This window comes from Patella vulgata, chromosome 7 (genome assembly GCF_932274485.2).
Source record: "Patella vulgata chromosome 7, xgPatVulg1.2, whole genome shotgun sequence".
In the NCBI taxonomy this organism is placed as follows: domain Eukaryota; kingdom Metazoa; phylum Mollusca; class Gastropoda; family Patellidae; genus Patella; species Patella vulgata.
The window spans coordinates 4,774,610-4,918,788 of NC_065885.2; the positions used below are offsets into that span (position 1 = coordinate 4,774,610).

General features: G+C 36.4%; 5 protein-coding genes and 1 long non-coding RNA gene across 7 annotated transcripts; 3 read left to right on the forward strand and 3 right to left on the reverse strand.

Annotated features, from left to right (window-relative positions):
- The first annotated feature begins 16,439 nt into the window (after positions 1–16,439).
- Positions 16,440–20,873, forward strand: LOC126827122 (slit homolog 1 protein). The gene is made up of 2 exons (XM_056102216.1): positions 16,440–17,773; positions 20,866–20,873. The coding sequence occupies exons 1-2, from the start codon at positions 16,525–16,527 to the stop codon at positions 20,871–20,873; spliced, it is 1,257 nt and encodes a 418-aa protein (XP_055958191.1). The 5' UTR covers positions 16,440–16,524.
- Positions 20,797–23,955, forward strand: LOC126827123 (slit homolog 1 protein-like). Its single transcript, XM_050556335.2, has one exon. The coding sequence runs from the start codon at positions 20,921–20,923 to the stop codon at positions 23,045–23,047; it is 2,127 nt and encodes a 708-aa protein (XP_050412292.2). The 5' UTR covers positions 20,797–20,920; the 3' UTR covers positions 23,048–23,955.
- A 6,927-nt stretch (positions 23,956–30,882) lies between these two features.
- Positions 30,883–36,360, reverse strand: LOC126827143 (ankyrin repeat domain-containing protein 40). Its single transcript, XM_050556378.2, has one exon. It carries the CDS (start codon positions 36,291–36,293, stop codon positions 35,499–35,501), a length of 795 nt encoding a protein of 264 aa, XP_050412335.2. The 5' UTR covers positions 36,294–36,360; the 3' UTR covers positions 30,883–35,498.
- A 146-nt stretch (positions 36,361–36,506) lies between these two features.
- Positions 36,507–88,468, forward strand: LOC126827111 (polyamine-transporting ATPase 13A3). The gene is made up of 26 exons (XM_056102217.1): positions 36,507–36,674; positions 39,082–39,161; positions 42,337–42,504; positions 49,640–49,695; positions 55,784–55,918; positions 56,632–56,709; positions 58,712–58,781; positions 59,598–59,732; positions 61,043–61,112; positions 61,928–62,059; positions 64,236–64,397; positions 65,574–65,731; positions 67,550–67,738; positions 68,493–68,554; positions 69,202–69,346; positions 70,060–70,155; positions 70,978–71,131; positions 72,075–72,195; positions 72,603–72,727; positions 74,086–74,270; positions 78,519–78,560; positions 84,655–84,762; positions 85,616–85,695; positions 86,355–86,397; positions 87,199–87,308; positions 88,423–88,468. The coding sequence occupies exons 1-26, from the start codon at positions 36,659–36,661 to the stop codon at positions 88,466–88,468; spliced, it is 2,766 nt and encodes a 921-aa protein (XP_055958192.1). The 5' UTR covers positions 36,507–36,658.
- Positions 88,469–100,295: 11,827 nt separating this feature from the next.
- LOC130013672 (uncharacterized) lies at positions 100,296–105,764 on the reverse strand. The gene is made up of 3 exons (XR_008788885.1): positions 105,621–105,764; positions 104,788–104,851; positions 100,296–101,652 (listed from the first exon to the last, which is right to left on the reverse strand). It is a non-coding gene; the product is annotated as an uncharacterized LOC130013672 (long non-coding RNA).
- An 11,612-nt stretch (positions 105,765–117,376) lies between these two features.
- On the reverse strand, positions 117,377–133,344 carry LOC126827126 (DDB1- and CUL4-associated factor 17). 2 transcript variants are annotated; one of them, XM_056102570.1, is made up of 15 exons: positions 132,799–133,344; positions 131,574–131,635; positions 130,765–130,806; positions 130,361–130,457; positions 129,678–129,814; positions 129,138–129,216; positions 127,267–127,356; positions 125,841–125,948; positions 125,178–125,253; positions 124,478–124,614; positions 123,143–123,252; positions 122,037–122,121; positions 120,436–120,540; positions 119,911–120,066; positions 117,377–119,051 (listed from the first exon to the last, which is right to left on the reverse strand). In XM_056102570.1, the coding sequence occupies exons 1-15, from the start codon at positions 132,922–132,924 to the stop codon at positions 118,851–118,853; spliced, it is 1,611 nt and encodes a 536-aa protein (XP_055958545.1). In that variant the 5' UTR covers positions 132,925–133,344; the 3' UTR covers positions 117,377–118,850. The 2 variants fall into 2 exon arrangements, with proteins under 2 accessions (XP_055958545.1, XP_055958546.1); XM_056102571.1 differs by lacking the exons at positions 129,678–129,814; positions 130,361–130,457; positions 130,765–130,806; positions 131,574–131,635; positions 132,799–133,344 and having other exon boundaries at positions 125,841–125,998; positions 129,138–129,157.
- Positions 133,345–144,179: the final 10,835 nt, after the last annotated feature.

Genomic DNA, 144,179 nt, shown 5'->3' on the forward strand with positions numbered 1-144,179 from the left:
CAATTGACTGGCACCATTTGTATTTATGTACTTATAGAGAATAGTTTGGGATATCAAGTATTGCGGAGTTATCCAAATTACCGGTAAATGCGCTAATTGCTTTGGTCTTCTTCAGTTGTCACGGAGCCTATTTAAACAATGGCACCTTAAATGGATCTACGGCATGATGCGGCATTTTAAATTCACCTTAAAATATTCCAATCACAAATGTCTAATCTATAATAACACAAGACGATAATTCGGTGATTATGATTATGCCAGTAACATGTTAATTGGACCGACACGTACACACTTGTCAACTGGTGGTGTGTATTGTATAGATAATGTATATCGTATGTGTAGTGCCTGTGACGTCACCAGCCAATCAACCGGATTAAGGTTGTAATTGAAAATTTGAAAACCGTTTTGGGCTTTCGGATACTTAAACCTCAATAGCTGAATTAATTTTAATCAGATTGGTTTGAACTGCCGTAAAATGGGTATAGTAACCATTGGCTATAAGTACATTCAATTAAGATTGTTAATCTTATGTGGTCTTTAAGGGAAGAAACCAATATGGCTGCCATCTGTACGACAGTGTTTTGAGTTTTGGAATAATAGAAAATCCAAACTATCACTGCAAAACTGACAAACTATGTCCGAAATAAATATTTGAAAGTGCGTAAGTAATTTTTTTTATCGATACTATTAGTTTTCAGTAAATATTTTGTTTGTATAATAAGCATTTTATCGTTAGGCCTTAACAGTTGGAACAGTGACAGTGTAATAATGACATGGACCGTACCGTGGCGTTATAAAATTTAATTTTTTACCTGGAATAATATTTTTTTACCTGGAATAATTTTTCAAAATCAAAACAAGATAATTAAAGAACAATGAATTTTAAAGTGACCTCGCTATGGCCTTCAACATATAGTCATGTTTAGCAGCATTATTATTTATCAATCATTGTTTTAATTCTTTATTTAGCCAGTCCCGTTTGGTCGTGTACCATTTTTATTATTTTACAAGAAAAAAAACCCGGTCGATTATAACTTTTTTTTGTATTAGAATATGATAAGGGGTTGAAGATTAGTCAACAATAGCCTTTCTAACATCCCGCCTTTTATAAAAAAAACTATATAATACAAAATATATGATGATAGTAATAAGCCCAAATTAATTAAATGAAAAAGAAACTTTACATTTTCATTAACTTCATTAAATAGTAAAATTACTTTTAGATTTCAAAAAGCTACCTAAGCTTCTGTTAAGATTACAAAGCAATTCCCAATAAAAATTTCCACTTTAATTAAAATAAATGGGGTCTAGGCATTTTGTCAATTCAAAGTGCTATTTATAAAGATATGCATTAAAAATTCAATAAAAGCGATTTGTATATATTTGATCAGAAAGAGGGTTAGGGATAAATTTAAATTAGCTGTCCTCAAAATGTAAATTTAGGTACAATAAAGCTGGACAGGCTTAAAGGCTTGACACACAGGTTCTTGAAATATGACCTCCCCTCGGGCTCTTTAATATTCTTTATGTAAGTGATGATAAATCTTTAAACCTTGTACTTTCTTTTGTAGGTCTCATAAGATGAAATGTTTCCTACTACATCCATCCATGAATAACATAACAAGTTTTTCAAAATAAGACTTTATGTCACACAGAAAATGATATTTTATTGTTATTTAACTAAAAGATTCAAACATTTCGGCTCACAACAGAAATGAAATAGAGTTTATCATTCTGATGTTCTGCCCCGGCTGGGCAATGTGTACATGAGGCCTTGGTTTTTCGTCCCATCCAAATGACTCGATAGTTGTCCAAGTCGAGCCCTCTGTAGGCTTACTGCACCACTTACAAGGGGAAACCACGCCGGAAAATCCAGATGAACTTTCTCGGCCAACACCGAGAGCAAACCCGTAACCTCCAGACTAGAAACTACAGACCATTTCAAACATAAAAAGTGTTCAAGAATGAATAAAGAAATTTTCTTTATGGATATGATTCTTATTTGTTGATATTTTTGTTCTTTTGTTCTACCTTCTAACAAGGAAAGTGTGGTTTACTCGTTCAGATGGAGAATAAAACATACGTCCAGTCAGTTCCGGTTGTAGAAAATGCAGGGCCCAATTTGGGAGGCTCTAACTTACAGAATATGAATTCATTGCAAGATATGGATAACTTTACCCAGGTCTATATATTCATTCATATATACCTGAAAATAGCCACCAAACCGCCATATTACCTGGAAGTTGGTGAGTTCCAGGTCCCAATTTGGGGTAATTGGTCAAATGTGCCTCGATTGTGTTCGATTATGAGCAACTTCTGCTTGGTCTAAGCAGAGATATGCAATTTGGTTGGTCTATACTTTGGGACAGAGGGATGAAACATGCTGTTGAATCGGGGGGGGGGGGGGTGGATAGCAGACTGGTTAGCGTGTGCGGCACTACAGCCTACTCTTTTATCGAATTCCAATTGCCAAGGGATCTTTTACTTGCACGTCAACGTGTACATGGGACATCAGTTTTTTGTCCCATCTGAATGACTAGACTGCTGTCCTTGTCCGGCCCTCCGTCCTGCATCACTGACTAAAAGCAAATGGGGCAAAATAATCATCCACAGAGGCTTACCTGTACATACAGAAATCATGTGATTACAATTATAAGAATATTCTTATTTTGAAAAGATAAAAGTCAACGAGGCAAAAAAATCATAAGTGTGTGGTAATTTGTCAGACGAACAATAAAACTTGTATTGCCAGTACATATACAGGGGCCGTGTGTGTATGTGCCTTGTATCATAAGGTCTGTCATTGAGTGAACTGGCATGGTTTTCGATTCCCTGGTTGTACATGACAAGGAGTAGGGTCGCCTGTTCAACCTTGTGGGTTTTCTCCGGGTCCTCCGGTTTCCTCCAACTGCTAATGAACCCTACGCGCAAGCGAATTATTGAAATAAATTGAACCATACGTAGTCCCGTAATAATCTAGTTTGTGTCGAGTGGATGTTAAACCCCATTTCTCTTCGCACCTGATGTTTAATTACATCAAAACCAGGAGTAAGTAATCCATAATGAGCATTTACGACTCCGATTAAGCAGAGTAACTAACCAATAGATTGGTCGAGCCTTTAGAGTTCGACAGCTTTCATTTTAATTGAGTGAGAATGGTGAAACCTGACGTTTATCATCACACCAATACCTTGACTAACTTCGATGATGAGCAATTTGATTATTGGGGCTCGACAACTTTTATTCTGATCAAGTGAGAACTTTGATACATGGCGAAAATGGTTGATCCTTATATAAAAGAGAGAGAGAGAGAGAGATGGGGTTTAACGTCTACTCGACACAAACTAGGTCATTTCGGGACTAACACATGGTTCAATTTTATTTTTTAATAATTCGCTTGCGCGTAGGGGTCTTTAGCAGTGGGAGGAAACGGGAGGACCCGGAGAAAACCCACGAGGTTGGACAGGCGCCTTATATAAAAAGGTAAATAAGCAAATAAAAAATGTCAAGTGTGCCATCTACTAATTAGTCTTTTTATTAGGGACATCAGCCTCATTGTTGGTTTGTTCATATTAAAATACATTTTCATTATTACTTTTTGTCTATTTTGATAAATCATACCAAATTTTTTGTCTGAGAATAACTGAGTCAAGGGGCAAACGAGAAATTTTAAAATGAACTATCAGGTTTAAGTATAAAAATTTTAATAATGAAGTAAATAAAATGACCTAGATGTTTTAATTATTTATATGCTTAAGAAAGTAGCTATAGAATAGAATAAAATATTGGTACCCAAAATTTCTAACATTAAAAAATGGGCGTGGTAATTTCAAAATCCCCCCCCCCCCGCCCCCACAATACCTGCCAGTTTGCGTAATTTTTAAAATATCTAAAGATTGAAGTAAAAAATACGACCTTCGCGTTTTTAATTATTTCATATACTTAGGAAAGTGGTGACACAATTTCCAGCAGCTATCTAAATTATAATTTTGACAAAAAAATAAAATTCCATAATTGGACCCTAAAACTTCCAAGTTTTTCTTCAAGAACATCTGTGTTGACATACTTTTTAAACATATAGATAATGAAGTAAAAAATACGATCTTCATGTTTATAATTATTTCATATACTTATGAAAGTTGTTGCAGAAGTTCCAATTACAAAAAAATAGAATAAAATATCGGTACCAAATTTTCAACATAAAAATATGGGCGTAGCAGTTTCAAAATTCGATTTAAACAAAAACTACCAACTTTAAAATTTCAAACTAAACATTTTTGTAAATCGCAGGACACAGCCTTTTAGAGCGCAAGTTTTTAAAGCAATGAATTTTATTTTTCAAATATTTCAATATTAAATTATTGGTTTATTTTATTCTAAAAATATTTTTTACAAGCGCCATCATCACTGTATCGATCTGTATTTACCTATGAAAAAAAATGTTTAACGCTTTATAATTCCCAAAAAACTATACAAAAATAAAGCTACGGTTTCAATTAAATAAATTAATATGTTGGGCTTGTCGATAGGACCCTAAATTCCTCCAATAATTGATGTACGTTCACCATCAGTTTGCCGATTGTTTACATTGGTTTTCGCGGCTTCTGCCCTCAAGGGAAAACTCGCGCTGTGTGTCATGGCGGCTCATAAGTTGTCATACTGCACGCAGCGACCCATCTACATCATACTTCTCAGAATATTCTCAGCCGGAGGTAGCTGTAGATAGGCAGCCTAAGTTTGGGATGATAAGGCGTGAGCGGTCTATCTATATATGACGTCAATGATGCACATTATCAGAAACAGAATGCAAGTTTTTAATTGGTTGATGAGAAGATGAGAAGATCCGGAATAATACCAGCTAGACCCTGAAAGTAAAACTGTCAGATGATACAGTGGTGAAACGAGAAGAAATAGAGACATATTTTACAACAACACTCTTGTAAAAATAAGGAACTTTTAAAACAGTTTTGTGGGAGGAAAATATTTAGATTTCAGATAAAATTACAAGTTGTAAAACAGGATGTATCGATTCAGATTATTCATCGCAAGAGTTTTTATTCTGTTGATAGTTCAAGAAAGTAGTTTCTTGTTGTTTTTTGTGATGGGACAGTCTCAAGATTTGGTTGTTTGCCCACCAGAATGCCGCCCCTTATCTCGGATATGGGAATCAGAGAACCTGCCGAAGTTTTGTAACGATTGCTGCAAATATAATTACCATGTTTTAAACAGACTTTACGTCAACGAATCTTGTGAAATAAATTCCACCAGCAACTTGTTTTCGAATATGTCCCAGGATTCAAACTTTAAAGTTGAACATCGACATAGCTGTTTGAGCTCGATTCCAGGAAATATTTGTAATTTTCCAAGAATACAATATCTAGATCTTGAAAACAATACAATAACACAATTACCAAAGTTGTCTTGTTTGAGAGAATTAGTGTTTTTATATTTAAGAAACAACCAAATTCAAGTTTTAAAAGCCGGAATCTTTGATGGTTTGAACAAATTACGCCACATTTACTTATCCAGAAATAGAATTCATACAATAGAGATGGGAGTCTTTCATAATGGATTAAAGAAAATAAAAAAAAATCTTCTTGCATCACAACAATTTGATTGAGGTTGACCTAGTTTGGGCCCTGGGCATGACACATATTTTCTGTTTATTTGATGCGAGTAACAACAAAATTACAAAACTTACCAACAAATCTAACTTCACAATGGATCCGAACAAAAGCTATGGGAACGTAACTTCCTGAATTATGGCCCCTGATTGTACGAAAAATTGCGTTTTTAGCTTGTGGGCCCTATAGAGGTCATAATTTTTATCCGATTTTGTTGAAACTTGAAATCTCGTTTTTAGCTTGTGGACCCAATAGAGGTCATAATTTTTTTATCCGATTTAAAAAAAATCGTATTATTATATCACCGTTACACCCTAAGGGCGGCCGAGTTGGAATTTCGTGAAAATCGGCCCAAAATTGACCGACAAAATGGCCGCCGTTCGTTCTCAAATAGCGTAAAAATATGGTATATCAAGGTTTTGGACCCTATAGAGGTCATAATTTTTATCCGATTTTGTTGAAACTTAAAACATAAGTTTATAACCCAAAGATCTCAGTTCCTGTTGATATTCGCGCATATCGGATCGTAACTTTCCGAATTATGGCCCATGATTCTACGAAAAATCGCGTTTTTAGCTTGTGGACCCTATAGAGGACATAATTTTTATTCGATTTAAAAAATCGTATTATTATATCACCGTGACACCCTAAGGACGAATGAGTTCGAATTTCGTGAAAATCGGCCCAAAATTGACCGACAAAATGGCCGCCGTTCGTTCTCAAATAGGGTAAAAAATATGGTATATCAAGGTTTTGGACCCTATAGAGGTCATAATTTTTATCCGATTTTGTTGAAACTTAAAACGTAAGTTTATAACCCAAAGATCTCGGTTCCTGTTGATATTCGCGCATATCGGATCGTAACTTTCCGAATTATGGCCCATGATTCTACGAAAAATCGCGTTTTTAGATTTAAAAAATCGTATTATTATATCACCGTGACACCCTAAGGACGAATGAGTTCGAATTTCGTGAAAATCGGCCCAAAATTGACCGACAAAATGGCCGCCGTTCGTTCTCAAATAGGGTAAAAATATGGTATATCAAGGTTGTGGACCCTATAGAGGTCACAAGTTTTATCCGATTTTGTTGAAACTTGAAATGTAAGTTTATAACCCAAAGATCTCGGTTCTTTTCGATATTCGCGCAAATCGGACCGTAACTTCCTGAATTATGGCCCCTGATTGTACGAAAAATCGCGTTTTTAGCTTGTGGACCCTATAGAGGTCATAATTTTTATCTGATTAAAAAAAACCACGACCTCCAGACGGACTCACTTAGCCACCATAGCTCCGTGTCGGAAAGACATTTGAATCAAGATTATTCTACTACATACAGACCTCTCACATTGTCGTCATAGCTTTAATAGATAAAATGCATAATATTACAATGAAATTAAGAAGTGTACTGAAACGTTTGATGGATGTCATTACGAGTATACAAGATATTAGAAATAAAGGCCTACATTTACAAAAAAAAACCAAAACAATTAAAAAATGATAATGATAATAGTAAGTTTACTAAAACGTTTGACTTTATGTATTTTACAATTTATTAAAGATCATTCTACACACAGTGATCTATCTACTTCATATTTCCAGATTAGATCATCTCTGCCCTAAATGGCCGCCATATTCAACAATTAGGATACTGCTTTGTAATGCGATCCTACTACGGTTCATGTCCGTTACACACAAGGAGACTAATTAAACCCTTTCAATATATATTTCCCGAAATTCTCGAAATATACTTAGTGTTTTCGACTAAAATCGTCGATTTAGGACAGAAAATGTTTGTCAATTATCTTATTGTCTATTCTCAAGAGGAGTCAACTATAGACAGCCTATGATTAAAGATATAATACAATTAACCATTGAACACCTGGCACAGGTAATAATATTGACTGTACTGGTACCTGGTAAAAATTAAGAGACTGTGTCTGTGACAGATGGTCTATGTTCAGGTAATCTTTTGATATTATTAAGTCACCTCCAGCCTCATGCATATAATCTGTACAAGATGAATTTAAAAATAAAAACATGATTCTATGTGACATAACTCTGGGGTAGTGCAGCAGCCTACGTCTTATCACAAAGATAAATTTAGAAATAAAAACATGATTTTATGTGACATAACCCTGGGGTAGTGCAGCAGCCTATACAGCTTATCAAAAAGATAAATTTAAAAATTAAAAAAATATGATTCTATCTTCAGGTGATTTTTTTAATCTATATAAGATGCATTTAAAAATTAAAAAAAAAACCCATGATTTAAAATGACATAATTCTGGGTTAGTGCAGACTACAGTCTCAAGCATATAATCTGTATAATAACAGGAAGTTAACAAGCGGTTGCCATGTAAGATACGCCCACATTTTGCAAGAGATGGATAAAGAATAAGCTAAGAAGAAAGTGATTTTTCCTACAATCAAGGGCCATAATTCAGGAAATTACAATTCGATATGCGCAAATATCGAAAGGAATCGAGATCTTAATGTTATAAACTTACATTTCAAGTTTCAACAAAATCGGATAAAAATTGTGACCTCTATAGGGTCCACAACCTTGATATACCATATTTTTACGCTATTTGAGAACGAAGGACGGCTATTTTGTCAGTTTTGGGCTGATTTTCACGAAATTCGAAACCATCCGTCCTTAGGGTGTAACGGTGATATAATAATAAGTTTTTTTTTAAATCAGATAAAAATTATGACCTCTATAGGGTCCACAAGCTAAAAACGCGATTTTCCGTACAATCAGGAGCCATAATTCAGGAAGTTACGGTCCGATATGCGCGAATATCGACAGGAACCCAGATCGTTGGGTTATAAACTTATATTTCAAGTTTCAACAAAATCGGATAAAAATTGTGACCTCTATAGGGTCCATAACCTTGATATACCATATTTTTACGTTATTTGACAACGAACGGCGGCCATTTTGTCGGTCAATTTTGGGCCGATTTTCACGAAATTCGAACTCAGTAGGGTGTAACGGTGATATAATAATACGATTTTTTAAATCGAATAAAAATTATGTCCTCTATAGGGTCCACACGCTAAAAACGCGATTTTTCGTAGAATCATGGGCCATAATTCGGGAAGTTACTATCCGATATGCGCGAATATCAACATGATCCGAGATCTTTGGGTTATAAACTTACGTTTTAAGTTTCAACAAAATCGGATAAAAATTATGACCTCTATAGGGTCCACAACCTTGATATACCATATATTTACGCTATTTGAGAACGAACGGCGGCCATTTTGTCGGTCAATTTTAGGCCGATTTTCACGAAATTCGAACTCGGCCGTCCTTAGGGTGTAACGGTGATATAATAATACGATTTTTTAAATCGGATAAAAATTATGACCTCTATAGGGTCCACAAGCTAAAAACGAGATTTTTCGTAGAATCAGGGACCATAATTCGGGAAGTTACGGCCCGATATGCGCGAATATCAACAGGAACGGAGATCTTTGGGTTATAAACTTACGTTTCAAGTTTCAACAAAGCGCATAAAAATTGTGACCTCTATAGGGCCCACAAGCTAAAAACGCGATTTTTCGTACAATCAGGGGCCATAATTCAGGAAGTTACGTTCCGATATGCGCGAATATCAAAAGGAACCGAGATCTTTGGGTTATAAACTTACATTTCAAGTTTCAACAAAATCGGATAAAAATTGTGACCTCTATAGGTTCCACAAGCTAAAAACGTGATTTTACGTACAAACAGGGGCCATAATCCATGAAGTTTCGATCCGATACATGCCAATATCGAAAGCAGCGAAGATCGTTTTGGGATAAACCTATATTTCAAGTTTCGTCAAAATCGGACAAGAATTGTGACCTGTAGAGAGTCCACAAACAAATTGTGGACGGACGGACGTCCGGACGGACAGGGGCGACGACAATATACGTCCACATGAAAATGTGGGCGTATAAAAAGTCTAGTTGAGGGGCAGAGAGGCAGACCTGGAGAGAGACGGGGGGGAGACCTAGAGGTCCTCCGGACCTCGGGAGAGGGTCTGCCCTCGACACCGGAGCAGAGGGATCCTGTGAGCCCTAAGGGAAGCAGCTATAGCTAGACGTTACTATACCCAACCAAATGATGTTCATATGTACCTGTAAATATGTTATCCAGTATTAAAATATATTTTTAATAAATAAGAGTTATGTATTCTATCACAGTTAATCATTGCAACCTGTGGAAGAAACACACACACAAATATTGAGCTTGGCTCTGTCTCTGGGGGTCGGGCTTGCACCAAAAGTGGTCATCCTTAGGCAATAGGTATGCTATGTTTAAGGACGATCCATTAAGTATTGCGCCTATAGGCGTCAAACAGACACAGAAAGAAACCTATTTCGAAAAACAAATTCGTTAAAAACAGTACCCTCTATCGTTTACCTGAGGCTTGTGGAAAAGGGGCGGGGGGGGGGTTGACTCCAGGGGAGAAAGACGCGGAATTTTGTATATCGATAGGGTTCATGCTCTCATAACCCCAACACCTCTCACAAAAATTTAGAAAAATCCTTCAAAAACTACAAACCCATATTGTGTTCACAAGGTTTTCGACAAAGTAGGGGTGGGGGCCGGGGTAACTTCGTACGGAAAGTCGCGGAACAGTGAATACCTCATGACCACAATGCTTCAAACTAAATTTGAAAAGATCCCGTAGGAAACTGTAGCCTTTATCGCCTTCACAAGGTTTTCGGAAACGGGGGCATAGCTCTGGTACTTAAGGTTGCAGAATGTTTAATATTCGTGAAGTGTGTCCTCTCATGCCCACGATGCTTCACACCAAACTTGAAACGAATACATCAAAAACTGTAGCAACTAGCCTATTGTTGACTGACGTACGGACAGGGTGACGACATAATACGCACATACTGAAATTTGGTTGTATATTATATCATATTGATGTCTAGTTTTAGAGAAACGGAAGTAAACAATTAACCATGCACATTATCAGAAACAAAATTGGTTGATCAGAAGATCCGGAATAAGACCAACTAGATCCTGAAAGTAAAACTGTAAGATGATACAGTGGTGAAACGAGATGAACTAGAGACATATTTTACAACAGTCTTATAACAATAAGTAACATTTAAAACAGTTTTGAGAGAGGAAAATATTTAAATTTCAGATAACATTACAAGTTGTAAAACAGGATGTATCGATTCCGATTATTCATCGCAAGAGTTTTTATTTTGTTAATAGTTCAAGACAGTAGTTTCTTGTTGTTTCTTGTGATGGGACAGTCTCAAGATTTTGTTGTTTGCTCACCAGAATGTCGTCCCTTATCTCGGTTAGATGAAGCGGAGAACCTGCAGAAGTTTTGTAACGATTGCTGCACGGATAATTTCAGTGCTTTAAACAGACTCTACGTCAACGAATCTTGTGAAATAAATTCCACCAGCAACTTGTTTTCGAATATGTCCCAGGATTCAAACTTTAAAGTTGAACATCGACATAGCTGTTTGACCTCGATTCCAGGAAATATTTGTAATTTTCCAAGAATACAATATATAAATCTTGAAAACAATAAAATAACGCAATTACCAAAGTTGTCTTGTTTGAGAGAATTAGTGTTTTTATATTTAAGAAACAACCAAATTCAAGTTTTAAAAGCCGGAATCTTTGATGGTTTGAACAAATTACGCCACATTTACGTATCCAGAAATAGAATTCATACAATAGAGATGGGAGTCTTTCATAATGGATTAAAGAAAATAAAAAAAATCTCCTTGCATCACAACAATTTGATTGAGGTTGACCTAGTTTGGGCCCTGGGCATGACACATATTTTCTGTTTATTTGATGCGAGTAACAACAAAATTACAAAACTTACCAACAAATCTAACTTCACAATGGATCCGAGCAAAAGGTATGGACCCGGTCTAATATATTTGCACAACAACAACCTGCGAATTTTGGACACACAAATGTTAGATGCAATAGGAAATCCCTTAAAATCATTGGTAGAATATTTCTTGTATTGGAAAATTACCTGGAAAGGTAATCCATGGCATTGTGATTGCCGAATACATCCAGTAACAGCTTTGCTTTCGGTTTCGGATATAAGAAAATGGATGGGTGCCCTAGATGGCGCATCTACTGATTTTTTCTGCAACACTCCGCCCAATTTAAAGGGTCAGCCCGGTTTTCTACATCAAAATTTATCTGATTTTGTGTGCAACATCACCGATTCCTGTCCTTCCGGATGTTTATGTCAGGATCAACCAGAAGCTGATAGAATGGTCATTAATTGTCAGAATGCTGGACTCGCAGAAATGCCGAAACGTTTACCATTCCATGAGAAATTATTTCTGAACTTTCAGAACAATTCCATTGGCATCTTACCAGAACTTCCTTATATGAGCCGAATTGTTCATCTGGACATTTCAAATAACAATTTAACAAATATTTCATCAGAGTTTACCAGTTCTGCTGATAAATTGAAGTATTTGAATCTTGCCAACAACAGACTGAAATATCTTCCAGAAACTATCCAGAAGTTACTATCAACAGAGATTGATCTTTCTAATAACATGTTAATTTGTTCTTGTGATAATTTGTGGTTAAATGGTTGGTTTGAATCAAAACCTAACATTAAAAACAGATCTAATATAACTTGTTCTACAGTTAATGGCGATGGGAGAATAACTATTGTTAATTCACAACTAGATGAATTTAACTGTCGAGTTTCTAAAATTATAAGTATTGTGTTGGGTATATTTGGTTTTCTGGCCATTCTATTACTTATTGGCATTATTTACTTCCGGTTCGAGATAATGGCGTCATATCATATTTATATTTTACCCAAGATGAAACGGAAATGGACGCCGGAAGTTGGAGAAGATGAGCAGAACCAACATGATATATTTGTACTGGTAAATGATGAACATGCTCCCGATAGATTGTGGGTTATAGAAAATCTTATTCCATATTTTGATCGAAATTTGATAAAATCTTACATTTCATTCCGTGATGGTATAATAGGGGAGGTAACTGCCCATGCTAATATTACCAATATACATAACAGTCGTACCGTTCTAGCCGTTATTTCAAAATCTCTTTTAGATGATCCTTTAAAAAGGTTTGAATTAAATGAATCCTATTGTCATAAAATTAAACAAGGGAAAGGTCAGTTAGTTCTGATTAAACGGGAGGAATTTAACCCAGAACTTGTTAACAACGGACATATTCGGGCTATGTTCCGTTTAAAACAGTTTATTAATGCTAACGATGTCGACCTTACTGAGAAAATATCCTTACAGATTGATAGGCTACAGAACTAACCCAAGATAATGTCATATAGAATCATGTTTTTATATTTTTAAATTCATTTTATTATATAGATTATATGCTTACAGATTAATAGGCTGTGACACTACCCATGGTTTATGTCCTATAAAATCATATTTTTTATTTTTAAATTCATCACATTATACAAATTATATGCATGAGGCCTCGGACTGTAGGTTTTAGCACTAACCCAGGGTTACGTCATATAAAATCATGTCGTTTTTTTTATATTTATATATGCCACACTGATCCGCAGTAAATATTTGCTTGGCCGCGACAATCACTGATAAGGATGACATTGATGCGGCTTAATGAGCTAGAAATATTAACTTTTTTCCTGCGACAAATTAAATTCTAAAACATTTTTTGTATATATTGGAAAAATAAATAAAGGCGTTTGACGTATTTGTAGGTAAAAATTATTTCCGATTTATTGTAAATGGGTATTAAATTGACTAAAATGCAGCATTCTCTCCGAAGCAGTTATGTCTTATGTAAACAATACACGCGCCATTCAGCCAATGATTCACACCGCGTGCTGTGACAGCACGTGTTAAGGCAGTCATCTATGACAGAGATATTATACGAGACTCGTAATTCTCTGTGAAACAGATTGATATATGCATGAGGCTGGAGGTGACTTAATAATATCAAAAGATTTCCTGAACATAGACCATCTGTCACAGACACAGTCTCTTAATTTTTACCAGGTACCAGGACAGTCAATATTATTACCTGTGGCAGGTGTTTAAAAGTTAATTGTATTATATCTTTAATCATACTCAACTTAGGCTGTATATAGTTGACTCTCCTTGAGAACAGACGCTTAGCTAATTGACAGACATGAAAACACTAAGTATATTTCGAGAATTTTGGGAAATATATATTTAAAAGGTTTAATTAGTGAATTTTGGTGTATAACAGATATGAACCGGAGTAGGGCCGAATTCCGAAACGGTATCCTAATTATTGGATATGGCTGTCATTTAGGACAGAGATGATCTAATCTAGAAGTTTGAAGTAGATAGAACACTGTGTGTAGAATGATCTTTAATAAATTGTAAAATACATAAAATCATTGGAATCTGAATACTTTTTTTAATTGGTATTTTTTTTTTTTTTTTTGTAAATGTAGGCTTATATTTCTAATATCTTGTATACTCGTAATGATATCCATCAAACATTTCAATAAACTTCGTATTATCATTGTAATTTTATGCATTTTATCTATTAAAGCTATATTTGTGTGTGTGTGTGTGTGTGTGTGAAAAATATCTTATTTCAAATGGATGACAACGGATCAGGGAACAAGCTGGTCTAAAGCTATTTTAGAATCCTTGCCGAATATTTTTCACCGTGACTCTTCATTTTGTTTGCCACATTGACAATATGTCAACATTGTTTTCTAGTAGAATTTTGGATTAAAAACATACACTGATCAGGCATTACGAGACTCGAACATGCGCAGACTCCCTAGAGTATAATGAATACATTTGCCTATTTTCAGGATGATCTAATGGGCGTGGTAACCGAGGTTGTACCCCTGGGGTATGGGCATGCACCAAAATTAATAGTTGGCGTCCGTCTTCATTAGCCCAGTATAGGAGCAGAACAGTAGGACGTTAAACCCCATTTCATTTCATTTCCTTGGGGTATAAGGAATAAATATGCCAAGTTCCAAGATGATCCATTCATAATTGCGGCCTGTAGACGATAAACACAAAAATTGGGCTTGGCTGGAGATTGGACATGCGCTAATATGAAAAAGTACAGTCCGGTTATTGAAACAAGTGGTAATGCCGAATTGGATCAAAATCTGTTAATTCATGCGAACTATAGAGTATTTTAACAACAAAGTAGGCGTGACATCGCCCATGGGGGTTGGACATGCACCAAAATCAACAGTTGTCGTCCTTAGGGGATAAGGAATAAATATGCCATTAACACCCACAGCTTGTAGGTGACACACAATGGGCGTAGCTCTGTACTGGAGGGGGCGGGGCCACCAAAAACTACAGGGGCTATCCTTAGGGTAGAAGGAATAAGTATGCAATGTTTCAAGATGACCCGTTAAGAACACTAAGAACAGGGCCATAACTAGCTCAAAACAATGAGGGGTGGGGGTGTTCTCAGGGGTGCTGTAAAATTAACGGACAATATATATCTATGGTCGACAATTTAATCACCGTGGGGAAGGGGGCTAAGCCCAACTGCGTCGCCCCTCCCCTAGTTACGGGCCTGGTTAATAATTGCGGCCTGTAGCAGACACAGACACACATACACCCAAAACTGTGGTGTGGATCTGTCCCTGGGGCTTGGGCATGCATTAAAACAATCTGTCGAAAACTGTAGCACCTAGCGCGCCCACAAGGCTTTTTGAAAAGGGCGTGTAACTCGGGTTCTAATAGTCGCAGACTGTTGAATGTTCACGGAGTTTCTCCTCTCATTACCGCCATCCTATACACAAACGTATCTCTCAAAAACTGCAGCTTCTAGCGCGATCACAATAAGTAAACAATTAACCATTCACATTATCATAAACAGAATGCCAGTTTATGATTGGGTGATGAGGTTTATCAAACCTGGCAATCTTCCAATAATCCCACTGCCTGTATATTTAAATCATTGTTTTTAAACTTATGAAATACAATGTGTGAAACGTTGTCGAATATGGTGGTGTTGCAATAAGCAATCTATAACTTATTGTAAAATCTCACTCGATTAGATTAAGTTTATTTCACCTCTAGTGCTGTACAATAATTGATATAACTAACAGATAGATAGGGTTGGGAATTTACTCATCATTAAATACGAACAGATCTGGAATAAATAACACTGTGTTGATGTAATGGAAATTTATCGTCACCAACCAGATCCTTCAAGTAAAACTGTCAGATGATGCAGTGAAACGAGATGAACGAGAGACATATTTTACATCTATCGTCTTGTGAAAATACGTAACGTTTAAAACAGTTTTGTGAGAGGAAGATATTTAAATTTCAGATAACATTACAAGTTATAAAACAGGATGTATCGATTCCGATTATTCATCTTTATTCTGTTGATAATTCAAGACAGTAATTTCTTGTTTCTTGTGATGGGACAGTCTCAAAATTTTGTTGTTTGTCAACCAGAATGCCGTCGCTTATCTCGGATACATGAAGGCGAGAACCTGCTGAAGTTTTGTAACGATTGCTGCACATATAATATCAGACCTTTAAACAGACTCCACGTCATCGATTTTTGTAAAATAAATTCCGCCAGCTACTTTTTTTGGGATATGTCCGATGATTCGAACAGCTCCATTTATTCGTTTATGTCCGATGATTCAAATTTTAAAGTTAAACATAGACATAGATGTTTGACCTCGATTCCAGTAAATATTTGTAATTTTCCAGGAATACAGTATCTAGACCTTGGAAACAATACAATAACGCAAATACCAAAGTTGTCGTGCGTGAGAGAATTAGTGGTTTTTCTTTTAAGCATCAACCATATTCAAGTTTTAAAAGCTGGAATCTTTGATGGTTTGAACAAATTACGCGATATTGACTTATCCAGAAATAGAATTCATACAATACAGATGGGAGTCTTTCATAATGGATTAAAGAAAATAAAAAAAGTCTCCTTGCATCACAACAATTTGAGTGAGTTTGACCTAGTTTGGCCCCTGGGCATGACACATATTTTCTGTTTATTTGATGCAAGTTACAACAAAATTACAAACCTTACCAACAAATCTAACTTCACAATGGATCCGAGCAAAAGGTATGGACCCGGTGTAATATATTTGCACAACAACAACCTGAGGATTTTGGACACACAAATGTTAGATGCAATAGGAAATCCCTTAAAATCATTGGTGGGCAATTTCTTGTATTGGGAAATTACCTGGAAAGGTAATCCATGGCATTGTGATTGCCGAATACATCTAGTAGCAGCTTTGCTTTCGGTTTCGGCTATAAGAACATGGATGGGTGCCCTTGATGGTGCATCTACTGATTTTAACTGCAACACTCCGCCCAATTTAAAGGGTCAGCCCGGTTTTCTACATCAAAATTTATCTGATTTTGTGTGCAACATCACCGATTCCTGTCCTTCCGGATGTTTATGTCATGATCAACCAGAAGCTGATAGAATGGTCATTAATTGTCAGAATGCTGGACTCACAGAAATGCCAAAACGTTTACCATTCCATGAGAATTTATTTCTGAACTTTCAGAACAATTCCATTGGCATTTTACCAGAACTTCCTTATTTGGGCAGAATTGTTCACCTGGACATTTCAGATAACAATTTAACAAATATTTCATCAGCGTTTCTTGGTTCTGCTGATAAATTGAAGTATGTGAATCTTGCAAACAACAGGCTGAAATATCTTCCAAAAACTATTCAGAACTTACTATCAACAGAGATTGATCTTTCTAATAACATGTTAATTTCTTCTTGTGATAGTTTGTGGTTAAATGATTGGTTTGAATCAAAACCTAACATTAAAAACAGATGTAATATAACTTGTTCTACAGTTAATGGCGATCAGAGAATAACTATTGATAATTTACAACCAGATGAATTTAACTGTCGAGTTCCTAACTCTTTAACTATAAGTATTGTGTTGGGTATATTTGGTTTTCTGGCCATTCTATTACTTATTGGCATTATTTACTTCCGGTTCGAAATAATGGCGTCATATCATATTTACATTTTACCCAAGATGAAACGGAAATGGACGCAGGAAATTCACGAGAACGAGCCGAAACAACATGATATATTTGTTCTGGTAAATGATGAACATGCTCCAGGTAGATTGTGGGTTATACACAATCTTATTGGTATAATAGGGGAGGTAACTGCCGATGCTAATATTACCAATATACATAACAGTCGTACCGTTCTGGCCGTTATTTCAAAATCCGTTTTAGTTGATCCGTTGAAAAGGTTTGAATTAAATGAATCCTATTGTCATAAAATTAAACAAGGGAAATGTCAGTTAGTTCTGATTAAACGGGAGGAATTTAATCCAGAACTTGTTAACAACGGACATATTAAGGCTATGTTCCGTTTAAAACAGTTTATTAACGCTGATGATGTCGACCTTACTGAGAAAATATCCTTACAAATTGATAGGCTGCAGAATTAACCCAAGATTATTTCATATAGAGTCATGTTTTTATTTATTTTTAACTTCATGTTATTATATAGATTATATGCCTGAGACTGTAGTCTGCACTAACCCAGGATTATGTCATATAATATCATGTTTGTTTCTTTAATTTTTAAATGCACCTTAGATAGATAAAAGATCACCTGAACATGGAACCATATTTTTTTTTTATTTTTAAATTCATCTTTTTGTTAGGTTGTAGGCTGCAGCACTACCCCAGAGTTATGTCACATAGAATCATGTTTTTATATTTAAATGCATCTTATACAGATTATATGCATGAGGCTGAGGTGACTTAATAATATCATTCTATGTGTCTGTGACTAGTCTCTGTCTACGGTTGTATGCCGTCTATGACTTTATTTTTGCAAAATTCAAGTATTTTTGATGTATATTTAGCCTGGTGTTCCAACGTGTGCCGTTGGCAAAAAAGGTTGAGAACCACTGGTCTATTAGGTCTATATCTTGAATACATTATTATCTAAAAATTAGTGGATTTATAGGCTTAAATAGTAAAGATCAAAATACAAAATAAATGGATATAGTCTTTAGATTTCCCAAAGTGGTCAAGAGCCTTAACTCTGGCAGTAATTATGGAAAATGAATAGGATTATTTCTCTCATGACCTTAAACACTGTGAATAAATTTAAACTAAATCAGATATTAACTTTAGTCTCAAGCTTCTACAAGATTTTTCAAAGAGGTCAAGGGCTAGAACTCCGACAGTATATATCGAAATCAGTTGGACACAGATCACTAAAGATTTCCCCATTGACTCCAATGTTAATTCTCGTATCTTAGACCGGCTCTAACTTTTTCCCAAATTTTCGTTGGGTAGAACGCTTTCTACCACAGATGGAGCAACATGTGGCAACCACTTGCCCAAAAGCACGTATGAGGTTCTTCATGAAAAACTTGAGATACACAAGCTAGAAGTAGAGACAAGTAAACATGCAATTTCAGGCCCTACATTTCAACCTAACCAACCTCTCAACTCTTGTATCCTTCCGCATCAAAATTAGGAATATTCACCAAAACCTGGCAGAAAATGTATTTTCAAACCCTTTTCCTCGATTCTACACCAAAAAGTCAACAAAAATCGCCATGTAAAAGGAAAAGGGAGAGGAAGACTAAAAATAGCTTTGGCCCTTGTTTCGTGGGTGACGGCGTAGGAATATTTGGTGATCTGGGTGACGGCGTAGGAATATTTGGTGATCTGTGTCCAATTGAAAATCAATAGGATTCTTCGTCTCATGAACCTAAACAGTGCGTATAATAGGATATTAACTTTAGCCTCTAGAGTGTTCACAAAATATTTCAAAGCGATCAAGGGCCATAAGTCTGGCAGTAATTTTGGGAAATCCTTGAAAACCAACAGGCTTCTGTGTCTCATGACCTAAAACACTGTATATAAATTTAAAGTCAATTGGATATTAACGTTAGCTTCCAGAGCGTCAACAAGATAGTTCAAAGAGATCAAGGGCCATAACTATGGTAGTAACTATCGGAAATTGCTGAAAATCAACCGTCGGACGGGAGCGACAATATACGACCACATTTCAATGTGGGCGTATAACAAAACGATTGTTATTTTCAATAACATTTAATGAAAATATTTAATGAATTAAGTGAATAGAAGACATGTCTTAAAATGGCCGGCATTACCCCATTATACGCTATAGAAGACATGGCTTAAAATGGCCTTTTAATCTTTTACAGCTGAATAAAAAAATATGCGTGAAATAAATGAATCCCGATCATCAAGTCGCATTATCCCATATTTTTTGGCGTTCGTCGGTCGTACTTTTTGGAGAATCAAATACACCGTTGCAAACTGTAGATTATTTACAGACAGAAAAGTGGGTGTGGAACCCCCCATGGGAGTCGGGGGATGCATCAAAATCAATAGTTGCTATCATTGGAGTAGAAGGAATAAGTATCCCAAGTTCTAAGATGATCGATTCCTAAACACAAATATTGTGCGTGGCTCTGCCCCTGGGGTTTATTCGATATAAGAGTAGGCCGTAGTGCCGCTGTCCGGGCAAAATTTCCCTCATAGCACACTGTATGGCGTATGCCCGTCTTCATTAGCCCAGGTTAGGAGCAGAACAGTAGGACGTTAAACTCCATTTCATTTCATTTCATTTCCTGGGGTTTAAACATGGACCAATAGGTACAACCCTGTTATTGAAATGATTTAACATGTCGAATTTCAATAAAATCTGTTTATACGAAACTAGCCTTTATCGCCTTCACAAGGTTTTCGGAAACGGGGGCATTGCTCTGGTACGAAAGGTTGCAGAATGTTTAATATTCGTGAAGTATGTCCTCTCATGTCCACGATGCTTCACACCAAACTTGAAACGAATACATCAAAAACTGTAGCAACTAGCCTATTGTTGACTGACGTACGTACGGACAGGGTGACGACATAATACGCACATACTGAAGTTTGGGTTTATAATATCAAGTACTGAATCATATATATTTGGTACCTAAATTTATAAATATGATAGAAAGGAAGAAGCTATATCATATTGATGTCTAGTTTTAGAGAAACGGAAGTAAACAATTAACCATGCATATTATTAGAAACAGAATGCAAGTTTTTAATTGGTTGATGAGAATATGAGAAGATCCGGAATAACACCAACTACATCCTTAAAGTAAAACTGTCAGATGATACAGTGGTGAAACGAGATGAACTAAAGACATATTATCAATCTATAGTCTTGTGACAATACGTAACATTTAAAACAGTTTTGTGAGAGGAAAATATTTAAATTTCAGATAACATTACAAGTTATAAAACAGGATGTATCGATTCCACATATTCCTCTTTATTCTGTTGATAATTCAAGACAGTAATTTCTTGTTGTTTCTTGTGATGGGACAGTCTCAAGATTTTGTTGTTTGCCAACCAGAATGCCGTCCCCTGTCTCGGAGACATGAATCAGTGAACATTTGGAAGTTTTGTAACGATTGCTGCACGTATAATTTTCGTGCTTTAAACAGACTTTATGTCAAAGAAACTTGTGAAATAAATTCGACTAGCTACTTTTTTTCGAATGTGTCCCGGGATTCAAACTTTAAAGTTACACATCGGCATGGCTGTTTGACCTCGATTCCAGGAAAAATTTGTAATTTTCCAAGAATACAATATCTAGATCTTGAAAACAATAAAATAACGCAATTACCAAAGTTGTCTTGTTTGAGAGAATTGGTGATTTTAGATTTAAGAGACAACCAAATTCAGGTTTTAAAAGCCGGGATATTTGATGGCATGAACAAATTACGCACCATTTACTTGTTCAGAAATGAAATTCATACAATAGAGATGGGAGTCTTTCATAATGGATTAAAGAAAATAAATCAAGTCGGCTTGGATCATAATAATTTGACAGAGGTTGACGTAGTTTGGGCCCTGGGCATGACACATATTTTCTGTTTATTTGATGCGAGTAACAACAAAATTACAAAACTTACCAACAAATCTAACTTCACAATGGATCCGAGCAAAACGTATGGACCTGGTGTAATATATTTGAACGACAACAGCCTGAAAATTTTGGACACAAAAATGTTCGATGCCATAGGAAATCCCTTGACATCATTGCTGAGCACTTTGCTGTATTGGTATATTATCGTGGACCGTAATCCATGGCATTGTGATTGCCGAATACATCCAATAGCAGCTTTGGCTTCGAGTACGGCTATAAGAACATTGATGGGTGCCCTAAATGGTTCATCTACTGATTTTATCTGCAACACTCCGCCCAATTTAAAGGGTCAGCCCGGTATGATACATCGCAATTTATCTGATTTTGTGTGCAACATCACCGATTCCTGTCCTTCCGGATGTTTATGTCAGGATCAACCAGAAGCTGATAGAATGGTCATTAATTGTCAGAATGCTGGACTCGCAGAAATGCCGAAACGTTTACCATTCCATGAGAAATTATTTCTGAACTTTCAGAACAATTCCATTGGCATCTTACCAGAACTTCCTTATATGAGCCGAATTGTTCATCTGGACATTTCAAATAACAATTTAACAAATATTTCATCAGAGTTTACCAGTTCTGCTGATAAATTGAAGTATTTGAATCTTGCCAACAACAGGCTGAAATATCTTCCAGAAACTATCCAGAAGTTACTATCAACAGAGATTGATCTTTCTAATAACATGTTAATTTGTTCTTGTGATAATTTGTGGTTAAATGGTTGGTTTGAATCAAAACCTAACATTAAAAACAGATCTAATATAACTTGTTCTACAGTTAATGGCGATGGGAGAATAACTATTGTTAATTCACAACTAGATGAATTTAACTGTCGAGTTTCTAACTCTGTAACTATAAGTATTGTGTTGGGTATATTTAGTTTTCTGTCCATTTTATTACTTATTGGCATTATTTACTTCCGGTTCGAGATAATGGCGTCATATCATATTTATATTTTACCCAAGATGAAACGGAAATGGACGCCGGAAGTTGGAGAAGATGAGCAGAACCAACATGATATATTTGTTCTGGTAAATGATGAACATGCTCCCGATAGATTGTGGGTTATAGCGAATCTTATTCCATATTTTGATCGAAATTTGATAAAATCTTACATTTCATTCCGTGATGGTATAATAGGGGAGGTAACTGCCGATGCTAATATTACCAATATACATAACAGTCGTACCGTTCTAGCCGTTATGTCAAAATCTCTTTTAGATGATCCTTTAAAAGGGTTTGAATTAAATGAATCCTATTGTCATAAAATTAAACAAGGGAATGGTCAGTTAGTTCTGATTAAACGGGAGGAATTTAACCCAACACTTGTTAACAACGGACATATTCAGGCTATGTTCCGTTTAAAACAGTTTATTAACGCTGATGATGTCGACCTTACTGAGAAAATCTCCTTGCAGATTGATAGGCTACAGAACTAACCCAAGATAATGTCATATAGAATCATGTTTTTATTTATTTTTAACTTCATGTTATTATATAGATTATATGCCTGAGACTGTAGTCTGCACTAACCCAGGATTATGTCATATAATATCATGTTTGTTTATTTAATTTTTAAATTCACCACATTATACAAATTATATGCATGAGGCTTCGGACTGTAGGTTTTAGCACTAACCCACAGTTACGTCATATAAAATCATGTCGTTTTTTTATTTTTTAAATTCATCTTGTACAGATTATATGCATGAGGCTGGAGGTGACTTAATAATATCAAACGATCACCTGAACATAGAACATCTGTCACAGACACAGTCAATAATAAATACAATACTTTTCTCTTAATTTTTACCAGGTACCAGGACAGTCAATATTATTACCTGTGCCAGGTGTTCAAGGGTTAATTGTATTATATCTTTAATCATACTCAACTTAGGCTGTCTATAGTTGACTCCTCTTAAGAATAGACACTAAGCTCATTGACAGACATTTTCTGTCCTAAATCGACGACTTTAGTCGAAAACACTAAGTATATTTCGAGAATTTCGGGAAATATATATTGAAAAGGTTTAATTAGTGTTTTTATGTATAACAGATATGAACCGGAGTAGGGCCGAATTCCGAAACAGTATGCTAATTGTTGGATATGGCGGCCATTTAATGCAGTGGTCTATTCTCGAAGTAAAAAGTACAAGGATCACTGTGTGTAGAATGATCTTTAATAAATTGTAAAATACATAAAGTCAAACGTTTTAGTAAACTTACTATTATTACTGTTAGTTGAATGCTTATTTAATTGTTGTTTTTTGTTTATTTTCTTGTAAATGTACATTTATAATATCTTGTATACTCGTAATGACATCCATTAAACAGTATATACTTCGTATTATCATTGTAATTTTATCTATTAATTTCTTAGGCTATAACATTTTATTAAACATTTTTATTTATATAAACAATATTTATTCAGAAACTGAGGGGATTGGGAAACAGGCAAAGCCTATATAAACCCCTCTCTCGGTTACAAATAAATTACATAATATTACAATAGATTGAAAAACAAAGAAGAAGAAAAGAAAATTATATATATATATATACACATAACCCATAACAATGTTTACATGTAAACATAAATTTGAAATAATTAAAATCCGCTATTTTTTTTTAAATTTAAATCTTTCGTTTTGTTTTCAATAAAATTATGCACCTGGTTAAATATTGACACGTTTTCGTCGTATTTTAATTTTTCCGATCCACAGAGTAGCACTTTAATGTTTTTCCGTGTCGGGGGTAAAATGTCGATTGTTCTATTTCGAGCATCTGAATACTATTCAAAAAAAGTAGGGGATATTTGATTTTGGGGGCATAATACTAAAATATGCAAATGACTACAAAAAATGTCACTATAGAACCTAACAGAAGAAACATTTCCAGTTACATGTGACGCCCAAACGCACCAATAGCTACCGCATGGAATGCAGGTGATGCTTGGGATCATCATGGGGGTCCAACCCAAGATTTGCACGACTCTGACTTTGAATGTTACAGTCATTGTGGCATTGAATTCCAGGGTGGAAACATCAGTTTAATTGTTTTAGTGACCAGAAAACAAATTTTGATATGCGTCGGCTTACCGAAAATGAAAGGTTACGTGCCCTTGGCATGCTACAGATCGGCACAACACAGGCGGTTGTGGCGCGGACGATGAATGTTTCTCAGTCTGTCATAAGCAGGCTATGGTCCAGATACCGTGATACACAATCTGTACAGGACAGACCACGCTCAGGTCGACCAAGGGCGACAACTCAAGCCCAGGATCGATTTATCCGTACCTTGGCCTTGAGAAATCGTGTCATCACAACAAATCAGATCAGCGCTCGTCTTCAAACAGACACTGGTGTGAGAGTGAGTGGCCAGACGATTCGGAATCGACTGCATAGGGGTCACCTTCGCGCCCGACGTCCTCGCGTGATCCCTTGTTTGAGAGATCATCACATTCAGGCAAGACGTCGTTGGTGTAGGGATCGTCAACACTGGGATAATCGACGCTGGAGCAATGTGATGTTTTCAGATGAGTCAAGGTTCACTGTTGATTTTTTGGACAGACGTAGGAGGGTGTGGCGTCGTCGAAACGAGCGCTTCCAAGACGTTAACGTCATCAGACATGATCGATTTGGGGGTGGTTCTGTTATGGTGTGGGGAGGCATCACTGTTGCTGGAAGAACGGCTTTACATGTTGTTGCAGGGCGTGTTACAGGCCAGTACTACCGGGACAACATCTTGGCAGTCCATGTTGTGCCGTTCGCACGACGTCATGGCCGCCGTTTCATCTTCCAGGATGACAACGCAAGATGTCACAGGGGCAGGATCGTTACAGGTTACCTCCAACAACAGAACATCACCACATTACCTTGGCCAGCACTGAGTCCCGACCTCTCCCCCATCGAGCATGTCTGGGACATGCTTGGACAGAGGTTACGTCAACGTCAACAACGTCCTGCCAATGTCCAAGAACTTGCTGCTGCGTTGCAACAGGAATGGGACAATCTGGACCAAAATGACCTTAGACGTCTCATTAGGAGTATGCCACGTCGGATCAATGCTTGTTTGGCAAACAGAGGAGGATTTACCCGTTACTGACTTGGTTGTGATGCTGTGGTAACTTTGCTGTTTGACCCCGGGTATCATTTTACCCTTATAATGGTCAGTCTGTGCCTTACTTAGTCTAACGATCATTTGGAATAAATCGATGAATGTGAACTTCATTTCATTTTGTCATTTGTTTCTTCGTCAGTTTCATTAGGTGACTTTAATAACACTTAAAAATCAAATATCCCCTACTTTTTTTGAATAGTATATAAGGAGATAGTGATAAGGATCTTCTATTGAATTACCACATGAACATTCTGGAGTATTTGAAATATGTCTAGTAAATTTATGAAAATTTAGATTACTGCAGCCTACTCTTAGTTTAGTATGTATAATTTGATTTTTACGTTTGCCAATATAATAAAAGAGGGTTATTTTCGGATCATGTTAAGAGAGTCCTTGTTTAAATTTTGAGAGTGATACGACATTTGTTATGGACGGATTTAGGCTGTTCCAGAGTTGGATAGCTGATGGAAAGAATGAATTGGAATAGAGAGATGTTCTGCAAAATATTTCATTTAATTCTGGTTTAAACTTCTAAGATTATGTGGGGATGTTTTTAATTTAATGTGGTTGGATAAATAATTTGGAACTGTTTCATTAATAATTTTATATATTGTCTGTAATTGATACCTTTTTCTTCTTCCATTCAAAGGAATAATACCAGTTTCCAGATAGAGTAAACGGTGGCTAGTTAGTTCCCTTTACAGCCCCACAAATAGTGCGTAAGGCGTCAAGTTGAAGGTGTTCTAGTTGGTTCGTTAGGTGATCAGTGCAACAGTGCGACTAATGTCGCCGTTGTCGAAATGCAGTAGTATATAAGAATTGTAAATTATGAAAAGTGATTTCCTATTTAGCCTGTACTTTAGGGATCTTAAACAATTGATTAATTTTGATACTGTATTACAAATATTATTTATGTGGATATCCGATTTAAGTTTGTGTTGGAAGAAAAAACCCAAGTTCTTGTGGTTTTGCACATCATTTATTTTAACGGTGTCCATAAAAAGTGGTGGTATGTTATTGTGTGGTTTTGATAGATAATGTTAGTGATTCTGTTTTTGTGGGGTTGAAGGAAACTAGCCATTTTTTGGACCAGACGTTGATTTTCTCGATATCCGAATTCATTATTTTCGCACTTTCCGACAGATCTTTTATCATTAAGTAGTGAGACGTGTCATCATGGCAAACAATTTGATATTTATTGAATATTTTCGATGAATTTATTAATGTAGATTAAAAATAGAAGCAGTCCGAGAACGGAGCCCTGTGGAACACCGGAAGTGACGAATGGTGACTCCGAGGCGACATTGTCCAGAACAACACCCTGTGATCGAACAGTTATATAACTTTTAAACCAACTGTACAATGTGCCTCGGACCCCGACAGCATCAAGCTTAAGACAGAGTCCAGCATGTCAAACCCTATCTATTGCTTTGCTGATGTCACAGAACACCGTTCTCGTATAATAACCGTTATCGATTGCATTACAATAAAAATCATTGGGACCTAGAAATTGACCCAAATGGGTCGCAACGCATATAATAATGTAATCTGATTGTATATAAACTGATTTACATTCAATTGTTTCAGTTTACATTCAAATCAGTTATGTCCAGCGAAATACGGCATGAGTCTCAACCGAATAGCAATTTCTAGCGTCTGGTTATTCCAGTCTATTGCACAAGCTCTCCAGATAAGATATGGCTCACTGTTGGACATGAGTTGTGGAATATATCTTGCCTCGTTCATTCTCGTCAATTGTTGCAAATGACGCTGAAACGCACTATGGTACACGATTCGTGTACCAATGGTAAAATGTTTATTGGATATCAGAAGCCTACCTTTTCCTGGTAAGATCACAACATCAATGTTGATATGAATTGACAAATAATTCGTTTTTCAACGTATAAGACTTTGCATGATATTGAGTTAGAGACTTAGCTACTTTAAGTCTAGAAGTTGATAGATAGTCGAGTCTCCTTTCATAAAACCACTTAGGCATTTTGTAAGTGTGTTGTTGTCTAGAAGGAAGTTAAAGACATGCATATGATTTTAGTTATTATCGAGAGTAATGATATCTGCGATAGTTGGAACATATATCCTTATTTCCTTTTTTTATATAGGGCTAAGACATTAACATTTCCAAATCAAAGGGAAGGTGAGAGAGAGAGAGAGAGAGAGAGAGATGGGGTTTAACGTCCACTCCCGCTCGACACAAACTAGGTCATTTTGGGACTAACGTATGGTTTAATTTTATTTCAATAATTCGCTTGCGCGTAAGGGACCTGGAAACCTTGGACCTTGAGGACCTGGAGAAAACCCACAAGGTTGGCAAAGGGAAGGTACACCTAAGGGAATGATTAAACAGAGTACATAATGGGTTAAAAATTTCTTTAGATATAGATATTAATAATTTTCCACTAATATGATCAGAGCCAGATGATTTAGCAGTATCGATAGAGTCAAGTATGGCTTTAACTTCATTCGGCTGTAGAATAATATTAGTTATACTGTTGGTATTTCGGTTATTTAATGGGTGATTAAGATCATAAATTTGGATTGCTCAGCAAAATAAGTATTGAAGTGCATTTGCCTTTTCTATAGGTGTGAATGCTGTGCCAGTATTTGTTGTTATAGAAGGTATGCAGAGGCGTAGCCGTGAAATATATATAGGTGGGTGGGGCAAATGAAATTATATAAAATGCTGATAATCTGTGATGCCGGAGGCAAAAGGCTGCACAGCAGCTAATGTCACGTGATAGGGAGAGTGTGGGAGGGTTTGGGGGGCCACCCACATCAAAAATTTTAAAGTTTCAGTCTGTAAACACTGTTTTGGCATATTTTACGGGGTTAAACTAAAACATCACACCAAAATATGGGATATGTACAGGTTTTATACAGATAGAATCTTAACTAATCCTAATAATTGTAAATAAATAGGAGTTAGGACCTACTATGTAAATTTCTTTTTTTTGGGGGGGGGGGGTCCAAGTATATTCAGACCCCCCCCCCTCCCCTCTGTGTGATGCCCATGGAGGTATGTCATGGTTCGATGAACCCATAGTTTTTATAAATTAGTTGACTACCTGCCACCAGGACTTTGATCCAAGGTCATTGACATCATTAATTTTATTATCTAAACTTTCATGATATTCACTTTTACATTTCCGAATTGGGGGGTGGATGGCTTAAAGGTTAGCATGTGCGCGCTGTATCATTAAGTCTGTCATTGAGTCAACTGGCGTGGTTTCGAATCCCCGGTTGTACGTGACAAGGAGTAGGGTCGCCTGGCCAACCTCGTGGGTTTTCTCAGGGTCCTCCGGTTTCCTCCCACTGCTAAAGACCCCTATGCGCAAGCGAATTATGGAAAAAAAAATTGAACCATATGTTAGTCCCAAAATGACCTAGTTTGTGTCGAGTGGACGTTAAACCCCATTTCTCTCTCTCTCTCACATTTCCGAATTAAAAATATATATTGATTTCTTGTCTTACGAAATAGTGCCCAGTGGTCTGCCAAATCTGACTTTTTAGCTTTTATGTGGATTTTATTTTTCGATTTACTTCCTTATGCTATTATTCATCCACGATGACAGCATATCTCGTGGTCTAATGATTACTAATTTATTTGGAATATATTTCTTTGCTACAGTTATTAATTCACTTGTAAATTTACTACATGACTCATCGAACGTATTGTTAGTGAGGAGTGTGTAAGAGTCAGTACGGCGGATTTCTTATTGAAGTGCATTAGTATTCATTTCCCCATAATCCCAAATTAGTCGTTTAAAGGATCGTTTTTTGTGGACTCTGAAATGAGAGTTGACAGTACACAGGGCAGTGGTCGCTACAGAAGTTATCGACGAATTCAGCTTTGGAGACATACATCGGCAAAGCCGTGAAACATATATTGGGGGGCGGGGGGAGGGTCCGCAAATGAAATTATATAAAATGTTGACAATCTGTAAACACTGTTTGGCATATTTTACCAACACATTGGTGATATGTACAGGTTTTATACAAATAGAATCTTAACTAGTCCTAATAATTGTTATGAAAAATAAATAGGAGATAGGGCCTACTATGTAAATTTTTTTTTTTTTTTTTTTGGGGGGGGGGGGGGGGTGGGGGTGTCCAAGTATATTCAGAAAAACATTTGGGGGGTCTTCTGTAAACACTGTTTTGGCATATTTTACGTGGGTTAAACTAAAACATCACACCAACATATTGGGATATGTTCAAGTTTTATACAGATAGAATCTTAACTAATCCTAATAATTGTTGTAAATAAATAGGAGATAGGGCCAACAACGTAAATTTTGGGGGTCCAAGTATATTCAGCACCCCCCCCCTTTAGTCGTTTAAAGGATCGTTTTTTGTGGACTCTGAAATGAGAGTTGACAGTACACAGGGCAGTGGTCGCTACAGAAGTTATCGACGAATTCAGCTTTGGAGACATACATCGGCAAAGCCGTGAAACATATGTTTTGGCATATTTTACGTGGGTTAAACTAAAACATCACACCAACATATTGGGATATGTTCAAGTTTTATACAGATAGAATCTTAACTAATCCTAATAATTGTTGTAAATAAATAGGAGATAGGGCCAACAACGTAAATTTTGGGGGTCCAAGTATATTCAGCACCCCCCCCCCCCCCGAAAAACAATTGGGGAGTATATTCAGAAAAACATTTGGGGGGTCTTCTGTAAACACTGTTTTGGCATATTTTACGTGGGTTAAACTAAAACATCACACCAACATATTGGGATATGTACAAGTTTTATACAGATAGAATCTTAACTAATCCTAATAACTGTTGTAAATAAATAGGGGATAGGGCCAACAACGTAAATTTTGGGGGTCCAAGTATATTCAGCCCCCCCCCCCCCCGAAAAACAATTGGGGAGGGGGGGCGGCTCCCCCCCCCCAAAAAAAACATAACAAACCCATGTGTGAGTCCCATGGAGAAATAAATCGGGCAATTTGTCAAAATTAAATTCTAATAAGGTGTTTTTCACATTTTCCCACTATCATTTTATTCTAATGGACTCAGACCAGTAATTCCCTCTCCATTGAGTTCATTGTTAAATTCATGAATTTCTCCGCCTATTTCTCATTTTATTAAACATTTCAACAATTTTAATCTTTATGCCTAGACATTAATTAACTTATTCAGACCATAATCAACTCTCGATGCCATCTTATGTGTCGGATTTTCACTTGATTTGAATCCATTTTGCTGCTCAGCGCTCATTGATGATTTAATCCAAAAATGGATTATTGAGACTATATTTTTTTATCGTAATGATCATTAAAGCTAGGCCTAACATTCAAACGGTTCAGAGAGACGCAATTTGACTGAAATATTCAGAATATTCCCTTTACATTAGGTAGTTTTTAACTATTATAGTGAGAACTGCCAGCTCTTTATCTAATCTTCCATAATGTATCTTTAAGCACAATTTCATCTAAAAATTTACGCTTTATAACGATAAAAGAACACTTATTGAAAAGTTGTACTATATGTGTACAATAAACCAGTGATTGTTTTCCATATAAATTTGCAACAGGTGGACAGAGAACAAACAGGGGCCATAATCCAAGAAGTTACTGTCGAATATGTGCCAATATCAAAAGCAACCAAGATCTTTGGGTTATAAACATACATTTTAAGTTTCCTCAAAATCTGAAAAAAATTGTGACGTCTAGAGGGTTCACAACCTTGATATTACATATTTTTACACTATTTGAGAAAGAGGAGCAGCCATTTTGTCACACAGTTTCGGTCAGATTTCCACGAAATTCAAACTCAATCGTCATTAGGGTGTAACAATGATATATTTAAATCTCTAGAGGATCCACAAGCTAAAAACATGAATTTTTCATGTAATCTGACAGGAGCCATAATCCAGGAAGTTAGGGTCTGAATATCGAAAGGAAGTGAGACCTTTGGGGTATAACCATACATTTTAAGTTTTATCAAAATTAGATAAAAATTGTGACCTCTTAGTTAAAGTGTCCACAAACTAAAACCATGATTTTTCGTAAAATCAGGGGCCGTAATTCATGAAGTTATGGTCAGATGCATAAGGAACCGAGACCTTTGGGAGATAGACCTATATTTCAAGCTCCATCAAAATTGGATAAATGTTGTGAACTGTAGAGTGTCCACAAACAAAATGTTAACAGACATCCAGAGAGATGGACAAGGGAGACCACAATATACAACCACATGAAAATGTGGGTGCATAAAAATACAATATAAATAAACATTAAGCATAATCTGTTTAAAATTTTCTGCAGGCCTGGAAATAAGGCACCTGTCACAGACAATGTCAGGCTTTGTCAGACACTAAACCTCTGGTGCCTGTCATTTTGTCTGGCACTGATTTGCCATATTATTCATATTATTAATACATGTCCAGCACTAAGTTGAAAATGTCAGGTACTATTTCATTAGTATCTGACATTTTGTCAGGTACATCTAAACCCATTATTTCCAGACCAGTTTCTGGAGCAGATGTTCTTAATTTAGATTTAATCCTTGAATTTTTGAACCAGGTGCCATACATTTCTAAAAGGCAACATCCCAATTTTAACAGAGTCTCAGAAATAAAAGTCTGTGTAGACATGAAATTTAAGCACCAAAATATAGAGGAATGGTGTATTTACCCTGTCTCAAAATTTCAGCTCAAACTATTGAGTCCTTTGGACGTGAATGTCAAAACTGCTTATCCAGAAACATAACCCTTTTAAGATTTCGGGTCAATTGTTTCCTTGGTTGACCTGATAATCTATTGCCAGGTCTATACAGTGCATGACCCACATGCTGTACTTGATAATGAAAAGTAAATTTCACCTACACGTTATTTTTAAATAAAAGTCTATTTTTATCCAGATACTGTATAATACAGCTTGAGACATCAGTCTCTATTTCCAGATGAAGACCGACGTGTTTAACTTGTTTGAAAATGTATCACGTATATATTGAGTTATTTTTCACTTTCCTAAGGTAGAGGATTTTATGGGCTTTTAACACAGAATTAAGCTGTTTTATTCTCCAAAATATAATCAAGATTAATTGGCTCTTTAAACATACATTAATGCAAGAGCAAAATCTGCTTATTACAAATCTTTCTTTAGGCCTGAAATGTTATCTAAATTATCAATTAGACATTAATTAACTTATCCAGACCATAATCAACTCTCGATGTCAAGGCTAGCCTTCGATGTTGGCTGGATTAGATTACTATATGCCGCTAATGGCCATTGATAATTAAATCAAAAAAAGTGGATAATCGACACTATGCTGTTTATATTTATGATTTTAGTAATGATGTCCGAGACTATGCGAAAATTCCACCCGCTTCGTTCTCGGCTCATAGTAGATCAATTTGACTGAAATTTTCAGCAAATTACCTTTACACTATCTAGTTTTTAACTATTATAGCGAGAACTGCCATCTCTTTATCTTATCTCCCATAATGTATCTTTAATCTATTTGTTATTGATCAGGAGAAATTCTTCATAAAAAGCCTAAGGTTCCACATATTCAAATTTGGGAAACATAAACCTTGGCATGCTTGTCCTTTGGACAATTACTCCACGATTCATTGTCGATTGGTGGCCTTTGATTTTTAATATGACATCATAATTCTAAGGTGGCTGGTCCATACTTAATTCTAATTTATATTGGTACATGTACCTCCAGACTACCTATTTCCATATGAACGTGTAAAACAATCTGATTAAAACACAGATCCTATTTCGTTTCGTTCTTAATAGTTCAAATTTCGTTTTACTTGTCTTTACCAGTGGCGGATTAAGCTCCACCAAGGCCTGAGGCTTCAGTTGCTGGAGGGCCTATTTAGTTTTTAAATAGGGCCTATTTAAAATGGCGTGGGCCTAATTAATTTCGGGTCAGGGCCTATGTTGATTCCCGGTGGGCCTAAACCCAACCCCCCTAACATTCATTGTCTATGCGTTTTTAATCCTATTAGACAAGTCTAAAAAAATTTTTTTTACAAAATCTTTGGGCCTGAGGCTGCAGCCTCATCAGCCTCACTGATAATCCGCTGCTGGATTTTACTACACTAGGATCTCGCAGAGTTGTTATATTACCCACATCCTGGTTGAAGTGAGAGATCAAACAATGAAATGGTCTTGGCCCTTATTCATGGAAACTTAAACTAAGATACAATCAAAATTTTCAGAAATACTGCAATTCGGTTGGCTGACAAGTAAAATCAATTTGCATATCCAATGAAGTTGCAGTATTTCTTAAAATTTCGGTTGTAACTTAGTTTAAGTTTTCGTTAATAAGGGCCCTTTTATGACGAGTTCTTGGCGTGCGATGCACAGAACTTTGAGTAAACCACTAGAAATGTCAACGCTGATTGATTAATCAATGTCTGACGGCATAAGTCAAAAGGCGCTAGTGCGACCCCTGATGCGACATTCCAGTACAACCAGTCAGATCTGCGTGTAGTATAGGCCATCGAAAGTATAAAAAAAAAAAAACGAAATATAGATATGTATTTTAATCAGATTGTGTGTAAAATAAAAATTCCTGCTATTGAGATTGTGATTTGAGGTATTTTGAATCCAGTGTACAATTAGTCAGACATGTACATTGTATCTAAAATATCAGGAAAGTCGATTCTCTAGAAGAAATATTAGGCTTACATGGTTCCATATTGTGAAAGCTGATTCTCTAGAAGAAATATTAGGCTTACAAATGGTTCCATATTATGAAAGTTGAATATCTAAAAGTAATATCAGTTCAACAATGGTTCAATTCCGTTTAGTATTTATAAAGATATGATGAATTGAAAATATGTCAACATTTGCGTCCTCTTCAGACAATATAAATGGAATATGGTTAATGGTACATGTACTCTTTGCTTAAATCTTTAAATAGGCCTCTGATAGAATAGGCTTAGACAAGTCTGGAGTTGAGGCACTCGGTAAACCTCAAGAGATTCCAGTATCCTACATCTAACCGAGGCTGTGTGACGAAGCCTGCCATTGGAACTACTTTCAAGTTCCCAGATTACCAACGGCGTTGCCCATGACGGCGTTTTTGAAGAATGTTTTATCATACAAATATTTCAAAGTCTGAAGCTATTTTTCTTTCAAATTTTTCCGATTTTCTTTAAACAAGGACAACTTTGCACGCTTCGAACGACGCAATTTTGAGAACTTCTTTTTAAAAGCGGCAAGTGTCCCTAGTAAGTAAACCCATGCCGCATCACAGTTGTATAGGCGTACGTACATATCACTTACCATCATACAGCCAAGGCTACATGTAGAGTAAAGGAATCTGCCGAGGTTTGCTGAGTGGAGTTGAGTTTGTGATTTTTTTTTCAATAATAAATACAGCAATGAGTACATTTTAATGTACATTAACCTGTCAAAATTAGATATTGTCCAAAGTGGCTCTGGCACAATTCGTCCCCAAACAATTCGTCCCAGGACAATTTGTGCCCGGACAACTCGACCCCAAAGACATTTCATCCCTGGACAATTCGTCACAGGACTATTAGTCCCCTGGGGCTATTCATCCCAGACAACTCGTTCTCGGACAATTCATCCCCTGAAACTACATGTATTTGTACCCCACCAATTGACAGGGTATGAATAATGTCAGGGGACGAATTGTCTGGGGACTAGTTCGCTGGGCACGAATTGTCCAGTACCCCTCCAAAATGTGCGACTATAAGTCTGAAATAAAATGATGTGATATTGTTATTTTAATTTGTCCTTCTCGTTTTCTTCAATATAAAATCTGTTCTTTTTTGATCGCAGCACCAATTGCATTGTAGTTACCGCTACTGTACGTTCTGGACAAAGAACTCTGGGCTTTATTGGTAAGCACCAATTCTAATTCCTGAAAGTCTTTTAGTCTTGCTACATCTTTGTCTTTTCTGACAATGGTATCCGGACGCTTGCGGACCTTTTGAACCAATTTGCTATCAACTTTTAATTCGTCACACAACAGTTTCACTAGAGCTACGAAAGTGAGTGTTGATCGGTCCAACTCAATTTCAATAAAGTCTGTTTCTTCCATGTTCGCAATTCGTGCTTTTAACACTATTTCATTTTCAGTAGAATTTCCATGGTTGCTTCTTCTAATTTCACTGTTACTGTGGTTTCCATTCATGTTAAATGATTCTTTCTGTCTTCCTTGATCTTTCTCAATTTGGGGTGTATTTTTCACATGGGGAAAGGGGGGATTTGCGATATAATTGGGGGTGATTGGCAGTTCAGATTGCTTCTCTTCTTTTGGTTTTGGGGGACACCCTAAAAGTTCTAATATTTCAGAGTTGTTTGTAAGCTGATCTGGAGTTTCTTCTTTGTTATTGCAGATATTCTTGTCAGCTCCTTGTTGAAGTAGAATTTTTACAACTCCTACGTGGTTTCTTTTGCATCCCCAATGCAGCGCTGTCCAGCCATTGATGTTGTTTTTGGAGTTTATACTCACAGTTTTACACAAATTTTCTAAAGTATCCAAATCCCCAATGCTAGCTGCTTCACGTAAGCGTTCTTCCCTTTCCGACAAATTGTCCATTTTATTCGTTGAGTTCGCACTTTCAGACAAGAACCGGTCTTGGAATTTTCCTTGTTATTGTTAATTAACTCCCTTTAATAACTTTTCAGGAGATTTCTATTGGAGGTACAAATAGTATAAAGCGGCTGTTACATCAATTGAACAGATATCTTTGAAGAACACAGCACCTTCGAACGGTCGATGGGGAGTAATGCAGTAAACGTAATAGCACTTCAAACCATCGTCTGTTTTATATTTCATCTCCTTCCGCTAATACGTCAGTCGGTCGGTCACCGACTTTTATAATTATTAACTAACTCTGATCATGATTAGCAATGTTTTGATTTAGGCATTCAGCATGCGGTACCAAATCTATAACGACAAATATGAATCACCCTATAGGTAAGAAAAATCCAGGTGAATGATAAATAATATTATATTGGTAGACTATCTTTTTTTTTAGCCTCTACTCTCTAACTTCTCGTCCACTATTAAGTCAAGAGTAAATCTAAAGTTTCCAAAAATAAACTAGAGAAGTAGAGAGTTAAAGTGAAAGACGTGGTATATGCTTCAGTGGCTGTGAGTGACATGGTGTTGAGAAAGAAGTTATTGGTATGCAAAAAATACACCAGAAAAGATCAAGTCTTGATTGAATGAACCACAGGAGTGTCAGGAGTCTGATCTTCTATCCGTATGGTATATATATGCATACACCATGTCCAACCAGACAATATATAATATTGTATATTGTCTAGTTGGACATGGTGTATGCATATATATATACGGATAGAAGGTCAGACTCCTGTGAATGAACTAGTAGACTCGAGGCACAACAGAAATCTTAAAAAATTAGTCTACATCTAACTTTTATGTATTTCAATGGTCCTTTCATCCAAGATTTAGAGAAAGTTTTTAAAAGTTATGAATGTTCAATGTTTTGACAATGAATTGTCGAATAGCCATAAATTATATGTATTTTCAACAATTGCCAATAGATGACAGATAAAAACTAGACCCACCTGTTCTCAATTGTCAAGTTGTCAGGACAATACAGTGGATAATTGACTGGATGAAGTCTCAGTTGTCAAGCATTCCATTGTCAGCCTCCTTGCATTACGGTGCTGCGGAAAGTTATGTTTTGGTCGGAAAATTGATGCCGATCAACATTGAGATTGATGCAGATATGGTGGGCATTGTCTGATCCTCTCAAGAGTTAATTTAGGGCCTGTCATGTGAATAAATATTACGCTCGGATGAAGCGAGAAAAATGGCTGACAATAGTCAAAGTTAGTACTCGCATAATAATAATACAGCTTTTATAAATTAAATGGCTGCCATATAGGGAGTCACGGTGGCTAAGTGGGTAAGACGCTGGCTCGCTAGCCTGGAGGTCGGGTGTTCGATCCCTGCATTGGCCAAGAAAGTTCATCTGAATTTTCCGACGTGGTTTCCCCTTGTCAGTGGTGCAGAACTGAGGGCCTGACAAGGACAGCTGTCTAGTCCTTCGGATGAGACGAAAAACCGAGGTCCCGTACAGTATACATTGGAATGCACGTAAAAGATCCCTTGGCGGTTGGAATTCAATATAAGAGTAGGCCGTAGCACCGCTGCCCGGTCAAAATTTCCCTCATAGCACACTGTATGGCGTATGCCCGTCTTCATTAGCCCAGGTTAGGAGCAGAACAGTAGGACGTTAAACCCCATTTCATTTCGGCTGCCAAATACTTTATGTTCTGTGATCCCCCGTAACAGACACTCTCTGAATTAGAGATGCGCTTAGAAACACTTCACATGTAATGAAGCGCTATATAAATCGAACAATAATAATAATAATAATAATGCGACTTCTTGTCATTACTTTTCTCTCTGTTCACAGTGGGAATTTTCCCCTTATTGAAAACTTTTCCTTATATTTCTGACAGGGTGTTGTATGAGACAAGGAGTTGGGTCACCTGTCCAACCTCATGGGTTTTCTACGGGTCTTCTGGTTTCCTCCCACTGCTAAAGACCCCTACACGCAAGGGTATTAGTGAAATAAAAATTGGACCATACTGTATGTTAGTCCCGAAATGACCTAGTTTGTGTCAAGTCTCTCTCTGAAACCTTGTTATGTGATGATTTTCAGCCTGGGTTAGTTGGTTAAAGTTGAATAATATTTCAGGCCCCAACCTATTGACGCTTTGAAAAGTTTTTCGATCTCATTAAATCTGATTGAAATGTTGATTAGTCAAAACCACTTCCATTCTGCTAAATTTGTCCATTTTTAGTAATAATTTCGCAAAGTACATGTAATTGAAGCCAATTGTACATGTATCTATCAAGTGTTCTTTTTGGGGGTCCCATCAAAATGAATGGTCAGTGGGTATTGATCCTTGCCAGGCCCTGCTTCCTTCAGCACTGACAAGGGGAAACCACTCCTAACATCAGTCAGAATTAAACACAGGACCTCATGGTTGGTGAGCCTTTGTCGTTTACGCCACATTCTCGGATCAATGAAACCACATCTGGAAATCTAGAGCATGCAATCACAGCATTTATTCAAAAATCTGAAGTTCCGTAGCTATTATAAATGAAATAAAAATTGGACCATATGAAACCACATCTGAAAATCTAGAGCATGCAATCACAGCATTTATTCCCGCAGATGTTCATTTAATTAAAATTGTTGCCATTGTCAGTCACTACTGTATGAGGAAAATCTGAGCCTACCTGTATGTCACAAATAATTAAGTCTTATTTCAGTGTTTCCTATTATTATTGTGTAAATGTTTGTGCTTTTTTTATGTTGATTTTTTAAATGAAATTTCAGATAGCAGAGACAGTGTGAGTGCTTTGAACAATTTATTACTAAACAGAATAACACTGAATAAAGGAGGAGAAGATCAATTAGTAAGCAGCTAGTTTTTTTATGTCCATATTTTGTCAATCTGATTAAAACACAGATCTATATTTCGTTTTGTTTTTTTATACTTTCGATGGCCTACACTACATGAAGATCTGACATGTTTTAGCGATAGGTCACGTCAGGGGGCAAAAGACCGACTTATGACCCTATGATGTCAGACATTTGATTAACCAATCAGCATTGATGTTACTATTGGATTACCCACAGTTCCGTGCAAAACACTCCTAAAGCTCGCCGTGACAGACCGTTTCATTGGCTTATCCCTGACACCTTTCAGAACACGAGTTAAATAACAACTCTTCCAGATCCAAGTGTAGTAAAGACAAGTAAAACGAAATTTTGAACTATAAAAACAAAACGAAATAGGATCTGTGTTTTATTATTTAACCAGACTGATATTTCGTCTTCATCAACAATTTCCGTCACAGTTTCCCCTTGTCAGTTGCAAAGGGCGGTTGCCTGACAAGGACAGTGTCTAGTCGGTCAGATGGTATGAAAGAGAGATAGGTCCTGTGCACGTAAAAGAACCCCTAAGAGTTCAAAATACACATAAGAGTAGGCCGTAGTGCAGCTGTCCGGGAAAAAATTTCCCTGTATTAGCCCAGGGCCCTGTTTCACGAAATTTTAACTAAAGATAAAATCCAAATTTTAGTAGATACTTCAATTGTGATTGGCTAAGCACTAAAATCAATCTAATATTATCCAATCAAATTACTAAAATTTGGATTTTATCTTAGTTAAAATTTCGCAAAACAGACCCCTGGTCTTCATTAGCCCAGGTCGGAGCAGAACATAGGAGGGTAAATTTCACTTCATATCTCTCTCTCTCTCCCCCCCTCCTTCCTTAAAGGCTCAATACCACTCTTGTTGTAACTGAATAATATGTCCCAATCTTTATTCTGGTCAACAAATTGTACTATTTTACAATATTCCAATTAATTGGTGATACAAATTTCATCTTATCACACCTAATTTAAAAAATTGGAAAAATTCAACTAAATGATTTGAAAATCCTGACGTAAACCTTTTCAAATGTGACTTGGATTTAAAAATATTTTCGAACCCATAGGATGTAATGGATAATTTACACAACAGAGGTCACTTAAACATCTAGTACTTAGAATAAGGCTATTTTTTTATTTTCTGGAGCTGTCAAGCCAGCAAGAGTGTTATTGTCCCTTTAAAGGACTATCAATAGGCCTAATTCAAATCTATAATTTTAAAACATACATGTACCCTGGACATAAGGCCCTTATCACAGACTTTATCAGTCACAGATTATCACATAACCTATATGATATTTGTGTCTGATGTAGTCTGTGACAGATGCCTTAGGATCAAACTTGTTCATGAGAAATATACATGTACATGTACATTGTACATGTTGTTGTAATGTATGTTTTTAGTTTAATAGTCAATATAGTTGGCCTAATTTGATTATTATCAAAGCAGTATATATTTTTAATAGAAGAAACTGGATGACATCTGTTGGTAATTTAAATATTTAATTTAAAGATACATTACATGTACATGTAGTTAAGAGTTTAATTAACAGTTGGCCATTCTTGCTATAATAATTCAAAAATAGATGATAAAAAAAAGAAAATATTGAAAATTTCAGTCAAATTACTTTATTCTGAACAAAATTGTTACTGTTTGAAGTTTGGACTAGGAATAGGCATCAACTGTCTCCGCACCGTCTCCGAGAATTGCCGATCGTTTGATTGACAGACGATAACTCCACCCAAATATTCTCGATTATAAAGTACATGTACATCATGTAAGATTCTCAATGGCTACGGTACCCTCAATTGGCAGGCCTTTCATTGGCAGTCTCCGGTAGTAGCATCAGTGACTAACGGTAAACATCAGCTTTGTCAGCCATTTATTGATTTAATGGACAAGTGTTTTTATCCAAACTGTATCCAAGTCATCCGTGTGTCTACAGAGTTGATTTTGAGCTTGTCATGTAAATAAAGGTCTAATTAATAATTTCTATAACATCTGAAGCAAATTTAGCCCTTAACTAATGTATCTTTAAAAAGAAATGAAACATTTAACTGAATAGAAGTAAGGAAGGCGGCTATTTATTACTACTAGGCCTTTATAAATGCAATATGGTATATTTTAATGATAACCACATGTTCACTAAAGATCATGGTTACACCTACTTGTAATAACCAGTTAACTTCAATAAACAATAGGTACATGTAATGTGATATTTTCTGGTATTTTTTCAGTTTAAAAAACTTAAAACCTTTATTTCAATATTGTTGGGTGTCTGAATGGTTAACGCATTGTTGTTGGATCATAAGGTCTGTCATAAGTCACGTGGTGTGATTTCGATTCACCGCTTGTATGTGACAAGGAGTAGGGTTGCTCGCCCAGCCATGTGGGTTTTAGCCGGGTCCTCCTGTTTCCTCTCACTGCTAAAGACCCCTACGTGCAAGCAAATTATTGAAATAAAATTAAACCATACGTTAGTCCCGAAATGACCTAGTTTGTGTCGAGTGGACATTAAACCCAATTCCTTTCTCTCTCTCTGTTTCCTCGCACTGCTAAAGGCCCCTACATGCCCTACATGCAAGCAAATTATTGAAACAAAATTAAACCATACGTTAGTCCCGAAATGACCTAGTTTGTGTCGAGTGGACATTAAACCCAATTCCTCTCTCTCTCTCTCTGTTTCCTCGCACTGCTAAAGGCCCCTACGTGCCCTACATGCAAGCAAATTATTGAAACAAAATTAAACCATATGTTAGTCCCAAAATGACTTAGTTTGTGTCTAGTGGAGGTTAAACCCCATTCCCCTCTCTCTCTCTCTCTCTCTGTCTGTCTGTCTGTCTGTCTGTCTGTCTCTCTCAATATTGTTATTAATTTATAGACAGAAACCATGCCATATTATGGTCTTCAGTTTGAATCTTACAATCTTCCACATTTCTCAGATGTCTGAAAACTCTAATTGTTGATCAAACTTGTACGTGACAAGGAGTAGGGTCACCTGTCCAGTCTAGTGTGTTTCCTCCTACTGCTTAAGACCACTACGCGCAAACAAATTAAATGTTGAAATAAAATTGAATTATGTGTTAGTCCCAAAATGACCCAGTTTGTGTTGAGTGGAAGTTGAACCCCATTGTGGTATTTTTTTTTTCTTTTTAGGAATGTTATGGTTATAAAAAGGACACCCTTAAAGACATTGTTTTCTTTTTATTGGTGATATTAACCTGTGGACTTCTACTATTAATACTATACTGGAAGCCAGAATTAGAGTGCTATATCAGAAGAAGAAAATGTCCACTATACAAGGCTAAAATTATATTAATAGAGGTAAGTAGATCATATTTTAATAATATCCAATTGTCCATCACTAATCAACGGTGGACTGGGATGGGTGACAAAAACAAAACTGGCTTGATTCACTTTTGCGGCACCTTTGTCGTGTTAGTTAGGCCATTATACTTTCCATTGGATGTCAAGCTACCCTTATACATGTATAGTCTATACAATATTAAATCTTTGATTGGGTGTCTAATTTACTAGTGTTTAATTTCTCAATCACTGTTAAAAGATAAACAACCCAATTGATGTATAATGATTAATTTTTGAACAGAGGTCAGGAAATTACACACTTGTATATTTGACACTCATTATCAAAATTAATCAGTCAGCTTTAAACTGGACACAAGTACAAATTAGTTGTTTGGTGATTTTAAATGATTTTTACGAATTTTTAAACAAAGATTTGATATTACGTGTAAACGAATGTGAAAGAAATTAGTGCTGGATACAAAAGATCAATCGATGTTTAAATCATGGCAATATGCATGTTCCTGAAGCAACATGCATATTGCCATGATTTAAACATCTGGCTGTTGCTTGTTTACTTCACAATTCCCGAACTTATAGCTATGTTATCTATTAACAAATGAGCAGTAGCGTCCAATCAGAGGTTGTGACTTCGCGACCTCCACAGAAACCTTGACATTGAATGAACCTTGAACTTTGCAACTCGATTAGCACAGGTGGACATTTTAGCTTGAAAATGCGAGACTTGGTATTCGTGACGATCGAGGAATCTGATAGGCTCACAAGTTGGGCTTGTACCCATTCGAAATTAGTGCCGCAATATGCAGGGTATTATGTGAAGGCCTTGATAAGATGTACGTAGTTAAAGCGAGATCAAACCTTCTATTGAAGATGGGCAATATGATACTTGACAATCCGGTAGATCGTTTGTCAAAACTTCAAACATTCTTAACATTGCTCAGAATCAATTTGCATGAAGTTATCAATATATCACAAGAACTCTCAGCTCTTTATCTAAATCTTACATAATGCATCTTTGAACATACATAAATCTGCCTATTGCAGGTCTTTCTTTAGGCCTTAAATGTTATATAAACTATTAATTAGACATTAATTAACTTATTCAGACCATAATCAACTCTCGATGTTTATTGGATTAGGTTCCGATTTCCTGTTTGACTTCCATTCATAATTCAATCGCTAAAATCTTGGATTCAGAGTGGATCAATTTGACTTAAATTTTCAGCAAATTCCCTTTACATTATCTAGTTTTTAACTACATGTATTATAGTGAGAACTGCTAGCTCTTTATCTAAATCTTACATAATGAATGTATCTTTACTCATATGATAAAATACCCTCTTTCTTGTGCTAGACGTTAATATGAATGACTGATAGTAATAATAGATAAAATATTTGTAATAGATATTTATCACAAAGTTCATTAAATTAGGTAACTGGACTATAGAGTATACAGACATACAGAGACATAAGACGTCATTTTATATCGGGTGACCCAGAAAACCGCCCAAAAAAACGTATTATACGGTCTATATCATTAACATTTCACATGTCATACAGTACCGAGGAGGGGTTTGGGTGGCCGAATGATTAGCGTGTGCGCGTTGTATTATATGGTCTGTCATTGAGTCAACTGACATGGTTTTGATTTCCCCGGTTGTATGAAACAAGAAGTAAGGTCGCCTACCTATTCAACCTCGTGGGTTTTCTCTGCGTCCTCCAATTTTTTTCCACTGCCAAAAAGACCCCTATGCGCAAGCGCATTATTTGAATAAAATTAAACTATATGTTAGTCCCGAAATGACCTAGATTGTGTCAAGTCGACATTACACCCCATTCCTCTCCTCCCTCTCACTACAAAGACCCCTACGTGCAAACAAATTATTGAAATAAAATTAAACCATATGTTATGATTTTGACGAAACTCGAAATATATAGGATAAAATGGGCGATTCTTGGGTAATACCAAGGTTGTGCACCCTCTAGAAGTCACAATTTTTATCTCATTTTGATGGAACTTGATATACATGTAATCGTTTATATCCCAAAGAGCTGAGATCCTTTTGATATTTGCGCTAATCAACACCTCTTATTGTACAAAAAAAAAACGCTTTTCTGTTCAGTCCATCTCTTGCAAAATGTGGGCGTATCTTGCATTGCAACCACTTGTTTATGTAAACTGTGGTGAATGTGATGTGACGGGTACGGCTAAAGATAATTTGTACTACATGTATGTTAACACTATTTAAAGGATGGACCTACTATTTGCGGTGAATTTGTCAAGCATCCATCCATATTGTACCACATTCGTGATATGGGTACAATACTTTTTGAATGAATCCATATTGCCGGTCCACCTGATATACATAATGTTTATTAATTTGTTAGCTAATCAAATAGTTATCATTAAGTAGGTGTTTTAGGTCTCAGGGGCCATAATCTAGTTACAGTCCGATATGCGTGAATATTAAAAGGAATCAAGATCTTTGGATTATAAACATTTGCATTTCAAGTTTCATCTAAATCAGATAAAAATTGGGATCTCTACTAGTGTGGACAAGCTAAAAACGTGATTTTTCATACAAACAGGGGCCATAATTCATGAAGTTACAGTTCAGTGTATTGCCACCGTTTCCCTGTATTAAATCATTCGTGTGTTTTATTAATAACAAAACAAGTCTTTATTACAAAATCGTTTATTACAAGTTGTTCCTCTAATAGATCACACATCGATCGTTACGTTAACACAGTATGTTAATACGTGACGTTAAGATAAACCGTTCGTTATAAAATATTGAATCGTTCGTTAGAATATGTTAAAAGATAATGTGATGATAGTTTTGATGATAACTACGTTTGATGAGATCAATACGTTAGATGACTACATTTCGTTTTGACGTTTGATGGTTTCTCTACAATAAAAATAATACATTGTTACAATTAAGTATCTAGGATATTAACCTACCCGAGGTTGATATGGTAGAGAACGCGCGGGCGAAGCCCAAGCGTTCTCTACCATATCAATCCGAGGGAGAGTAGGTTTATATCCGACATATACAACGCCATTTCACCCTTAAATTTAATGGGCTCTTCCATTAAAAGGCAACAACGATTGGATAATTGCTCGATAGTTTCCGCCAAATAGCGAAAATTACCGAAGTAATCGCGTGCAATTACGTGCATGTTTTTGTTTATACGTCGCCATTTTGGACTATTGAATTGAAAGCAAAAACAAAATGGATAGTAATACGAAGTCAGGCGAATAATCAATCCTTTTTAGCCAACATATTGACAACGAAATAGATGTGAATGCAAATATCGACGAGGATCTATCCAAAGCCTGCAGAAAATTTGGACCAAAAGGCATTCTTTTCCAAGAATTCTGACAGTGAACCATGATTGAAGGTTTTCAGTATGTTCAGAGAAGGATTTGACCGACTGTTTTAAGTGGACAGTACCCAAAAATACTTTACAAAGGAACTCTTGGGCGATAAATACTTTCAAGTCTTGTAGTGTGTGGAGAAATAATCGCAATGTGGACGAATAGAAAATTCTGAAAGATGTCTTAGACATGGATAACCGATCTAAATACATGTATGTCGATAAGTACAGAAATGAAATGAAATGGAGTTTAACGTCCTACTGTTCTGCTCCTAACCTGGGCTAATGAAGACGGGCATGCGCCATACAGTGTGCTATGAGGGAAATTTTGCCCAGACAGCGGCACTACGGCCTACTCTTATATCAAATTCCAACTGCCAAGGGATCTTTTATGTGCACGCCAATGTGTACACGGGACCTCAGTTTTTCGTCCCGAACGACTAGACAGCTTTCCTTGTCAGCCCCTCCGTCCTGCATCACTGACAAGGAAGAAACACGCCGGAAAATCTGGATGAACTTTCTCGGCCAATGCAGGGATCGAACACCCGACCTCCGTCGATAAGTACGCCATCTTTTTCGGTCCTGAATGTTAGAAACTGTACCATAACAAATTTTAATTGTCAAAAGAATAAAAATTTATTTCTGTGGGTTTTTTTTATTATTTCGATCATCTACGTCATCAGCGGTTGATATGAGCCGAATATATTGACCTGAGATGACGTCATTAGCGGTTGATATGAAATATCAACCTGTCATGACTAAGGCATGACGTCATCAGCGGTTGATATGAACGAATATATCAACCTATGATGATGTCATGACAGGTTGTTATGAGATATAACTTCTATGGACATCAAAGTAAAAACTACCGCCAGTATATATAATAATAACAAGGGTTTAACATTCTGATATCAGAACATCGTTACGTCGGGACTAACATATGGTTTAATTTTATTTCAATAATTCGCTTGCGCGTAGGAATCTTTAGCAGTAGGAGGAAACCGGAGGACCCGGAGAAAACCCACGAGGTTGGACAGGCGACCTTACTCCTTGTCACGTACAACCGGGGATTCGAAACGACGCCAGTCGATTCAATGACAGGCCTTATGATACAGCGTGCACATGCTAACCATTCGGCCATCCAACCACCCTGAGTCATTAGTAAAAGGCCTACGTGTATGTTCATTAGTCAACAGTATTCGTTTAACAGTATATGCATGAATCATAATTATTATGATATTGTTAACCCACTGACCTACATATAAGTTCATGGAGACTATATAGATGACAATAAATGACCACATTATATACTTATCACTATCAGCTGATTATTACACTTTTATATTATAGATAAAAAGATTATGGGACTGTCCTTAAACATACATTATGCAAGAGCTAAATCTGATTATTGCAAGTCTTAATTTAGGCTTCAGATGTTATAGAAATTATAAATTAGATCTTTATTTAAACAACAAGCCCAAAATCAACTCTGTAGACCCACGGATGGCTCGGCTACAGCTCAGATTTAAATAGGATTTCACTAATTGATTAAATCAAATATGATACAACCTGATGAAAATATGTCAGTTAAATCGAGGCTAAATGATAGAGTGTACTTAGCGAGGCCGTTGTAGAGCGTTTCCGTATGCCATTGAAAACTTTACTTGATAATCGAGATATGTAGGTGGAGTTAACACCTGTCAATCAAACGATCAGCCAAGGTGAAGACGCATTTCGCTACCTTTTCTAGTCAAATATTACAACGATGATAACTATGTTCAGAATAAAGTAATTTGACTGAAATTTTCAATATATTCTTCTTTCATCATCTACTTTTAAACTGTTATAGCAAGAATGGCCAACTCTCTAGAAAAATCTCCCATAATGTATCTTTAACCGGTACAATAATTGTCAAGGACTAATTATAATCATTTTATGTGGTACAAAATTGATTAAACAAACATTATGCAAGAGGTAAATCTGCCTATTTCTGGTCTTTCTTTAGGCCTGAAATGTTATCTAAATTATTAATTAGACATTTGAAAAGACCTTAATCAACTCTCAATACCGTCTTATGTGTCGGATTTTCACTGGATTTGAATCCGATTTGCTGCTCAACACTCATTGATGATTTATGCAAGATTGGATAATCGAGACTATTGTAACCTAGTAGGTTACTTCCATAAAATCAGGAACAACCACTGTATATAATCTGGATATGAATTTATTTGACCAGCAAAACTTGGGTTTAATTTATATGACTTGGTTGTTATGGTAAAAAAAATATCGCCACTGGTGACTTATATTAAATAAAAATATGTTGATTTATAACATGTAGGTGTAGCTTAATTAAACACTAAATAAATCCTTAAAACAACTATTCAATAATACTTCTGTTTGTAAAACATTAAAACAATGAAAACATTTAATTATATTGAAACAAGTGTAGGAGACTAGTGTCTGACTATAGGTATTACTGGTCTCAATTTACAATGTATAATATTCTGTTATAATGAAATGACAAGAACTATTTATTTATGAATATACATAACACATGAAAAATATGTCGTCCAAGCATAATGGTCAAATGCTTGGTAATACTATGTTTTTATTGTACTGACTTTAGTAATGATGATCGAGGCTAGGCCTAAAATTCAATCGCTAATATCTTGGTTCAGGATAGAGCAATTTGACTGAAATTTTGAGCATGTTCCCTTTACATTATCTAGTTTTTAACCATTATAATGAGAACTGCCAGCTCTTTATCTAATCTTCCATAATGTATTTTTAAACATAATTTACATCAATACAAAGGCAGGAAAAATACACGACTAAACAAATGATTAATGAAATAATCCTCTGCACTGACTGGGTTAATGAAGGCATACACCATACAGTTTGTGTATGACGGAAATTTGCACGGACAGTTGCAACATGACCTACATGTACTCTTCTATCAAATTCCAACTGTCAGGACCTCGCTTTCTTTGAGTCCTCTGGTTTCCTTCTACAGTTAAAGAACTTTTTGCACAAGCGAATTATTGACATAATGGGGTTATTTATAACAATATTTTATTTCCTGTTGAGTGGATGTTAAACCCCATCTCTCTCACAAAGCATTCTCAGACTTAAGTTAAGAATTTACTCAACTTTCAATCACTGTTTATGAGAAATATCTTTCATCCAGAAACACAAAACTTTGCACATAGTTTCTTATTGATGTATTTGATACATTGAATTTTGCGTAAACCCTTAACTGAAGTCTGAGAATGCTTTCTGAACTTGGGTCCTGGGTCCTTATTCACGAAAACTTAAACTAAGATACAATCGAAATTTTAAGAAATACTGCAATTCGATTGGCTTAGCAGTAAAATCAATTTGCATATATCCAATGAAGTTGCAGTATTTCTTAAAATTTCTGTTGTAACTTAGTTTAAGTTTTCGTGAATATGGGCCCAGGCCCTATGTACATGTACTCATTGGGGTGCACGTAAAAGACCCTTTTTAGTTTTACTGTTGAAAATCAATATAAGAGTAGGCTGTAGTGCTGCTGCCCCTCATAGCACACTATGGCGTATGTAGAAAAGTGGGACGTTAAAAACCGTATAATTAAAAGGGTTACTTGTCTGGATAAGCAGTTTTGACGTTCACGTCCAAACGACTCAATATTTTGAGCTGAAATTTTGAGACAAGGTAAATACACCATTCCTCTATATTTTGCCCCTTTAATGGTATGTTTTATTTCCTATTACAGAATCATGTGGGTCAATTTACTGTTACAGCTGTTCAGTGTTATATACAAGAACAAGAGTAAGTTTATGTAATCTATTTATTACTCACTAGCAGGATACCCAACTTCGCCTGGGGACCTAAATTCGCCAGGGGCCCAATTTCGCCAAGGGCCTAAATTTGATGGACTAAAACATTCACAGAGTTATGCTGGTTAATTTGATACCACATATATTGGGGTGGATTGCGATGACGAAGCATAATGGACAGGCTTGAAACATACTCACAGCATGATTTTATTTATATATAGATTGTCCGGAGATGTAGCACAACTGCCGGTAGGACAACTTCCCGTGGGACAAATTCCTGACGGAACAAATTCACGTGGGACTTCTGCCCGCTGGACATCTAATGGTGGCGTCAACTTTTGGCTGGACAATTAATGGCGGGGTCAACTCAGCGGGGACAATTAAGGGCGGAGACAACTATATTTTAACAACTCATTGGCCCCTAATTACGGAATTATCAGTTTATCCCCTGTCCTTGTTAGTTACCATTGTAAAGGGTCGATAACGGGAGAACTGCTGAATTGACAAAAAACATAACAAATACAAAAGACAAACAATATGGCCGACAGTTGTGCCACACACAGTTATTCTGCTTGCAATATTATAATATAATAAAACTAACTGTATTCACAAAATCACACTTACACGTCATGTAGTATATAAATTTATAAAAAACAAAACAACTACAGGTATTAGAGGTAATAAAATTATAGATATTATTATTTCCTTCTAATCATAACTCTGCGAAATAAAAAGACTGAGTGTGTCGATTGAACTTAAATTTGTGGTCATTTCTTCTATTGGTTTTTGTTTCCTCCTACTGCTAATGACCCCAACTTGCACGCGACGTATTGAAATAAAATTGAACCATATGTCTCATGACATGAACTTCATACACAGATCATGGTGTATGTCAAGGTGACATTTTCTCATGTGAATAAATGTTTAATATAACAACTTGGTGTATGATTCACATTTTATATACATCTATATGTATATACATGTATATCAAAATATTAGAACAATTGTAAAGCTGCACTACTTTGTTTCACGGTAAATGATGAAAAGATAAAAAAAAGGGGGTATGCCAACCCAAACTGATTTCAACACTGGTTTAATAACATTTTAACATTTTAAAGTACTTTTCGTCCGTCTTGGGACTATTCATAAATAATGTTATTGTATATAGATGGACAGTATAGTATATTTATACATATTTACATAGTAACACTGTGGTTTTAATTGGCTATGCTATAGTTACCATTGTCTATGGTTACAAAGTATATCGGATGTACGCATATATATAACGTAGCCCAGGAAATACAAGTGCTCTATTTAAAGTGGATTCAATCAAAAGTACATGTATTGTACCTACATCATTCACATTTTAGATGTCGTACAATATGGAAGTTTGATAAATTCAATCAAAATTGTAGGTCCAGCGCTCAAATCGCAAATAGTGTTTTAAAGAAGAAAGAAAAAAAAAAAGGTCAAATTATGCTTTGCCAGACTGAGAAGTCGCATGACAATCACCTCAGTTTACGTAAACAAATTGTCAACATGTCTCATTCTCGCTCATACATGTAGACAGTTCTATTTGAGCGATGGACCTACAATTTTGAGTGAATTTGTCAAAATTGTACAACATTTGAAACGTTATTTATATAGGTATAAAATATATTTCTTTAATTATTCCACTTTAAGTTAAACATTCATTATGCAAGAGCTTGGTCTTTCTTTTGGCCTGAAATGTTATCTAAATTATTAACTAGACATTAATTAACTTATCCAGACCATAATCAACTTTCAATGTCATCGCTAGCCTGCAATATTTACTGGATTTGAATCCAATCTGCTGCTCAACGCTCATTGATGATTAAATCCAAAAATGGATAATCAAGACTTTGTTTTTTATCATACCGACTTTAGTAATGATGATCGAGGCTAGGCCTAGAATTCAATGGCTAATGTCTCGGTTCATAGTGGAGCAATTTGACTGAAATTTTCAGCATATTCCCTTTACATTATCTAGTTTTTAACTATTGTAATGAGAACTGTGAGCTCTTCATCCAATCTCCCTTTAAATAGTGTACTCGATTTTTCTGCCCGCATGCCATATATTATTGTCACATGTTAGTAATTATATACTATTCAAAAAAAGTAGGGGATATTTGATTTTGGGGGCATAATACTAAAATATGCAAATGACTACGAAAAAAGTCACTATAGAACCTAACAGAAGAAACATTTCCAGTTACATGTGACGCCCAAACGCACCAATAGCTACCGCATGGAATGCAGGTGATGCTTGGGATCATCATGGGGGTCCAACCCAAGATTTGCACGACTCTGACTTTGAATGTTACAGTCATTGTGGCATTAAATTCCAGGGTGGAAACATCAGTTTAATTGTTTTAGTGACCAGAAAACAAATTTTGATATGCGTCGGCTTACCCAAAATGAAAGGTTACGTGCCCTTGGCATGCTACAGATCGGCACAACACAAGCGGTTGTGGCGCGGACGATGAATGTTTCTCAGTCTGTCATAAGCAGGCTATGGTCCAGATACCGTGATACACAATCTGTACACGACAGACCACGCTCAGGTCGACCAAGGGCGACAACTCAAGCCCAGGATCGATTTATCCGTACCTTGGCCTTGAGAAATCGTGTCATCACAGCAAATCAGATCAGCGCTCGTCTTCAAACAGACACTGGTGTGAGAGTGAGTGGCCAGACGATTCGGAATTGACTGCATAGGGGTCACCTTCGCGCCCGACGTCCTCGCGTGATTCCTTGTTTGAGAGATCATCCCATTCAGGCAAGACGTCGTTGGTGTAGGGATTGTCAACACTGGGATAATCGACGCTGGAGCAATGTGATGTTTTCAGATGAGTCAAGGTTCACTGTTGATTTATTGGACAGACGTAGGAGGGTGTGGCGTTGTCGAAACGAGCGCTTCCAAGATGTTAACGTCATCAGACATGATCGATTTGGGGGTGGTTCTGTTATGGTGTGGGGAGGCATCACTGTTGCTGGAAGAACGGCTTTACATGTTGTTGCAGGGCGTGTTACAGGCCAGTACTACCGGGACAACATCTTGGCAGTCCATGTTGTGCCGTTCGCACGACGTCATGGCCGCCGTTTCATCTTCCAGGATGACAACACAAGATGTCACAGGGCCAGGATCGTTACAGGTTACCTCCAACAACAGAACATCACCACATTACCTTGGCCAGCTCTGAGTCCCGACCTCTCCCCCATCGAGCATGTCTGGGACATGCTTGGACAGAGGTTACGTCAACGTCAACAACGTCCTGCCAATTTCCAAGAACTTGCTGCTGCGTTGCAACAGGAATGGGACAATCTGGACCAAAATGACCTTAGACGTCTCATTAGGAGTATGCCACCTCGGATCAATGCTTGTTTGGCAAACAGAGGAGGATTTACCCGTTACTGACATGGTTGTGATGCTGTGGTAACTTTGCTGTTTGACCCCGGGTATCATTTTACCCTTATAATGGTCAGTCTGTGCCTTACTTAGTCTAACGATCATTTGGAATAAATCGATGAATGTGAACTTCATTTCATTTTGTCATTTGTTTCTTCGTCAGTTTTATTAGGTGACTTTAATAACACTTAAAAATCAAATATCCCCTACTTTTTTTGAATAGTATAGTATGGTCATTTATATTTAAATACAACTTCTGGAAACTATAGTAATTACATATACATGTATAGGCTACTCAACTCGGTTCAGTAATTACTAATATTAACACATGTATACCAATAGATTTATCAGTCAAGTTTTGGGTTCAAATCTTTTGATAGGCCTCTGTTTACTCTGAATCCATGAGTAAGGTATCGGCCCACGAAGTCCTGGGTATAATACCAGTGTCTGCCAATAAACAACTGTCAAGGAAAAGGGTCCAATCTCGTGGGTTTACTCCAGGTTCTCCGGTTTCCTCCCACTGCTAAAGACCCCTGCGCACAATCAAATTATTGAAATAAAATTTAACCATGTGTTAGTCCCGAAATGACCTAGTTTGTGTCGAGTGGGCGTTAAACCCCATTTCTCTCTCTCTCCCACTGCTAAAGACCCCTGTGTCGAGTGGACGTTAAACCCCATTTCTCTCTCTCTCTCTCTCTGTGCCAAGAAATGTTCCTCTCAGTTATCCAACAGAAGGCTTAGGGCCTTATATAAGGCCTAGCTCACACCTCACCGTACAGGCGCTTACAGACAGTCTAGCACAGACTACGGAGGAAATTTTAGTAAACTTATGCTTGAGACTTACGTATCACTTGCATGTTTTCGGCACCGTAGAAATCACACTTACGGCAGGTTGTAAGCTGGGCTTAAGGAACATTCATTGCATCAGACCGAAAACTGAGGTCTTGTGTACACTTTAGTGTGCACAAAATCGAACCCTTGACAGTTGGGATTCTCAAAAGAGTAAGCAGAAAAGCTATCCATATAAATTTTCCGGTATATAATAAATAACATTGCATGGCAGAAACCCGTCAAAATTGAATCCCGAACGGTTAGCACAAGCATACTGTATCACAAGGTCTGTCATTGAGTCCACTGGCATGGTTTCGATTCCCCGGTTGTATGTGACAAGGAGTAGCGTCGCCTTTTCAACCTCATGGGTTTTATCCAGGTCCGCCGATTTTCACCCACTGCTAAAGACCCCTACGTGCAATTAAATTATTGAAATAAAATTGAACCATATGTTAGTCCCGAAATGACCTAGTTTGTGTCATCGGACCTTAAACCCCATCTCTTTTCTCTCTTATAAACTCGTTTGATATTAAACATATGTGAAAGAAATTAGTGCTACATACACAAGATTAAATGATACCTGGGTTACAGTGTAAAGACCCCTTACGCACAATCAAATTATTGAAATAAATTTCAACAAAATGTTCAGTCCCAAAATGACCTAGTTTGTGTCAAGTGGACGTTAAACCCCATCTCTCTCTCTCTCTCTCTCTTATAAAAAACTCATCTTCGTTGAACCCGTTTGTGCAGAAAGTAGATTGTTAAAGTCAATTTTATTTGTCATGTCAACTATATAAAATATTAACTCATGTACAGCTGTCGGTCAAGTCAGACAGCTGTCTGCCGTCTAACACACCCTGTATTATTCAATGTTTAACGAAACATATATAAAACATCATATATAAATCATGTATTTTAACACAGGTAATTTATAGTCAATAAAAATATATGGATATAATAAACCCAATATAGAAACTTTTGATGAATGAATTTCATGTATAGAATTTTGAAATTGATGTTTGAAAGCAAAAGGATGAATTGAATGGATGTGATGTTATTCGTGATTTGTCAATGCTTCTGTGTTATCTATTGGTTTTCTTGGTGGGATGGGGTGTGGATATTATTTGACTTAAGGGCGTATTATCCAGTGTCTTTCACATCCAATCTATATTGATGTTGTTCTTGGGGGTGGGGGTGGTGGAATTATTTGACTTTAGGGCGTAAAGCTCTAACTTGATATTATTCAGAGCCTTTGACATTACTTAGTCCTATCCAATCAATATTCATGATGTTATCTTACCATGAAAATATCAGATCTTGATATCCCCTAATTAGTCAACAAGGACATGGAATCTATATCTATAAGTCAGTGCACAAGTGAAATGTCAGACCATTTCTACCTCTGTTTAGACTGGACTAACCAGGCGGTAGCAACCTCCACCCAATTTGGACTGCTCATATATTTTGATAATAAAACTGATTAGACATTACAATACATGTAAGTTTTAAAAAATGAATGTAAATATAACTGATGTTGTTATTAAATATATATGTAATATAACTTATATAGTAAGTGTTATTAAAATAGATAAAATATAAGTTGCTAGCGGTTGACCCATCGTAGCATGGGTATAACCATGAACCGAGAGTGGTAGTCCATCGCCTCCAGGCCTATGTTACTCCCCAGTCTGAGCTACCTCTATACACCAAATGTCGGCCTCGGGACAGCCCTAGTGTAATCGCCAGCCCTGAACGACAGTCACAAATATTAGTACGGTATACATATAGATAATGTTTTTACTTTGATTTACTGTTTCAGATGTGACGATGGGATATCTGCACCATCAGAGAATACTGATCTTGTCTCCTATAATGACACAACGGTTCGTTACTTTGACTTTCATCATGTTCGCTATATATGGGATAAAAATCAACATATTTATAAAATATTGGAGTAAGTATAATATTATTCTCATTATTTACTGTTTGGTGGTCGCTTGGTTTAACATGTACATGTACACTTTAGATCATGTGGTCAAAGTTCCAGATTTTCCGGCGTGGTTCCCCCTTGTCAGTGATGCAGGACGGAGGGCCTGACAAGGACAGTTGACTAGTCATTCGGATGGGACGGAAAAAAACGAGGTTCCGTGCATACTTTGGCATGCACGTGAAATATCCCTTGGCAGTTGGAATTCAATATAAGAGTAGGTCATAGTGCTGCTGCTGGGCAAACTGTATGGCGTATGCCCGTCTTCATTAGCCCAGTCGGAGCAGAACAGTAGGACGTTAAACCCCAGTTCATTTCATATCATCTCGGTTGTAGCCACAAAGATTCAATGGGTTTGTGGTTCATTAACTTTGATGGGCCTCGTTTTCGATCTCGAGAAAGTTCCTCCTGTCTGGTTTATCCTTGTCATGGGTGTAGGACGAAGGGGCTGGCAAAGGACAGTGTATAGTCATTTGGGTGGGACGAAAAATCAATAGAGATCACATGAGAAACGCAATGGAAACTTTTGTATTAGTCTGATTATTATTATTATAAATTATTTTTATTCGAAATTTTAATTCTTCAACCAATATTAGATCTCAATTATCAACTCCATTTGCTGGTGAAATATTAAAATAATTAATATATACATGATCAATATGTGATAATTCTATTTATAGAGACTTGTCATGTGGAGTTAAATGTTCAGCAATCCATGATAAATATCATGGACTCAGTGAACAGGAACAAGCTGAAAGGTAGTTTATATTTACATTTAGATAAGGCCCTACACATGTATAATAAACAATCTGTTTAGATAAGGCCCTACACATGTTTTATTAACATTCTGTTTAATCAGACACTCCCACATCTCTTGCAACGGACCGTGTGACCTGTTTTTATTTGAAAAAATATAAAAAAATTTAAACGTCTCATTTATTTCCAGAAATATACACGGTTAAACCTCACCGCATTCTCATTTATTAGCGCACGTAAAGGGTCAATCTCAATTATATTTTGTATTAAAAGTCCTTATAAAATCCTCTTAGGCCCATTAACTAACTCAATATACGTGATAGTTTTCAAACAATTTAAACCCTTTGGTCTTCATCAGGAAATGGAGACCGATGTCCCATGCTGTATTATACTGTTCTAAATAAAACAAGACTTTTATTTTATAAAAATAATGTGTAGTTAAAATTTACCTTTCTATACACCTCGGTTGTACGTGACAAGGAGTAGGGTCGTCTGTCCAACCTCATGGGTTTTCTGCGGGTCCTTCGGTTTCCTCTCACTGCTAAAGACCCCTACGTGCAAGCAAATTATTAAAATATAATAGAGCCATATGTAGGGTGACCCACCATAAATAAATATCTCCATATATCTCGACAATTACGCCACAATACTTATATATATGCCAAGCCTCAAATCAGTTCCACACAATTATAGTCACTAAATAAACGATCATGTTGTACTTAATAAGCTATGGCCATTAATCACGTATAAATAATAGACTGAAAACTGGTTCCAAGAGTCGTCCATAACATCCAGACACTTTTGAGTAAAAGATAGGTTACGTGCCCTTGTTTTGAAATTAGTCTCGCTTAACCAGTCTATCGACCATTCTACGTCTGATTGACAGGTCGGGATAATCAAGACTACTTTTTTACGAAACATAACAGAAAGCTAGAACAAGAAATTGAATTTAGAAATAAGCATGTGAGGTAGCTCAACAATCGTTTTAAGAAGCTTGTAAAAGTAAAATGAAACTACTGCTAGTATCATGTTCTTGCCTAACCTGAGTGTTTCAGAGATATTATTTGTACTAAACCAAAAGATGCCGCTCTTAACGGTACAGTTAATGATAAAGCGATTTAAAAAATGAAACGAACGTAATTTCTAAATCTGCTGTAATAACCAAGAAGCTTAATTTTACTGCTATTCAAAATCGTCAACAATAAATTTTTTACGGCTGTAATAGTTGATAGATTTGTAGAGAATTGCACATGCCATGGCTATTTATAGTATCATACTGTCAGAAAGTTGGTCTCGGCACGGCGAATGTGCACGCTTCAGTGGTAGTCTCAAACTATCAGCGGTGGACTGTATTTCTGTGAGTACATGGGCCACCCTACCATATGTTAGTCCCGAAATGACCTAGTTTGAATTTGTGTCTATGGACATTTAACCCCATTTCTCTCTTTATTACCATGAAAGCTGTTGTTGACTAGAAGCATAGATCAGGATAAATTAATGTTCAATTCTTACAACTTACTATACAGTACATCTCGTTAAACATTTATCTATTGGAAATATTTTACTTTCTATACATATGCGTCAAACATTTATCTATTGGAAATATTTTGCTTTCTATATTTATGTGTCCATTTATTACTGTGAATGCTGTTGACTAGAAGCATACATCAGAATAAATTAATGTTAGGCAATACAAAATAAATATTTTTGTTCTCGAACAGTCCTTCAAAAATATCTCTGGATCCTCCAGTTCCCTCCTTCTGCTAAAGACCTCTGTGTGCAAGCGATTTATTGAACCATATGTTAATCCTGAAATGAACTACTTTGTGTCCACTGAAATCTCTCTCTCTCTCTCGCTCGCATTTTGTTATAATACATGTCTGGTAACAAGTTAAAAATATTGTGCATCGCTTCTATACCGGTCTGATATTTTGTCAGAAACCGCTAAAATCGATATGTCCAGGTGTTAATTTATATGTTATCTAGATATTGTTATGTTTACAGAATTGGTATTCATGGACCTAATGCTATTGATATAGAAGTCAAGTCATACTGGAGATTATTTATTGAGGAAGTAAGTTCCAGGGGTTGAATGGCCAAATGGTTAATGTGTGCGTGTGATATCATAAGGTCTGTCATTGAGTCAACTGGTGTGGTTTTGATTTCCCGGTTGTACATGACAATGAGTAGGGTCGCCTGTCCAACCTCTTTGGTTTTCTCTGGGTCCTCTATGTGCAAGCAAATTATTGAAATGAAATTAAACCATGTTAATCCCGAAATGACCTAGTTTGTGTCAAGTGGACGTTAGACCCCATATCTCTCTCACCCCGGGGGTTGTAGACGATTTGGGATATAATACCAATATTCTTTTCCATTTATTAAAAGTTTGTTTACGTCACTTTTTATCATCTAAAACCAGGTCTTTATGTGGTCTGTCATGGGAAGCTAAAGGAACTGTTAATAGCATCCTTTTTTTTCTTCGCATCGCAATAAAAATTAAGATTTTGTGACACGATCTGCAGCATAGCATAACAATGTATTCTTGACAAATAAACACTTACCAATCAAGAATATGAAACCGTCAAATAAAATAGCACTGCTGTGGTTAAATTGGCAAGTCATAAAGAAATGTCTTACATCAATCTTACAGTTATTGATTATGTTGTTTCAGACTGAGGTCTCGTGTAAACATTGGCGTGCACGTAAAAGAACCATTGACAATTGCAATTCGAATTAAGCGTAGCTATCCTGGCAAAATATCTCTTAATACCGTACACGCTGTATTGTGTAAGCCCCCGTCCTCAATAGCAGGGTCAAAAGCAGTAAAATATGACGTTAAACCCCTTTTCAAAAAAAAAAAATTTGTTTGAGTATGTTTATTTATTTTCAGGTGTTGAATCCCTTCTATATATTTCAAATAGCCAGTATTGTACTGTGGGGTTTTGATGAATATTATTATTATGCTAGCTGTATATTTGCTATATCAGTAGTTTCTATATGTATCAGTCTCTATGCAACAAGAAAGGTAGGCAACATACTGTTTTACAATCATCTATATATACTCGTCAAAAAAAGTAGGGGATATTCAGAAACAATACAAAACTGCGGAAATGCACTGCTGCTTTTATTAGAGGTAACCAGTGTATGTTAATAACAGGCCAATTGCCTAGACATGAACATAAACAGTTCATATAGGCGACTTATCTGACGGCCCCATTTAACTCGCAAAGAGATACACCGTCAAAAGTGAAAATGGATGTTTTTGATTTTTGTCTTAATAATGAGTAATTGCTCCACCAATCCTCAGACATTCAGCAACTCGTCGTAGCATGCTCCTAATCAACCGTCCAATCACGATTTGGGACAATCTGACCCACTCCTCTTGCAGTGTTGTCGGTTAACGTTGACGTCGACGAGCACGTCTCACGATCAAATTAAACGTAACAAACTAAAGCAAAGATACGCTAAACAGTAAATATTATACAAGAACCGATATGAAAGCAAACATGGATAGATAAACCAACACGCGGCAGTTTTCATCAACCCTTCCTTGAAGTGTCAAATTTGACAATGAACCCCTTGCATGTGTATGACGCTATTACGTGTCGCACGTGCAGCTCAGTGTTTCTATTGAGGCGATAAGTTCTTCATCTGTGAACATACTCTCAAAGCATGTCAAATGTCCATGACTATTTATCATATCGCAACCTGCATAGGTATTTGCATTTCAATATCCCCTACTTTTTTTGAAGAGTATATTATAGCAACCTTTACTATAAAAATTCTGTTTTTTCACACTGTCAAGTTCCCGGCTAGAATATCCGTCTTTTCCCATTTGATTTCATGCTGCGGGTTGGATACCTTTTCATTATGGAAACCTTTACTAAAAAAACATACTAAACCTTCATTATGGAAACCTTTAACGTAAAAAAAACAACAACATAATACACCTTCATTATGGAAACCTTTACTATAAATACATAATAAACCTCCATCATGGAAACCTTTACTATAAAAAAAACCCAACATAATACACCTTCATTATGGAAACCTTTACTATAAAAAACATCATAATACACCTTCATTATGGAAACCTTTACTATAAAAAAAAACAACATAATACACCTTCATTATGGAAACCTTTACTATAAAAAAAAAACATAAAAAATCTTCACTATAAATGAAAAAACATAATAAACCTTCATTATGGAAACCTTTACTATCAAAAAAACATAATCGATCCTCATTATGGAAACCTTTACTATAAAACCTTTATTTAAAAAAAAACCCACAAGATACCCTGATTATGTAAACCTATATTTATTGTATTTTTAGCAAACAGTGACATTACGAAATATGGTTTCAACTGTTAAATCTAATATAACTGTATGTAGAGGAAATGATGGTAAGTAAAGGAAAAGGGGAAGATAAGTCAACAATCCTTGTTCAACAATAGTACCAGTTGGTACAAACAGAGATATACAGACAGGTCACAATTCTATGGAATACAATTACTGCTTATTACTGAGCTATGTTTCAACTAGGCTTCTCTAGTCATTATTAAACGTTGCTCAGTAATAAGCAGTAATTGTATTCCTTAGAATTGTGACCTGTATAGTCCAGTTCAATTACTAAATGCCATTGAAACAAAAGACTCTAAAGATGTATTTTGCAAGCAGTAAATCAGTCCAGGGCAGGTCTTTATTGTTGCTTCAAATGTTATATAATCTATTTTTTAGACATTTATTCACATGGCAAGCCTATAATCTGCATTAAACACTGAAATATTCTGGTACCGGTCCGAAATGTCACATTCAGACAGCTTTATGCTAATTATATAGTACATAAAGATACTGTTCGTATTATATATATACTAATGTCCAAAAGAAAGTATGCACTGTGCAATTCGTCCTGCTTCAAACAAAGTCGTTTTTCCATTATATGCGGTACGTGGGTACGATGTCAATTTGTTTTGCTATTTAATTGCTTAGAAATATTGAGTTTGGACGCATGAGAGATGTTCAGTGTAGTTTTAACACATTTTGTTGATTCAAACAAAATTTACACATATTTTTAGTGTGTATACTTTCTTTTGGACATTAGTATAGTAATACTATTAGTATTCAAAGATACTGTTCGTATTATACAGTAATGGTATTAGTATTCGAAGAGCTTGTTTTTATTATACGGTATATGAAGATATTGTTTTGATTATTATAGTATATGAAGAGATAGCTACAGCTAAGCTAGTACCTGGTGATATGATTGTTATACCAACCCATGGTTGTATTATGACTTGTGATGCTGTGTTAGTGGCAGGAACATGTATAGTTAATGAGAGTATGTTAACAGGTTAGTGTCACAGGCCTTTGATCTTGTTATTGTCAGGTATGTTTTCGGTTATGTTGTTTCAATTTGTCTATATATGTATTGATGTATTAGCTTGATAACTTCTCTACGATATCACCCATGGTGGAAGTGGACGAAAATTCCATGAATGAACGAACACGCTTGTTAACGTTGAGAGAATACTCTTGGAAGCGTCGCCAAAACGTTTTATTAGTACAGTATAGCTGTTTTCCATTAGTATTATGGGGTTTTTTTTTTTTCACTTCAGTGGACTTGTCACTTACGAAATCTGAATACTACAACATTCTGTGAAATCTGTCATCACTTTCATGTCCCATTTATTTCGTTATTACTTCAACCAAAAAGGGTTTGAATATTCCGAATTATGACATCAATCAACAGTCCTGTTACACGATTGCATTCAATTAACATTGGATAATCCGGCCTTCAATCAGTGGGTGTTAACCAACAAGCAATCACCAATCAATTATCTGTGAGCATAAGATGTGTCTTTGTTCATTACCTTGATAATTTTATAATCACTTGTAAGAGAGCACTTGGTATTTGATTTGAGTTTTTAAAGTCAAATACAGCGATGTTATATATGAATCGTCGAGATGAAGAATCAATATCATTATAATAATGAGGTAGTATTTAATTAGTATTGGGTAAATCGTTCTGCCCATAGATTGTTATCACAATTGTTATTCTTTAACCAAAGAAGAAATTTCGATAATAACACCTATTTAAATAGCCAAAAGGGGCTATTTCATTAATAAATAATTATTATTGTTATTGTGTATTGCCATGTATAATGTTATTCATCATTGTATTGCCATGTATACTATAATGTTATTCATCATTACTATATTGGGCCATTTCATGATCATTTTGTTAAGCCCAACATTCATTCAGTAGGGTCGTTAAAAAAGTATTAACATTAGTGTTATTTTGCTCTTATTTTTTTGAAAAAATTTTCACAAGTTGATTTCCTTTATTTTGTTAATGTAGAATGGTAATGAACTGCGCTTTTCATTTTCTTTGTTTTATTTGTTTCGTTTGAATTTGATTTATCTGTTTAGTTTTTGATTGTTTAATTTTTGTTAATGAAGTTGATTCTTTTAAACTTCGTTTTTATTTTTGAACTCTACTTGGTGTAGGTGTTCATCAGGTAATACCTCGACTGAGTTCAATATAGAGATTAGCCGGTTGATTTGTTGATATAAACCTTTGAATAATAGCGCCTAACAGGCAGCTGTGTTTAATTATGTTCTCCTGATTTTGATTGTTTCTGTGTGTTTGAAGTATATGTTTGTGATATGCGCTTAGAAACACTTCACGTGTAATGAAGCGCTATATAAATCGAACAATAATAATAATAATAATAATAATATTATGTTCATAATGTGTGATCGTATAGAATGTACAGAAAGCATTATCATATTTTTAAGTTCTGGGTATTCAAGGGTGCATTATAATAATACTTCCAGTGTTCGAAGGTACAGTAATACTTCCAGTATTGCGGCAATTGAGTATTCCGACATGCTGTCTAATCCGGCATATTGTATCGATCCCATACGATGTCGAAATTGACAGAGTCCACTGCATATCACTGTAACCCAGGTATCGTTTAATCTTGTGTATCTAGCACTAATTTCTTTCACATTCGTTTAATATCAAATCTTTGTTTAAAAATTCGTAAAAATTATTAAAAATCACCAAAAATCATCTAATTTGTACATGTGTCCAGTTTAAAGCTGACTGATTAATTTTGATAATGAGTGACGAGTGTCCAATTTACAAGTATTTAATTTCCTGATCACTGTTCAAAAATTAATCATTATACATCATTAATCAATTGGGTTGTTTATTTTTTAACAATGATTGAGAAATTAAACACTTGTAAATTGGACACTCATTATCAAAATTGAATGGTCATCTTTAAACTGGACAGAAGTACAAATTAAACGATTTATGGTGATTTTAAACAGTTTTTACAAATTTTTAAACGAAGATTTGATATTAAACGAATGTGAAAGAAATTAGTGCTAGATACACAAGATTAAATGATACCTGGGTTACAGTGTATTCAGTCACTTGATTATTAAGATTACAATAAATACAGTTAAATTTTACAGAATATTACGTTATTAATTTCTGAAATTCTATGTTTATATAGGTGAAAGTGTACCGGTGACTAAAACAACGTTAAGTCAACAGAATGATGAAGAGATTTATTTACCAGAGAATCATAAACGTCATACACTGTTTGCTGGTACTCATGTTGTACAGACCAGATATTATGGTCATGCTAAAGTTAAAGCTATTGTTATTAGAACAGGTACTTGTACGAGATTTATTCAGGGGTCACAGTGGCTAAGTGGGTAAGACGCTGGCTCGCTAGCTTGGAGGTCGGGTGTTTGATCCCTGCATTGGCCGAGAAAGTTCATCCAGATTTCCCGGCGTGGGTTCCCCATGTCAGTGATGCAGAACGGAGGGCCTGACAAGGACAGCCGTCTAGTCGTTCGGTTGGGACGGAAAAACCAAGGTCCCGTGTACACATTGGCGTGTACGTAAAAGATCCCTTGACAGTTGGAATTTGATATAAGAGTAGGCCGTAGTGCCGCTGTCCAGGCAAAATATCCCTCATAGCACACTGTATGGCGTATGCCTGTCTTCATTAGCCCAGTTCGTGGCAGAACAGTAGGACGTTAAACCCCATTTCATTTCATTTCCTATCGTCTTCATGGTAGCCACAATGATTCAATGAGTATGTGGTTCACTAACATGGTGGGTCCGATTTCGATTGCGAGAAAGTTTCTTCTGATTTTCCAATCTGGTTTATCCTTGTTAGGGGTGAATGGAACGACAAATTGAGGTCCCGTGTACACATTAGTGTGCACTGAAAAAAACCCTGACAATTGGAATCAATAAAATATAGGTGGGAATGCTGTTGTCCACAAGGAGTAGAGTCGCCTGTCAAACTGTGTGGGTTTTCTCTGAACTCATTTTTGCCTTATCAAATTTGATCAATATCAGTGTTTTCCTTTCGTATAAGCTGCTGTCAAGATATAACGTTTGTTTGGACATATTTCCATCTTTTCATTGCTATCTGTATCTAAAAACCAGAATTTTCTCTTTTTTTATATGTCCTTATTATTGATGTTTTCCTGTCAAAGTGGGGGGTTGGATGGCTGAATGGTTAGCGTGCGCGCGCTGTATCATAAAGTCTGTCATTGAGTCGACTGGCGTGGTTTCGAATCACCGGTTGTACGTGACAAGGAGTAGGGTCACCTGTCCAACCTCGTGGGTTTTCTCCGGGTCCTCCGGTTTCCTCCCACTGCTAAAGACCCCTACGCGCAAGCGAATTATTGAAATAAAATTAAAACCATAAGTTAGTCCCGAAATGACCTAGTTTGTGTCAAGTGGACATTAAACCCCATTTCTCTCTCACCCCGGGGTTGTAGACGATTTGGGATATAATACCAAAGTTTAATCTTATTGTATCTAATTTCAGGTTATAACACAGCCAAGGGAGAATTAGTTCGTGCCATTTTGTTTCCGAAACCTCTAGGATTTAGATTCTATCAAGATGCTATGAGATTTATTTTATTTTTATTGGTTGTGGCGTCTTGTGGAATGGTTTATTCTCTCGTGAACTATATACGTGAAGGAGTAAGTTGTCTTAATATCAATCCTAGAAATATCTGTTTTAGTTGTAACAGACTTGGGTATAAAATACACCTGGTGGTGTCTGTGGTACTTGACAAGGAGTAGGATCACCTGCCCAATCTCAGGATTTTCTTCTGGGTCGTTTAGCTGCTAAAGACTTCCATTGAAATATAATTGAACTATATGAAGTAGTTTATGTCGAGTGGGTTTTAAGTCTGTGGCTGAAAATACACAGGAATCGACTAATCGTGTCTGTACATGGGATAGAATACATAAATAGATTAGATCGTGTTAGGGGTGAGGAGTCATTAGATCGCTACCGCCATGTAGGTCGGTCATGTAGATCATTTTGAATTTGGTTTTAATGGTATAATAGATTTCCATATACCATACAACAATCAAGTTTGCAATCAGTTTGAAAGAAAAATCGTACGCTTAGGCAACACAAATAAAATAAGTTGTTTCTCGGGCACCGCCCGCACGCAAGATTGGTTGCGCGTGCGGCCTATTTATTAGTCTTGATGAAAAATAAAAAATATGTAACGCCCGCCCGAACATCGATAAGCAAGTCATAAAAAATATATGCCGCATGTATCTACATGCCCCATACGTGAATATCCATTCAAATGTATTAAACTGATTCAGATGTAAACGCTCATTTACGGGTCTTTTTTATTGATTTCGAAAGAACCTCCATTTTTGTATCACATGATTTTAATTACCTCCCCTTGTGAACTAGAATTTGATTCGTGTTAAACACCGAAAGTCATTGACAACAATGCAATGTATTTCAATCATTCGATCTTAATTGGCTCATTATTGCCGGCTTCAGTCGGTCCATGTTTGAAAAAATCCTACTTCTAAAACAATGAATCGTAGAACAGGTTAATTATTATAACTTGTGGCTACGAATACGATACGATGATAGTCACCATACCTTAGTCAGAATCTGGGTCATTAGCACATTTAACGGTAGTTTTGATAATCAGGAAAATAATAATTGGATTACACATTTGATGGTTTTACTGACGAGTTGTTAGTTAAATTTAAATAGTCATTCGATATAAACCCCAGATAGAACACCGAATATCCTGAGAAACACACCGAATAACCTGAGAAACAGTCATTTCCCGAATCCCGATGACACGTGACATGCATTGGTTGGAATTAGGTCAATCATTATAAACCAGCGATACTAGATTTAGATCGAAGTGTCGTTTATCGTCATGATTATTTTTGATACACATGCTGACAGAGGCTTACTCTTTAAAATATTGTCATTATTATGGACGGCTATTAATAGTCGTACAGAATTTTATTTTAAACCAATTTCAATTATGGTTGTCACCATTACCATTAGTAAGCTAGTACATTACGTGAATTAAATATGGAAAATTATTTTCCTTTCAGTCAGTGTTCAGTGTTTGAGTAGACTTGATTTTTGGGTTTATGTTCTAAGTATGTATAATATATAACTGAAAGCAAAACCGTAGACAAGTAATGACTTTCTCATTAAAAAAAAAAAAAAAATACAAGGCCGCCCTCCCGCCCCAACAATTTTCAACAATAGCCAAATTTTATTTTGCACCATCCTCTAGCCAGAAATGAGGTAAAAAAAAAAATAAACCGCTCTCCCCCCCTACAGTTTCAGCTGTCAGTTGCCAGAGAAACAAGACATTTATTTTGTGTAGCCTTATGTATTTTGACTAGAAGTTAGGGCGTTTGATAGTAAAATCGTTAGCTTATGTATTTTGAATAGGAGTTGGGGCGTTTGAAACAAAAAATCGTAGGCTTATGTATTTTGATTTTACAATATTTCAGGTCAGTACAACAGAAATTATTTTACGTGTTTTGGATATAATAACTATTGTTGTGCCACCTGCTCTACCAGCGGCCATGACAGTTGGTACTGTATATGCTCAGAGTCGTTTAAAGAAAAAAGGAATATTCTGTATCAGTCCACCTAGAATCAATTTCTGTGGAAGAATCAACGCCTTTTGTTTTGATAAGGTCAGTAATAGCCAGTGCCGGGAGGTTGGGTGACTGATTGGATTAACGCATGCGTGTTGGATCATAAGGTCTATCAATAAGTCGAGTTTTGTGGTTTCGATTCCCCGCTTGATAGTGACAAGTAGGGTTGCCTGTCCAACCTCTGGTTTCCTCCCACAGCTAAAGACCCCAGCGAATTATTGAAATAAAATTAAACCATATGTTAGTCCCGAAATGACCTAGTTTGTGTCAAGTGGACGTTAAACCCCATTTCTCTCTCTCTCTCTCTCTAAGTTATGCACTGGCTCGCTGTTAGAGGTCTGTTAGGTCTTCTGGTGTGACTCCCCCTTGTCAGTGATTTGATGCAGGATGGGGAGGGCCTGGCAAGGTTAGCGCTCCGGTGGAAATAAAAATACAGAAGTCTTGTATACATGTTGGAGTGCAAGGTTAGAGTATGGTCGTTCGATGGGACTTGAAACACAGAAGTCTTGTATACATGTTGGAGTGCAAGGTTAGAGCATGGTCGTTCGATGGGACTTGAAACACAGAAGTCTTGTATACATGTTGGAGTACATGTAAAAGAACCCTTGACAGTTGGAATTCCCCTCATAGCACGCTGTGTGGATTTGGTAATTAGATTTCTGAAATTATTGTTCTGTTTCAGTCAGAACATACAAAATAGGAGAAATTGTTGGTAAATCCTCTCAACAGAGTTTATATTTTTATTGTCAGAAAGTTTTGTTTACCAGGTAATATTATTGATATTTTTTTACAGACGGGAACATTGACAGAAGATGGGTTAGACATGTGGGGAGTAGTACCAGTTCAAGATGCCAGGTATAAAATCATCATTTATGCACCTGCGTACATTACTAACAAAAAAATAAAAATATGACCGGTTTCATGACCTGCTCAGACAATTTTGATGGCGTGGGCACATGTTACCAATGCTAGATAATCTCCTGGGTTGTATTTCAAACAGGCCCATCAATTACGTTCGCGGATAATAAAGTTGGCATCAGTCTTTTTGCATAGCCTGCATCATATCTTTGTAATAATAATAATATCGTCATTTATAAAGCGCGCTACTACTGAAGAAAACTGTTTCTTAGGCGCTGTTGGTTTTTATATTCACTGATTATTTACAGATTAGGGTTTTGAAATAAGAATGTTTTGAGTTGAGATTTAAAATGGCCCACAGACGGTAAATACTGAATGGAATTGAATCATTCACTTTGCTAATTTATTCCCTTATTCCTCTAAGTTCTGTCAATCGAGAGTTACAGAAAACCGAAGTTCAGTGTACATTTTGGCATGCACATAAAAGATCCCTTGACAGTTGGAATTCGATATAAGAGGAGGGGTTAGCGCCGCTGGCTGGGCAAAATTTCCAACATAGCACACTGTATGGCTGATACACATGTTCATTAACCCAGTTCGAACATTTCTATCTATAAAAGAGAATAAAAACTTGTTATTTTCAGTTTTTACCATCCAGAGCGTGATGTAGGTAATCTATCACAAGGACCTGTATTATTGTGTATGGCTTCCTGTCATTCTCTAACTATAATTGATGGAGAATTAACAGGAGATCCACTAGATCTAATTATGTTTAATTCTATAAACTGGGTAAGTTTATATATTTTATTCTATGGGGGGTTGCCCTCATTCCTGGAAACGTCGCCTCATTTCTGAAAAAATGGTTTTGAAATTCGAAAGAGTTACATCAAATAGTCATGCAAAAACCAGTGTCAATGTCATCATATCCCAATTTCCCCAATGACAACATGGTAACATTGTACACCGCCACACCCCTTTCCTGCTGCCGTTCCCTTGTTCTAAACAGATCCAGCGATACTAAAAACCAAGTTCGTTTAATGTACGTACATGCATCATTGGTCAATCATCCGAAATTGCTAGGCCTTTTGTTTTGATAAGGTAAGTAATAGCAAGTGCCAGGCGTATCATGAGGTCTGTCATGTGGTGCATTCAATGAAAAATCGTTGGTAACATCGTAGTCCAGAATAAAATCTCTAGTTGGCATTGCATTTCAAATATGTTAACATAATGACTGAATTGTGATTATTATTATATTGCAGGGCAGCAGTAAATACGATACTATTATGACTGAGTTTATTATTATTATTATTGTTATTTATGTTACAGGTTTTAGAGGAACCTGAACCAGACAGCAGTAAATACGATACTATTATGACTGAGTTTATTATTATTATTATTGTTTTTTATGTTACAGGTTTTAGAGGAACCTGAACCAGACAGCAGTAAATACGATACTATTATGACTGAGTTTATTATTATTATTATTGTTTTTTATGTTACAGGTTTTAGAGGAACCTGGACAAGACAGCAGTAAATACGATACTATTATGCCAACTATAGTTAAACCATGTCGAAAAGATAATTTTCTCACCGATGAGGTAAGATTATTTGAATATACAAAACCGGACTTATTTTATGTTACTTTTATTCTCTGTCTTGGCACTAAGGGTGTATGTGATCAAGTGATCATTTTAAATCATAAGGTCCGTCCACGAGTCCATAGGAAGAGCGTCTCCCCAAACATCAACAAAAACAAGAAGATGGGTAATGCTTGGGTCCAGTTCAAGTTCCCTAAAAGACATTGGTAATTGATAAAGGTTAACAGAGTTAGGATTCCTATATTTCTTTTTTCAGGAAGGGAGCCACAGTGGTTTAGTGAGTAAGACACTGGCTGGCTAACAAGGAGGTCTTGCGTTCGCTCCCAATGTTCGGCGAGAAAGTTCTTCTGGATTATCGGACACAATTACCCCTTGGCCAATTGTGCAGAAATAGAAGTAGGCAGAATTTCCCTCATAGCACACTGCATGGTGTAAGCCTGTCTTCATTATCCCAGTCGGTGTAGAACAGTACGACATTAAACCCCATTTCATTCAAGGTTCACATACTCCTTGAAACTTCTGGAAAATCCTGGAAAAATGAAAATGTGATTTCCAGTACTGGAAAATCCTGGAAAAAACAGTTACCCCTTAAAACTCCTGGAAAATTAACATTTGTGGTTGAAATTTAATTTTGATGAGATCTTTTATTTCTTCAATTCAGTCGAACAGTGTTCTTCATGGGTAAAAAAAAAATACATTATGATGTAGAATTTTATACAGGGACTCCTGGAATCTGGTAAATAAATCTGGAAAATTCCTGGAAAACTGGAATTTTAAGTGTTCTAAGTTATGTACACCCTGTAATTTCATTTTGCTTTTCAGGCTCCATTTGAAGTTGGGATAGTTCGACAGTTTACGTTTTCGTCGAGTATGCAGCGAATGAGTGTTATAACTCGTTCACTGACGGATAATTTTATGGAGATTTACTGTAAAGGTGCACCAGAGAAAGTTATTAGTCTCTGTAAACCTGATTCAGGTATGATATAACACACCTTCTATAAAAACACCTGTCCAACCTCTTGGGTTTTCTCCGGTTTCCTCCCACTGTTAAAGACACCAGCATGCAAGCGAATTATTGAAATATGTTAGACCTGAAATGCCCTAGTTCGTGTCGAGTGGAAGTTAAACCCAATCTCTCTCTCTTTTTCTCACTCTCTCACTCAGAAAGGAGTACAGTAAAACGGGATATGCTTTCATATTAAGTAGATATTTTGATGAAAAAAAAAGTTAATTTCTTCATCGCACAAAAATCAATAGACTGCAATCTGATTAAAACACAGATCCAATTTCGTTTCGTTTTTATAGTTCAAAATTTCGATTTTACTTGTCTTTACTACACTAGGATCTGGAAGCGTTGTTATTTAACTCGTGTTCTGCTTGAAATGAGGGGTCAGCCAATCAAATGGTCTGTCGAATCGAGCGTTTGACCTTTTTTGCGCGGAACTGTGGGTAGACATTAGCGGCAATAGAAATCAAAACAAAGCAAAAGTAGATAAAAAATACATGGCAGTCGCTAATTGGTTAATTGAATGACGGACGTAATCGGTTCAAATGTCGCTTGCTTGGTACCTGACGTCATAGAACATGATCTCCCACTATAACTTGTTAGATCTACATGTGCATGTACATGTAGTGTAGGCCACCAAATTTTTTAAAAAGGAAACGAAATATAGATCTATATTTTAATTAGATTGAATAGACTGCAAACAGTGTCCCCTTACATTGTTTGGGAGGCAGAACGTCATTCTCTTACATTATTTGGAAGGTTTGACAGGCTTATGGAATAACATTCCCTTATATTGTTAGGAGGCTAGATATCATTCCCTTATTTTGTTGGGAGGTAGAATAGCGTTCCCTTAATATGTAAATTTCCACAGCGTAACTCATGTTAAAATGCACTCTCTCTCTCTCTATTTTAGTTCCTGAAAATTTTCAAACTATGCTACACAAATATACTGTACAAGGGTTTAGAGTTATTGCCCTTGCTTATCGGCCATTGGAACCCAAAATTACCTGGCATCAAGTCCAAAGAATATCAAGGTAAGAATTATCATACTGGATGTCATTTATATGTCTTGGTTTGAAATAAGGCCATATTAGAAAAGTATTCTGGTCCATATTTGGGAATTTCTTTTTTTTAGAAATTAATGCGGAAGTGAGGTGTTTTACTTGTGCACCAGTTGTTGATGTTTGTTTCGTTGAGAGATAAAGTTGTTGATGTGTTTCCTACAGAGAGAAAGTTGTTGATGTTTGTTTCGTTGAGAGATAAAGTTGTTGATGTTTGTTTCGTTGAGAGATAAAGTTGTTGTGTTTCCTACAGAGATAAAGTTGTTGATTTTTGTTTCGTTGAGAGATAAAGTTGTTGATGTTTGTTTTGTTGAGAGATAAAGTTGTTGATGTTTGTTTCATTGAGAGATAAAAAAGTTGTTGATGTTTGTTTTATACAGAGATAAAGTGGAACGTGACATGACATTCCTTGGTTTAATGGTTCTACAGAATCAACTCAAACCACAAACTACACCAGTGATGAAAACATTGAAGAAAGCCAAGATTAGAACTGTGATGGTTACAGGTATTTGGTCACTTAAACATACATTATGCTAGAGCTAAATCTGCCTATTGCAGGTCTTTCTTTAGGCCTGGTATGTTTTTCTAAATTATTAATTAGACATTAATTAACTTATCCAGGACATAATCAACTCTCGATGGTTATGCTAGCCTGCGATCTTTAGCGGATTATGAGCCGATTTACTGCATAACTTTGGTATCAGGTTAACAGTGGATCACTGGAATCAAGTTAAACATACATTATGCAAGATCTAAGTCTGCCTATTGCAGGTCTTTCTTTAGGTCTGAAATGTTATCTAAATTATTAATTAGACATTAATTAACGTATCCAGATCATAATCAACTCTCGATGTCAATGCTAACCTGCGATGTTTACTGGAGTAGGCTATCATTTGCTGCTCCACTTTCATTTTTGATTAATGGATAATGGATAATAAAGAGTATTTTTTTTATCATACCAAAACTTCAATCGCTAAAATCTCGGTTCAGAGTGGATCAATTTGACAAATTTTCAGCAAATTCCATTTACATTATCTAGTTTTTAACTATTATAGTGAGAACTGTCAGCTCTTTATCTAATCGCCCATAATGTATCTTTAACCATCCTGCTACCTGCACATAACCAAATTACAGTGCCATAAGGGGTCCGTGAGTAAGGCTCTGGCTTATTAACCAATAGGTCTCAGGTTTCATCCCTGATTTTCATGTCATATGAGATGTTGGGATTTTGCACAGTAGTTGACCTGGATGGAGGGCCTGGCAAGCGTTGTTTTCCTTTGCTAAAAAAAAAAAAATTATTTTCTTTGAAAAAATCTTTCTAATCCGAAGTAACCAAAATAGGACAGACTGAACAAATTTTGAGCAATCTGATTAAAACACAGATCCTATTTCGTTTCGTTTTTTATAGTTCAAAATTTTGTTTTACTTTTATGTACTATACTAGTATCTGGAAGACTTGTTATATAACCTACGTTCTTGATGGCGTGAGGGATTAGCCAATGAAGCCATCTGTTACGACGACTGCTGTGCGATGCACGGAACTGCGGGTAATCCACGTTCTTGATGGCGTGAGGGATTAGCCAATGAAGCCATCTGTTACGACGACTGCTGTGCGATGCAGGGAACTGCGGGTAATCCATTAGAAACGTCAACGCTGATGGATTAATCCATGTCTGACGTCATAGGGTCAAAAGCCGCACGTACAACCCCTGATGCGACCTTCCAATACAACTTGCCAGATCTTCATGCAGTGTAGGCTATCGAAAGTATAAAAAAACGAAACGAAATATAGATCGGTATTTTAATCAGATTGAATTTTGAAGTAATGGCTCGTGATTGTAATGTCACGATGTCTATTTATAGGTGATATGATACAGACGGCAATAAGTGTAGCCAGAAATTGTAACATGGTAGGTCCGCGAGATCAGGTTATTATCGTCAAGGCTACTCCACCAACTAAAGACGAAGGAGCGAAGGTAGAATGGGAGAGTGCCGAATTACAGGGAGAGGACACGACATGGGATGATCAGGACTCCAATAATTCAGAAGTAAGTTTTCCGGTGAAATATTTCCATGGATTGGGTGATGTTTGTAGTCGAGTTTGAATCAGTTAACCTCCTTAGCACTGAAACTTCATCTAAAACATTTGAAAAATATATACTTTCTAATGGCTAAGAGCTAAAACTTTCAGCCAATCAAAATGTTTAATTCTTATAACACTGTAATTCGGGTATCATTTAATCTTGTGTATCTAGCAAAAATTTCTTTCACATTCGTTTAATATCAAATCTTTGTTTAAAAATTTGTAAAAATCGTTTAAAATCACCAAAAATCATCTAATTTGTACTTGTGTCCAGTTTAAAACTGACTGATTAATTTTGATAATGAGTGTCCAATTCACAAGAAGTTAGTGCTCAATACACAAAATCAAATGATACCCAAATTACAGTATCAGAGCTAAAACTTTCAGCCAATCAAAATTTTGAAACCTATAATATTCTACTTAAACTTTAATAAGGACTCATGCCATTAAAAATTTGGGACCTGTATTTTAATATCTTTGATGCAAATTGATATTAATAAATGCTAGCTGAATGTAACCCACAAATAATTCAGTGATTAACATGCACATAATTTCAGATGAGTTTTTCATGTTGTTAATGATAATGCATATATTTTCTTATAGATGGTAATTATGAATTAGAGATTAACTGTACATGATTTGTATTTTTCAGAGAATATCAAATTTCTCTCAACTTAATCCACTCTTAATATCTACTCGGGGGGTGGGGGGGGTACGTTGTATCATAAGGTCTGTCATTGAGTCAACTGGCATGGTTTCGATTCCCTGGTTGTACATGACAAGGAATAGGATTGCCTGTCCAACCTGGTGGGTTTTCTCTGGGTCCTCCACTTTCCTCTCACTGCTTAAGCCAATTATTGAAATAAAATTGAAATTTGTGTTACTCCCGAAATGACCTACTTTGTGTTGGGTGGACTTAAACCCTCTCTCTCTCTCTCTCTCTCTCTCTCTCTCTCTCTCTCTCTCTCGAGTGATGCCTGTTTAAAATCTGATTGAATCCTAGCTGGAAGATTATCAAGGGTTGGAATTTTGATTTTGTTTAAGCATACATTATTCAAGAGCTAAGTCTGTCTATTGCAGGTCCTTCTTTAGGCCTGAAATGTTATCTAAATTATTAATTAGACATTAATTAACTTATCCAGACCATAATCAACTCTAGATGGCATCGCTAGCCTGCGATCTTAAGTGGATTGTGAGCCGATTTACTGCATATCTTTCCTTCTCGATTAAACGATTAAATGGATAATCGAGACTATGTTTTTTTATTCTACCGACTTTAGTAATGATGTCTGAGGCTAGGCAGAAATTTCATCCGCTTAGTTTTCGGTTCATAGTGGATCAATTGAACTGAAATTTTCAGCAAATTGCCTTTACGTTATCTAGTTTTTAACTATTATAGCGAGAACTGCCAACTCTTTATCGAATCTACCATAAAGTATCTTTAATCAAATGTAAGATGTCGATTTTTAGCCGTGAGAAATTTGATATTTTAGCAAAAAAATGCAAATCATGAATCTTTAATTTAACTATTAAGTTTATTTTATTGAATATTACCTGAAAATTAATCTCTATAAATGGTAGAACACAGTAGAAATATTTTACAAATGTCAATGCCGATATTCGTAACAGAAATGTTCCAGATATTTCAATAAAATAAATGCATATTATGGTAGCAGATGAGGGTAGAGCCACATGTTGGAACTTGATGCATTTTGTTTCTAGGGGTTACTCGATTGTGGGTTTTCCCTGGGTCTTTTGGTTTCCTCCCACAGATAAAATGCCCTACTTATTGAATTAAAATTGAATGATATGTTAGTCCCAAAATAACCTAGTTTGTGACTGGTTTAGATATTATCAGCTTATTCGATCAGTCCATACATGTGTTTTATCTCGAAGGGGACCACAGTGGCTCAGTGACTAAGACATTAGTTCACTAACCCGACAGTCTGTCATTGAGTCAACTGGCGTGGTTTCGAATCCCCGGTTGCACGTGACAAGGAGTAGGGTTGCCTGTCCAACCTCGCGGGTTTTCTCCGGGTCCTCCGGTTTCCTCCCACTGCTAAAGACCCCTACGCGCAAGCGAATTATTGAAATAAAAATTTTTAAAAATCATATGTTAGTCCCGCAATGACCTAGTTTGTGTCGAGTGGACGTTAAACCTCATTTCTCTCTCTCTCTCTCCCCCTAACCTGAAAGTCTCTTGTTTGATCTATGTGTTAACCGATAAAGTTCGTCGGGAATTTCCAGCGTGGTTCCCCCTTGTCAGTGACGAAGGGCCTGGCAAAGGACAATGTATAGTCGTTTGTATAGGACAAAAAAACAAGGTCCCGTGTAAACATTGGCATGCATGTAAAAGATTCCTTCGCAGCTGGAATTCGATATAAGAGTAGGCCAGTGTATGGGCAAAACTTCCCCCGGAGCAGAGCAGAATACAACAGAGCCGTTTTCACATTTAATTTGAGAACTTTCAATCGAGTATCCCAGGTGTTAAATCCTTTCAACGGCATTTAGTAATTGAACTGGAATATACAGGTCACAATTCTATGCAATACAATTATTGTTTACTGCTGATCAATGTTTCGACTAGGCTTAAAGCTACAATTTCATATTTTTAAGTTCTATTTTTAAAATTTATTAAAATAAAGCATTAAAATAGATGGTATCCATAAACCGTCCTACCTTGTTAAAGAATAATACTATTAATTCTATAATTCACTATTGCCAGCTGAGAAATTGGCAAAAATATCATTTTCAACTTCAAATGCCAATGTTTGAAGGTAGCTAATGCATGGAGGCAATAGGAAAACAAGGGAGGTAATTGTGTTATTATTTCCTGTGTCAATGATTTTTAAGGGTGGGAAATAATGCCCATGGTCGTATAATAGTGTGTTGATAACGTATTGAGCAAAAGACATAGAAATAATTGTTTTGACTTTCTTAGAAAATATGAAATTCTCGCTTTAAAGTAGCTAAGTCTATTACTTAATATCATCCGAAGTCTTTGACATTGAAAACACGAATTATTTGTCAATTTAAATCACTATTGATGTTGTGATCTTACCGGGTAAAGCTGGGTTTCTGATATCAATATTTAAGACAAAATAAACATATTACCATTGGTACACCAATCGTGTACCATAATGCATTTCACTTGTAAGAAAGGACTCAAAGAACAAGGCTAGACATATTCCACAAGTCATCTGGAGAGCATGCGCAATAAATACTATCGGTGTAGGGTGGAATAACCAGATGCTAGAGATTGCCATTCGATTGATACTTCTGACATATTTCGCCGGACATAACTGATTTGAAATTAGAGTAAAAATGGAAACGATTGAATGTAAATCAGTTTATATACAATCATAATATTATTACATTATGATATGTGTTGCGACCCATTTGTGTCGATTTCTAGGTCCCAAATATTAGCAATTTAGCTCCTTTAATAAAGACTAAAGAAACCTAGTCGTAACATCTCTCAGTAATAAGCAGTAATTGTATTCCATAGACCTGTGACCTGTATATTCTAGTTATTGTGGTATATGAAGAATATTTGGAGAATGTAAAACTTATTATTTCTGTATTTATGGTTATAATTTGCAATCTGGCTTCTGTAATGAGATAAACATGGCCAGAATTGATGTTCCAAATCAAAACATACCCTCATCAAATCTCAAGCTGGCAATTTTGAATAAAGATAGATGAATCACAATTAACGAGCAAATATATTCCAATTTAAAGATGCATTATCTTGAGCTAAGATTGTGGTATTCGACATTCGTTGTGGCTTCAAATGTTATATAAATTATTATTTAAACATTTATTGTCATGACAACCTCATAATCAACTCTCTAGGTCATCTGAGGGTCGAGATTTTTATTGGATTAAAACATGGTCGTCATTTAATAGTTTAAGGTAAAAATGTATAATCATCTTAGCAATGGCACTTGACAATCAAGACTGTATTGTCAAAACTTTAAACACTCATAACTTTGCTCAGAATAAAGTAATTTCATTGAAATTTTCAATATATTTAATTTTCATTATCTTTTTTCAAACTATTATAGCAAGATTGGACAGCTCTTTATCTAAATCTTACATAATGTATCTTTAAAGAAAATATATATCACCTCGAAAAAAAAAAAAAACGAAAAAAGTATTATGATATCATGCCCATTTTCATTTCATTTCATGCATCATCACTTATTTTCAGAGTGAAATATCTGATGCACAAAGGCCATTATTGGAGGTTAAGGTGATTATAGCTGTAATAAAATCACTTGTAGTTGTAGTTTATTTATCGAATTCTTGTCACTGTATATATTACACAAATAAAGACATTTTGTTTCAACTAAAATCCATTGACTTGCACATAAAAGAAGCCTTGACAATTGGAATTTGAAATAAGAATAAGACTAGATCGTAATGCCAATGTTGGGCCAAAATTTCCCTCATAGCACACTGTATGGCAGTGGTTTCAACCTTTTTTTTGCCTTGCCAACAGCACACCTTGGAACACATGAAGAAAAGCGGCACACCTGGCTAAATATATATGAAAAATATCTGAATTTTGCAAAATAAAAAGATGGTTAAGTCAGACGGCATACAACCGTAGACAGAGACTAGTCATAGACACTTAGAATGACTCAAACTAAATAATGAAAAACACATTTATGAACTTATCAGTGGATACTCAATTGGGATCACCTGTTTTTGCACATTTCCTTAGTGTGCCGTTCAAAATTTCGCGGCACACTGGTTGAGAATCACTGCTGTATGGTGTATGGTAGGTCATTTCAACTAAAATCATATTTTGGGTAAATTTTGGAGCAAAGAAAATTTATACTTTAGATAAGTTTCGCAACTGTACCTTTACACTTACATTTACATTTAGACGGTGAAACGTCATCAGTTTTTGTGACGTTTGACGTAAAGTGCATGTCATAAAAGTGAATCCGACAGATAGCAGCCCTATAACTGTAAGAGCAAAACACTTAGCTAAACGTTGTTTATTTTCTATGATCCAGTCCATAATTTTTCTCTGAATCGTGGTTTTCACAAACTAAATCCACGAAGAAGACCTTTTCCTTCATGTAGATAAAATAAGAAGAGGCCGAGACAAAACGTGTGCGTGCTTTACTAATCTCAAAACATGTGCATGCTTTACTAATCTCATCTTTAACAATCTATCCGTGATGAAGGCCTATTGAGATCGTGGATCAAGTTTGTGTCGCCTCTTAAATATACTAAGTGTAACAGTAAGTGTGAAATTAGCGAAACGTCATAATGTACAGTTTCCACTTACACTAATGTAAGTGTAACTGTTAAGTTTGCGAAACCTCATTATTGATACTGATGGAATAACAATTACTGGTTTTATTAAAAACATGAAATGTTTTGGTGATAGTAATCTCATTGTTATCAAATATATTTACAACTTGAAGAAGAAAAAAAATTACTTTTAAAATTTGTGACTTTTTTTTTTTTTTTTTAAATCTTTTTCTCTTACTCAAATTATACATTCAGTAATCTTTTATTTAAATCTGTTTTTAATACTAAAATTATAGTTTTGATAATCTTTTTTTTTTTTTTTTTGCATCTTTTTTTTTAAATATATATTTTTATTTATTTAAATTATACGTTTGATAATCTTTTTTTTAAATATTATTTGAATACTTAAATTATAGTTTTGGTAATCTTTTTTATCAAATTATTTTTTTTATGATTTTTTTTTTCTTACTTAAAATATACTCAAATCTTATTTTCTTAATCAAAAAATACTCACAGACAGGAATATCATATGATACAGTACAATATTTTATTATATTGGAAAATTTTTTCTCTGGAGAAATTATTAAACAATTATTGGATTTTTGTTGAAAGAAAATGTCTTGGTAAAGCTGTTGATTGTCATTTGAATATTTCAGTATTCCACGACTTTATCATCATTTGATTAAAATACAGATCTATATTTTGTTTGGTTTGTTATACTTTCGATGGTCTATTTCCTTTTGTTTTTTATAGTTTAAAGTTTCATTTTAATTGTTTTTACTACACTAGGATCTAGAAGAGTTGTTATATAACCTGCATTCTGGTTGATGTGAGGGATTAGCCAATGAAACGGTCTGTTGCAGCTAGTTCTTGGCATGTGATGCACGGAACTGTAGGTAACGTAGAAACATCAACGCTGATTGGTTAATCAAATGTCTGACGCCATAGGGTCAAAAGCCGCTTGTATGACCCATGGTGCGACCTCCCACCTCAACTGGTCAGGTCTTCATGTAGTAGAGGCCATCGAAAGTATAAAAAATGGAACAGAATATAGATCTGTAGTTCTAATCCGATTGAAAACTCCTCAAATGACGATTAGCAACTTTAACTTTTTTAGTTAAATGGTTTTGGTGCACACAGTACAAGGTATGGTCGACTCTGTAAAGATGATAAAATAATATTATCAGATATGCCAAACAGTATACTTTAATTTTAACACAACTTAATATTTCTTAGTTTATTTCATGCAACATTTCAGTACCCCTTATTCCCTTATTATTAGTTTGTTTTCATTTTGAGTGAAGTCTGTATCAATACATGTTCGAGACGCTACACCTCAGTGGACGCTTACAGCTAGCCTCCAGATCCTTTTACTTGATCTGTATGTGCGTCTGTTGTTTGTGGTGTCTGTATATTGTGTCTTGTCCGTAGGTTTGTCTTGTAAAATTGTTTGTGTGTGGTGCAGTCCTCCTGTATTTACTATTAGTATTACAGGTATCTTTATTAATCAAGTGGGGGTGGATGGTTGAATGGTTAGTGTGTGTGCGCTGTATCATAAGGTCTGTCATTGAGTCAACTGGCGTGGTTTCGATTCCCTGGTTGTACGTGACAAGAAGTAGGGTTGCCTGTCCGACCTTGTGAGATTTCTCCAGGTCCTCCGGTTTCCTCCCACTGCTAAAGACCCCTACGCGCAAGCAAATAATTGAAATGAAATGGAACCATATGTTAGTCCCGAAATGACCTAGTTTTTGTCAAGTGGAGGTTAAACCCCATCTCTCTCTCTCTCTCTCACATAGGTGACAAGAAGCAGGGTCACCTGTCCCCTTGTCCATGGATCCGGTTTCCTCCAACTACTAAAGACCTCCTACACGCAAGGGATTAATTGAAATAAAATTGAACCATATGTTATTCCCAAAATGACCTACGAAACATTGCATGAAATAAACTAAGAAGTAGTAAATGTATAAAATTGTGTTAATATTATTGTTATACATGTAAATATCATTCCAGGCATTTTTATACATTGTTTTTAACAGAGCTGATCATATAATTTTCTATCTTCTTTAGCATATTTATTAAGACACAAATAATTAATTTTTATTTGCTTTTATAACCAAATATTTACAGTAGCTAAATATTGAATGTGTTTGTTTATTTTGCACAAGTTTTTGTTTGTAATCATTATCGTATGTTTGTGTATTAATACAAGACTTCTGCTTAAACTTGTACTTTTCTTTCACAAACTCTTCTGTATTACTAGATCACATCCCTCCTCTAAATCTGATTGGCAGGTTGTACATGACAAGAAGTAGGGTCGCCTGTCCAACCTTCTGGTTTTTCTCTGTGTTCTCCGGTTTCCTCCAACTGCTAAAGAGAATTGTTGAAATAGAATTGAAATGACATAGTTTGTTAAACTCTCTCTCTCTCTCTCCCTCCTATTAGAATTGAACCATATGTTTGTCCCGAAATGACATAGTTTGTGTCAAGTAGATGTTAAACTCTCTCTCTCTCTCCCCCTCCTATTAGAATTGAACCATATGTTTGTCCCGAAATGACATACTTTGTGTCAAGTAGATGTTAAACTCTCTCTCTCTCTCCCCCTCCTATTAGAATTGAACCATATGTTTGTCACGAAATGACATACTTTGTGTCAAGTAGATGTAAAACTCTCTCTCTCTCTCCCCCTCCTATTAAAAATTGAACCATATGTTTGTCCCGAAATGACCTAGTTTGTGTCGATTGGACATTAAACAAACTCTCTCTCTCTCTTTCTTTTTTTCTCCTATTACAGCTGGATGTCGAAGTTGTTGATGTATGTTAATTTGCCTGGCAAGCTATGTTTAACATATCTGTTTATTCAATAACAGCTAACAGTTCTTAATCTATTTTATATATCTTGTTGGGTTTTTTGTTTTTTCTTGTACGCTTTGCTTTCAGCTAGAAATGATTTTAATCACTATAAATGATATATAATATACAGCCTATGCAATGTTATCTTTTTAATGCAGATGTATTTTGCGGTCACCTCCGTCCATCCACAATTTTTTGTGAATACTCCACAGGTCAACATTCTCAAATGTTCATTTAGTCACAAGGAGGGGGGTTGGATGGCCGAAAGGTTAGCGCATGCACGTTGTAGGTCTGTCGATTCCCTGGTTGTACATGACAAAGAGTGGGGTCGCCTGTCCAACCTCGTGGGGTTTCACCAGGTTCTCCGGTTTCCTCCCACTGCTAAAGACCCCTACACGCAAGCAAATTATTGAAATAAAATTGAACCATATGTTAGTCCCGAAATAACATAGTTTGTGTCGAGTGGAAGTTAAACTCCATTTCTCTCTCTCTTGGTCACAAGCAAGTAATTTCAATTGCCATCTCTCTGTGAATATGACACAGGATAAGGTGCTCAATAAAAATAAATTGTAATATGTTTATAAGACGAAGAAGCCTATTAATTTTCAACAATTTCCGATATTTACTGCCAGAGTTATTGCCCTTGATCACTTTGAAAAATATTGTGGACACTCTAAGAGTCTAAAGTTATTAATATCTGATTGACTTGAAATTTATGCACAGTGTTTTAAGAGTTCAAGGTCATGAGACGAGAAAGCCAATTGATTTCTGATAATTACTGTCAGAGTTATAGTCCTTGATTACTTAAGTAAACCTGGTGGAAGCGCTAGAGGTTAAAGTTAATATAAATTTATAAACAGTGTCTTAAGTTCATGAGACCAACAACCAAAACAAATTCTAATGATTTCAGATAATTATTTAATGGAATGTTACTCGTTATCATATTTTAGTGTGTTATTAAATGTTTCATTACTGAAAAAAAAAAAATATGCGACAACCGTTGTTGACTGCTCGGATGGCTAAGTTGCTGTGGGTGTATGTTTTGTTGCCTGGCAACCTATCTTTCTTTTGGTTTGGGAATGTGCATTGTATGTTTTTTTGTTGAAGAATTACAAATTCGAGTAATTATTTCCATTTGTATTTGTGTACTGTAATCTTGATACATATCTCCCATATAATACTAGAACACTTAGTATGGATACAATCACTTGGTTTATTATACTGCAACGTTTCAAAAAGATTTCACAAATCACTGTGGGTGTTAACCTAACGTATTTATATTATTATAATAACCCAAAAAAGTTACCACAAGTATACCTATATTCATACGAAAAACTGTAAAGTAATCTTTGTCACCTGTCTATACAGCTCATTAATTAACGTTATTGTCATATATCTCACCAATGATTTGTCTCATTTGTACAATATGTGGTCGGTTGGATGGCCAAATGGTTAGCGAGTGCGCGCTGTATCATAAGGTCTGTCATTGAGTCAACTGGCGTGGTATCGATTCGCTAGCCTGGAGGTCGGGTTTTCAATCCCTGCATGGGCCGAGAAAGTTCATCCAGATTTTCCAGCCTGGTTTCCCCTTGTCAGTGATGCAGGACAGAGGGCCTGACAAGGACAGCTGTCTAGTCGTTTGGATGGGATGAAAAACCGAGGTCCCATGTACACATTGGCGTGCACGTAAAAGATCCCCTGGCAGTTGGAATTCGATATAAGAGTAGGCCGTAGTGCCGCTGCCCGGGCAAAATTTCCCTCATAGCACACTGTATGGCATATGCCCGTCTTCATTAACCCAGGTTAGGAGCAGAACAGTAGGACGTTAAACCCCATTTGATTTCATTTCGTGGGTTTTCTCCCTACACGCAAGCGAATTATTGATATAAAATTGAACCATGTGTTAGTTCCAAGATGACCTAGTTTGTGTCGAGTGGACGTTAAACCCTATTTCTCTCTCTCTCAGTACATTAGGTATTTGCCAGAATATGACTGCGAAGTCTAGTTAGAAACATTGCAGTATAACAAACCAAGTAATTGTATCCATAATAAGTGTTCTAGTATTATATAATAAATCAATTGCTAAATGGTCTCAATGATTATATATTTAATATATTTACATGTAGTACATATACAATAGAAGTACCACCAGTTTCATCCGTTTAGTTGAAATTATGAAATATTAACGTGGTATATCTAATACAACATTTGTCGTTTATATCCTCTAGTCATATCAACCTATTTCTATGGAAGAATTGGACAGCAGAACCCATCTTGCCATTTCAGGAAGATCATTTTCTGTGATAACTAATTATTTTCCACATTTGATGCCAAGAGTAAGTTGCAGGTTTTTCTACATTTATTGAAAAAAAAATCTACTTTTATTGAAATTTACAATAGGGCTTCACTATCAATATAAAGGGAGCTACTGAAATGGACTCGATCATTTGCCTCTCTATCAGTCCCATGTTTTGACTGCTTCTAATGGAGGTAGAATGTTCAAACTTGGTGTTGAGAGCGGTTGGATGGCCCAATGGTTAGTGTGTGCACGCTGTATCATAAAGCCTGTCATTGAGTCAACTGGCGTTATTTTGATTCCCCGGTTGTACGTGACAAGGTGTAGGGTCGTCTGTCCAACCTCGTGGGTTTTCTCAGAGTCCTCTGGTTTCCTTCCACTGCTAAAGACCCCTACGCGCAAGCGAATTATATAAATAAAATTGAACCATATGTTAGACCCGAAATGACCTAGTTTGTGTCTAGTGGACTTTAAACCTCATTTCTCTCTCTCTCTTTCAAACTTGGTGTTGATATTCATTAGGTAAATCCGTCTTCATTAGCTCAATAGGTACAAAAAAGTAGGATGTTAAACCCCATTTCATTTTATTAGTTGAATGTCTTGACAGAATGATCAAGATGAGCAATTTCTGCTTTGGCTAAGCAAAGATATACAATTTTATTTGTTGATGCTTTGGGTCACGATTCTCTGATTCTAACTGATCGTGAGTGATGAAATTTGGTCTTTGGTTTCATTATGATCCCTTTTTGATTTGATTGGTTGCTAGATGCTTTATTCAGAAAATAAATGTGCAAGTAATTAATGAATGTCATCTATTTATTTCGAGATTAAGAAGGTGTCTTACTGTTGACTTGTTGTTTTGTATTTATAGATTTCAATGGTTTTTTTTTCAGATATGTGTTAAAGGAACTGTATTTGCTAGAATGGCCCCCGACCAGAAATACCAGTTAATCGAAAACCTACAAAAGCTTGAGTAAGATTTTAAAAAAATTAATTTTAGTTTGAACAAGGTTTTATTGACAGATTTCTTGCCTGCATTTAACACTAAATCATAAAAAATAAATTACCTTTTGTTGATTTCAAAAAGTATGGAATATAATATTTATTACAGTTATAATTAAACATGTATTATGTAAGAGCTAAATCTGCCTATTGCAGGTCTTTTCTCTGGCTTCAAATATTATATAAACTATTATTAAGACATTTATTCACATGACGAGCCCATAGTCAACTCTCTAAAACATTGGATGGCAGAAATTTAAATGGATTTGAACTTTTGCGATAAACAATAAAATGAATAATCGAGACATAATTTTGGTTGTCAAGTTCCGTTGCTATGATGATGAAAAATCTACGCTACATCTTCAAAAAGTTATAAATTAGCTCAGATTAAAGTAATTTGTATGAAATTTTGAACAGATTAATTTGTCATTATTTATTGTTGAACTATTGTAACAGGAACTGTAAGTTCTGTTTTTAAATCTTACATAATGTATGTATAAAATAATATACTTGTTACATTTCTAATTTATGTGACAGTTCTAATTAAATATATATAACCCTGTTACGGTTCTGATTAAAGTAATATAATCATTTTACGATTCTAATTAAGGTAATATATTTATGTTACAGTTACATTGTGGGTATGTGTGGGGATGGTGCTAATGATTGTGAGGTAAGATTTTCTTTTGATAAAAAAAACAGAAAATGATCATAAGAATACTGTATATTGTTTGTAACAGATCACATGGTGTTAAGTTTGACTGACTATGGGATGGTTAAGACATATAGTTACTAAGATTACAATATGTATCGCCATGGAGATATCAAATCTTTTATCTGAGGTATCAATATGTTACTGAGAGATAAAACACATTATCTAAAGGTTTCAGTATAGATATGAAACATAGTATCTAAGATCTCAGTATATATCACCATGGAGATATAAAACATAGTATCTAAGATCTCAGTATATATCACCATGGAGATATAAAACATAGTATCTAAGATCTCAATATATATCACCATGGAGATGTAAAACATAGTATCTAAGATCTCAATATATATCACCATAGAGATATGAAACATAGTATCTAAGATCTCAGTATATATCACTATAGAGATATGAAACATAGTATCTAAGATCTCAATACATATCACCATGGAGATATAGAACATAGTATCTAAATTCTCTGTATATATTGCTATGGAGATATAGAACATAGTATCTAAATTCTCTGTATATATTGCTATGGAGATATGAAACATAGTATCTAGGATCACAATATATATATATATATATATATATATATCCCCATGGAGATGTAAAACATAGTATCTAAGATATCAATATTTTACTAGAAATATGAAAAATATCTAATATATTTTACTAGTGATATGAAACACACTATGTAAGATCCCAATATATATATCGCTAGAAGTAAATCCATTGTTATTAAAGTTTTTTTTGTTGTAGGCATTAAAGGCTGCTCATGCTGGTATATCATTATCTGAAACAGAGGCGTCGGTGGCAGCTCCTTTTACTTCTAGAATAGATAATATTGAATGTGTTCTTACAGCTATGAGGTACGTCAATATGATATTAGATTTTACCCACTTTGTCTTATGCAGAACTACGGAGAGCATGCTGCAGGACGGAGGGCCTTACAAGGACAGCTGTCTAATCATTCGGATGGGATGAAAAACCGAGGTCCCGCATGCACGTTACAGAACCCTTGGCAGTTGGAATTCTATATAAGAGTAGGCCGTAGCGCCGCTGCCCGGCAAAATTTCCCTCATAGCACACTGTATGGCGTATGCCCGTCTTCATTAGCCCAGGTTAGGAGCAGAACAGTGGGACGTTAAACCCCATTTCATATTCATATTTCATATACGGAGAGCATGCGCAATAAATACTATCGATGTAGACTGGAATAACCTGATGTTAGAGGTTGTCATTCCATTTGAAATTAGAGTAAAAACAGAAACGATTGAATGTAAATCAGTTTATATACATTCATATTACATTATTATATGCTTTGCGACCCATTTTTCTCAATTTCTAGGTCCCAAATATTAGCGATTTAGCTCCTTTAATGTCTCCTGGGGATTTTCCAGTGTGGTTTCCCCTTGTCAGTGTTACAGGACAGAGGGTCGGATCAGGAACACATTATATGGTTTATTTCTCTGTTTGTTTGTCGTCACTGTATATTACACAAAGAGACATTTTGTTTCAACTAAAATTCATTGCCGTGCACGTCAGGGCAAAATTTCCCTCAAAGCTCACTGTATGACTTATGCTCGTCTTCATTAGCCCAGTTGGAGCAGAATAGAAGGACATCAAACCCCATTATATTTCATTTAAAAAATTGGCGTGCACGTAAAAGAACCATTGACAGTTGGAATTCAAGATAAGAGTAGGTTGTAGTGCTGTCGTCGGGGCAAAATTTCCCTCATAGCACACTGTATGGCGTATGCTAGTCTTCATTAGCCCATTCGGAGCAGAACAGTAGGGCTTTAAACCCCATTTCATTTAATACATTGGCTGTTGGAATTCAATATAAGAATAGACCATAGTGCCGCTGTCCAGGCAAAATGTCCCTCATAGCACATTGTGTAGTGTATGCCCGTCTTCATTAGTCCAGTTGTAGCAGAACAGTAGGACGTTAAACCCCATTGCATTTAATGTATTTATTTTTAGAGAAGGAAGGGCAGCTCTCGTAACAGTCTTTGCTTGTTTTATATAAATTAATGTATTTATTTTGAAAGAAGGAACGGCAGCTCTAGTGACGGTATGGTGCTCTCAATAGATTAATGTATATATTTTCAGAGAAGGAAGAGCAGCACTAGTGACATCGTTTGGTTGTTTTAAATATATGGCTCTTTATAGTTTTGTACAGTTTGTCTCAGTTTTAATTCTATATACTGTGAGTAAAATTATCTTTATTTCTCTGCGGTGGATTCTTTGAAACATCCAACAACAGTTGAAAATCGAAGTAATATACGGCGGTAGCGCTGCTGCAGGGCTGCCGACAACCAGTATCGCAGCGCAATTTGCGATACATATTTTGTCCATTGCTAATCAAAAATTAAACTCTAAAGTTTTTGATTCGCAGTAACTGCGAATCATTAATATGCCTGTCATTTTGGATATTGACACAAGGATAATCCACATTTGAAGACTAGAAGGCTTTCTCAACATTTTCAATGTGTATAAAATGTTGAATAAAATTTTATAAACAAAACTGAATTCTCCGAGTGACATTTTCTACTCGAACTACCCAGACACAATTCATTATACGGTACTATATAATACAGGGACATAACTCTATGAATAGGGACTATTAAACCGGAAATAGGGAATCAAATAGTACCACTCACGTTGCGAGACATCAAGTAATTATATCATATTCATTTTGAAAGAAATAAATCCAGTGTATCCCCCCTGTATTGTAAATAAAATATAAAAAAATAAATATATGTTAACGTAAAATGATAAATCAAAGTAAAAATTCCCGTAAAATATCGCGTGTGTCTAGTTAATCGAAGTGTGCCCGATTTAACAAAAATAGCAATACACGATAAAAAGCAGACGAAATTGTTTTCTAACGAAGATTTCTAACGTAACAAAAAATAACAATTAAAATGATTGGGGCTTCGAAAGTCACTGTTAAAATTTGGCTTCAGACATAAGACCTAACTAAATGTCTACATCACATTCACAAACTGTCACAAGTACTTGTGGCACTGCTAAAAAAATCTAAGAATAGTAAGAATGGAATCTAATCATATTTGTTATGAACTAAAGTAATATCTTGTTATTTAGGTGTTTTATGTTGAAACTGAAAAACTGCTAATCAATTTTTAAATTTGCTAATCAAATTTGGCAAAATTGGACTTTTTGATTAGCAGTGCTGCTAATCAACTGTGAAAAATTACCGACAGCCCTGCGCTGCTGTCTGGGCAAAAATCTCCCTCATTGCCCACTGTACTCCTGTTTCTATTAGTCCAGTTGGTGCAGGTGAATAGGACATTAACCTAAACTCAATTTCTATGGGATTTTACTGAAAAAATACAGTTTCCCCAAATAACCAATGAAATATAGTTTCAGGACAAATACCTATTGCTCTATTTAACATCCATTTGGCACAAACTAGGTCATTTCGGGACTAACATGCTCAATTCTATTACAATAATTTGAGATTGAGCAGGCGACCCTACTTGACTCGATGTCATACCGTATGATCGAAATCACTCATCAAGCCTGGACATACAAGGAACCTGTCTTAGACATTGTCAGACACAAATTATCACATAACACTTGACACCATGGGTTCTATTCCGGCCGTATATGTCAGTCAAGACCAAGGGCTATTGAAAACGACCGAAATTGGATCTGTTCAGTCGGTCATTATGTAGGTGCCCTATGTCCACTCAACTCCTCATGCAATATTACCCACTGAATATTGAGTACATACAATGTTTTACAATTTGAATAGTAATTTGAAAATGAATCAAAATTGGAGATTGCTACATGTAACACTGTGTAATGTTTAACAAATAGTACGTGTAGATTAACTTATTCAGAACTTTTTATATTTTTCAGTTTGGTGCTAACTTTTCAGATTTTGAATTTTTGTACATAGATTTAATAATCACAACATCTATAGCTATATTAAGTAAGTAACATTTGATGAAAATAAAGGAGAAGGGGGGGGGGGGCAGCTACTCTCTCTTAAAAAAGTAACAGAGACTGGACACGCCAATAGATCTGAGTAGCTGCTGAATCAAAAAATGATGGCAGACACAACAGACGTTACGTAGAAATGATAGGTGGTTTATTAATCGTAACGTGGTGCAGGACGGGATGGCCTGGCAAAGACAGTGTCTAGTAGTTCAGATGGGACAAAAAAAACATGTGGTCCCTTGTACACATTGGCATGCACTTAAAAGAATCCTTGACAGGTGGAATTTAAAATGAGAGTAGGCCGTAGTGCCACTTTCCTGGCAAAATGTTCTTTGTGGCACACGTCCGTCTTCAAAAACCCAGTTGGTGCAGAACAGTAGGAATTTATATATATATATGTATACCCACCACCCATTTATATTCATTTCATTATAGGCTACATGATTAAGTACTCGTACAAATGTCAAAAATATATCATGATAAAAATAACGTAAGAATTTATCTGTCTAAACATTGAGATACAAAAATAAAAATGGTTGGAGTGCCCAAGTTTAGATTTGTCATGAATTCCATAAAGTTGTTAGGTTTTAGTAACCATGGAAACCCCACCAGGGTTTCGGAATAGTATAAATAAAAATGCCCAACACGGGAGTCCAATCAGTCTGAAGAGTTTAATACGAACGAAACTAGTCACTGACATTCGGGATAACCAGGTCTTCATAGCCACCTTATCTCTTAAATTGTCTAAACATTGAGTTACTTTCTGGTGTATAATTTATTGTATATTTTATAATTTTGTTATTTTCAGTGGGTTATACATCAGCATATGATAAATTAGTAAAGAAGAAACCACCTGGTAGTTTGGTGAAATTATCTAATTTATTATCGATTATAATACAAGTATTATTAGTACTTGCCTTTCAACTTGGTGCTTTCTTCTATCTTCAAACACAAACAACCTGGTATGTGATAAACTTTCATTCTTTTTATTTCAAATATTTCTTATAATAACTTTAGTGGGGGTGGATGGCCGAATGGTTAGCATGTGCACGCTGTATCATAAGGTCTGTCATTGATTCAACTGGTGTGGTTTCATTCCCGGTTGTACGTGACAAGGAGTAGGGTTTTCTCCGGGTCCTCCGGTTTCCTCCCACTGCTAAAGACCCCTACACGCAGGCGAATTATTGAAATAAAATGAAACCATATGTTAGTCCCAAAATGGCCTAGTTTGTGTCGAGTGGAGTGGACGTTAAAACCTCTCTCTCTCTCTTTCTCTCTCTCTCTTTCTCTCTTTCTCTCTCTCTCTCTCTCTCTCTCTCTGTCTCTCTCTTATCTGTCTTTTATCCCGGTTGGTGTAGAAAAGTAGGACGTTAAACCCCATTACATTGAATTAACAAGTTGATTTTCACAAACAGACGTCTGAAATATGAAATTCTGTTCCAGATACTTCTATGTAAGATGTTTTAACACTGGTCATTTGTCCCATCTGAAATGGAGCCACGGTGGCCAAGTGAGCAAGACGCTGGTTGGCTAGCCTGGAGGTCGCGGGTTCGATCCCGGTGTTGGCCGAGAAAGTTCATCGGGATTTTCCCGGTGTGATTTTCCCCTTGTCAATGCCCCCCCCCCCCCAACATAGCACACTGTATGCCCGTCTTCATTAGCCCATTTCATTTTATTTTCCTATCTGAAATGCCCGTTTGGTGCAAATGGCGTGGTTTCTGCACTCTCTCTCTCTCTCTCTCTAATTACTTTCAGAGTTTTTACCCTTGATTACTTTATGAAATCTAGATATTTTATGTGACATATGTATTGTTTATATCAGTGAATGGCAGAGAATGTTCGTCAGGATTTTCAAGCATGGTTTCCCCTTGCCAAGTTGTTTGGATGGGGCAAAAAAACAAAGTCCTGTGTACACATTAGCATGCATGTAAAAGAACCCTTGACATTTGGAGTTCGATATAAGAGTAGGCCATAGTCCGAGCAAAATTTCACTTATAGCACACTGTATGGCGTATGCCCAGTTGGAGCTGAACAGTACGTTGTTAAACCCCATTTCATTTTGGATAATGCATAACAGTAGGACAATCTCTCAATCTCTGATTGCTTCTGTGAGTCACCGATAATTTAATTCAATAATTTGGTTTTAATCTTCTATGGACTCTTAAGGAGATTTTACATGTAGTCTGATTGCTACTATACTCTGATAATTTGATTCAATTATTTGGTTTTAAGCTTCTAATGGATTCTTAATGAGATGGCGCTGGAAGGGGGAGAGTACATGTACCATTCAATATGTTATTTATTGTATATTTTTAGGTTTACACCTATTGTCCCTGATGGATCAGCTGAACATGTTAAATGTTGGGAGAGTACCGTTGTCTTTCTAGTATCATCCTACATGTACATAGCTGTAGCATTCTCCTTCTCAAAGGGCCCACCATTTAGAAAACCAATATATGCAAATGGTCAGTACAATTCATTGTTATATTCCAATGGGTTTCATTGGGTCCTCCTACTGTTAAAGTCCACTACACACAAGCGAATTATTGTAAATAAATTGTACCATATGTTATCTAGTTCATGTCCAGTGGATGTTTAGTTTAACCCCATTTCATCCAATGGTATTTTGAATCGATTTTAAATTTGGTAGGGGGATGGGATTCATCTCCTTTCTTTTCACAAAAAGTTCTGATTTATCAAATAAAATTTAAATGTTTGGAGGAACCCTTCAATTGGAAATGATATTAAATAATAAACTTCAACAAATAAGAGGGATAATAAAATACATATCATGTATCAATTCCCAGAATCTGATGAAAGAATTTGAAGTTAAATTCCATATATGATATTGTATGTATTTACCGCGGGGTGGGGTGGATGGTCAATGGTTAGCGCGTGCATGGTGTATCACAAGGTCTGTCATTGAGTCAACTGGTGTGGTTTTGATTCCCTGGTTCTACGTGACAAGAAGAAGGGTCGCCTGTCCAACCTCGTGGGTTTTCTCTGGGTCCTCCGGTTTCCTCCCACTGCTAAAGACCCCTATGCGCAAGCGAATTATCGAAATAAAATTGAACCATATGTTGGTCCCAAAATGACCTAGTTTGTGTTGAGTGGATGTTGAACCCCATTTCTCTCTCTCTCTGTATATATTTACAGTGTCATGTATGATATTATATATATATTTACAGTGTTATGTATGATATTGTATATATTTACATGTATGATATTATATATATATTTACAGTGTTATGTTTGATATTGTATATATATTTACATGTATGATATTATATATATATTTACAGTGTCATGTATGATATTGTATATATTTACATGTATGATATTATATATTTACAGTGTTATGTATGATATTGTATATATTTACATGTATGATATTATATATATATATATATTTACAGTGTCATGTATGGTATTGTATATATTTACATGTATGATATTATATATTTACATGTATGATATTATATATTTACAGTGTTATGTATGATATTGTATATATTTACATGTATGATATTATATATATATTTACAGTGTTATGTATGATATATGTATATTTACAGTGCCATTCCTGTTAGACTTACTATTATTGGTTGGTTTTACAACATTGTTGTTGATGTGGTCACAGAGTAATATAGAAGATTTCTTTGAGGTAAGAACATACTAATTGGTAAAAACTGTGTTATTACTTTAAAGATACTTTCTCGCGTACAAACTGTGTGATTTGATGATATATTTTAACTAAAAACATATATAAACTAATTTATCAATCAAGGGTTTGCTTCATATCCATCTCAAAACTTAGTGTTCGTGAGGAGATACCTGAAGCTATTAGTAAACTGTTGTTAACGTTAGACGACATGTCTTTTATTGGAAATAACCGCTCATTAAATACTTTCGAGACAATGTATCGTTAACGATATTACTGAAGAAAAGTTGTAAAAGCAATCTAACTTTAAGCTAACAATTGCATTTTTCAGAAAACATTTAATTTTTCATGGTTTATCCATTGCAAACTACAATAATATAAAAATTAAATTTCAAATTGTATTGAGTACTTGCAAAGCTGTAATGAATTGAATATTTTGCAACATTGGGCACAGCCTCTACAGACAATATAGGATAAAGTCAACACAACCAATTTTTGTTTTTGTTAAAATAATGACCTGAGGTTTTGATTTTATATTTACAGATGATGCCGATAGGAAATACACCTATAATGTTCCGTGTAAACTTACTGATACTGTCTCTGGGATTTATGATAGCTTCTAGTTTAATAGAGGTAGGATTTCATTTATTAATCATCCTTGTGGGTTTCTCCGGGTCCTCCCGTTTCCTCCCACTGCTAGACAAACCCCGAAACGGGCAAGGTCTGTTATTGAGTCAACATTAGTTTCCATTCCCTGGTTGTTCTTGACAAGGAATAGGGTCGCCTGTCCAACCTCATGGGTTTTCTCCGAGTCCTCCGGTTTCCTCCCACTGCTAAAGACCCCTACGCGCAAACAAATTATTGAAATAAAATTGAACCATATATTAGTATCGAAATTACCTAGTTTGTGTCGAGTGAACATGAACCCATATTTCTCTCTCTCTCTCTCTCAAAATGGTAACCATGGCCACAGTTGTCATGATGCTCTCTATACATGTATGAATCTAACTTCGCTGCTTGTTGGAATATCCTTTATTGTCTGGCAACCTATGTTTCAAATTAAAAAAACTTGATGGAGTTTAAAGTTGCAATTTCATATTTTTAAGTTATATTTTTAAAATTTATTAAAACAAAGCTTAAAATAGATGGTATCCATAAAAAGTCCTACCTTGTTAAAGAATAATCCTATTAATCCTATAATTCACTATTGCCAGCTGAGAAATTGGCAAAAATATCATTTTCAACTTCAAATTCCAACATTTGAAGATGGCTAATGCATGGAGGCAATAGGAAAACATGGGAGGTAATTGCATTATTATTTCCTGTGTCAATGATTTTTAAGGGTGGGAAATAATGCCCATGGTCGTATAATAGTGAGTTGATAACCTATTGAGCAAAAGACATGAAATAATTATGTTTTGACTTTCTTAGAAAATATGAAATTCTCGCTTTAATGTGTATTTGTTATTTCTTGTTTTTCAGTATTTGGTTGTGGACAGTTCTCTCTTTAAACCACTATATCGTGCTTGCAAAAGAAAAAAAGATACACCACAGTATAAATTAATATCAAACGAATTAGTTGATTGGCCTATGGTTGGTCAGGTGACGTACCAATCAACCAATGACATACCAGATAATACAGTTGCTATAGAAGTTAACCAATCATAATTGTAGTTAAAATAAGGCGAACAATTTTGAGTAAATTCTTAACTTAAATCTAAGAATGCTTTGTGAACTCGGGGCTTGGTTCTAGGACAAACCTTCCCAACAACTTTATGCCCAGATTTTTTTAAATCGATAGAAACCAATGTAAACTTTAAATGGTGTTAATTTTTATTTGGTCTTAAACTCTATATTTAGGCCATACAAAGTTGATTTTCAGTTCTTCAGGAACATCTGTTAAAAAATTTCTTATTTCTCCCGTGAAAAAGACCAATTTAAAAACCAAACGTACTTGGTAGCACTGTTTAAAAGCTTTTAGTTCCTAATATTTATGTTTTGAAATTTTAAACAAATTCTCTTTCACGTGATTCAATTGGCTATTTATTTATCAGTAACTGGAGAACTGAAAATTAAAAGTGGTTTGACCTTATCTGTACTGATATTTATGTATTTATACAATTGTTCCACTGATGTCAGTGTCAAGACTCAAAAAAGAAAACAAGAAAGAAATTGTTAAAGTAGCAATAAATTTATGCCAGTCAGAATAATTTATCATCATTAATCCATCTTAATTGAAATGAATTCTTGAAAATGCATTTTAAAAGTCTAACAGTTTAAGTTCTGGTATGTGCAATATTGTTGAATAACACCCATTTTTTATCTATATATAAATTGCAATATCTCCAAAGTCTAGAAATGGTTCAATTCAGTATTGACCAAAATATGATGAATTTAAAATTTGTTAACAGTCGATCAGCGTCACCTATAATCTTTACTAACATCTTTTAATGGGCCTCTGATAGAATACAAACCCAGAGTTGACGTCTTTCTAATCTGATTGAATCAAAGCCTGAAGATAATCTATTTTGATTCTTAAACTATAACACATACTTATGGAAAAACAGCTACTAATTTATTTAGGCGACATTACGAAGAGTAGTCCCTCAACATCATCAACGTTATTAGTCTGATAAGGTTGAGAAAATGCACTTCGAAACGTCGCCTAAATAAATCAGTAGATGTTTTTCCATAAGTATGTTTTATAGTTTATTTATCTACCTAGGTACAAAATGCCACTTAAAGAATATTTTGATTCTGTTTTCTTAATTAAATATTAAATAAATTGTTTCAATGGCATTTAGTAATTGAACTATAGTATACAGGTCACAATTCTATAGAATGCAATTACTGCTTATTACTGAGCGACGTTTCAATTTGAGCTCTAGTCTTTATCAAGTGGGGGTTGGATGGTGAAATGGTTAGCATGTGTGTAGTATAATAAGGTCTGTCATTGAGTCAACTGGTGTGGTTTCAATTCCGCGGTTGTATGTGACAAGGAGTAAGGCCACCTGTCTAACCTCGTGGGTTTCTCTGTTTTTCTGTCAGTAATAAGCAGTAATTGTATTCCATAGAATTGTGACCTGTATAATTGTTAACATTTTAACCTTGATTAAGCTGTGAAATATTTGATATTTTCTGAAAAGACAAAGGATGGCCAATTACTTGACAACTACCGATTGTATTTAGTTTATATTTAAAGGACAGGTGAAGATGGGAAACAGAACAAATATTATTTATTTTCATAGAGAAAAGTTGAAATTGTCGAATTAATAATAGTTATATATTTTTGAAGATAAGTGATGAAATTGTCAATTTCATACATTTTATTTTCATAGATGAAATGGTCGATTTGATCTATTATTTATTTTGGTAGATAAATGAAGAAATTGTCGAATTAATAATTGTTAAATATTTTTGAAGATAAATGCTGAAATTGTCAATTTCATACAATTTATTTTCATAGATGAAATGGTCGATTTAATTTTATTATTTATTTTCGTAGATAAATGAAGAAATTGTCGAATTAATAATTGTTAAATATTTTTGAAGATAAATGCTGAAATTGTCAATTTAATTCTTTTATTTATTTTCCTAGAAAAATGATTAAAAGGTCGACAATTTATTTTCATAGATGAAATGGTCGATTTAGTACTATTATTTATTTTCCTAGATAAATGATGAGAAAGTCAATTTTAATAATATTTTATAACTGTAAATAATTGGAAGGGAGCAAAATGGTTTTTTTATAAAAGATATTTTTATTATATTTTAATTATGATATTGTGGCCATGAAAATGCAATAATTTGCATATTGTTAAATATTATGAACAATGGAACAAAATAAATACTGCTATTTTAACATGTAGTTGTTTTATGAATTGTGGGGGATCACGCTGACTAAGTGGGTAAGATGCTGGCTCGCTAGCCTGGAGGTCGGGTGTTCGATCCCTGCATTGGCTGAGAAAGTTCATCCAGATTTTCCGGCGTGGTTTGCCCTTGTCAGTGATGCAGGACGGAGGACCTGACAAGGACAGCTGTTCAGATGGGATGAAAAACCGAGGTCCTCTAACACATTGGTGTGCATGTAAAAGATCCCTTAGCAGTTGGAATTCGATATTATTATAAGAGGAGGCCATAGTGCCGCTGCCCGGGGAAATTTCCCTCATAGCACACTGTATGGCGTATGCCTGTCTTCATTAGCCCAGTATAGGAGCAGAACAGTAGGACTTTAAACCCCATTTCATTTACGAATTGTGAAGTAATGTCCTCCTGTTCTGCTCCGACTGGGCTAATGAAGACAGTCATACACCAGGTTGCTATTTTATATGTGGTCCCCGGTTGTACGTGACAAGGAGTAGGGTCGCTTGTTCAACCTTGTGGGTTTTCTCCGGATCCTCTTGTTTCCTTCCACTGCTAAAGAGCCCTATGCACAAGCGAATTATTGAAATACAAATTGAACTATATGTTAGTCCCGTGGACGTTAAACCCCATTTCTCTCTCTCTCACTATATGTTAGTCCCGAAATGACCTAGTTTGTGTTGAGTGGACGTTAAACCCCATCTCTCTCTCTCTCTCTCTCTCTCTCTCTCACATATGTGGTTGTTTTGGTAAAATGAAATGTGACTTAATGTCCAACTGTTCTGCTCCGACTGGGCTAATGAAGATAAGTGTTGGCTATGAGACAAGGTGGCTCCTGAAATCAAATGGGGTTTAACGTCCGCCTTTTCTAGGCTAAATGCAGTGTTTATGAGTAACATCTTGCCCAGACAGCAGCATTTCCATCTTCTCCGCACATCAAATTCCAACTGCCAGGGACTGTTTATATGCTTGGCATATAGAATTTCAGTTTGTATGAAAAATTGATAGGTTGTGGGGCTTAACGCCCGCTTTGGGGATTTGGTTGTTCATAGGGCTTAACGCCTGCTGTGAGGGTTTGGTCGTTCATGGGGCTTAACGTTCGCTATGAGCGTTTTATAGGTTGTAGGGCTTAACGCCCGCTGCGAGGGTTCGACAAGGCTTAACGTCTACTATGAGGGTTTGACAGGGCTTAACGTCCGCTATGAGGGTTTGATAGCTATCAGGGTTTGGTCGTTCATGGGGCTTAACGCCTGCTATGAGGGTTTGGTCGTTCATAGGGCTTAACGTTCGCTATGAGCGTTTTATAGGTTGTAGGGCTTAACGCCCGCTGTGAGGGTTTGGCAGGGCTTAACGTCCGCTATGAGGGTTTGATAGCTTGTAGGACTTAACGCCTGCTATCAGGGTTTGGTCGTTCATGGGGCTTAACGTTCGCTATGAGCGTTTTATAGGTTGTAGGGCTTAACGCCCGCTGTGAGGGTTTGGCAGGGCTTAACGTCCGCTATGAGGGTTTGATAGCTTGTAGGACTTAAAGCCTGCTATCAGGGTTTGGTCGTTCATGGGGCTTAACGTTCGATATGAGCGTTTTATAGGTTGTAGGGCTTAACGCCCGCTGTGAGGGTTTGACGGGCTTAACGTCCGCTATGAGGGTTTGACAAGGCCTAACGCCCGCTGTGAGGGTTTAGTAGCTTGTTGAGCTTAACGTCCGCTATGAAGGTTTAATAGCTTGTAGGGCTTAAGCTCAAGTACCGTGGGTTCTATTCCCCGCACGTACGTAACCAGGAGTAGGATTTCTCTGGTTACCCCCCACTGCTAAAGACGCCTAAGCGCATGTGAATTAATGAAAATGAAACGAACCATATGTTAGTTCCGAAGTGTCCTCTCTCTCTCTCTCTCTCTTTCACTCTCATGTTGATCTATTAACCGCGGCCACAGATAGCCAGATTCTGGGAGATTATTATAATCTTCTTCCTCTATAGTGCCTGACTCTAGTACAGTGTAAATATGCACTGGCGCATCTCGAAAGACAGCTAAAAACCATCTGGCTTGTATGTACAGTTACATACAATGTAATGTGTGAGAGAGAGAGATGGGGTTTATCGTCCACTCGACAGAAACTACATGTAGGTTATTTCGGTACTGACGTATGGTTCAACTGTATTTCAATAATTCGCTTGCGCGCAGGGGTCTTTAGCAGTGGGAGGAAACCGGAGAAAACCCACGAGTTTGGACAGGTGACCTTACTCCTTGTCACGTACAACCGGAGAATCGACTCGACGCCAGTTGACTTAATGACAGACCTTATGATACAACGCGCACGTGCTAACCATTCGACCATCCAACCCCCCGATTATTATAATAACAATACTACAAAAATAATTGTTAATTCATACGTAACATATACAATCATAATACTGTTTTAAAAAAATATTAATTCGATTAAAAAACACAGATCCAATTTCTTTTAGTTTTTTATAGTTTAGAATTTCGTTTGATATATATTACAGTTTTACCTGCAACCTGATTAAAACACAGATCTTATTTCATTTCGTTTTTTTTTTATTATTCAAAATTATATTTGTCTTTACTACACTGGGATCTGGATGAGTTGTTATGTAATCGGCGTTCTGGATGATGGGAGGGATTAGCCAATGAAACGGTATGTTACGTCGAGTTTTTGGCGTGTGGCGCACGGAACTGTGGGTAATCCATTAGAAACGTCAACGCTGATTGGTTAGTCAAATGTCTGACGTCATAGGGTCAGAAGCCGCTCTTACGATTCCTGACCCGACCTCCGTTTTACGTCCCATTTTCCGGCGTGGTTTCCCCTTGTCAGTGATGCAGGACGGAGGGCCTGACAGGGACAGCTGTCTAGTCGTTCAGATGGGACGAATCGAGGCCCCGTGTACGCATTGGAGTGCACGTAAAAGATCCCTTGGCAGTTGGAATTCGATATAAGAGTAGGCCGTAGCGCCGCTGCCCGGGCAAAATTTCCCTCATAGCCCATCTTCATTAGCCCAGTTTAGGAGCAGAACAGTAGGTCGTTAAACCCCATTTCATTTCATTTTATTTTTCGAACCATCCGAAAGACTAAACAGCTGTCCTTGTCAGGCCCTCCGTCCTGCACCTCTGACAAGGGGTAAACAAGCCGGAAAATCTGGATGAAATTTCTCGCCCAATGCAGCGATCGAACACCCACGAAGCGAAATATATATCTGTATTTTAATCAGATTGAAAAATATTTACCGAAATGATTAGGAGACATTGGATTAAACATGATATTAATGCTAGTGTTGTAAATATGCTAGGTTCCGTTTGATGAGTTATGGCATTCTCCACACAAGTCGCGCTATCCAGCAAGGGAAGACAACTCTGTTTGGGAGATTGGAGTTATAGTTGACCAAATGAGAGATGAATAGTTAATTTTTTATTTTATTTTATATACCGCCCTCCACACAAATCCCGTCCGCTTCATCACTTTTCCATACTGTTCCATACGGACACCCACATATAGTATCAGACACAGGTGAACATGGAACCAGAGCCACTTGGGTCATTTCACAAACTGAACAATCGGCACACGACAACGAAAAGTCGGCTTTTTGATTATAGGTGTCTTCTGGACAAGGTTTACAAACGGATTTTCCTCCTTTTACTTGGCATGGTTTCTCCATGTACATGCCCATATCACACGGCTGACATTTCAAACGATTCGACCCCAGTACCTGAAAGTAAATATAGAATGTTATAAAATTGTTATAAAAGTGTTCTGTTTGAATAGCAGTCCCCATTAGAACCCTGGACTGAACGACGGGTTGGTCCTCGTTACCACCCTGGGTTGAACGACGGATTGGTCCCCATTACAACCCTGTGTTGAACGAACGGTTGTTCCTCATTCATTACAACCCTGGGTTGAACGAACGGTTGTTCCTCATTCATTACAACCCTGGGTTGAACCACCGGTTGGTCCTCATTCATTACAACCCTGGGTTGAACGACCGGTTAATCCTCATTCATTACAACCCTGGGTTGAACCACGGGTTGGCCTTCGTTACAACCCTAAGTTGAACGACAACTTACTTCTCGTTTCCACCCTGGGTTGATCGACGGATTGGTCCCCATCACAACCATGGGTTAAATTCTGCGATCAGAATATGAGCATAACATGACAAACGAATGGGGGAACGGCGATACTCCTTTAAAAGAATAACAGCTCTGTGTAGCTGCTGGATTAAACGGGGATTATTAAATATCTATTAAAGGGAGAGAGAGAGAGAGAAATGGGGGTTAAACGTCCACTCGACACAAACTAGGTCATTTCGGGACTAACATATGGTTTAATTTTATTTCAATAATTCGCTTGCGCATAGGGGTCTTTAGCAGTTGGAGGAAACCGGAGGACCCGGAGAAAACCCACGAGGTTGGACAGGCGACCCTACTCCTTGTCACGTACAACCGGGGATTCGAAACCACGCCAGTCAACTCAATGACAGACTTTATAATACAGCGGGCGCACGCTAACCATTCAGCCATCCAACCCCCCATCTATTATCATCCACACTCTTCGACATTGTAAACACGACTTATTGGTCAATTTAAATCAACAAATATCCAATATTTAAGACACAATGAACATTTTAAAATTGGCATACGAATCGCGTGCCAGAATGCTTTCGAGCGCCATTTGTATAAAGAAGAGACTCTATGAACGAGGCTAAATATGTCCCACATGAGAATAGTACCGATGTAGACTGGAATAACCCGTTGCCAAAGACTGCCATTCAATTTGGACTTTTCGCGTATTTCGCCGAACATAACTGATTAGAAATTACAGTAAAAACAGAAACGATTGAATGTAAATCAGTTTACATACATTCATATTACATTATTATATGCGTTGCTACGCATTTGTGTCAATTTCTAGGTCCAAAATATTAGCGATTTAGCTCCTGTAATTTCTAATCAGTTATGTTCGGCGAAATACGCCAGAGTCTCAATCGAATGGCAATCTCTAGCATCTGGTTTTCCAGTCTACACCGATAGTATTTATTGCGAATGCTCTCTCGATAAGAATATGATGTCACTGTTTGACATGACTTGTGGAATATGTCTAGCCTCGTTCTTCGAATCCCTTGTTACAAATGGCACTGAAACGCATTATGGTACTCGATTCGTGTACCAATGGTAAAATGTTTATTTTGTCTTAAATATTTGATATCAGAAGCCCATCTTTTCCCAGTAAGATCACAATATCAATGTTGATTTAAATTGACAAATAATTCGTGTTTTCTATGTCCAAGACTTTGGATGATATTGAGTTAGAGACTTAGCTACTTTAATATCGTCATTATTAAATGCGTTGCGACCCATTTATGTCATTTTCTAGGTCCCAAATATTAGCAATTTATCTACTTTAACATCGGCATTAAGTCCGTATAAGTTCGGTGTCGTTTTCAAAAATAAACTGACATTACCGTTTAATATCGTTTCTATTTTGAATTACATGTACATTTATATGATGATGAACACAATTCACTGCTCAAAAAATATACACGGGATTCATAACAAAAACAACTTTACATAACTTTAGATTCATGCCTCGCTGAAAAACATATATTTTGAAGTTGTCGAACTTTATCACAATTGGGGCTCGTATTTTCTTTATTATATCTACGCCATCTTTTTTACAAACATATCGAAGCAGTGAAGCAGACGAAACATCCAGTAGTTGAAATAACTGCTTTTCATTTATACTTATGTCACGTTAACTTTTAATAACAAAAAAACCCTATTTGTACCCATTCAGTAACAGAGGAATGTTCAGGGCCGACTTGATATCTTGTTTAACAGTCTTTATTTATTAATATCTCCATAGCCATAACTGAGGTCATACCCCTGAATAGACATAGTAATGAAATGAAATGGGGTTTAACGTCCTACTGTTCTGCTCCGAACTGGGCTAATGAAGACGGGCATATGCCATACAGTGTACTATGAAGGAAATTTTGTCCGGACAGCGCAATACGGCCTACTCTTATATCGAATTCCAAATGTCAAGGGATCTTTTACGTGCACGCCAATGTGTACACGGGACCTCGGTTTTTCGTCCCATTCGAACGACTAGACAGCTGTCCTTGTCAGGCCCTCAGTCCTGCATCACTGACAAGGGAGAACCAAGCCGGAAAATCTGGATGAACTTTCTCGACCAATGCAGCGATCGAAAACCCGACCTCCAGGCTAGCGAGCCAGCGTCTTACCCACTTAGCCACCGTGATCCCCCATAGCCATAGTTAAGGATCGGATCAAGGGCTCTGTGGCACGAATATCGGCCATGCCGACGTAAAAACATGAAATAGACATGTATAGGCCCCTAAGGGCTTCATGGATCCTGGCCCGAAATACCGACTGCACTCCTAACAGGACCCCCCCCCCCTCCTCTCCTTGGGCCTCTGCTCACTAGACCACGAATGTGTGAACCTATGAACTGGTGAACTCATTTTTATAATAAACAGCATTTTAATATCTAAAAGTAAAAAACGAAACTTTGACAGTTGAAACAGATGTTAGACATCCTAGTCTATATATTGTGATTTGTGGCCCGGCAAACTGGTATGTCGGCAATTTAAAACCGACAATGTGAATTCAAACAGGAAAATGACGTCAGATTTAAAACATCCTAGACCAACTTTTCTTAGAAGTCAATGTTAAAAGTTATATTTAGGTCTCTCCATTGCGTGTATATAATAATCTTTTAATAGGTAATAAAATATTTCCTGTATTATTATATAAATCTTGTAACAGGTATTCTAATATACTATCTGTCTATCTACCTGTATTATTACAGGTAAATCTACACTTACCTGTATTGAGTACATAACCAACAGGAGTAAACACGTTTTTATAATCATATTGGTATAGTTCTCCCTAAAATCAACAATCAAAAACAATTTATGTAAACAAAATATATCACCTGAAAAATGAATTTGTGTCACGTTTTTGTTTTAAAATCTATCAAGAATCTAACTAATTATACAGGTGACAATTCTATGGAATACAATTACTGCTTATTACTGAGCGACAAGCAGTAAGTGTGTTCTATAGAATTGTCACCTGTATATTCCAGTTCAATTACTAAATGAAATGAAATGAAATGGGGTTTAACGTCCTACTGTTTTGCTCCGAACTGGGCTAATGAAGACGGAATTACTAAATGCCATTGAAACAATTTAACAAAGAATCTAATTCACGAGTTTATTTTTTTAAAATGACATCACACCTGTCTGTTATAAGTTGTGTAGGTAAAGGTTGTACCCCCCCCCCTACCCCCAGCCCATCCTTCTCCCCTTACACGCAAAAAAACACCATTTAAAAAAACAATGTTTTCGTGGAAAAATAAAAATGTTAGGCGTCTTATTGTATTCTTCTCTATCCCATAGAAAAAAATCTTTATTTTCCAGTTCAGAGAAAGCCCCCCCCCCCCCCCACTTCTCACCGCTTCCCATCCCGCCATAGCTACGTTACTTTCTCTTATTGTCCAAGCGATTAATAAAATATTGAATACCGGAAAACTACGCAAAAATTCCCTATAATGAAAATTACTAAACATACAGATATGTTGATTTTGACTTTCCTTTTCATATATATATTGATGACGTTATTATTGATACATTCAAATACAGACTGGCATACTTACTGTAAACTGATTTAGGTCGATGGACTGTTATCGTTTCGTGTGTTTTATTCAAGTGTCAACTGTGATATGTAGCCTATATTTATAACAGCTATCTATGACATATGATAGTTAACTCTATATGCACTCAGATCAAAATACTTCCTTCTCCAAAATAAATGTAACTGAAAGTGAAATTTTTTCAGGGAATTTTGATCAAGGGATTGGTGAACAAGATATTATAACGGCAAATATTTTAAATGATATGAGTTAAATAAAAGCTGGTTTTACAGGAGTTTTTTTATTTAAAGATACATTATGTAAGATTTAGATAAAGAGCTGGCCATTCTTGCTATACTAGTTCGAAAATAGATAATGTAAAATGAATGATTTTAAAATTTCATTCGAATTACTCTATTGTGAACCAAGATATCAGCATTTGAAGGTTTGACAAGACGTGAACAATAATTTCAACCACCGTACTGGTTGTTCGAAGCCAAGTCTCACTCCTCCATTTTTAGACTCTATATGACTGAACCGTTCTAATCTATTTAATATCGGAGAAATTCGATGCCAATGAGAGTTGATTATGGTCTGGATCAGTTAATTAATGTCTAATTAATAATTTAGATAATATTCCAGGCCCAAAGAAAGACCTGCAATTGGCAGATTTAGCTCTTGCATAATGTATGTTTAAAGAAATTTAAGCTATCAAACCGGATAATATTTTATGGCACTACATTATAACAGTTACGGGATGCACCTTGTTTATTTCATCGTTATTCAACGTTTTGTTACTCTCAATATTTAACAGAGAGAGAGAGGGGGTAACGTCCACTCGACACAAACTAGGTCATTTCGGGACTAACACATGGGTCAATTTTATTTCAATAATTCGCTTGCGCATAGGGGTTTTAAGCAGTGGGAGGAAACCAGGGGACCCGGAGAAAACCCACGAGGATGGACAGTCGACCCTACTCCTTGTCAAATACAACCGGGGAATTGAAACCAGGTACGCTAGTTGACCCAATGACAGACCTTATGATACAGCGTGCACGTACTAACCATTCGCCCCCCCCCCCCCTTCCCCCAAGATGCATTATGTAAGATTTAGATTAAAAGCTGGGTTTTCTTGCTATAATAGTTCCGAAATAGATAAAAAAAAATGACTATATTGTAAATTTCATTCAAATTACTTTATTCTGAGAGACGTTATGTCTGTAGCGTAGATCGTTCATCATCACAGCAACGGTACTTGACAACCGAGACTTTGCCTCGACTGGCCACTTTATCGTTAAAATTTTAAATCTCGCGGATGTTTAAATCCATTTAAATATCGGCCATCCGACAGTCTAGAGGGTTGATTATGGGCTTTTTATGTTAATAAATGTCTGCATAATAATCCATGTAACAGTTGAAGCCACAAAAACCTGCAATAGGCAGATTTCGCTCTTACATGATGCAGCTTTAATCACGTTCCTCCTTGGGACTAGCCAACAATCCCAGCAAGTTTGAAAAAACCCTAACTGTGGCGCTTTTATAAGTTTTCATTGATAGGGGCAGTAACTTTACGAGAAATAAAAACGTTGCGTCAATATGAAACTAACACCAATTTCGTCACCATTTCTTAGGCGATTGTGTAAATGAAATGAAATGAAATGGGGTTTAACGTCCTACTGTTCTGCTCCTATACTGGGCTAATGAAGACGGGCATACGCCATACAGTGTGCTATGAGGGAAATTTTGCCCGGGCAACGGCACTATCGCCAAGGGATCTTTTGCGTGCATTCCAATGTAAACACGGGACCTCGGTTTTCGTCTCATCCGAAGGACTAGACAGCTGTCCTTGTCAGGCCCTCCGTCCCGCATCACTGACAAGGGGGAACTACGCCGGAAAATCTGGATGAACTTTCTCGGCCAATGCTGGGATCGAACACCCGACCTCCAGGCTAGCGAGCCAGCCTCCTACCCACTTAGCCACCATGATCCCCTAGGCGATTGTGTAAAACTGTGTTATTTTTTAATAAACTTCTTTTAGTGGCATGCAGTAAGTGGGTAGAGTAGTAAACTTCTTTTAGAGACATTTAGTAAGTGGATAGAGTAATGCACTTCTTTTAGTGGAATTTAGATACGTACGGAAACAGTTACTAATAGTAAGGGCAGGAGGACTGCACTAAACACAAACAAAACCGATAAGAGAAACCTGCGCACAAGACAACCAAAAGACACAAACTACACCGACATTGTAAGAAATAAACAACAAATATCAAATAAATTGAATGGGTCGGGGTATCAGCCGTTAGCGGGGGGGGGGGGGGGGAACCTGGTTTGTGTCGAGTGGACGTTAACCTCTCTCTCTCTCTCTCTCTCTCTCTCAGCAGTTAGCACCCACCCCGCTTTCTTTTGGTCGAAGTGTCTCTTTATATCATGAAGCTGATATATTGGTAGCCCAGTTCCACAAATATGTGTTACAGCTTATCAGGGAGCGGCGGTCTACGCAAAATGTTTCTATAGGCTGTGGCGCTGCTGTCTGGGCAAGTTTCCCAAATCAAAAGAACACTGCATGACGTATGCCCATCTTCATTAGCACAGTCATTAGTAAGTTTATCAAGTGGAAGTCGTTAACCATGTTTATGGGTATAGTATTTATATTATTTGTATAAGCTTACACAATATGTGTCCGTATATTGATTACAGGGCTCTCAATTCGATCGGGGGGGGGGGGGGCGGGGCAAATGGTTAGCGCGCGTTGTATCATAAGGTCTGCCATTGAGTCAACTGGTGTAGTTTCGATTCCCCGTTGTACGTGACAAGGAGTAGGGTCGCCTGCCCAACCTAGTGGGTTTCTCCGGGTCCTTCGGTTTCCTCGCACTGCTAAAGACCCCTACGCGTAAGCGAATTACTGAAATAAAATTGAACCATATGTTAGTCTCGAATTGACCTAGTTTGTGTCGAGTGGACGTTGATTCTCTGTCTCTGTCTCTCTCTCTCTCTCATTTTGCTGACCGTCATTTTATATTCCATACTTCATCCTTTAAAACCCTACAATATTCATCACTGATGTTTTTATTTTACCCCAAAAAAAACTTCCATACTAAATCTTACATAGTTTTATTCAATAAAACAACAATACAAGAAAAAAACATTTTAAACAAGTAACAAATAGCAATCCTTTAAAAAATACAGCTGCTAAAACTGAATGGATGAATAAACCACTATGGCATTAGCTAACAAATTTTATTCAGAGATTTACATGATTTATTTATGTGTAAATTTACCGTTTAGAAGATAGGTTGCCAGGCAACACAAGATAAGTTGCCAGGCAACAATACATACGACTACAGCAGCTAACATGTATTCGTATATGGGTAATTTGAGCATTTACAAGAAACTAAGAGAACCAACGGAAAGTAACAAAACAGAAATAACTTCTTCTGGTGGTGACATTTATCATCCGGTAATCAGATAACTTCCGTATCTTTCATTTTAATTTGGATCGGAAGAACCGGATTAGACATATTTAACAGTTTTACCTGGAACCCGATTAAAACGTAGATCCTATTTCGTTTCGTTTTTTTATACTTCAAAATTTAGTTTAGTCTTTACTACACTGGGATCTGGAAGGGTTGTTATATAACCCGCGTTCTGATTGATGTGTAGGATTAGCCAATGAAACGTCTTGTTACAGCTAGTTCTTGGAGAAACATCAATGCTGTAGCTAAGTCACTTAACTCAATTTCATCAAAAACCGATATTAAAAACTCGAGTTATTGGTCAATTTAAATCAACATTGATGTTGTGATCTTACCGGGAACCGATGGACTTCTGATATCCAATATTTAAGACAAAATGAATATTTTACCATTGGTTTATTTTGTCTTAAATATTGGATATCAGAAGCCCATCTTTTTCCGGTAAGATCACAACATCAATGTTGATTTAAATTGACAAATAATTCGCGTTCTCAATGTCGAAGATTTTGGATGATATTGAGTTAGAGACTTAGCTACTTTAACACAAGACTGTATAAGAAAGAATGTTAGGTAAAGGAGATATGCTCGACTTGGATAAAGGTATCAACATTGTACGAATGAAGAGAGGCAACCCTAATCCAGATGCCGCGACTTGGTATTAGTGGAAATGCCAACTCAAACACAGAGTCCATACATGTCATAAAACCTAAGACAGATCACAGAAACAGAACACCTAACCGCCACAGTTCATGCAATAACTGTGGAACAGTCATGGTAGAAATAACCAACGTAGTTGTCCAGACTGTGGTTAATGCAAAGGGTTTGACCATTTCTCTTACGTGTTTTTATATGAAACAAAGAGATGAACCGAGATCAAGAAACAGGTACAGAAATCCAAACCGATATAAAAAAAAATTCAATCAGTCAAAACAGCAGATCACAACAGAGAAACAGAGGACGCCGTAGATGTTATAGAGATCGAACACTACATCGCAATTTCCAAACATTTTGCTCGCTTGAACAAGAAGATAAAGTTACAGACGAATTTAAATCTGTGACATTTGAAACAATCACCATATGAAACAAAGAGATGAATCGAGATAAAGAAAAAGATACAGAAATCCAAACCGATATAAAAATTCAATCGGTCAAAACAGCAGACCATAGCACAGAAATGGAGGACCCTACAACGCATTTCCAGAGATTTTACTCGCTCGAGCAAGAAGATAAAGTTAGAGACGAATTTGAATCCTTGACATTTGAAACAATCACCATAAGCAGTATGGAATCTGACAGAAACCAAATATAGAAATGAAATGAAATGGGGTTTAACGTCCTACTATTCTGCTCCGAACTGGGCTAATGAAGACGGGCATACGCCATACAGTGTGCTATGAGGGCAATTTGGCCAGGGCAGCGGCACTACGGTCTACTCTTATATCGAATTCCAACTGCCAAGGGATCTTTTACGTTCACGCGAATGTGTACACGGGACCTCGGTTTTTCGTCCCATCCGAACGACTAGACAGCTGTCATTGTCAGGCCCCCCGTCACTGACAAGGGGGAACCACGCCGGAAAATCTGGATGAACTTTCTCGGCCAATGCAGCGATCGAACACCCGACCTCCAGGCTAGCGAGCCAGCGTCTTACCCACTTAGCCAACGTGACCCCACCAAACAGAGGTTAACCAAGTTCTCAACACCATTACGTGTGGTTATTAAACAAAACTTGTGACAGGAGCACAAGGAAATGTCCTCCCATTGAGAATATATAAACATATGTTTCCTGAACATATTATTGATGGAATTTCAAAACCTGGAATACTGAAACAACCCCAGGATTTCCTCACAGTATATGATGGATCTCAATGCCAAAGAGATGTTTTACCATGGACAACCTAACAATATTAAAAATGTCCCTATCTCAATCAAGCCATATTGGACATACCGTGAGGAGTTATCCGTAGAAAATGGTATCCTACTCAAGTGATCAAGAATCATCATCCCAGATTCACTGAAACAGAATATCCTCCACAGTCTCCATGACGCTTACAGCCAGAACGTCTGTGTTTTGGCGGCACCTGAATTCTGATATTGTCAATATTACAAAAAATTGCGCCACTTGCCAACAATGCAGCCCTCATACCATCTGATATACCACCAAGACCATGGCATACCATGTGATATACCACCAAGCCCATGGCATACCATCTGATGTGACACCAAGGTCAAACTATACAAATGAAATGAAATGGGGTTTAACGTCCTACTGTTCTGCTCCTATACTTGGCTAATGAAGACGGGCATACGCCATACAGTGTGCTATGAGGGAAATTATGCCCGGGCAGCGGCACTTCAGCCTACTCTTATATCGAATTTCAACTGTCAAGGGATCTTTTACGTGCACGCGAATGTGTACACGGGACCTCGGTTTTTCGTCCCATCCGAACGACTAGACAGCTGTCCTTGTCAGGCCCTCCGTCACTGACAAGAGGGAACCACGCCGGAAAATCTGGATAAACTTTCTCGGCCATTGCAGGGATCGAACACCCGACCTCCAGGCTAGCGAGCCAGCGTCTTACCCACTTAGCCAACGTGACCCCACCAAACAGAGGTTAACCAAGTTCTCAACACCATTACGTGTGGTTATTAAACAAAACTTGTGACTGGAGCACAAGGAAATGTCCTCCCATTGAGAATATATAAACATATGTTTCCTGAACATATTATTGATGGAATTTCAAAACCTGGAATACTGAAACAACCCCAGGATATCCTCACAGTATATGATGGATCTCAATGACAGAGAGATGTTTTACCATGGATAACCTAACAATATTAAAAATGTCCCTATCTCAATCAAGCCATATTGGACATACCGTGAGGAGTTATCCGTAGAAAATGGTATCCTACTCAAGTGATCAAGAATCATCATCCCAGATTCACTGAAACAGAATATCCTCCACAGTCTCCATGACGCTTACAGCCAGAACGCCTGTGTTTTGGTGGCACCTGAATTCTGATATTGTCAATATCACAAAAAATTGTGCCACTTGCCAAAAATACTCTCCACAACAATGCAGCCCTCATAACATCTGATATACCACCAAGCCCATGGCATACCATGTGATATACCACCAAGCCCATGGCATACCATCTGATGTGACACCAAGGTCAAAATATACCAGGAAGACTGTAAATTAATGGCATGTTAAGTATTATATACTTTTAACCTAACCCTAACCCTAACCTTTTGTTGTATGTTACCTTATATTATTTATAATCCATTGACATGGAAATCTTTATTCCAAGAATGTATATATCAAAATGAAGTCAAGTGGTGAATTTTTTACCTGGACGTATTTTTTATTTATTTATGCATTTATCTACCGTAAACAAAGAAGTACTTGTACTTTATCTACTTTAATATATATTAAGCTGTTTACGAGAGAGAGAGAAATAGGGTTTAACGTCCACTCGACACAAACTAGGTCATTTCGGGACTAACATATGGTTTAATTTTATTTACATAATTCGCTTGCGCGTAGGGGTCTTTAGCAGTGGGAGGAAACCCGAGGACCCGGAGAAAACCCTCGAGGTTGGACAGGCGACCCTACTCCTTGTCACGTACAACCGGGGATTCGAAACCACGTCAGTCGACTCAATGACAGACTTTATGATACAGCGCGCGCACGCTAACCATTCAGCCATCAAACCCCCCGGCTGTTTACGACATTGTGTCCATGTAAAGGAGCTACGTCACTGAACTACGATCCGTAGATGCAAATGCTGAACAAATAAGTAGAACAATTGAAGACAATAGCGGACAATCAAACCATACTTTAAAAGAAAATTGACGAGGGGTTTGTTGACAACACGTCCACTCTTAAAGATACAGTGAAGTCGATCACCGGGGACTTGTCTAAAATTTTCAGTATCGTGAATAACTCTGTTGAACAAGCCGAATTCAAGAAAGAAGTTCATAAATTCAAATCAGATAACCGGCAGACATGGAACAAACTGAAATCGGTAAGAAAAATCTCTTTCTATAAAATGTTGAAATGTAAGGAAAAGGCTGAACAATACCAAGTTTTCCTGAATATGGGCAACCCATTTGTGTCCCGGAAACTTCGTGAAAATCCTCAAATAAAAAGAAGGAAAGAACTAAGTGTACAGAGTATGGAGAATGAAATAGATTGTTTGTTTGAAATCTCTGCAAATGAGTCAGAGACCCTTTTTTAAAGCGGAAACCGATATTTCTAATCTGATCGAAACCCATCCAAACGAAGAGTTCTAAACGTCACTCAAACCAGTTTGGTCCAAGGAGATTAAAGTGGAAGAAGAAAAATCAAATAGAATCTGAATAAAAAGAAAGAATTCCTTTCGAGTTTATCTACTAAAGAACTCAAACAAACTAATCAACATATCCAGGATGCCTCCATAAAGGTAAATAATGAGGGTAACAACCCTCGTCCGCCTAGTGGTGATCAGTGGAGGGAGGTTTCTCGAAAAAAAAGACCTCAAAATACAATAACCACAAAGGTTATACTCCCGGTAATAACCAGTACAACCAGCCTGAATATAGGCCTTTTGTAGACCAGGGCCACAGCAAACCTCGACGACCCCCAAACAAGCGACAGGGGGATTATCAACAGAGCAGGAGACGGACACCCGACGGACTTCATCAAGGGGAATTCCAAGAGAGGAAATACGAACAGAGGAAATATCAACGGGGGGGGGGGGGTTCAACAATGGGATATATATCAAGACAGGGAATACCAAGAGAGAGACTACAAACACAAGAGATATCAGCAACGAGGGAATCAACAAGGGATATATCAGAGGAAAGAATCTCAACAGAGGAACAATCAACGAAATCTATCTCTCGAAAAGGAGAAACAAAATCCTAAAATTATTAATATTTCTTCCCATAGTTTTACGGAAATTGAAATTCTACTTTTACAAAGGGGGTTGGAATTATATACATACGCCTAAAACCAATATGTGTTAACTCAAATGTGATATTAAAACTTCCATCGAAAACTGCGATTGCAGGAAAAATTCGGGGATTTAAATTTTTCTAAAGAGGATTTAGTGCGCAACAAAAGTTGCTATAATCCACGTCGCGAAAATGATAAAACTTTAGACAAATATATCGATTTTTTAAATGATTTACCCCTACCGGAGAAGGATAATGTGAGAAACAATATTAACAACGACGAGTAATTAATAGCTTACAGATTAATGATTCTATTATCATCAAAGAATCGGACAAAGGCGGGGCCATAGTTATAATGGATGTAGACTTTTATGAACCTAAGATCCTCAATATTTTAGAGAGAGAGAAATGGGGTTTAACGTCCACTCGACACATTTCGGGACTAACATTTGGTTTAACTTTATTTACATAATTCGCTTGCGAGTAGGGGTCTTTAGCAGTGGGAGGAAACCGGAGGACCCGGAGAAAACCCACGAGGTTGGACAGGCGACCCTACTCCTTGTCACGTACAACCGGGGATTCGAAACCACGCCAATGACTCAATGACAGACTTTATGATACAGCGCGCGCACGCTAACCATTCAGCCATCCAACCCCCCTCAATATTTTAGAAGATAGAAGTACTAATCTTGAAATAGATTCAAATAGGGACAAAGGGACTTTAACTTTATTTAATATTTTAATTGAAAAGGAAGGTCACGGTTTAACAGAAAATGAAAAAATAACTAAGTTTGATTGTAAAGTTAATAAATTCTATGGCCTTCCGAAAATACACAAATCGGATTTGCTTAAAAACAGCCAATTATAGCTGGCACGTCGCGTGCCACCAACAGATCATATTATTTAATTGATATTCTTTTGAAACTCTAGAGTTAAATCACAAATAAAGGATGACATTGACTTCCTTAATAAACTGCCATAGGAAATAAACGATGAGGAAATATTTGTAACATTAAATGTCTGTAGTCTCTATAGCAATTTCTCACATAATTTGTGTCTGGAGGCAGTCAATTTTTTGATAGATAGATTACCTGTACTTCGAAATCTCCGTTTTTCTAAAACTTTAATTTTAAAAGCTATCGATATTATTCTCAGGAAAAATACTTTCAAATTTGGAAAACGTAATTTTATACAAATTAAAGGCTGTGCCATGGGCTCAGTGTGTTCACGTTATGTGATTTTTAGAAGAAAAATTATATACAATAACTGAAAACAAATTTGGTATTAACTATAGAAACTACATCGAAGAGAAATTTAAAGGATATTTAGACGACGTCTTCCTCATTTGGAAAACTAATCTTTTAAATGACCTAGATATTAATATTAAATTCACTATTGAAACTAGTTATAAGGAATTTTTTTTTTTTAGATGTTCTCGTTAAGACATTTAATAATCGAATCGTTACAGATATTTACTCCAAAGAAACAGATACTAAAAGTTATGTATTTTATGAGTGATGTCCTTCTGGTCATGATAAAAATAATATACCCTTTTCTCTTGGCAGAAAACTATGCACTGTAGATCTCAAAATTCGACGACTTGATGAACTGAAATCCAATTTGCTGAAAAAAGATTACCCACTTGGGGTTATTAATATAGGTATTGAAAAGGCTAGGGGTCTGCCAAAAGAAAAGAATATCTCTACTTGTATTACCGTTATTTCGACATATAATCCTCGGCATAATAATTTTTTCAACCTATTTACGATACTCAGAATGTTCTCCTTTTAAAGATAATCTTAATAATCAATTTCATGGCATAGAATTAATTAATAGTAAACGTCAGCCCCTAGCTAAATTTCAAGCTTTTAGTAATCTTACTTTTACTACTTCTAAGTGCCCAGTTTGTAAATGTTGCCACCATATGATTATTGATACTAAATTCACTTTTTCTTATACTAATTATACGTATAAAATCAATAATAATATGAATTGAAGTACTAAAAATTTAATTTATGTTCTTGTATGCTACAAATGTAAGAAGAATTGTATTGAGGAGTGCGGAACTGAATTACGCACCGGCATCCGAGTACATAGGCAACAGAGTTTACAAACATTTAAAGATAGGTGCTCAGAAAAGTATTTATCGGGTGGCTATTTCCAATAAAAGTATGGCAATTTTAGTATATATGGAAAGTAGAAATATCCAATCTTACTAGAAAAATACTGGATTCCCCGAAAAACACTCATGGAGCGTATACAGGACAAAAATGTAAGGGTTCCCCTAATCGACAGCCCGACGATTAGGAAATACCTGCACGCGTGACGTCGAAGGTTGCACGCGAAGATTGAGCGTTAGGTGTACATGTTGATAAACTTTATGAAGAGTTAGACGTACAACACTTTCTGAGATAAAAATCACGGAAAAAGACGCGGGTAGTGGATAATCGGGGAATTTAATTAGGATTCGATATTTGTAATAAATAGTCAGCGATTAAAGACAGCATCGTCTTGCGTATGCAATGAATTCTCCTACGACTTCGCACCCTTAAGTCACGTGACACAAACATGACCGCTTTTGATCGATTTTTTATAGCAAGGGTATTCCTTGACAATTACAATGTTTTGAGAAGGATTTGAAGCAAATTGATGATAAATTAATTAGTTTGAAACCACGCCAGTTGACTCAATGACAGACTTTACGATACAGCGCGCACAAGCTAACCATTCAGCCATCCAACCCCCCGAACACTAAAGAAAGCAGTAGAGACCCAAACTGATCCAAATATTGCCCTTCTATGTCTTCTAAGTACATGAATTGGCAACAAACTCCCATCATCAGCTGAACTACTCTATGGAAGACCTGTTCAAGACAACTTGCCTTGAAAACGTAACTTTGGTGAAAACGAACGACGGAATCGTTGATATTCTGAAGCAACGTCAATCTATCCAAAAGCCGGGTCATGATAGACACTCAAGGTAGTTATCTACTCTACTCCCAGGTCAACAGATCCCTATCCAGAATCCATCAACCAGCTGTCATTGATAATGCAGTAGGAGACATTCCACGATTCTACATCATGACAACCGATTCAGTACGAACATTACGCCTGAATAGATTGCAAATAAGAGACATTCCACAAAATATTAAACATGTTCATTTTGAAGATTCTCCTGATCAATATCCAATTAAACGACAACCTGCAGCGACAAGACCAGAACCAATTAGCCAATGCCCACAACAACAAAGACACCCTCAGAATTAAACACCACCAAAAACTATTATACAACACGGAATGGGTGCACTGTCAAAAGTCCAGCGCGTTTGGATGTGTCTAGATAAAATTACGAATAATTAACTTTACGAAAAAAGTAAAATGTGTTTATTTGAATAATTTTTACCAAGTTAAAGATTTACAGGTTAATTTCATTCATATTAATAATTATGTTTTTTTTTTTTTATTTTAGAAAAATAGGGATGTTATTGTTACAGGTAAAAGTGGTTATAACCTGTCACCCCTGTCACAGTTACATCACTACCATTGTAAACTGGTATATAACCCCTCTTCATTCTGACGCAGTAGACTGACCCAATAATCCGACAGCTGGTCGACAAACCTGGAAATATAGTCCACCGGCTGTTTTTTTGATGGATTATATATCTCCAGTATGTGTAGATGCAGAATCCGGATGATGCCACCGTGGCACCCTTGGGGAAATCTAAATATCCAAGATGGCCGACATGAGGCACTCCTTGAAGCAGTTCAACCTCTTATTCCGGCAGTAGGTCGAAAAACCTTTGAAATATAGTTCACCTAATATTTTTTGATGGATTATATATCTTCAGTATGTGTAGATTCAGAATCCGGATGATGCCACCGTGGCACCCTTGGGGAAATTTAAATATTCAAGATGGCCGACATGAGGCATTTTCTGGTTATTTAGTGGGGTAAAATATGCAACAGATTCTCGTGGACTTTGGTTTGAAGACAGTTTCTATAAGAATTCGACCCGCTGAATCCAATGTAGAAAGAATCATACTGGGACACAGCGTTGTCTTCAGGCCTGGAAATAACGGTTTTAGATATACCTGACACAATGTCAGGCACTAATGAAATAGTACCTGACATTTTCAACTTAGTGCCGGACATGAATTAATAATATCAATAAAAAAGAAAAATCATTGTCGAACAAAATGACAGGCACCAGAGGTTCTGTGCCTGACAACGCCTGTATTTGTGCCTGAAATTGTCTGTAACAGGTGCCTTATTTCCAGGCTTGTCCAAGATCCCTCATCTTGATATTACCAATGACAAGTTGAAACAGAAAGTAGGGCTTATCACAGGTAAATCATGATCTAGTCAGATTTACCTCAAATCACCATGGCCACCATCTTCAATAGAAGGCTTGATCTCGCTTTATCACCATACATCTTATCAAGCCCTTCGCATAATTCCCCGCATATTTCGTCACTAATTTGGATTGGCTAGAAAATATCATCGCTAACCAAGTCTCGCGCTTTCTAGCTAAAATGTCTACCTGTGATAATCGAATTCTGAAGTTCAAGGTTCGTTCAATATCAAAGTTTCCATGGAGGTCGCCATATTTGATTTGAGTGTGTTTGTGTCGCAGCCTGTGGTAAAGGGAGATAATGTACCTATAAGTTCGGGAATTTCAGACTAATCTAGCAACGGCTAGATGGTGTAAAACTCGCGGTTGTTGCTTCAGGAACATGCTTGACCACTAACTTGGCACTAACGATGGAATGTTTTTTATATTTCCGCTATGAATCGAGACCACAGGGGCTGGACGGTAATCACATTAAATTCAAATGGTATTAATTCATCTCGTTCTCGATCTATTCCGTCTGTTTGAAGCCGTCGTTCTTAAATCTTGGTTACGACTGTCATTATCATCATTTATTTCAGACTTATCTTCTGTTTGTCCGAATAACTTGTAGACCGTACACACAAACTTAGAACTTCTAGCTTTGACAATATGGATTATAGTATCTTTGTCCATGTGGACCTTATGTTCATTAAACTGAAAAATAGAACATTAGCAACATCAAAAACTAAGCAATTTGTAACAGGGAAATATCTTATGGTCAGCACTCTTTTAGTTTTCAAGCCCCTGTTTTTATGGAATAATCTACCTTTCACTTTAAGATGTTGCACAATTCTTCTTTTTTTTATGATTATATTGTCACTTTGTAAAGTGATACTGAACATGCAAAGGGAATGGGTGAGGGTCTAGTGGGTTACAATTCACCGCTTATTCTTGACAAGGAGTAAGGTCGTCTGTCCAACATTGTGGGTTTTCTCTGGGTCCTCCGGTATCCTCCCACTGCTAAAGACCCCTACAAGCAAGAAATTTATTGAAATAAAAGTGAACTATGTTTGTCCCGAAATGACCTAGTTTGTGTCAAGTGGATGTTAAACTCTCTCTCTCTCTGATAGCAAGCCTGATAGCAACCTATTTCCACAATCTGATGTAGGATAAAAATCATAAGTCAAGATTATTCATTATTGGATTAAATCATAAATTAGGGTTGAGCAGCAAATCGGATTCAAATTCAGTGAAAATCTGACACATAAGATGGCATCGAGATTCGATTAAGGTCTTTTCATGTTAATTAATGTCTAATTAATAGTTTATATTACAGTTCAGGCCTAAAGAAAGATCTGCAATAGGCAGATTTAGCTCTTGCATAATGTATGTTTAAATATAAGATTTGAGTACATTTAATATCAGAGATATCCGATGACATCTAGAGTTGATTATAATCTGGTTAAGTTAATAAATGTCTAATTAATAATTTAGATAACATTTCAGACCTAAAGAAAGACCTGTAATAGGCAGATTTAGCTCTTCTATAACGTATGTTTAATGTTGTATTTACCTCATGATATGGTTCTATAAGTTGTATTCTATGTAACAAGAGACCAGTATAATTATCGTATAGATCTAAATAACCTTTCGTTACTTCAGCTCCACTTATAACACAACTAATTAATAATACATCTAATTCATTCTCATAATCAACATGATACACAGTCTGAAATATACAAATATATATACATGGTACACAGTCTGAAATATACAAATAATATATACATAACCAACATGGCACACAGTCTGATATACACAACTATCCACACAGTTTGAAATACACAAATATCATACATACAACATGGCACACAGTCTGAAATACACAAATGTTATATACATAATCAACATGATAATACACAGTCTGAAATAAAAAAATATAAATATATTGTACACAGTCTGAAATACACAAACATTATAAATATAGGGTACACAGTCTGAGATTTACATAAATATTATGTGGGGTTAAACATCCACTCGACACAAACTAGGTCATTTTGGGACTAACATATGGTTCAATGTTAAAGAACCTACTTACAATATTATTAGTCTCTTCACATAGTTCATCTTGAATCCATCTTTTTTTAATCTGTCTACCAGATGATGTTACAGTAGGAAGTTCAGATTTACAGTTTTTTTCTTTCTAAAAGGACAACAAAAAATAAAATTATTCATGTTTCATTTTTCAAAAATGTCCTGATGCAACTTTAAGCGGCATTTAGTATCTTAACGAGAACAAAATATGACACAGTTATATGGAATACAAGTTACTAAAAGAAATAATTTGTACTTGATAACGATAAGAGAATACTTGTCAAAACGTCGTACTATATGTGTATAAACCAGTGATTGTTTTCCATATAAATTGTGTTGTGTTTTTTTAATGTGCCCAATCACTAAATGCCACTCAAGGATTATAATAAATAAATAAATCTTTTTAGTAACTTGTATTCTATATATTATGTTGTTCTTAGTGTTTGACGTCTGCTTCCACCAAGACAAGTCTTATTTTTTATTTTTATTAACTTAGCACAGTGGTCTTTCCTGTGGGAGGAAACCGGAGTAAACCCACAAGGTTGAGAAGGTGCCCCTATCTCCAAGCCACATATATTCACAACAGGGACTTACATCACAACCGCAAGCCAGATGTGACCGGCCAGCTAGAGGTTGAAGCACGGCACTCTAGACTACCCCTATTCCATATAATTGTGTCATGTGTTATTATGAGGGACCGAAAACAATTATTTATCAGACCGAAAACAATCAAACAATCAATTATTTATTGGACCGAAATCAATCAATTATTTATTGAACCGAAATCAATCAATTATTTATCGGACCGAAATCAATCGATTATTTATCTTAAGATATACATGTATCTCAACTTTTCCTTCTAAGCGATGTTACTTTTTAATTAACCGTAACAGACCGTTTCATTGGCTGACCCCTCATTTCAAGCAGAACACGAGTTAAATAACAACTCTTCCAGATCCAAGTGTAGTAAAGACAAGTAAAACGAAATTTTGAACTATAAAAACGAAACGAAATAAGATCTGTGTTTAGCAGGACATTTTTATTGTTTTGTACAGTTAATAGTGATCAGTGCTTTGTAAAATAAGAATGTTCGTACCATGGACCAGGAACTGACAATGTTGTTGGATGAAATTTAAAAATCTGATTCACCAAATCGATGCAGAATTATTACAAGAAGAACAATGCCAATTTTATGTCGATGGGACTTGAATTGACAGAGCCTTGGGCTTTTTCCAAGAGCGTCACCAAAAGAAGAACAACAAAAAGATCAGTAGTGGTTAGCAACCAATTCCTGGTCCCAAAAATTGGGATTATTCTAACAATTGTTATATTCTTTGGAAAGAAATATCTTTCTAATCCAAAGTCAATAAAATTTGGCTGACTAACAAAATTTTGAAGGGAAAACCCAGGGCCCTGTTTCTCGAAATCTTAACTAAAGATAAAATCCAAATTTTAGTAGATACTTCAATTTTCTAAGAACTAAAATCAATCTAATATTATCCAATCAAATTACTAAAATTTGGATTTTATCTTAGTTAAAATTTCATGAAACAGGCCCCTGGTCATGAAGGTAAACTATTACTTCTGATCATTTCTATTTCTTACCTCAGATTCTTCATCTTTTATAACTATTTCAAAACTCTTCTCAAGCTGGGTTTTCTGTCCACGCCCACTAACAATCTCTAAGACCCTAGAAATAATACAAGTAGATTATAACACTAGAAATAATACAAGTAAATTATATTCCTAGAAATAATACAAGTAAACTAGAAATAATACAAGTAAAATATAACCCTAGAAATAATACAAGTAAACTAGAAATAATACAAGTAAACTAGAAATAATACAAGTAAACTAAGAAATAATACAAGTAAACTAAGATATAATACAAGTAAACTAAGATATAATACAAGTAAACTAGAAATAATACAAGTAAACTAGAAATAATACAAGTAAACTAAGATATAATACAAGTAAACTAGAAATAATACAAGTAAACTAGATATAATACAAGTAAACTAGATATAATACAAGTAAACTAGATATAATACAAGTAAACTAGATATAATACAAGTAATCTAGATATAATACAAGTAAACTAGAAATAATACAAGTAAACTAGATATAATACAAGTAAACTAGAAATAATACAAGTAAACTAGATATAATACAAGTAAATTAGAAATAATACAAGTAAACTAGATATAATACAAGTAAACTAGATGTAATACAAGTAAACTAGAAATAATACAAGTAAACTAGATATTTTACAAGTAAACTAGATATTTTACAAGTAAACTAGAAATAATACAAGTAAATTATATTCCTAGAAATAATAATACATGACCTAAATAACTACCACCTGACAGTATCATGACCATATTATTACCGGACACAAGAGCAGTGGCTGCTTAGTGAGTATTATGCTGGCTCGCTAACTAGGATTTTCCGGAGTGGTTACCCCTTGTTAGTGACGCAGGAAGAAAGGCCTGATAAGCAAAAGTGTCAAGTCATTTGGATGGGACAAAAAAAAAACAACCAGATGCTGTGTACATATTGGCATGCATGTAAAAGAACCCTTGACAGTTGGAATTTGAATTAAGATAGGTTGTAGTGCCGTTGTGCTCGAAAAATTATGTCAATCTTCATTATCTTAGTTAGCCGAGTTTGTACAGAACACAGGAGGATAAACACCATTTCAATCGTATTACCTGACAGTATCGTGACCTATATGTATTATCCTGCCTGATTCATCACCATGAAAAATAGCTTTATCTAACTCAATACTGTTGTTGTCTAAATCTAGATGACCACCTTTGATCTAAAATGTAATGATAATATATATACATTCACGATTCAACCAGCGGCTGCCAGGCAGGATACGCCCACATTTTCGAGAGATGGATAGAGAACAAGCTAACAAGAAAGTGATTTTTCCTACAATCAAGGGCCATAATTCAGGAAATTACAATTCGATATGCGAGAATATCGAAAGAAACTGAGATCTTTGTGTTATAAACTTACATTTCAAGTTTCAACAAAATCTATAGGTTCCACAACCTTGATATACCATATTTTTACGCTATTTTAGAACGAACGGCGGCCATTTTGTCTGTCAATTTTAGGCCGATTTTCACAAAATTCGAACTCAGCAATCCTTAGGGTGTAACAGTGATATAATAATACCTTTTTTTAAATCGGATAAAAATTATGACCTCAATAGGGTCCACAAGCTAAAAACGCAATTTTTCATACAATCCGGGGCCAGAATTCAGGAAGTTACGGTCTGATATGCACGAATATCGGGAGGAACCGAGATCTTTGGGTTATAAACTTACATTTTAAGTTTCAACAAAATCGGATAAAAATTGTGACCTCTATAGGGTCCACAACCTTGATATACCATATTTTTACGCTATTTGAGAACGAACGGCGGCCATTTTGTCTGTCAATTTTGGGCCGATTTTTACGAAATTCGAACTCAGTCATCCTTAGGGTGTAACGGTGATATAATAATACGTTTTTTTAATCGGATAAAAATTATGACCTCTATAAGGTCCACAAGCTAAAAACGAGATTTTTCGTACAAACAGGGGCCATAATCCATAAAGTTTCGATCCGATACATGCCAATATCGAAAGCAGCCGAGATCTTTTGGGGATAAACCTATATTTCAAGTTTCGTCAATGAAAATGATGGACGTATAAAAATAGCTTTATCTAACTCAATAATGTTATTGTCCAAATCTAGATGACACCTTCGATCTAAAATATAATCATATATACACCAAATTCATGCTCCTTATTTCAAAATTAGCAGCGTAATTAAAAGTGTGCATTAATAACTGTGAGACGACTTGTTCTCTGGAGATTTTATGAGAAATGACAACTTTGTGTTAAATATGTTTGTTAATTCACTTGTGCTTTAGGGGTTTAGCAATAGGACAGACGACCCTATTCCTTGTCACATACAAGATGGGAATCGAAATCAATGACAGACCATTTGGCCACCCAACTCCGCAGTAAAAGTGTTAAATATAAACTTACAACTTGTCTGTCTATAAAAGAATAAACCAGAAAACATCCAAGACTACCATGAGGTGTAATTATAAAATGCCACGGAAAGCCACCAAATTGAACATTATGTTGAGAACATTTCACCTCAAATAAAACAGGCGGACATTCTGTTAAAAATAAAAATAAACAATCTGAAATGCTCTATGTGAAATCAAGATGTACAGAAGACTCTTACAGTATCAATACAATATGCCAGATTACACAGTATGTCAGAATACTCAATTGCCTCAATACCGGAAGTATTATTGTATCTTCAAATACCGGAAGTATTATTATAATGCACCCTTGAATACCCAGAACTTCAAATATGATAATGCTTTCTGTACATTCAAAATTGATTACATGTCGTAGTATCGAGATGTCGGAAGTGACAAAGTCCATTGTAAAGAATATAAACACAGATTAAAAGCCTTAGTAATTTGACCTTATTCTAATTTATCATAAACATAAAATGGGGTTTAATGTGTCATTCTAATTCATCAGAAACATAAAATGGGGTTTAAGAGTTATTCTAATTCATCAGAAACATAAAATGGGGTTTAATGTCTTATTCTAATTCTTTTACATGTATGTAGTGGACCTCCTTTTCTGTACAATCCGAACAACTAGACAATGAATTGCTGACTAAATCTCATCCCCAATGAATTCATATAATAAGAAGAGCAGTTACCTGTTACTTTAATGTTAATAGGTATACCATTGGTATAGATTCCATTTACCATATATTTATCTGTGTCTGTTCTGTACTTATTACACAAAAATATATATTTTATAATCTGTGGTTAGTCACTGAGAGAGAGAAAGAGAGAGAGAGAGCGAGAGAGATATGTGGATTAACCTCCACTCAACAAACTAGGTCATTTCGGGACTAACATATGGTTCAATTATATTTCAATAATTCGCTTGCATGTACTGTCTTTAGTATTGGGAGGATTCCGGAGGACTCAGAGAAAACCCACAACGTTGGACACGCATAGGGGTCTTTAGTAGGTGGAGGAAACCGAAGGACCTAGAAAAAACCCATGAGGTTGGACAGGCGACCTTACTCCTTGTCACGTACAACTGGGGAATCGAAACCATGCCAGTTGACTCAATGACAGAACTTACGATACAGCGCGCACACGCTCACCATTCCGCCAAAAAAACCCCTTCTTATCATATAAACCAAGACATGTAATTAGTGCGAATTATTAGGCTGTCAAAGGTTCTTTTGGATTCACATCCAGAGTGACAACAACGGAAGCGAACCTGAGACTCACTGAGTGACCGCAGTTCCCTAAAGCTGGAAGATACGGGTACCATGATTATCTGAAATTAAATAAAATTCTCCTACCTTTCTTACAATTTCTTCAAAGTTAAAGAATTTAACAAAACCTGATTGATACATTATTATCAACATTCCTCCTATTATCATAGCATCTAATACACCTGTTCCCCATGTCTATAAATAGATTGTAAACAACTGTCAACAGATACACCTGGTCCCCATGTCTATAAATAGATAGAGAACCACAGACTAGTAAGCTGATACCGTTGACTAATGAAGCTAGGTCTTTTAGTAATGACAATTTTTTGTCATTCAATGATATAAGTGATCAGTAATCTAAACTAATGTTTAGTATGTATAGAAAGTGGTTAGAAATTATGCAGTAAGTCATTACGATAATTAGCAGGTGTTTAACTAGCTGTAAAAGATGTCACTCCTGGTGACTAATTATAACACCCATCATTATCCAATACACAAACCTGAACAATAGTGGTGTATATCATTCAATAGTCCTAGTTTAAACACCTTAGTGACAAAACACCTACTTAATGACTACTGCCTAATTACTAACAATTTTAACTAACTAATAAACATTATGTATTTAAACTGATGACTTTTATCTATTCTATATTCATTTATAAAAGTTATTTGATGGTCAGTCAGCGATATCAACTTTACAGTGATAGATCGTAATCGGTTGTCAACAGATGATGATGATATTTATATAGCGCATTCTTCCACTACTTTTATGTTCTTAAAAATATGCTTGAGTCAGTTGTATTGCTCTCAATTACGAGTCAGTTGTAGCATTTAAACAGCCATGTTTTTAATTGACACTTGGAAACAGATAAGGATGGAGAAAGTCTAACATGCTCAGGAAGAGAATGCTATAAAGTTGATGCTATACAACCAAATGTTTTTAAATTTGTTTTCATACCCAAAGCGAAGAGTTATAGTAGGTTGATATAAAAACCACTTTAGGTCTTGTACGAAATGGAATGAAATGGTGTTTAATTTAATGTCCTACTGTTCTGCTCCTACTGGGCTAATGAAGACGGGCATACGCACTACTATGTGCTATGAGGGGAATTTTGCCTGGGCAGCGGCACTATGATCTACTCTTATATCGATTTCCAACTGCCAAGGGATCTTTAACATGCATGCCAATGTATACTTGGGACCTTGGTTTTTCATCCCAACCGAATAACTACAGCTTTCCTTGTCAGGCCCTCCGTTCAGCACCACTGACAAGGGGAAGCCATGTTGGAAATCCTGATGAACTTTCTCGGCCAAAGCAGGGATCGAACACCCGACCTCCAGGCTAGCGAGCTAGCGTCTTACCCACTTAGCCACCGTGGCTCCCTAATGAAGATGGAGGTCTTGTGGGTGTAATTTTATGAATAGTCTGATAATGATAATTAGTCTCAATATCATACATACTTCATATATTTTCGATCAAATACCAATATAACAAATACGCGGAGCAGCTTACCCTTTTATCTATTTCTATCATACCAATAAATTGTAGAGGATTTACATCAAATACAGCTAGAACCATAACTATTGATACAGTTACACCAGCCTACAAGATATAAACAACATATTGATACAGATATACCTGCCTACAAATATAAACAACATACAGCTAGAATCATTAACAAGAGCATCGCTAACGCAGCAATATACGTCCACATTCCTGTTTTGTTTGATATGGTCCAGTTTGCATTGAGGGTCTGTGAAATAAAACTGGGTTGTAGGACTGCTATCAGTTTAACACTTCGTTCACATTAACAGAACACAATTTTTATTTTAAAACAATCGATGTCTTTATTCTAAATGCATGACGTTTCGAATAGGTATGCAAAGTTTCAAAAGGATCTGTTAAGAAGTGCGGTCTGTAGGCAAAACACAAGACACACAAACATTAGGCGTGGCTCTGTCCCAAGGGGTCGAGCATGCACCAAAAATAATAATAGAGGTCGGCCTAAGGATTAAGGAATAAGTATAAAAAGTAGCCTTAGGCTATAAGGAATAAGTATAAAAAAGTTTTCAAGATGATCGATTAAGAAATGCGGTCTGCAAGTGACACACAGACATAAAAAAAAGAAAATGGGCGTAGCTCTGCCCCTGGGGGTTGGGTATTCACCACAAATAATAGGGATGTTCCTTAGGATAGAAGGAATATGTATGCTAGGTTTCAAGGTGATACGATAAGAAATGCGATCTGTAGATGACAAACAAATAAATAAATATAAGGGATGGGCGTAGCTCTGCCCCTGGCGGTCGGGCATGCCCCAAAAACAATAGGGATCATCGTTAGGGTATAAGCAATTCATATGAAATTTTTTCAAGACGATTGATTAAGAATTGTGGCCTGTAGGTGACACACAGACATACAAAGAAAAGAAAATAGGCGTGGCTCTGCCCCTTGGGGTCGGGCATGCACCCCAAACGATAGGGATGTTCCTTAGGGTACAAAGAATAAGTATGCATAGTTTCAAGATGATACGTTAAGAAATGTGGCCTGTAGACGACAAACAAACAAATACAAAAAATGGGCGTGGCTCTGCCCCTGGGGGTCGGGCATGCACCAAAAACAATAGGGATCATCCTTAGGGTATAAGGAATAAGTATGTAAAGTTTGAAGATGATCACTTAAGAATTGTGGCCTGTAGGCGACACACAGACACACACACACAGACAGGGGCGACGGCAATATACGTCCACATTATGAATGTGGACGTATAAAAATGAGAATCCTAGTCGAAATGCCACTCAATCAATCTGGTTAAAACACAGATCCTTTTTCGTTTCGTTTTTTTATAGTTAAAAATTTCGTTTTACTTGTCTTTACTACACTTGGATCTGGAAGAGCAGTTATATTACCAGCATTTTGGATGATGTGAGGGATTAGCTAATGAAACGGTCTGTTACAGCGAGTTTTTGGAGTGAGGTGCCAACCCACTATAAACATCAACGCTGATTGGTTAACCAAATGTCTGACATCATAGGGTCAAAAGTATTTTGTATGACCTCTGAAGCTACCTTACACTACTACAACGAACAGATCTTCATGTAGTGTAGGCCATCAAAAGTATAAAAAAACAAAACGAAATATAGATGTGTATTTTAATCAGAATGCCACTCAATAAAAAAAAGTAAATGTATTCCATAGAACCATGTCCAGTGCATCACACAACAGATCAGCCATTTTGATAAATTTCTGATCAAGAAATCTGCCATGTAATTGATTCTGTCCTGTTCCAGAGTAATGCTTGGTTTAACTAAAACTGTATTTAAAGCTTTACGTACAGTGAAATAATTTCATTCTCAATAAAAAATGCATGTGGATATTTTACGAACCTGTCTTGCAAAAGCCGACATTTTATTATGTGTTGATCTTATAACTAATGTTTCCTGATCAACACTCCAAGCTAATTCCCTAAAATAGAAAACAACATCACGTTAAAAATAACTCCCTGTTTACAAACTCGATGATCTGATGACTATAAACATATTCACACTAATTAATCTATCACAAATTTGCTTCCAATCCCTCTCAAAACATTGTATTCATGAGGAAATACCCTAAGATATAAAAAAATCTATTTTTAGAAGCCCTGTTTGTCACCTTACTTGATTGAGGGAGGGCCCATTTTCAAAATGTATTTGTCACCCTGCAAAAAGGTTTCGTCCCCTCCCCCCGTGAAAAAATTGTCGACCATAAAAACAATAGATATACATTGTCTGTCAATTTTAGAGCACCCCTGAGAACACTTCTCGCCCCCCTCGTTGCTCTGAGCTAGTTACAACCCTGGTAAACATATGCCTAACCTTTTCCTCAATCCACTTTCAAATGAAATAAAATATTGTTTATATGAAAAAAAAAATAAGTCTACGAACCTGAAGTTAAGATGTGATGATAAATAGAGATCATGTAGAACCTCACCGGACGTTAAATTATATAAACGAAGATGATTATTGGCTGTAATAGTTATTAAACAATCATGTTGATATAATCTGGACAAATGTAAACATTCCTGATAATAATAGAAAATAAATAATATTACACATTTCAAAAGCATAAAGAAACGGGCAACGAAACATAAACCCACAGTAGCTAATAGTAAGTGAAGGGGGACTGCACCACACATAATTTAAACAAAAACAAATCTATGGACAAGACACAATATGCAGAAATCACAAACAAACGAACATATCAAATTCCATAAAGTCTTTTTTAGGTAATGTGAGAATTTAAAAGACAATAAAAAATAACTAGCATGCAGCACAAACTTAAAATAAATATTTACAGTATCAGTAATTAGATGATAACTTAATTCACTGTAACCTGGGTATCATATAATCATGTGTATTTAGCACTAATTTCTTTCATATTCATTTAATATAAAATCTTTGTTTAAAAATTTGTAAAAATCATTTAAAATCACCCAAAATCATCTAATTTGTACTTGTGTCCAGTTTAAAGCTGGCATGACAATATTACAATAATATACACTCGAGTGGCATGACAAGATTACAATACCATACACAGTGGCATGACAATATTACAATAATATACACACCTGAGTGGTATGACAAATTAAGGCATCTTCTATTTTTCTATTCGTTGGTACAGATGGTAATGTATAAACAAGGCGAGGTGAGCAGGATAAAGTATTCCTGTAATTATAACATTTCAAATCCATTAACAGAGATATGCTAACAAACCAAGATGATACCTCTTATAGCCAATACCAGGCACAAATAAAAACTTTGTAAGAAATAACACATAATTCAATAAACTATAACACATTAAAGAACAATTACTGATTTATTTTGGCAACAGTTTGAAGAGTATTCTCTCAACATATGTGTTAAGTTTATTGCTCTATCAAGTTATTAAATGCCTCTAAAACACATAATTCCTTTCTCCCATTTGGAACATATTAAACACATCCAGGGGACAAAATTTTCTAACACCACTTACCCATTATAAAAATATCTGTAATTATCAAAAAATATATTGCTTCTGAAATGAAAGAAAATGAGTTAAAATTAAACAATGTCCGTCCCCGCAATGGTTCCTATTCAGTAGCAGAAATATGTATCCTGTCAATGTATGGTTTTATTTTCTGGTGGGGTCACGGTGGCTAAGTGGGTAAGACGCTGGCTCGCTAGCCTGGAGGTCGGGTGCTTGATCCCTGCATTGGCTGAAAAAGTTCATCCAGATTTTCTGGTGTGGTTTCCCCTTGTCAGTGATGCAGTACGGAGGGCCTGATAAGAACAGCTGTCTAGTCATTTGGATGGGACGATAAACCAAGGTCCCGTGTACACATTGGAGTGCACGTAAAAGATCCCTTGGCAGTTGGAAGTCAATATAAGAGTGGGCCGTAGTGCCGCTGTCTGGGAAAAATTCCCCCATAGCACACTGTATGGCGTATGCCTGTCTTCATTAGCCCAGTTCAGAGCAAAACAATAGGACGTTTAACCCCATTTCATTTCCTTTTATCTAATTTCTGGTGAGACATTTTCCCTCAGCAGGGGAGAATGTCACAGGATTAATACATGTATCAATATTGCACTAGCATATTTTATATCTGTGTTTTGAGGTTTCCATAGTTTGTTCTATGTCGGTATTGTTGGGTGTGTCCGTCACTTGGGCTTGTATATTGTATGTGATTGGTTTGCAATTCCAGCCGCGAAATGCATAGGGATTCAAATACACTAGCACAATATTAATACAAATATTAACCCTGCGACTGGTATATATTTGAGTAATATTATATTTGTAGTTACCCCTCAGTTGATATGTGCTTTGTGGAATGTTTTTCCCATACTTTTCGGAATGTTGTTTTTCCCTGAAATATAATCAAATAAAAATATTCAATCAAATACATGTAATAGTATTATCAGCTATGATTATTTCATAAGAGTCAACAGAAGCAGGGGTTAGAGTCTGTGGGTTGCTCTTCACCATTATAGCGTAAAAAATAACTTTGAAGTCTTGTTGCATCATTTTAATGCAAACTACAATATTGTGGTAAATGAATCGCGAATAGGAATATCAGTCCATAAATGGTCCAATTGATTTCAGTATCTACAAACACTCCAGTGCCTCTTATATGTGTTCAGTAAAATATTTTGATGGGGGAGCCACGGTGGCTCGGTGAGTAAGACGTTGGTTCGATCCCTGCATTGGCCAAGAAAGTTCATCGGGATTTTACAGCGTGGTTTTTTAGTGATCCGTGACAGAGGGTTTGACAAGGGACAGTGTATAGTTATTTGGATGGGAAGAAAACGGAGGTTCTGCATAGACATTGGTGTGCACGTAAAAGATTCCTTGGCATTTGAAATTCGATGTAAGAGTTGGCTGTAGTGCGGCTGTCTGGGCAAAATTTCTTCATAGCACACTGTATGGTGTATGCCGGTCTTCATTAGCCCAGTTTAGGAGAAGAATAGTAGGACGTTAAACCCCCTTTTATTTCATTTTTGATGGGCCTCTTATTAATGTGACTGAATTCAAGTCAGTAGATTATCTACCATTGAGATTCTGGATTTGTATTAAAGGACAATATTGGTGTCAGTCATTATCACATATGTGATAGAACTGGTTAGTTTTTTGAATTGTTAGACTGCATTCCACAGTCTCATACAACAACTTTTGGTCTTGGAAGGAATTATTATTGAGCAGAAATTCACCCGTGTATCTGTTATCATTCGTCACTTCAGTCAGTTATATAGATGGATAACTCATGTTAACCTTTCGCGTTTGTCACTTCCGTTTCTTGAAATCTTTGTTACTCAGCTATCGTAGCAATGATCTCTGTGTTAAAATTATATTTGGAACATGTTTAACGAGTTCTATCACATATGTGATAATGACTGACACCAATATTGTCCTTTAAATAAGAATGTTAAACAATCACTTTGGATTATAGGTCATGAAAAGTTAGATATTGTTAAAAAAAATTACTTTTAAGTACCTGGTAATAAAGAAATAAAGACGATCTTTTACGTTTACCTTACAAATGATATTCTTTAAAATCTTCAAGTTTCTTCTATAACTATTACCACTAGCATATTCCCTTTGTAGCAGGTGGAGATATATACTCTCTGATGTACTGCACGGCCGTTTACTGCAACTCATTGTCTACAATCTAACGTATTCCCTACATAAACCTCGAGTTCATTGTCAACACAAATCAACAGATTCTCTACATAAACCTCGAGCTCAATGTCTACAATCTAACGTATTCTCTACATAAACCTCCGGCTCATTGTCAACAATTCAACAGATACGCTTGTTGAGATGGATCAATATTAGCTTTATAGCTTGTTTTGCAATCCAAATAAATTATTATGTATTGTATATAATATGTAGCCTAATTATATTTTAAATCAATACTGTTTAAATCAACAAATACGCTACAGAAACCTGGAAATAATTAAGGCAGCTATCACAGACAATGTCAGGCATAGATTTAGGCTTTATCTCTGGTCTTTTCTGTGGTGTTATACTTAAAATACGTGTCCCACACAAAGTCAAAACATCTTAGACCTGATGCTACATATTGATAGAAAATGTCATTTCATTCAATTCTTCTTTCTTGACTCATGTCTAAATAATTACACTTGACTACATCTAGAATAAAACACAAAATAATGATTTATTAGTAAACTAAGGCCTGGCTTATGTTGCCCTACGACGCGTTAAAAATGACGGCGACTAACGGAAACTGGGAGCTTGCGTCGCTACAACTGAATTTATCCACGACTGGATTTGCAACCACGAGCAACCAGTTGATCATAGTCGTAAGTGAGCACATGTCGCCTGACGTTAGTTGCAGAATCGGGGCCACTTAACGGATCACATGATAACCTTCAAAATGGCCTCATTCCACTTGTCCACCATGTTTGTTACCGCTCCCTGTGTACCATGTGACTAAATAACCGAATCTTATTGGCTGCTTCAACTGGTTGCTGTCCACCTTACACCAGTCGTAAGAGCACTCAGGTCGCCCTGGTAGTCACGACTGATCAGTTCCACTTGATCGTAAACCAATCGCCGATTTCGAGTCACCGTCAGTTTTGTCACGTCGTAGGGCGACATAAGCTATATTCTTTAAATGTACCCAGTGTTATCCGGTAGGGCCCTAAAACGCTTCCTTACGAGTTTTCGTGAAATGGTGGTACTTGTGGCGATAGGGCCGGGGGGGGGGGGGGGTTAACAAAATATTTTCAACTTGATGTAATTTGACTACCACTAGATCAGTTATGTTTAAATTAAATTTGAGACAAATCTCTGCCAAGTCAAGATATTATAGATATAATTTATATTTTAATTGTCCACAGTAAATTAAAAATTAAGGACGAGATGTGGCACTATTAAAGGAAAACTGGAGTTACCTCCCTTAACGGAGGCAGACCCAATCGGCAGACCATAGCAGACTAAAACAATGCAAGATCTACGGTCGTTTATTAATACAAGCCATTTGTGGTATAAAATACTACGGTACACTATAAACCTGTTAACCGAACTGCCATCACAATAACATAAGCAGGATATCTGTCGAACTTTGCTAAACACGACCGTTACAAGCAAGAAAGCAGCACACAAGTACACAAACAATCACGATAGACTAAAATTAATTCTTTGACAGAAGATTTAATTTGTAAAAGCGAGTTGCCTCCCTTACATTGATGTGTTTCCAAAATAGTGAACGTAAAGACCTAAGATATAAACTGAATTTAATATGCACAACACCCACGATTTCCGATGTTAAAATATTTGCACACACCTTATAATTGTCAAATATATGTGTGGGATAACAATTCATGAAACTATTTTGAAAAATGAATAAATATGCTAAAATATTAGATAAAATAATGCCAAATTATTAATCAAGTAAAATTATTCATGCATATTATTATGAGGGTTAAGTTTTGTGGAAGATAGTTCCGGATACTTTTCTGGAATGATTACAATGTATAAAAGGGCGGGAAATAAAAGCTCTTAGTAAATTAACCTTTTTAAAAGAAGGGGGGAGGGGTGGATGGCCGAATGGTTAGCACGTGCGCGCTGTATCATAAAGCCTGTCACTGAGTCAACTGGCGTGGTTTCGAATCCCCGGTTGTACGTGACAAGGAGTAGGGTCGCCTGTCCAACCTCGTGGGTTTTCTCCGGTTTCCTCCCAATGCTAAAGACCCCTACGCGCGAGCGAATTATTGAAATAAAATTAAACCATATGTTAGTCCCGAAATGACCTAGTTTGTGTCGAGTGGACGTTAAACCCCACTTCTCTCTCTCTTTTTTCAAAGAAAATAAAACACAGACAAAATTTCCGGGGTTTTTTTTCGCCACCGACTTTTAATCACACCACTCGCCAAGTACTGTCGCATAAACTGTGTAAACTTTGGAGACATCTTTTCTGGAAATGTAGCCATCTTTTCTCACGATAAATTTGCCACGGAAATATAACTATCTTTTCTCACGACACTGGTATATAACAATTTTTTCTCACGATAGGGAAATATGACAATATTTTCTCACGACCCCGGAAATAAAGCGATCTTTTCTTAGGACACGGACATATATTCATCTTTTCTAAGGATAAATAGCCTGTGAAATATTGGTCTAACTCTCTATTCACACGATACGGAAATATAACCATCTTTTCTCACGACATAATATAAATATCTTTTCACACGATACGGAAATATAACCATTTTATCACACGATACGGAAATATAACCATTTTTTTCACACGATACGGAAATATAACCATCTTTTCTCACGACATAATCTAACCATCTTTTCACACGATACGTAAATATAACCATCTTTTCACACGATACGGAAATATAACCATTTTTTCACACGACATGGAAATATAACCATTTTTTCACACGACATGGAAATATAACCATCTTTTCTCACGACATAAACCATCTTTTCACACGATACGTAAATATAACCATCTTTTCACACGATACGGAAATATAACCATTTTTTCACACGACATGGAAATATAACAATCTTTTCTCACGACATAAACCATCTTTTCACACGATACGTAAATATAACCATCTTTTCTCACGACTTGGAAATTTAATCATCCTTTCAATATACGACACGGAAATATGGCCACCCTTTCTCACGACATGGAATTATATCCATCTTTTCTCACGACATGGAATTATATCCATCTTTTCTCACGACACGGAAACATACATTCTCCCGATAAATAGCCTATAGGTCTATATATGTCGGGGAGTTGGATGGCCGAATGGTTGGCGTGCGCGTTGTATCATAAGGTCTATCCTTGAGCCAACTGACGTGGTTTCGATACCGGTTGTACGTGACAAGGAGTAGGGTCGCCTGTCCAACCTCGTGGGTTTACTCCCGGTCCCCCGGTTTCGTCCTACTGCTAAAGACCCCTACGCGCAAGCGAATTATTGAAATAAAATTGAACAATATGTTAGTCCCGAAATGACCTAGTTTGTGTCGAGTGGACTTTAACACCCCCTCTCTCTCTTTCTCTCGTTTTACATTTGTTTTTGGGGTTTGTTTTTTTCCATTTCTTTTATTTTTCGTTTTTAATTGTTTAGTGGGTTTTTTTATGTGCTAAAAATTTTGGGCATGAAAATGTCCCCAGTCACATTCCAAATACAAGAATAGCATATTTTCATTCATGTCAATTTAGACCTTTTCTCGCATACCTTTATTTAGACGTTAAGGACGCGCGCGGCAACTATTTCAGGCAGCCATTTTTAGAACACCTGTAGGTCGCAAACCTTTATTTTCGCACCTTAAAAGGACGTAAATGTGTGATAATCCCAATCCACTACAAAAATAAATATACACTTAAAATATATGTTAAGTTCAAGCGAAAAGGATATAGACACAGTTGTCCAGGTTGTAACTGTTTCACATTTGAAAAGGTCAGAGAAGCCAATATTTACATTAGTTGGATCTCTAAGGCGATGAAGTGTACCAATAATGGCTTTCATATATTCTGTATTATTAGGTTGTTTGACATAAGGCGGTATATATACATTTCATCAAATGTACCGTTTCGTGGGAAATGAACGATTCAAACACGCCCAGGGTTCTATATAATGTTTAAAACTATCAATGAAATGTCTATTTTCCCGATGTCACGATATATGATGAGGTGGCAATTCTTCTATTTTGCTTAAATTTGTTGTCCAAATTCTCAAATACTTTTCACCTTTCTTTCTAAAGCTAATTCTTTAAAATAATTAGTCAACTTTTTGTTTCAATGGTTGTAACACGCGCGGTTTTAATCATTGAATCAAGTCTCCCTGTTAAAGGGGCAATAACACTCTTGCTGGCTTAACAGCTCTAGAAAATAAAAAATAGTCTTATTCTAAGTACTAAATGTGTTAGTGTCTTACCTGTTGTGTAAATTATCCATTAAATCCTATTTTACTTGTCCAGAGGGTTCAAAAATATTTTTAAATCCAAGTCACATTTGAAAAGCTTTACGTCAGACTTTTCAAATCATTTAGTTGAATTTTTCCAATTTTTTAAATTAGGTGTGTTAAGATGAAATTTGTATCATCAATTAATTGGAATATTGTAAAATAGTACAATTTGTTGACCAGAATAAAGATTGGGACATATTATTCAGATAGAACAAGAGTGGTATTGAGCCTTTAAAGACCCCTTGTGTCGACTTGACGTAAAAGATCCCTTGACAGTTGGAATTTGATATAAGAGTAGGCCGTAGTGCAAAATTTCCCTCATAGCACACTGTATGGTGTATGCCCGTCTTTATTAGCCCAGTATATAAGCACAATAGTAGGACGTTAAACCCCATTTCATTTCATCCTCCCCTCCCTCCCTCTCTCTCTCTCTCTCTCTCTCTCTCTCTCTCATTGAGTCAAGGTTAAGGCACGTGATTGTTTGCGAGATTGTAAGTTAGGGTTAGGGTAAGCATTGTGGTAGGTCCAGGGTTAGGGTTGGGATTAGCGCTATTCCTGTTTACATCTCGTGACTTATAATGACGAAAAATTGAGCTGGCCTTATCATTTAGCGCTAACCCGATACCTGGTGTGATGTGAATAGTGTATCGCTCCAATGATTACCTATTCCCTACATACCTGGTGTGATGGGATTAATATATCGCCTCAATATTTTATTGGGGGATTAAAAATGTTTCTAGCCAACTTTCCCTATATTTCTTTATTGATTTAAATATTTACGATCCGGTCTCCCTTGGCGCACGTCGGATATGATATGGTCAAATTTGATTGAAACAACGATGTCCACTGTCCGGTCTATGCACGAAGAAAGATAATATTATTATTATATGTGCATATTGAAGAAAGAAGAATAATAATATACATGAAAGCATATTGAATTCAATACAACGTTTGAAAACGAAATGAGGTTTAACGTCCTACTGTTCTGCCCCTATACTGGGCTAATGACGACGGGCATACGCCATACAGTATGCCCGGGCAGCGGCACTATGACCTACTCTTACGTCGAATTCCAACTGCCAAGGAATTTTTTACGTTTACACGGGACCTCGGTTTTTCGCACCATTCGAACGAGTAGACAGCGGCCCTTGTCAGGCCCTTCGTCCTGCACCACTGACAGGGGGCAACAACGTCGGAAAATCTCGATGAACGTTCTTGGCCAATGCAGTGCAGGGATCGAACACGCGACCCCAATCGACAATTGAAAGAAGACACAAACCAAGTCATTTTGGGACTAACATTTGGTTCAATCTAATTTCAATAATTCGCTTGTGCGTACGTGTCTTTAGCAGTGAGAGGAAACCGGAGGACCCGGAGACTACTCCTTGTCACGTACAAGCGGAATAACCGAAACCATGCCAGTTGAGTCAATGACAATGACAGACCTTGTGATACAACGCGCACGCGCACCCCATTACGAATAAATAGACAAACGTTTATTTACAATAATACTGAAAGTACTGTTAATTTGATATTTATCAAATCGTGCGGCCAAAAATTGCATTTTAAAATGGCTAAATCTATTTGTTAAGGCCAGCTCAATTTTTGTCAATGTCGCAGAGATGCAAATACGGTTAGGGCACGTGATTGCTGCCGAGATTGTAGGTCAGGGGTATAGGGTAAGCATTGGGCCTAGGTCCAGGGTTAGGGTTCGGGTTGGGATTAGCGCTGGCTCTGTTTACATCTCGTGACCTATGACAAAAAATTGAGCTGGCCTTATCATTTAGCAATAACCTTTTAAAATGCTAGTCTCTATCATCCAGACAATTATTCTACGAGAAGACTAGGGGGTTCTGGGTGACCGAGACTATTAAAATGCCTTTTCATTGGTTGTATAAATAGGAGAATGGAGATATACATGAAACGAAGTGAGAGAAGGTGTCAACTTAAAGGGTAATATTGCCCTGCCCTGGGTAAACACGGGATAAATACCACCGGCGTCACTCGTATTTTAAATCTAGAATTAGTAGATAAGTACTCCATGTTTCTGATGTCTGAACAACATAGTAAGCGTCTTATTATAAATCTGTTGAACTTACAACGTGTCACGCTATAGAATTTTAACATTCTAGGGTAAAACATCTTTGATATTGGGATACAATCCGGGCACGTTTCTATATTGGGTTAGATATAATTAAAGAGATATTGATTCATTCATTTATTCACGAGAGAGAGAGAGGGGGGGGGGGGGGGTAACGTCCAGTCGACACAAGGGGTCTTTAGCAGGCAGACTTGATTCAATGATTTAAATAAAACCGTTGAAACAACAAGTTAACTATTTTTTTTTAAATAATTGCCTTTAGAAAGAAAGGTGCAAAGTATTTGAACATTTGGACAATAATTTTGAGAAATGCCACCGTGCAGGTAAAGTAAATTGAGAGAATAAAGTGAAGAATGTAAGATGTAATAATTGGTGACAAGGAACAGTGTCTAGTCGTTCGGGTAGTACAATAAACCTGGGTTCGCTGTACATGTTGACGTGTATTAGGACTCGAAATAATAGGCCGTTATGGCGCGGCATTCAGGCTGTCAGTGCAACATTTCTGTCATATCACACTGCATTGCGCATGTCAGTCTTTTAGCCCTTTGTACGTGACAAGGAGTAGGGTTGCCTGTCCAACCTCGTGGGTTTTCTCCGGGTCCCCCGGTTTCCTCTCACTGCTAAAAACCCCTACGCGCGAGCGAATTATTGAAATAGAATTGAACCATGTGTTAGTCCCGCAATGATCTAGTTTTTGTCAAGTAGACGTTAAACCCACCCCTCTCTCTCTCCCCCTCTCTCTCTGTCTCTCCCCCTCTCTCTCTCTCTCTCTCTCGGTTTGTGCAACAATATTCGACCCTTTTCATTGCAGTTACCCAATCAACCTTTGTATATATATATATATATATTATATACCGATCGATACAGCGTACAATAACTATACAGATAACCACAATACCACTTTCAAGGACCACTGTTTTCTTTTTTTACTCTAGGCCTTTATAAAACAAGGAGAATTCATTGTAAAAGTTAAAAATAAAGGCTTGTTTAGCTGTTATCACTCAAACCCTACAAACACACAAGTAGATGTTAGAAAAATGGTGGCTATTCTATGGCTTTGTAGTGGAACCATACAACCATATCGATTAAGCATCCCTTTTTAAGATCGGACCGTGTAGCCGGACATGGCTACAAATTGATATCGATCTTCTATCCTTTATCGAAGCGCGGCGGTGTTTTTGAAAGGTTGACAGTTTTAAAAGCTGAAGCGGTTAGGGTGTTTATTTTACCATTGATGACAAGAATAGACGAGAGTTTCATTATGTCCATCTGTTATATTTGTATTGGTCGTTTCTGAAAGTAAGTTAATTTATAAAAAGGACAATTTCAACAAACGTGTGCACACATCGCTTTAATTGGCATTCGTTTAGTTACGCCAAAAGCACTCTAAAAATTTGAAACAACGGAATACGTGCTTTATAACTAATCCAGTGCCGGATTTATCTATAAGCTTGACAGAGAGATAAATGGGGTTTAACGTCCATTCGACTCAAACGAGGTCATTTCGGGACTAACATCTGGTTCCATTTTACTTCAATAATTCGCTTGCGCGTAGGGGTCTTTGGCATGCAGTGGGAGGAAACCGCATGACCGGGAAAAAACACACGAGGATCGCAACCACGCTACTTTACGAAATGAAGTTATTTTAATCATTGGATTTATATCTACTGATTGGCATTTTGCAACTGACGGACATCTCATTTTTGACAGCGTAATCTACTTTACAATCTTCTCAAATGAATACCTAATCCAGCGACGCATATAATAATGTAAAATGAATGTATATAAACTGATTTACATTCAATCGTTTCTGTTTTTACTCTAATTTCAAATCAGCCATGTTCAGCGAAATACGCCATGGAGAAGTCTCAATGGTATGGCAATCTCTAGTCTACATCGATAGTAGTTATTGCGCATGCAATTGACATGACTTGTGGAATATGTCTAACCTCGTTCTTCGATTCCCTTGTTACAAATGACGCTGAAAAGCATTATGGTACACAATTCGTGTACCAATAGTATAATGTTTATTTTGTCTTAAATATTAGATGTCAAAGACTTTGGATGATATTGAGTTAGAGACTTGGCTACTTTAATTTTGGAAACAAAAACAAAATATAAACGGCAGCTAATCTTCTGGTTTGGAATCAGATGCATGGATTAAAAAGATTCCATCAAAATATTTTAGCTCATTCTTATATCACGCGATAGTCCTTTTAAAGATTCAACTTTCACAATTTTGAAAACAAAATCAAAATATTAACGGTAGATAACCTCCTGGCCTGGATTCACTTGGATTAAAATGAGGCCCATCAAAATTTGTTAAGCCTACAGAGGACGGGGAACGTTGAACAATTTTCAATTCATCACATCTTTGTAAATAACTCATGTGTCCGGTCGTTCGGGTGGGGTGAAAAACCGAAGTCCCCTGTAGTCCTACATGTGGGCGTGTACATAAACGAAAATTTGATAGTTGAAATTTGATGAAGAGACGCCGCTGGCTGGGAAAAGTGCATCTCATTACAAACTGCATGGTGTAATCTCGTCTTTATACACGCGGTTGGGACAGAAGAGAAGGCAAAGAGAGAGAGGGAGAGAGAGAGAGAGAGAGAGAGAGAGAGGGGAAATGGGTTTAACGTCCACTCGACAAAAACGAGATCATTTCGGGACTAACACATGGTTCAATTTTATTTCAATAATTCGCTTGCGCGTAGGGGCCTTTAGCAGTGGGAGGAAACCGGAGCACCCGGAGAAAACCCAAAAGGTTGGAAGGCGATCCTACTCCTTGTCACGTACTACCGGGGAATCGAAATCACGCCAGTTGACTCAATGACAGACCGTATGATACAGAGCGCACGTGCTAACCATTCGGCCATCCAACCCCATTTCATTGACAGACTTATCAAATTTTGTTTTAAACTATGTATTGAAGACTGGAATAGAAAATTCTCCATTTCTCCAGAAATAATTTATTTTGACATTCGATCGTTTATCCTATCTGACGTCTGTTGTATTGAAATCATAAAAAAGTAAAAATTTGTATCGTTTCAATATTGATAATGGGCGGCGACAATCGATATAACTTCGCTCATTATTGATGTCACGAGTTTATGTTTAAAAGCTTCTTTTTATTTGTTCAATATGCGTATTTCTTGTCGACTAGTAAACCATGACGATTCTGTCAATACGCACTTCCATATTCTTTTGTCTTAGTTGAACAATATTCGTGTTATCTTTGGATACTGAATTTAACATGCTCTCTGTACCTGAATACGTCGTCACGCCACATGGTCGCTCGAAAGAAACTTTTAAACGAAGTTGGTTTGATGACGTTAAAATTGCCGCTCTATTTACAGGTCTGAATAGAATTGAACAAGTCGATCGATTGAGGAATAAACGCTTAAATAGATTGTATAAAACTTGGTTCATGGTAAACAATATATATTATATATAATCTTTTACTTTAACAAAAGGTCTGAGATGTTGTAGCACGGAACCTCTATAATTGATTGATTAAATTAGAAACAATTAATTAATTAAATGTTAATCTAAAAATAAATAATGTTCTGTTAATGTTGCATAGGCCTATATAAAAATGTCACTGGCAACTGACTTATTTTCAGAAATCGCAGTCTGATTAAAATACAGATCTATATTTCGTTTCGTTTTTTCTACTTTCGATGGCCTCCAGTAGAGCTAAACCTGTTTGTAAATGCCAGCTCAATTTTTGTCAAAGTCGTTGAGATGTAAATGAGGTTAGGGCACGTGATTGTTGGCGAAATTGTAGGTTAGGGCTAGGATAGGCATTAAAATTGGGGCTAGGTCCGGTCTGTGGTAGTAAGGACAAGTAAAACGAAATTTTGAACTATAAAAAACGAAACGAAATAGTATCTGTGTTATAATCAGATTGCAGAAATCGTGAAGTCACACAATTTATCAATCTCTGGATCACCATTTTATGCTGTTTCATTTCATTTGATCATACTGGATGAGGATGACTATAACCCACATCATCAAGTCTTATTACCCGTCAATTGTGACACCGTTAGCTATTATCTCATTGTATTCCACTGTTCGTCTGTTATCATGATATTTCACGTGGTGTAAATTACCTGAAGGTTTTATCTGGCCGACATTATCAAGTTTTACTATCATATGAACCAATGATTTATAGAATGGCGGCGTGGGTTTACTAGACAGTTTATGATCGCACAATAGTGCCGCTATAAATATGCGACCCGCGCTGTTCCCCAGGTGGTCAGTTGGTAATAAGTCAGTCTATGTAATAGCAAATGGTGACCCACGGCCATTGGGAAGATGAAGGCGGGGATAGGGCGTAATTTGTAAATATGTAAAAATTGTCCCGAGGACACAATCTGCCTCCCAACCCCAATATGAATTTTGTTCCAACCAACATGACGTCATCTCAAATATTTCTATAAAATATTATCGCATTATTTCCGCGATCGTTTGATTGACACTTGTTTAATGAAATCGAATAAAACTGTATTGAAGATTGTGTCATATCTGCGCAGTTTGGCCTGGTGTCTTAATGTATTTTAGTTACAAAGATGGCGACCATATTGGTGATATTTTTACAAGTAAAATATACAACATAGAAATGAAATGAAAGATGATTTAAATGGTCCTTTTTAAGGGTCCTACTTTTCTACAGACCAAACGACATACTTTTCCGCCAACTCTTCGTCGAAGAATTCAAACTGTCAAGGGCTCTTGCATGCCAAAATATACAAGGGACCCCGGTTTGTCATTCCTTACTAGGCCTTCCGTCCAGCATCACCGACACGTGGAAGCCACGCCCGGGGCTGAACCTGAACCACGTGGTAAGTGAG

What these genes read in the sequence shown, in the direction of transcription:
- LOC126827122 (XM_056102216.1), top strand. Translation starts at nt 16,525, where the DNA reads ATGGGAGTCTTTCATAATGGATTAAAGAAAATAAAAAAAGTCTCCTTG.
- LOC126827123 (XM_050556335.2), top strand. Translation starts at nt 20,921, where the DNA reads ATGTATCGATTCCACATATTCCTCTTTATTCTGTTGATAATTCAAGAC.
- LOC126827143 (XM_050556378.2), bottom strand. Translation starts at nt 36,293, where the DNA reads ATGGACAATTTGTCGGAAAGGGAAGAACGCTTACGTGAAGCAGCTAGC.
- LOC126827111 (XM_056102217.1), top strand. An exon ending in CAAGTCCAAAGAATATCAAG is followed by an intron (nt 72,196 to 72,602) that starts GTAAGAATTATC and finishes TGTTTTATACAG; the next exon opens with AGATAAAGTGGAACGTGACA. An exon ending in AGGACTCCAATAATTCAGAA is followed by an intron (nt 74,271 to 78,518) that starts GTAAGTTTTCCG and finishes ACTTATTTTCAG; the next exon opens with AGTGAAATATCTGATGCACA.
- LOC126827126 (XM_056102570.1), bottom strand. Translation starts at nt 132,924, where the DNA reads ATGAGTTGCAGTAAACGGCCGTGCAGTACATCAGAGAGTATATATCTC. An exon ending in TGATAGAAATAGATAAAAGG is followed by an intron (nt 125,949 to 127,266) that starts GTAAGCTGCTCC and finishes ATCTATTTATAG; the next exon opens with ACATGGGGAACAGGTGTATT. An exon ending in ATAGGTCACGATACTGTCAG is followed by an intron (nt 122,122 to 123,142) that starts GTAATACGATTG and finishes TATTATTTCTAG; the next exon opens with GGTCTTAGAGATTGTTAGTG.